Source organism: Colossoma macropomum, unplaced genomic scaffold (assembly GCF_904425465.1).
Source record: "Colossoma macropomum unplaced genomic scaffold, Colossoma_macropomum, whole genome shotgun sequence".
Classification (NCBI taxonomy): domain Eukaryota; kingdom Metazoa; phylum Chordata; class Actinopteri; order Characiformes; family Serrasalmidae; genus Colossoma; species Colossoma macropomum.
In genome coordinates, this window is record NW_023495161.1 from 11,902 (window position 1) to 156,080 (window position 144,179).

At 39.3% G+C, this 144,179-nt stretch overlaps 2 protein-coding genes, 1 long non-coding RNA gene and 1 pseudogene across 7 annotated transcripts in view; 1 reads left to right on the forward strand and 3 right to left on the reverse strand.

The window, feature by feature from the left end:
• The window catches only part of LOC118801061 (butyrophilin-like protein 3), a gene marked incomplete at its 3' end in the record, with an annotated part of 12,486 nt that extends 11,887 nt beyond the window's left edge, over positions 1-599 (reverse strand). The window contains exon 1 of the mRNA XM_036561250.1: positions 309-599. The remainder of the gene's footprint in view (positions 1-308) is intronic.
• A 6,276-nt stretch (positions 600-6,875) lies between these two features.
• LOC118801058 (ribonuclease inhibitor-like) lies at positions 6,876-67,331 on the reverse strand. 4 transcript variants are annotated; one of them, XM_036561246.1, is made up of 17 exons: positions 67,199-67,331; positions 67,045-67,095; positions 60,786-61,151; positions 60,396-60,683; positions 58,376-58,468; positions 51,211-51,255; positions 47,321-47,510; positions 41,939-42,115; positions 36,061-36,228; positions 32,476-32,652; positions 31,354-31,527; positions 27,732-27,905; positions 24,366-24,542; positions 16,271-16,447; positions 12,503-12,679; positions 10,547-10,723; positions 6,876-7,911 (listed from the first exon to the last, which is right to left on the reverse strand). In XM_036561246.1, exons 2-17 carry the CDS (start codon positions 67,091-67,093, stop codon positions 7,884-7,886), a joined length of 2,637 nt encoding a protein of 878 aa, XP_036417139.1. In that variant the 5' UTR covers positions 67,094-67,095; positions 67,199-67,331; the 3' UTR covers positions 6,876-7,883. The 4 variants fall into 4 exon arrangements, with proteins under 4 accessions (XP_036417139.1, XP_036417140.1, XP_036417141.1 ...); XM_036561247.1 differs by lacking the exon at positions 58,376-58,468; XM_036561248.1 differs by lacking the exon at positions 27,732-27,905.
• Positions 67,332-86,720: 19,389 nt separating this feature from the next.
• On the reverse strand, positions 86,721-113,926 carry LOC118801060. 2 transcript variants are annotated; one of them, XR_005006442.1, is made up of 8 exons: positions 113,910-113,926; positions 107,187-107,216; positions 101,162-101,182; positions 99,419-99,448; positions 96,206-96,235; positions 90,125-90,145; positions 88,396-88,416; positions 86,721-87,028 (listed from the first exon to the last, which is right to left on the reverse strand). It is a non-coding gene; the product is annotated as an uncharacterized LOC118801060 (long non-coding RNA). The 2 variants fall into 2 exon arrangements; XR_005006441.1 differs by lacking the exon at positions 113,910-113,926 and adding an exon at positions 112,770-113,822.
• Positions 113,927-115,807: 1,881 nt separating this feature from the next.
• Positions 115,808-118,368, forward strand: LOC118801057 (annotated as a pseudogene).
• The last annotated feature ends 25,811 nt before the right edge of the window (positions 118,369-144,179 follow it).

Here is a 144,179-nt window from a genome sequence, read left to right on the forward strand (position 1 = left end):
TGACGTCACTCATTTTATATTCACTTTATTCCCCTCAACACACACACACACACACACTTTTAAAACACCTTCCCGCGCGCCTGGTCAACTGGACTTTACTTCACATGCCACTTCACAGGTGGTGGTATTTCAGGCTCTCAGTGCTGCTGTCTGAACTCGGACCGTTACAGTTATTACAGTTAAACTCATAACGTTACTCACTGCTCTCTCAGGTGAAGCTCTGATAGCCTGTATTCTTTATCAGATTATAATGTAGAACAGTGTTTTATTTAGTTTATCATGATAAACAGTGTTAAACTCAGACTCACTGCTCTCTCAGGTGAAATCCTCCAGTTCTCCGTCAGTCTGCAGTATCAGCTCCGCTTCTCTGTCCTTCACTGAATGACGCCGCTGTTCAGGCTGAGGTAACGTTCTTCTTTCGGTTTCAGCGAGACCCGCAGGGGCGGATCTACACAGTGGCCACCGCAACTCTGCGGCTTTCAAATATGACGCAAAGTTGAATGACGTATTAAATTAAACCCAACGTGTCTGCACTGCAGGAACTCATGAAGAGGACAAGAATGTTGTACTTAAAAACATCTGTCATTCATTTGCACAACGAGCCCATCACGAGACATTGCGAGCCACGCCTCTGTGTGAGTGGAGGCGCTTCCGCGCTGGGACTGAGAGCGCAGAGCTACCACACTTTTAAATCATGTGCTGTCACAATATTGTATCATAACCATATCTTAACCGCTATAAATAATGTTTTATCAGCGTTTAAACAGCTTATTTTACGATGGAAGGCTGATAGAAAAACATACACACAATCAGTGTTATGAAATGTTTTGTCAGTTTAGGTCCCATTTTAACGAAAGCTAATAGGCTTGTTCTCCATCTGCAGTGAGAATTCAGGTGGATACATTAAAAAAATCAGTTTATTTCATCTCAAAACTGAACAATCTTAATATGTCCATTAACATCTCCTATTATCACGTATGCAAAAAAGAGCTTAACTCCAAACATATTGTACAGTCACTGGTGTTGTATGAATATGATGTAACACCAGTGAGGGTGACTCCGGTGACATTTTGGTTGAAAATGAGGATTTTGTGACTTGACTGACTCACTGGCCATCAGGTGACCTTGTGCAGCTAAAATGATAAAAATTATATATACAGCATTATTTTAACAAAATTTTAATTACCCAGCCATTAAAGCATTTAACACCAGTGACACATAACTTCTATGTGTTGCCTGATAAGCAAAATTATTAATAAATTAATGAAATATAGTGAGCGAGTGTGACTCGCCTTCTCATGCCTTGAGATGCTTCCTCTCTGATGAGCCTCGACCCAAAGAAGCAGTTTAATTGAGCTGAAAATACTGTGTTAAATGTATTATAAGAGTCATGATAACACCAGTGACCAAAATCTGTGACAAAACAATTTTTTAAATAAGAAAACATCTTTGATCCCAAAAGGAATCTAATTCTAATAAACAGGAACACTTAAGTACACAGATTTACTTTTGGTCACCAGTACTTAAGTAGCCATTCTCTGAGTCTGAATCCTTCAGGAAAGGGAAAAGTGTTACTACTCCAAGAGCATATGTAATGGTATGTAAAGGTGGGATCCTCTTTCATTAAAATTGGACAAGTAATATTAAGAAACAGAATTAAATGTACAGCAATATAAAATTAATTTAGTTGAATGTAACTATTCACTGATCACTCATCAATGGCTTTCCACCATATCTGCCACAAGTATGTTCACCATCTTTTTTTCTGGTGCCATCAGAAAGACCACTATTGGTCACCACCTGGTTTTGAGTGAAGTGCTACTTTAACAGTCTGAAACAATCCCATTTACATGTGCTTTTAAAACAGTGCTTCACATTACTTACAAAGACACGCCCCTACAAAAAGACAACCAGAGAAACAGGAACATTTAGCAAATTAAACACACATTTGCTAATATTTATCTAGCATGCCAGAGTGAAAATACTAATCTAAAGTCAAGTCTCATCAGTTTGTATTGTGTAACTGATCACAGATCAATATTTATACTCTGAGAATTTTGATAAATATGGATCATTGTGGGTAACAGGAAACAGGAAAGAGAAAACAAGGATTCGGACACTTTTGTTATTTCATATACGTCCAGTGCACATATCCACATTAAATTTACATTATAATGTAAATTTTGTACTTGTTATAATGTTGACTTTGTACTTGTGAAGAAACCAGAGCCAAGACCTTAAAACATCCAAATCAAGATGACCCAGCCAACCTCTTCACTTCAATCTCATTAAAAATGTATGCAGTCCATTAGAGGAACCCTCATAACCTTGGTGAACTTAACCCTTGTGTAGACTCAATGTTCTGTATACTGCCCTTGTCCTAAACTTTTTGAATAACTGGATTTTCCCTTTTTTCAATGCAAAAAGACTGCATTTAAATCAGTGGACACCACTCATTTATATTACCAAACACCTGTCATCATTTTCTTTTTTACTGAAAAAAGAATTGGGCACTGAAACTTGCACTCATGGCTTCAGCAGAGAGAGAACTGGGTGCTGTCATCTGCTGCACCTTTATAGCCTCTGATTGGGCCCTATTAGTAAACAATGCTTTCAAGAAATGTATTTTGTCTAAAATTTTGTTCATTTTGCCTCTGAACTTTAGTCATGTGTGGGGTCGTAGACTGTAGCTGCTGATGCTTACAGAAGTCCAGAGAGGCCATGAGGTGGTTATAATTTTCCATAATTTTCATTTTTTGGCCCATAAAACAACACAAGGGTTAAGATGGTCTATCAAGAAGAATGGACCAAAACTGTTACATGGTTTTCATGTGGCCTAATGATAATTTTTAAATAGAGGACCTCTAGAGAATTTTCATGTTGGTTGTTGAAAGTTGGCCCTTGGAGGCTTCAATCCTTTAATCTCAATTACAGGTTTTGAAGGATGTGCTGGATGGAACAGGACCAGGAAAAATTTATAGTACATTTCTTTTGCACATTTGCAGTGCTTGATTGTGTATAAAGTTTGTTTTTGTGTGGGATATGCTAATACTTCTCTTGAGGGAGGAGGGGTGATGACCCTTTGGGCCATCTTGTTTGTTTTGCCAGAGTTTGGTGACATTGGGAGGTGGAGCATGGATTGATTGGCTTGAGACACAACAGCATGCAGTTGTTGGTCTCATTTAAAAGACTTTCCGATGTGGATCACTGGAGCCTTTTTTCTTTGTCTCTCTCTTCCACATGTAGAATTTGAGGGTTAATGCTGTCAGGGATCCAGTAAGTTGGCTTTGCTGGAGTGGGCTTTAACCACCAGCAGTTGGCTCACTTCAGTAATGTTATCCTTCTTGTCTGCAAACTTTTTTTTTCAAATCATTTAATGTAAAAATAAAGACAAGCTTTTGCATCAACTTCCACTTGTGGTCTCTCTTAATTGTTTGTTATGAACTGACTGAATAACTGTCCGTAACATACATGAAGATCATCATGCTGTGTACCAAAAAGGTCTATTTATGACAGTTTATTTATGATCAGGGATAAGTTGGACAAAATTGTCTGGTTCAGAGTTTGGATTCCTGTCTTGTGATCAGAAAAAAGCTTTGGATTGAGTAGATCATGAGCATTTATTTAAGGTGGGAGGGGAATTAAGTGTTCACTAACACTTTGTAATACAGCCTGCATTTTTGAGTGTAACTTCCTGTCATTTACCATGTAATTTCCCAGAACTTAGAGTATAACTTACCCGTATGATTTCCCAAGACCTGCTTATCCAACACCTTCTGGAAACCAGTCTGCACCATCAGGAAGTGACCCAAGGAATAGCAACAAGCCTGAAACATGTCACTGAGGATTTGTTGGTCGCAAGAAAGTTGCCACAACCCCTGCCCTTTCTGATTAATAAAAAACATCCCTTCACTGCACCCTGACTCACTGCCACCACTGACACACTCCCAGTCTCCTGTGTGTATGAAGACATGAGACAGGTCCCCTTGGTCTGCGCTTGGGTAGGAAAAAGAAAAGAGGAGTGGCCCTTTTGGCTTGTTCTTGACCTCAAAGTACCCCACTTAGTTAGGCAGGCATTCCTGGGTCTTGAATGTGCTGCTCAGAAGCCAAGCAAAGTGACCCAGAAAAGAAGCAGGGCTAAACTTGACTATGCTCATACATGGGGTCTGACTCCATGGCCAGTCCTATTGAGAAAAACATTTAAACTAATCCACTGTTCTCGCTCTTCTGCCAGATGCAAACTATAGAGTGTCTCAGAGAGAGAAATGCAACACTGAATTGGCATGGTTCCCCACATTGTTAAAGAACCTCTGAAAGAAGTACCATTAGCACAGCAGAGGTTGTACAACAGACCTGCACAGCTGCAGGAATTCCGGCCAAGAGACCAGGTCCTGCTCCTTGTCCTTGTTCATACCACCTAGAGCAACCCAGTAAGAGGTGACTGGAACAAATCATATGAACTTGAGCCCAGCTGGATGCATGCTGTTCAACATGACATCAAAACACCTCCAAGCGTCATCATTCGGCAGTGACCCTATAGAGTTCCAGAGGCCCATTGCCAGCCAATTGAAGAGGAAATTGAAAGAAGGTTTAAACTTGGGGTGACTGAAGTCTTAAACAGCCCATAGTCCAGGCTTATTGTCCTTATGGTCCCAAGCCCTGAAACGTTTTGTAACCAATTTTGTAACAAATTCAAAAAACTGAATGAGGTCTTTCAGTTTTACTTCTACCCCATTCCATGGGTCACTGAGCTCACTCACAGGCTGGGAAAAGTGTGCTTTGCCACCATCCTCAATCTAACAAAAGGCTACTGACAAGTGGCCTTGATGCCAGAAGCCTACCAAAAGACCAGCTTCTGTGCACCCTCTGGGAACAGGCACTACAGGGTCCTCCCATTTGGCCACACTGGCCTAATCACTCACCATGTCCTCCTGCAATAGATGGCCAAAGATTTGAATTCAAGAATTACCCACTGGTTTTGTTGCTCCAGGACTTCTCATTTCAGGTATAGAACAGGGAAGCAGAATGCAAATGCAGATGCCCTCTCTTACCTGCCTGCCTTCTGGTCCAAGCTTGCTCCGCTGCCTGGGAGGTCGGTAAGGTGGGAGGACTGTGGCAATGGGGGGACTGCAATGCCTCTCTCGGTCATGTCTCACAACCCTCACATCAAACAGAGCCCTGTTCACCATTCTCCTGGTGCTATTATAAGATTCAGCACCTCTGTCGTGGACAGCTAAAGGCACATGGCTAGGAGGTGAGGCCACGGCTGGCATACTCTGATTTCCCTCAACAGCACTCACTCGTAAATACACTATTTGGTCGACAGATGGGTGAGTGAGAACACTGCACATACTGCGTGCACTGATCACTGTATTTTTTTTCTTCATCTGTCTCTCTCTCTCCTACACACAAGCTTTCTTGTAAAAAAGATAACTTTAGGAGCTGAGTAAGGAGTCGCACTGCCTGTCAGCCCTCTGCACTACAGAGCCCCTTTATTGGTCTCCCTTCCAGTTCCAGAACTATGCCACCTCACTCCCTCTGTTGAACATAAAGACACTTGAATTAAAAGTTTCTTCAAAAGTCTATTAACTAGAACAGCTCACTTAGCTATATCTACTGAGAGATGACAGAGAAAACAATACTGATTGGCCAATTTTCCACTTGGTGTTTCAAGAATTTAACCCTTTTGTTTCCATCAAAAACTTTGCAACGAAATAACAATAGTACATTAATACTCAAAGAGTTTAAATACAAGCATGATTAAATCAAGTAAGAATTAACTAAAAATAACAGACAAGCATTTTTAGTTCCCAGAAATCTGAAGGCCCTCAGAAGGCTCTGGGGTTTTCCCTCTGCCCAATGGTCTACAAATAAATTTATTTATAAATAATAAACTCCTACTGATCTTAACAATAAAAAATATATATAAATATATATGGTTAAAGACAATAGTTTTGATGCAACTGCCACAGCATTTAAAGTGGAATGGAAAATTAGAATATGAGTCTAATGAATACTTTGTCACATTTCTCCTTGTGGCTACTGTCGCATTTGTTTTGACAATGCTATATTTTTTGGGATTTTAGGAACACTTAAAAATATTACTTAAAAAAGGAGACACTTTTTATTTAAACAAAATGGCTCCATTACAGAAGACATTGTTGACAAATGTTGCATCGAGAAGCCTAGCCCACATGGAAAACACTAAGCCCTGCTCCTCGCTGCCTGTGCTCCATGATTATATATATATATTATATATATATATATATATATATATATATCATCATCATCATCGTTAACCGCTTAGTCCAGATAGGGTCGCGGTTATATATATATATATATATATATATATATATATATGTGTGTGTGTCATGTAATGTATGTATATAATTTTATTTAAAGTCAACACACAACACACATCTAATTTCTATTTTCATGGGCCCTAGGCTTCTGCCTACATCTGAGTCAAGGTCATACGGAAAAAAAAATGATTCAGACAGTGGGGGGAGGACTGTCGGCATGGGGGGGATGCAGTGCCTCTCTCGGTCATGTAGACTATTAGCATGTAGTGTTTTAAGGGTATTTAGAATCAGAGTTGCTTTTTTTCACCAAATATGTAACACATACAAGGAGTTTATCTTGATGATTGCACACATATATGGCATGTTTATACTGAACAGACCAGAGAAGAACACATTTTGATTAGTCTGCCTGCTTGTGCTCTTTCTTTTGGACTTTTCATGAAATGATCCAAAAAGAAAAGTCTAACCTGTGCAGAGCAAGACAATGAAAAACTCTGTTTTGTAGGGTTCAGATAAAGAGAGGAGACAAAACACAGTTCAGCAGTGAAAGACAGAAACGTCCAGGACAACAGATCATTTTAACATCCATTTTATTGGCTTCAGACATTCTATGTAACAGAATATAAATGTAGTGTTAGTAAATATAAAACAACACAACAAGAGTCTATACAAATTTAAATACACTTCTTTTCATTGTATTTACATTTATTTTACACAAGGATAAAAACACGAAAGCTGAGGCAGTTCTCTCATTACAGTAAGATTTTATAATGTCTTACTGTTTATCTCCCTCTAGTGGTGAAGTGTGTAATGAAGCCTGATCCTGGAGCTCTGGGTTACAGACTGACACTCAGCTGAATCTAAAGCACATTCATACTGCACTGCTGTTCACCATCAGAATCACTTTCATTCAGCATCAGAATTTGACAGATTTGGTGCTAAAAACTCAGAACTTCTACACTGAGGACAAACATACAAACAGAATGTAGAGGATACACTAAGCATCTCATATTTAAAGTACAGGTTGACAATATTAAAAGTATTCTATCATTATCCGGATAAATAATGTTATTGTAATAAAAAAAAAATCTGCTTTTATGAGTAAACAGAGTCCTGTTCAACTGGAATTAGAGCTTTGCGTCTGCATCAAAGTACTGTGAATCGTATTGTGCATCATCTTTGTGTTGTGATATTTACAGACTGCAGCAGAAATACATACAGCAGAGTGTGTATCACTGATTTCTATATGGAGAGGTTTTGGAGATGTTTATAAAAGTAATTTCCACTGTTCCTCTCTCTCTCTCTCTCTTTCTCTGTGTGTGTCTCTGTCTGTCTCTCTCTCTCTCTCTCTCTCTCTCTCTCTCTCCCTCTATCAATGTGAGTTGTGCTCTAAGATGAGGGGGTTTCATTGACAGTTTGCTGAATGTGCAGGAAGTGATGTCACAGGGAGCGCAAGCAGTCCTGCATCTGCATCTGTTCGCACATTTAACAAATAAAGAGAATTAAAAAAGTCACAAATACACACATAGATGACCCTCATATACACAGTGTGTCCTCAGATCTGTGAGGGTGAGAATCTCTTCAGACTGGGCATCTCCCTGTTGAGATTCTGTAAGACGAACAGAACAGAAATCAGACATCAGACATGAACACTCATCACTGTCGCATGATCAACTCAGAGCTATTTCTTTAATTAACACTATTAATTAACTAAAATTAAACACTTTTTTCTGCTCTTTTAGCTTTTACAACAAAAAACAGACACAGACACAGACAGATACAGACACAGACACACACACACAATGAAATGAAACGAAAACCAAAATAAAATAAAAAAACAGAAACAGAGCCCCAGCAATAACCAATAACAGCACGCTGACCACACGAATGGGTCATGACTGCCATAAACAGTCTTATTTGACTGATCTGCATTTTCATTACAATCAAGCTCCAGTGACAAAGATGATACAATTGTTTTACAAACTGTATTTGTCTTAACCTTCATCTGCTTTTCGAATACATATGCCAACCCCAGATATTTAATTTTGATGGTAAACATTTAGTAATAAAACATGACAAAAACTGTTTTACTGATATAATAAATGCTACTGTAAATAAACTTAGTAGTAAAACTAAAACAGATGTGATAAATATTCATTAAAATATTTTGAATGCCCCTCCCTGCCTCCAGTACTAAAAACTTATACAAGTTATATCTGCCTTTAGATGTGTTTAGGAAATACTTTGATGTTATGATATAAAAGAGACAATTAATGAAATGTGTTTGGTGTGCAGCAGCTTTCACCAAAAGACAGTGGGCATTTGACTGTACATATCATTCCATCTGAGGCTCAGACTAACATTAACATTAGGTTACTCTATCTGCCATCTGAGAAACTGAAATGTGAGGTTTCTGCTGTCTTTTATAAGTCATGCGAATCTACAGGTTGTTCGGATTTGCTGCTCAATTCTGTGTCATATCAAGCAAGAATCATTGAAGAATCGGTCCCAGAATACCTGTTAAACCATTAGAATCCTTCACATTGTGATATCAACCCATCACAAAAACTGTTGGATGCCACCAAGAACTAACAGAAACTTCTAAAAGTTTCTATCATTTTTTTTAGCAGGGCTTCCAAACTGCAATCCAAAATTAAGAATATCTTACATAAAGGTCTGTTTGAGCTTCACATGTCTGCAATTAATCAGGAGAGTTGCTATAAAATCTTCACCACTGATAGTTTGATGCTAACATGATAGGAAAATATTAACAGGCTAGCAGAGATTAGCTTACCTTAGCAGAATTAACACATAAAAAAGCCATATTGAAAGTGAAGGTTTCTGAATTAAACACTGCTGTGTAATGATGTGCTTGGCTGGTTAATGACCTTGTGACTGTTTATGATCTTTTAATGTAAACACACTTAAAATGTCTCACTGTTTGGTGTCTCTACACTGAGCTCTACAGCAGCCACTGTGGAGATCTCTACCACATAAAGCCACAGCCCTGCTACTGGCAGCCAATGAGAGTTCTGATCATTAATATTAAAATGTAAACAGTCATGAGCTTTAATCCAGTTCCGAGTAGTAAAACATCTAAAAGTATTTTTTGTAGTTCATGCATGAAAGCATTAATATCTACAACTTTCACAAACCCAGCAGAGATCATGGACTACGGCTGGAGTCATCTAAGGAGTGTTAATATACCCTACTTGAGAAAAGGGTTGATTCACCAACCCTATTATACCAACTACTTAAATGACTCTTTTGGAGGAGATCTTCAAATTCATCTCACAAAGGTGTTTTAGAATTTAGAATGGACTTTTTTTTTTTTAAATATTTCTGGCTTTTTCATATCTTGATTTTCTGCAGTTCTTGCCTCTTCCTGCAAGTAAATAATGTATAAAAATTGTGAAAAAACAGTAATAAACTCAGTGGAGCACTGTATGTTGAGTTAGCTAGCACCACATCGTCATGATTCATCTGATAACTCTCAAGGCTGATGTTAGCTCCCTATTGTTAATTTCTGCTCCACCTTAAATAGTGTAGCAGTTACATGCTAGCACTTGAACAGGCATCTGAATGTAAGAGCTACATCATTTAAGGTGGAACAGGAAACAAGAATAAATAGCTAACTTAATCTATATTCACTGTACGAGTCACAATCAGCAAACTGAGGCTGTAAAGCTTGGTGACACCGCTCTACATATACATATTTATAGTCTGTCTGAGGGTTCTTTTGTTTTTTGTATGTGAGTTTATGTGTTTTTAAGCAGTCACCACCACTATCAGCACCCACTCTGGTATTGACTTGACCTATAACATAAGCTCAATTCACAATGAGGCTATGCTGAGTTATCATGCCACTGACATTTTATTGACATTAAACTTGGTACATGGCCCCCTTGGTTCATGGGAGCCTTAGGCTGCTGCCTATTTTGCCTAGTGCAAAGACACCCCCGCTGACGTAGCATCTCCTTTGTACATCTCCTTAAGTTGAGCAGAGCTGAACTGCATGGCACTGCTCAGATCTCTCGCGTCACTGCTTGCCACTGGCTGTCATTTGAAATGAATGACTTGTGGCTGCCTTGCAGCTTTCACTGCTGGCAACGTTTACACTGGGTTTAGAGACAGCTGTAGTGTGGTGTGTGTGAGGCAAGACAGTGAAAGACTCCAACTGCACAATGCAGCACATTGTGTGTGTGTGTGTGTGTGTGTGTAGAAACAATAAGCCAGTAACTCACTGTAGTTTCACCAGTTTACACTGTGGATCCTTCAGTAGATCACAGAGCTCCTTCACTCCTGAATCTCCTGGTTCATTGTAGTTCAGGTTCAGTTCTCTCAGCTGTGATGAGGGGTTTGATTTCAGAGCATTAGCCAGAGCAACACAGTCATCCTTTGTAATTCTGCAGTCAGCCAGCCTGCAGAGAGAAGAAAAACTTGCAACACTTACAGATCAACACACACACACAATACGCAATGAAGTAACAAATAAAACAGTGCAGTTTGCAGGGGTCCCTACTGTTGAGTGAAGCTGAATGTATGGCAAGAACAGTAATGTTATGAGCACAGAGCTTCAGCAGACATCAGGCTGTGACTTCTTTAAAAAGTTCAGTTGTTACTGTTGAAATATGAGTCCATAAAAAGCAACCTCACAGGTTGCTTTTTATAAGTCATTTGAATCTACAGGTTAAACTCTGTTTAACTGATGTACACTTTATATTCTCTTTATGAATAAACTACGAATTACTTGAGTTCAGACTACCTACAACACAGTAATAAGTGAAATAAATGAAATATTAGTAAATGCTTCTTAATTCAATATTTCATCATCATCACCATCATCATCATCATCATCATCTAAAGTGCTTATCCTTCTGGGTTATGGGGTTAATTCAATATTTTGTCTTTTCATTTTAGCATTCTGAAAAAATGAAGGGCAACTGCTTGTTAAGATGTGTCGTACAGAGCTCACATCTGGGTCCAAGCCTCTACTGTGTGCGCTCTTGTCTTTTCAACATACCACAGTACTGTGTCCCTTGATGTTTGAAAAGCTCAGATGGTGGAGCATTTGGATATCTGAGGTAGTCATAGAGTGTTTAGATTTGTATGGTTTGGTGGAGGGCTTTAGCCTAAAAAGGAAAATATGTCTGCTTAAGTTGGCCCTTTATGTGGCTCTTCAGGTAAAGCAGTGAGTTACTATTAATGTTTGTAATATAAGAAGAAGGATGAAACCGATGAATTTGATTCGGTCCGATAGCTGTGACTGTGACGTTGTGGTAACAGACATCTGGTTCTGAAGTGCTAATGAACAAGCCGAGGACAAAAGCAGCAAGTAAAAACTCCCAGGGTTGTGGGGAAGAAACCTTGAGAAGAACCAGGACTCAATAGGTGAACCCATCCTTCTCTGGTCAACACTGGATTGTGAAGATTGTGTTAAACGTGTCCGGGTGTTATTTATGAGAATGTAGCAGGTAAAGTGTTAGATGAAAGCAGACTATAACTTAATGAATGTAATGGACATGGAGCAAGGATGGCTGTTAGAAGGTAGCGGCTGCATATGGGAGTTAGTGATGGAAGACAGAAAAAGGGGGACAGATGGATCATACTCTGGTCACTGAGGGAGGTAGTGTGGCATGAAATGTACTGTTGGCAACAGACTGGATATTCAGGCTCCTATGGACAGAGTCCTGAATGGGACAAGAGAGTGAAGTCAACAGTATGGAGGAAGGCGAATCAGTGATCAGTGATGACTAAGAAAGCAGGAGGTTCCCAGGGACACAGGCAGCATTTTCACAAACAAAACAGTGCTAGTCCAGTCTGAGGGGAAAGGGGGAAGCCAAACTGAAGGGGTTCCTTCGTGGTGAGATGCAGTGATGACCCAGGGGAAAGGTGTGGATGTATTAGAAAGGCACTTGAGGAGCAGGCAGAAGACTGAGGATCATTCAAGAGAGATGAGCAGAGGTCTGTGGGAGAGTGGCATGTGGCAGTACTGGCATCTCACAGCCAGACTCTGAAAACTCAATCACAAGAAATGGAAGGTAGAGATGGGAATTTATAGGGAGTTGCATTGAAAAGTGGAGGGGTTTCAGCCATGCTCCTCCCACCCAAATTTCTGTTATTTTGTAACTTCATTTAAAAAGGTGAAATGAAATTACTTTATTATGTGTGTGCGTAGAAACAAAAAATCAGTAACTCACTGTAGTTTCTCCAGTTTACAGTGTGGATCCTTCAGTAGTCCAGAGAGCTCCTTCACTCCTGACTCTCCTGGTTTATTGCGGCTGAGATTCAGCTCTCTCAGGGGAGATGAGGGGTTTGATTTTAGAGCTTTAAACAGAGCAACACAGCCTTCCTCTGTAATCCCACCCCATGCCAGCCTGCAGAGAGAAGAAAATCCCCTCACACTTATAGCTCAGCACACACAATGCACAATGAAGATTAAAACACAGATTAAACGTAAAATACATAAACACACACACAAACAGCAACAAAGATGAACAGTGCTGCTCAATGAAAGTTGCTGTTGAACAAACAGTGCTGTTGTGAACATGAAGCATTTAATAATGTGAGATTATGTTGTTTATATTACAGTCTCTGAAAATACTGTAGTTTCACAGTTTACTGCTTTTCAGGTAATTTATTCTGAGCCACTGTAGAAGCAAAATAGACACAAAACACTCAGTTTCACAATTATGAAAAAATGGAAACTAAAAACTAACTTTAGAACGTGAGGCACAATAACAATCTATAAAATTAAAATTACATTTAATTTGACATTTTTTACATTTAATTTGGGGGGAAGGGGCGAAGTGGTCCTGCTACTGAACTGCTGCCAGGTGGGGAAGTATTCAGAATTCTCCCCTGGCAGCAGTTCAGTTTTATTCAGCCAAATCAATCTAAAATTTTTATTAAGTATTTTATTTGTATTTTCAGAACTGAGATATGTTGCACTTTGCTGAAGATATTTAATTCAGGTATTCAACATGGATTTCCACACCACCAGATTCTACAGCAGCAGACCGATCTGCTGAGGCAGTAAACTCCTTATTCTCGTTTGCCGCTCTAGACTTTCTAGTTTTCTGTTTACTTTACTTTGCTTTAATTGGTATTCATTGTTAAACAGTATTAATGCTGAGGCGTTTAAGAATCCACCTCCATTTCTGTTCTCGTGGTTTGAACGATTACACCAAATGGCCTTACAACACCCCCTAAGGAGGATGTCCTGTGGCAGAACACAGTAGGTATTTACAACAGGATTCAAATGTCCCACACTGTTCTGTATGACTCTATTGGGGGTGGGGGGTCAGTTGCATAGCATAAAAGCTGTGTGTCTGAGCTGCTGTTCAGATTGGGGTGAGACTATGACAGGTACACTGAGCGCTCTCTTTTTAATAAAACCATCATTATTTCTGCAAACCTTGGTCTCCTGAATCTCTTCCATGGCAAGATCAAAGATTTACAACAGATTATAATACTTCAATATAGTAATCCAAGTATTCAGTAATGGAATACTTTTAAAAAGTAACCCTTCCAACCCTGATGTTACAGCCTGTGTAAATAGCTCCTCCTTTAGGGGTACCACTAGCAGCTGTATACTAGAAGCCAGGGTGCTGGACGTTAGAGGGAATCTGAAGCTGCTAGCTAGCCATAGATATTCGAGGATAGTGATTTATGTGGGTACTATTGATTTTCGTCTGCAGCAGTCAGAAACAACTAAAGATAATCTTAAAAAGGTGTGTCGAGATGGAAGCATAGCAACCATTTACACAAAAGCTTTAGGCATGAACTAAAAAACAGATTACAAATTCTCTTCTTTTGAAATAATATTCTTAATATAAATGATTGAAAAACAAGTAAGAATTTATTTTTACTAATTACAATCTTTAGGCCACCAGTTCCATATTCTCAGTTCTGACAGGAATTTTCTGACTTTCTATCAAGTTTAACAATGTTTTCGAATAAGTAATAATTGTTGGAATTTTTAATGTCCACTTTATCAAACCACAGCATCCACTAGGTAAGGCATTTATATCTAACTTAGACTGTTGGTGCCAAAGTATAATGGAGTCCACTCATTACAACCATACTCTTGACTTAATTTTGACCGTTAAACATAGATCATTTAGCCATTCTTCCCCAGATCACAGCAGTCTCAGATCATTACCTAATCTCATATGAAATCCGCTTTAGTCGTAATATATGTTCATCACCAGCTATCATTTCAAGCATACTGTAACATCCTCCACAGTTGGTAGCTTTATCAGAAACCTCCCAGATCTTTTAGCTTTTAGCATCTGAAAAGTTTAGTTTGTCTGAACCTACTGAATTACATACTATGACTATTATTAGTATTTAGAGGATACTTTTCATTCTACTGTAGATAACGTGGCTCCATTAAAAAGTAAAATAAAAAGACAGAACAAGCTGCCCCGTTGTACAATGATCATACTCGAGCTTCAAAACAGACTGTCTGACTCATAGAGCATAAATAGCATCTGACTAAACCAGAAATATTCTAGTCCATCTGGAAGGATAGCCTTATAGACTATAGAAGAGCACTTACTGCAGCATGCTCAACTCTTCTCTTAATCTCTCCTCTCTGATTGAAAATAATAAGAATAATCCTAGATTATTATTTAGCACAGTTTCTAAATTGACTAAGAACCAAACAGCTACTAAACCCCAGATGCCATTAGCCTACAGCAGCAATGATTTTATAATTTTTTTCAATAAAAAATTGAAACAATCGGGCAAGAAATTCAAAACGCACAGCTAAACTCTACAAACCTGCTGCCTTACAATGACAATCCAGATCCTGAGCACACTGTAACTACTGCAGAGAGACTGGAATCGTTTACCTTACTTCAACACAATGAACTAGTTAAAATCATTTCCTCCTAAAAATCTTCTACTACCATATTAGATCAGAATCCTACAGGTTTACTCAAAGAAATTTTGCCAGAAATTACCAAGCCTCTTCTGTCAACTATAAACTCCTCTCTTAGCCTTGGCTATATCAAACTCTTAAACTAGCAGTAATTAAGCCTCTGATTAAGAAAGCTAATCCTGATCCCTGCAAGTTATCAAATTATAGACCCATCTCAAATCTTACCTTTATATCAAAGATTTTGGAAAAGGCTGTGGCACAACAACTAAGCTGTTTTTATCACATTTTTTCTTGTGTAACACTGAATGAAAAACAGTCCTGAACTCACTGAAGTTAGGTGTGCCCTAACCTTAACCTCAACCCAATACCTAATCCTAACCCTCACCCTGGCCCTAATCCTAACCCTCATATAATCTTTACATGTTACTGAGAATCTGTTGAGTGTTTTATTTAAAAAGGATCACTCAAAATAAAGTGTCACTGCAGAAACTACACACAAAATCTTTACAAATCAAAGGAGGAACCCCACAAAGCAACCTGAAATGCAAATGACAGTAATGTTAGTCCTGCTCAGAGGACTCAGCTTCACTGTGAACTGTTCCAGAGCAGCACTGAGTATCAGATAGTTATTTAAACCTTAACTCGTACAGTCTGTAGAGGGGCAGGTGGTGATCAGAAAGACACTGGAGCAGATTTGATTTGCATGAATCTTTAGGGGAGCCCATTGTTCCAGCAAGGTTTACCAGGAGTGGGAAAAAGCACTGGGGTGAGCAGAGGGGCTTTGTGTGTTTAAAAAGTAAAAAAGTTTAATAGATAAAATAAAGACTAGAACCTGTTTTTTTTTCACATTAAAGGAAATATTGTGTTGTAATGTTATGCATGAGCTAATCATGCTCTGCTTAACCTAGATTTACAAGACAGTTTTGCCTTTTAAACAAGAAGTGTGTGTAAAGTTTAAGCACGCTCAAACTCTATTTACACACCATTGATAAAAATAAGCTTTGCAAGCACAAATATCTTCACAAAGGCATTCCAGGGTGAGAGCATATGTGTGTGTAGAGACAGTAAGTCAGTAACTCACTGTAGTTTCTGCAGTTTACAGTCTTTCTCCTTCAGTAGATCAGAGAGCACCTTCACTCCTGAATCTCCTGGATAATTGTTGTCCAGGTCCAGCTCAGTCAGCTGTGGTGAGCGGTTTGATTTCAGGGCTTCAAACAGATCAACACAGCGTTCATCTGAAATCCTGCAGTCAGCCAGCCTGCAGAGCGAAGAAGAAAAACTCCTCACAATTACAGCTCAGCACACAGACAATACACAAAGGATTAAACGTGAGATTTTGATACTAATATTATAGTTTCTGAAATATTGTGGTTTCACAGTTTACCAATCTTCAGGTAATTTATTCGGAGACACTGTAGAAGCGAAAAACACACAAAACACTTACAATTTTACAATTATTAACACATCAGAACTGGAATATGAGACACAATAACAATAAAAACCATAAACCACAACACATTTTCTGATTCACATTCTGTTCACAATTTACAGTCATATGTAAATGTTTGCTCCTGGTCAAATAACTAATACATGAAAATAAGTAAACACATTCTCTACAGAGAACACAATTCTGCACCTTTTAATGCATATATACTGTTCATTTGCTAAATTTAACATATTAGAAAAAAACATAAGACGTGGCCTGTGAATGTTCTCTGTAGAGGATGTATTAACTTATTTACACTTAGGTGTTCAAAGTTTTGTGTTTGACTGTACTTAAACCAACAGGCTAGAACATGAGTAACATTAGTCACTTATGTATCCCACTGATCTCTCCTCCCCACTATTTGATGTGGCCCAAAGGAAGGTGGGTTCCTTTTTTAGTCTTGTTGAGTCCTGGTTCCTCTCAATGGTTCTTCGTCATACTCTTGGGGAGTTTAACCTTTTGAGACCCAGTTCCTTCTAAAGGTTCTTCCTTATACTCTTAGGGCATTTATCTTTTTGAGTCCTGGTTCCTCTCAGCGGCTCTTCCTCATGCTCTTAAGGAGGATCACCTTTTGAGTCTTGGCTCCTCTCAGTGGTCTTCTAGTTTTTCTTTTTTTCCTTTTCACAAAAATGTGTCTAAAAATACCTGTTTTTGGTGCATTCTCACATTGAAATATACACTAAAAATAACATTTTCATTCATAAATTTGAATCTTTCATTAAAATTCCATAAGGTCCAGTTAGAGAAAATATCCTCAAGCAAAGGTCCAGAACATCATAATGTCTAACTTACATTATGATTCAGTGCCATATACTGTAAACTGAAGTAGCCTAGTAGGTATACGGTATAAGGTATAAGTCCAATTCAGTCATATTTCAACGACATGTATTGTCAATTTTCTCTTTTTAGAGCACAACATGTGAAACAACTTCCCTCTGACTCACTTTCATCTCCGACTGCTGTTCCTCGCCTCGTCCCTCCCCTGTGTGTGTGAGTCACTCACTCGCGTCTGAGTGCTCATTGTAATGCACAGATCTGATTAGCATCACATGTGATATTTACAACGCATGAGATTGGCCTGGGAGTCTCCCATGCTGCTAAAGCTACTGTAAAGGCTAGAAAAGTAAGCTGATTAAAATAGGACCACCCCATGAAAATTAAATAATTCTCCATAGTTTATCAGTTGTAAGTCGGCATAGGACAGTGTCTGGGTCTGGACTCTGGACCACGGTTCGCCTGTTAGTGACCTCTGCTTTAGTGCATTGAGTCACTGCAGGTAAGACATGTACAAACCATAAACAAATTTTATGCTCGTTTTGGTAGTATGCTTTAGCCTAGGATGGTTAGGCTTAGGTGTTTAGGTGCTGTGTTTTTTCTCCTCGTCTTCGCACATGAGCTGTTTGATTTAACTTTCATGACATCTTCATATGAGTCTGCCCACTGTGGCAGTAACCTGCATTGTTGGCTTCGATAATTATTAGGTTTTAAGTTTGTACATCTTCAAATTTTTTGTCTCATTTTAACTTAGTTTTGGCATCTCTGTGTAGAATATGTCTGTGGTGAGCGGAAGATGCTGCAGTGTTGGTTGTTTGTGTGAATCCATCTTTCTTATTGGTTGCTATTGTGAAAGTGTTGGAATATGTAGGGTGACTGCACTGATGTTAGGAATAGCCTATAGCTTGATGGTATGACATTGCAGGACAATAGTGCATTGTGTGTGTGTGTGTGTGTGTGTGTGTGTGTGTGTGTGGAGTGTGGGGGTTGGTCTGTATCATGTAACTCCCAGTCTGAAAACCCCACTCCTGGCCTTTCTTAAAGAATTTACTTGATGTTCAGTACTGCCTGCTAAAATAAAAATCTACATTTTTTTTTCTTAGTAGAGATTTCAACAATGTCCTTGTCAAATTCTTGTAAAGGAAATATGTATATGTGTTTAAGTGCTCTAGATAAGTGCATTTTTGTGGAAAATGCCTGAAGTTCTAGTACAAACCATGTGTGCTTAGTTTGATCATGTGTACCACCAACCTTCTATTAAAAGAGAAATTTATTAGAAATGATTCTTTAAGCAAGTACTTTTGCTTTTTTACTTTTTTATGTACTTTTATACTTTTACTTGACTAAAAAACTAAGTCATACTTCAAATTTTATTTTATTTTTTATTTTTTTACTTAGTACTTTTACTTTAGGAAGAGACTTATGTACTTCTGCCACCTCTGCTCACTCTCATATTCCACTGTAGGTAGCTTTTTAGCAAACACTGCTTGCCTGGCAATTTAACAGCCAAATGGCACCAATGCTGGACTCAACATTAACTCCCACAGAAATCCACATTAGATCACAGGTGGCTTAAGTTTAACTGAAGAGGCAGTAAATCTAAAGTCTTTAGAGATAAATAAATGCTAATCATCTGACAGCTCAGCTAACATTATTAGCCCAGTCACAGCATAATTTATTACACCTCGTAATTTTTAGCTGAAAAACGGCATATGTTGAGAGGTAAAATCTTATGTTTGTTGATCATTATTAGTAGTATCAATGCATACCTCACCACATTGAGACCAGCTTCTAATTTGCTAGTTTCTTATTCCATTTTTTGTTCCACCTTAAATGGTGCAGCAGTTCTGGCACCCATTAGGTAGTACTGAAGAATTAGCTCATTCCAAACATTATAAATACACTAAATGATGTTGAAAGTTTTATTCCATTAAATCTATACAATTCGAGTATGAAATAAAGTTGAGCTTCATGTTTATGTGCACCCTCATTGCGATGCTTCATATGGGCTGTCATACTAGATTTGCTGCAAACAGCTGATTGAACCTTTCTTTCTTTCTATTTTGCTGTGATCTTTGATCTTGTAGTCATTAACCCAAGTTAGTCAGTTCTGTAAGTGTACTTAGTGAATCCATGGGCTTCAGATTAGGTACAATCAAGAAAAGCAGACTGGAAAGGACAATTAATTCAACTATTCTTTATCAGCCTAGATGGACTAACCTTGCCACAATGGTGGATCCCCTATAAGAGACAGTATTATGATATCACATTCCCAAGCCCTATTCACAGGTTAGAGTTTCCACTGTGCCTCTTCTCATTTGAAACTTTTGTCAGTTGCTTTTGTGAGTAAGTGTGTTTACTTTAGCAGGGCTAGTGGATGGACAGCGGATGAGCAACAACTACAGACAAAATCTTTAGAAATCAAAGATGTATCCCCAGAAAGCAAACTCAAATGCAACTGAAATGCAAATGAAAGTAATGTTAATCATATGCAGAGGACTCAGCACCACTGTGAACTGTTCCAGAGCAGCACTGAGTTTCAGATAGTGATTAAACGATCATAAGATCCCTCACATCTAAAGCCGTCGTTGTAAATGAAATTATTACCGATCACGGTTTTGATGCTCTGTGCCTCACAGAAACGTGGATTACACCCGATGAATACTTCAGTCTAAATGAAGCCACACCCCCAGCTATGCACATAGCCCTCGTTTAAGCGGCCGAGGTGGAGGTATAGCAACCATCCATACTAAAGCTTTAGGCGTGAGCCAGAAAGTAGGCTATAAATTCTCTTCTTTTGAAGTTCTTTTACTAAATATACATGATCAAGGAACAAATAAAAATTCCTTTTCATCCATCCATCCATCCATCATCTAAACTGCTTATCCTTCTGGGTCGCGGTGGGGTGCTGGAGCCTATCCCAGCTGTCATCGGGCGGAAGGCAGGATACACCCTGGACAGGTCGCCAGTCCATCGCAGGGCAGACAAACAGACACATACATCCACACATACATACACACTCACACCTAGGGGCAATTTAGCATGCCCAATTGGCCTGACTACATGTTTTTGGACTGTGGGAGGAAACCGGAGTACCCGGAGGAAACCCACGCAGACACAAACTCCACACAGAACGACCCTGGTCACCCGGCCGGGAATCGAACCCAGGCCCTTCTTGCTGTGAGGCGACAGCGCTACCCACTGCGCCACCGTGCCGCCCCAAAATTCCTTTCACTAATTACAATTTACAGGCCGCCAGGGCCGAATTCTCAGTTCTTACGGGAATTCTCTGAGTTTCTATCAAGTCTAATAACGCTTTCAAATAAAATAATAGTTGTCGGAGATTTTAATATCCACTTTGACAATCCTCAAGATACACTAAGCAAGGCATTTATATCTATCATAGACTCCATAGGTTTCACCCAATTCATAAAGGAGCCCACACACTACCACAACCACACTCTAGACTTAATACTGACCTTTGGTGTAGACATAGATAACTTAGCCATTCTCTCCCAGAGCACAGGAGTCTCTGACCATTACTTAATCTCTTACGAAATTCACTTTAGTGGTAATGTGCGTTCATCACCATGTTATTGTGTTAAGTGGACAATAACTTCCTCCACAGCTGGTAGCTTTATCAGAAACCTTCAATTATCAGCTTCTGTCAGCTGTCCATCTAATCATACCAAGTTAGATATTATGACCTTTTAAGCTCTTAGAGGATTCCTTTCAATCTACCTTAGATAGTGTGGCTCCATTGAAAAGTAAAATAGTAAGGCTGAAAAAACCCGCCCCTTGGTATAATGACCACACTCGGGCTTTAAAACAGAACGCCAGACAACTTGAGCAAAAATGGTGCCTGACAAAGCTAGGAGTGTTCTAGTCCGCCTGGAAGGAGAGCCTTATAGACTTTAGAAGAGCACTTGCTACAGCACGCTGAGCCTATCTCTCCTCTCTCATAGAAAACAATAAAAATAATCCTAGATTACTTTTCAGCACAATCTCTAAACTAACAGAGAACAAAACAGTAGGCCACCAGCCTATAACAGCAATGATTTTATGAACTTCTTTAGTGACAAAATTGAAAAAATTAGGCAGACAATTCAGAATGCACTGTTAAAATCTACAAACCTGCTTCCCCATAATGCCAGCCTTAACCTTGAGAATACTATAATCCCTGCAGAGAGGCTTGAATCATTTACCTTACTTCAAGAAAATGTTTAACTAGTTAAAATTGTTTCTTCCGCAAATTCATCTACTTGTATGTTAGATCAGATTCCTACAGGTTTACTCAAGGAAATTTTGCCAGAAATAACCAAGCCTATTCTGTCAATAATAAACTCCTCTCTTAGCCTTGGATACATCCCAAAAACGTTCAAACTAGCAGTAATTAGACCGCTGATTAAGAGGGCTAACCTCGATCCCTGCGAACTGTCAAATTATAGACCCATCTTGAATCTCCCCTTTATATCTAATATCTTGGAAAAAGTTGTAGCAAAACAATTAAGCTCCTATTTGCATAGAAATCAAATACATGAAAAATTTCAATCTGGCTTTAGGCCACATCATAGTACAGAAACAGCACTAGTAAAAATTGTAAATGATCTTTTATTATTCTCTGACCAAGAAAATGTGTCCTTGTTAGTCCTCCTCAATCTTAGTGTGGCATTTGACACAATAGACCACGCTATCTTACTAGATAGACTAGAAAAGGAGTAACAGGAATAGCTCTTTCCTGGTTCAGGTCCTACCTCACTGATCGCTATCAGTTTGTTAATATAAACGGTGAATCATCTGTTCTCACAAAAGTAAAGTATGGTGTTCCACAAGGCTCTGTTTTAGGACCTGTATTATTCACATTATATATGCTACCACTGGGCACTATTATCAGTAAACACGGCATAAACTTCCACTGCTATGCCGACAACACTCAGTTATATTTAGCAAGTGAACCGGATGATAAAATTAAACTTGGCAAGATTGAGGACTGTATAAAAGACATAAAAGACTGGATGTCAAGTAACTTTCTCCTTCTAAACTCAGATAAAACAGAGGTTCTACTTCTTGGTCCAAAAGCAGCTAGAAACAAACTGTCTAATTAAACACTTAAACTTAACAATTTCTCAGTTGCATCAAGCTCATCGGTAAAAAACCTTGGTGTCATTATAGACCCTGATCTGTCCTTCGACGCACATATAACTAATATTACTAGAACAGCCTTCCTGCATCTCCACAATATTGCTAAATTAAGAAATGCATTCTCTCTACAGGATGCAGAAAATTTAGTCCATGCATTTATTACTTCAAGGCTAGATTACTGTAATGCCCTGCTGGCTGGATGTCCCAGCAAAAGCCTTAACAAGCTTCAGCTAGTCCAGAACGCTGCAGCCAGAGTTCTCACTAGAACCAGAAAGTTTGACCATATCAGCCCAGTTTTATCAACTTTACACTGGTTACCAGTTAAATTTCGCATTGATGATAAAATTATCTTACTGACTTACAAAGCCCTAAACGGACTCGCCCCTCAGTACCTGAGTGAACTTCTCTCTCACTATGAACCATCACGCCTACTTAGATCACAAGGTGCTGCTCACTATTAGTACCTAGAATTAATAAAGTTACGTCGGGGGGGGGCTATATTGGAATAATCTTCCTGTTAATGTTCGGGACTCAGACACAGCCTCAGCCTTTAAGTCTAGGCTAAAAACTTACTTGTATAGTCGAGCCTTTGGTAATTAGTTTTCCCTGTCAGTTCTATACCTGCCAGAGTCTCCGCTCCTCTGCTAACACTGTAATTTGTGATCAGTCACCCATTACAGAACTGACTCTCTGTGTGTTTTTCCTTTCTTTCTGTTCTTTGCCGAGTTGAACAGCTGTCCATCCGGCTTGACCACCATTGAGCTTCTTGCTGTACAACGCCATGCAAACCTCACCCTCACAACCTGACCCCACTGATGCTGCTGCTTTTGCTGCATAAACTAAACTAATCAAAATTAGTCATTTGAACTAATCAATCATTTAAACTAATCAAATTAATCACCCATTACAGAACTGACTCTCTGTGTGTTTTTCCTTTCTTTCTTTTCTTTGCCGAGTTGAACAGCTGCCTATCCTGTGCGTCTGATGCTGCTGCCTCTTCTGCCTTGATCGGGTGCCACTGCTCGCCAGCCCTCTGGGCTGGCTTGACCACCATCAAGCTTCATGCTGTACTACGTCGTGCAAACCTCACCCTCACAACCTGACCCCACTGCTAACAATATTTACTATCCGTTGTCGACCAGAGGAGGATGGGTTCCCCTTCTGAGTCTTGGTTCCTCTCAAGGTTTCTTCCTGTTTTCTCTAGGGAGTTTTTCCTTGCCACTGACGCCACTGGCGACGCTCATGGGGGCTCGGACCCGGATTTCTTTCTGTAATGCTGATTTCTTTGTAAAGCTGCTTTGTGACAACACCTGTTGTAAAAAGCACTATATAAATAAACTTTGCTTGCTTGCAACTCTGACTGTGCTCTAATATTACCCGTCCCATCGCCGCTGTTGCAGCCGCAGCTACAAGCCTGCAGGTGGATGAAGACCAAGCAAAATACACCAGAATGAACATAAAATTCCTTTCTAAAAAAGAAAATTTGTTGTCTGTGGAGACCACATGACTATATTAACATTTTTGACCACTGAAGAACAGGGTAAAAGGGGGCTAACAAAGTATGCAGAGAAACAGATGGACTACAGTCTGTAACTGTAGAACTACAAAGTGCACCTATATAGTAAGTGGAGCTGATAAAATGGACAATGAGCATAGAAACAAGGAGGTGGTCATAATGTTATGCCTGTTTGGTGTATATTTTCACAAGAGGATTATGTGTGTGTGTGTGTGTGTGTGTGTGTGTGTGTGTGTGTGTGTAGAGACCATAACTCACTGTAGTTTCTCCAGTTTACAGTGTGGATCCTCCAGTAGTTTACAGAGCTCCTTCATTCCAAAATCTCCTGGATAATTGTTGTTCAGGTTCAGCTCTTTCAGCTGTGATGAGCAGTTTGATTTCAGAGCTTTAAACAGTTCAGCACAGCCATTAAATGTAATCCCACACCATTGCAGCCTGCAGATAGCAGAAAATCTCCTCACACTTACAGCTCAACACACATGCAATACACAATGAAGTAGTGAATAACACACAGATTAAAACACCCACCCCCCCAAACACACACACGAACAGAAAAAGGTGCTGTTGTCCACATGTCAGACTTGATAAAGTGAGATTTTGTTGTTAATATTAGTTTCTGAAAAATATTGTGGTTTCACAGTTTACTGTTTTTCAGGTAGTTTATTCTGAGACACTGTAGAAGCAAAACAGACACAAAACACTTACAGTTTCACAATTTTCAACACTATAAAACTGGAACATGAGACACAATAACAATAAAAATCTGCAGCTCATTTCCCAAAACAATAAACCACAACAGCAGAAACACAAGCACATTTTCTGATTCACATTCTGTTCAGAATTTACAGACATATGTGAATGTTTGTGCCATGACAATAAGTTCACATCGTCTACAGAGAACACATTTTTGCACATTTTAATGCAAAATTATTGTTTATTTAATGAATTTAACATATTTAAAAAAAAATAAACATAAAATGTGGCCTGTGCAAAAGGTTTAGCACATTTCTTATTGTATACTGTTGAATTTTCCACAGTGTAAAACTTAGCAAATAAATAGAAAAATTTTTAGTGCAGAAAAATGTTAAATTTAAGTACGTTCTTTGTAGAGAATGTATTAATTTATTTACACTTAGGTGTTCAAAGTTTTGTGTATGTATCTCCGTGGTTCTTCTTCATATTCTTAGGGATTTTCTATTTTTGAGTCTAGGTTCCTCTCAGTCTTTTTCCCCATAGACCTAAAGGAGCTTGTCCAAGTTTTCCTCTCTCGAGTCTCCTTCTGGACTCGGTTGCAACAGTTTTGCATAACTTTGTACTTACGATTGTGCGTAAAAACTTTAATAAGTCCTCACTAGTAACACTAGTTTGTTTCAAACTCAAAATCTTTTTACTAAATTTGGCTGCACCCCAAATCCTTAAGTCATGTCTTAACCAGTAACAATTAACTAATGCATATGTCACTTTAACATAATAACATGCTCATAAGCAACCTGGAAATGTGCTACTGTGGAAACGCAATGGCAGCTTGCACTGACATTTTATATATTACAAATATCTTCACATAACTGGAACTGTGTGCGTTAGGTTTTTATTCGGAGTTAAAACTAGTATGAAGATTAGAGCTGTAAGTGCAGCATTTAATACTTTGAGCTTAGTTAACCTAGAAGTCATGTTTGCAGTCTTCCTGTTGCTTTCTAAAAGGTTTTCATTGGTTTTCTCAACATGTACCCCTGCTTATGTGGGGGTGTAAATATTTATATTACATATAAAATATATATTTCATAACATTCTCGAAAGTTGTGATATGCCTTATAAAATGTGCTATACTAATACTGTAATTTTTTAATTAACTGATTAGAAAGGGTTATTTCTAAGGCTATTGTGAATGTTAATGGTGTCCTCCGTCCTCATGCCACTCTTGCTCCACTGCTAAAATGTTTCCATTCCATCACACATACACAACACGCTCCATTCTGAGCATTAGAATGGCCCAAAGCAGTCCAGCTTTCTTGTCATCTGACACAGTGTTAGTTTCTATAATGCTGCTCTGGTCTACAACTGGTTCACTAACCACTTTGGATTTTTCATTCTTTTTCTTCCACCATGCTCTCCATTTCTCAGTGCTATAGTTATAGTTATGTTCAGCACAGTGATGGAAAGCAGATGACCATCAGCTTCACAAAGGCATCTCAAAGGAGGTGTATGGTAATACAGAGGTGGGGTCCAGGACTGGATACAGCACTCTATATGATATACATTTTCTGTTGTTTAGGCAGGAGAACACGGTTTGTGATGTACAGTGCCATGAAAAAGTATTTGCCCCTCCTAATTTATTATATTTTTGCATATTTGTCGTTCTTCAAATTAATTTTAATATGTCTAATTATAATTATAACTTAATTTAATTATAATTAATTCAAATTCATGTAATTCCTCCACAGAGATGTAAAAGACTTATCTCCGGTTACAGGGAGTGTTAAGTTGCTGTTGTTGCTGCTTTCTTTTTCCCCTGGGCCACATAGGTGTGGTTTATCATTTTTTCCTAGTTTTCTCCCTGATTTTGTCATTTAGTCATGTTCAAACATGCTATCTTGGTCTCCCTAAATCAAACAATCCTACCAAACTGGGAGAGAGAATGTTAGCATATGCTTTCTCTGAGAAACATGCTCCACCACGTCTTTTCAAATCGCTGCTAACGCAACGTGGTGAACCATGACTATAAGAGCTAGGCCTTCAGCTCGGGCCATAAATTTCAAAACTCAGACAAAACATTAGGGGAAAAAAACACCTCAACGATAATGTTAACTTCTGCTGTTAGTGTTAAGCTAATGGTAGTTCACAAGAACACTTTCTGAAGAGGCTGAAACTTCTTATTCAAGTTTCCTGTTTCACCTTAAACATGCCTAAATGGGCCAGAATGTAACTGCGAAACCATTTAAGGTGAAACGAAAAATTAGAAAACAGAAGCTCTAGATTCAACATGTACATTTGGAGCTTCTAAAATACACTGTGATTAATTGATTCTTCTGTCACTTCCTAATTATGCTGATCGTTAATCTAATGCATTCGGACTTCTCTTCAGCTCTAGTAGTCATATCCAATAGGAAAGAACACGAGAAATCAGGAGGGGCAAATACTTTTTCATAACATTGTAAGTTAGGTGCTGTGTCTAAACCAAAATGCAGATAGGATGAATTTATTTATTTGTATATTGTATTGCAAACAGAGAGACACTGGAGCAGATTAGATAAGTATGGATCTTTAGGGGAGCCCATTTTTCCAGCAAAATTTACTAGGAGTGGAAAAAGCACTGGGGTGAGCAGAGGGGCTCTGTGTGTGTAAAAAGTAAATATTTTAACAGATAATATAAAGACTACAACATGCTTTTTCACTTTAAAGGAAATATTGTGTCATAATGTTATGTATGAGCTAATCATGCTCTGTTTAACCTAGACTTACAAGACAGTTTTGCCTTTTAAACAAGAAGTGTGTGTAAAGTCTAAACACACTTAAACTATATTTACACACCAGTGATAAAAATAAGCTTTGCAAGCACAAATATCTTCTCAAAGGCATTCCAGGGTGAGAGCATATGTGTGTAGAGACAGTAAGTCAGTAACTCACTGTAGTTTTTCCAGTTTACAGCGTGGATCATTCAGTAGTTCAGAGAGCTCCTTCACTCCTGACTCTCCTGGTTTATTGTAGCTCAGGTTCAGCTCTCTCAGCTGTGAGTGGTTTGATTTCAGGGCTTCAATCAGAGAAGCACAGTCTTCCTTTTTAATCCTGCAGTCAGCCAGCCTGCAGAGAGAAAAAATAGAAGAAGAAAGACTCCTACTTACAGCTGAACACACACACAATACAATGAAGTAACAAGTAAAATACAGATTAAACTACATAACAGACACACATGCATGTGCGCGCACACACAAACACACACACACACACAGAAACAAAAGTGAACAGTGTCATTGAAAAAATGAGTGATTTGATAATGTAGGATTTTGATACTAATATTAAAGTTTCTTAAAAAACATTGACATTTCACAGTTTACTGTTTTCACGTCATTTATTCACACTGTAGAAGCAAAACAGACACAAAACACTTAGTCTCACAATTACTAACATGCTAAAACTGTGACATGAGGTGCAATAACAATAAAAACCTGCAGTTCATTTATCAAATCAATAAACCACAACAGCAGAAACACAAACACATCTTCTGATTAACACTGTTTAGAGTTTGTACTCCTGAATGCAATGCAATGATGTGCAAATCATTTACCATTTAATTGAAAATAGTACGAAGACAACACATCAGATGTTGAAACTGAGATTTTGTTTTGTATTTTGAACAGCACACTGTCTCTGCTCAGCTCAGAGATCTAGATCTCCATAAAGCAGAGGTTGAAAAGTTCTTGTTGGTTTTGTTGAGCAGAAGTAGTTCTTCCACTTTGTTGTGTAGAGACCACAGATTGGAGAAGAATAGATGGTAAAGGCAAATCCACACTGTCTGAGGTGCACGAGTGCACCTACCTCTCCAACACCTCCCTGCCAGGTTGAGCACCCATTGTAAGTATTTCCAAAAACTCTGGAAGAACTCCAGAACAGTTTCAGAGGAAATGTTGTTGTCTCTCATGGTCAGTAACTGTGCCCTACTCCAGCTGACTGAGTTTGATGCACAATAGATAGGAAGTGTTCGGTTGCAGTTGTTGCTGCACCAGTTATTATGTTTAGGGGAACTTTTTCACATGGGTGATTTTTCCTTACATTTGCTATTTTTGCAATTTTCTCCCTGATTTAATCATGTACTATTGTAACTGTTCTGCCCATGTACTGAGAAACCACACTACAACAATACACATCGTCTTCCTCAGCAATGCTGCTCCTCTACTTCAACAGTGCAGCTCCTAGCTTCCCTCGATAGTTCTGCTTCTCATCCTCAGTGTTGACATGAATTTCTTAAGAAGTTTTAATAAAATCACATAATAATTAAAATGATGAACAATATGGAAGAGAAAAGTGCTTGAGATTGAGACCCTTTATGGTCTAAGTGAAAATGCAATGTAATCAATGTAAGAAATAAAAAGTATTTTCTTTTCTGTTACATGTGTCGTTGAGCAAGAGCACAATTATATTTAAAATAATAAATAAAGAATACTACTTGTAGTAACACAGCTAACGCTGGCACTGATAAGTTAGTGAAGCCTGCCATGCTCTGACCATCCAAAAGAGAACATCCAAAATACCTGGCTGAACATCAGCTGTGCAAATTCATGCACTCCATGCCTAGAACACTTCAAGATGTTATCTAATAGAAGGGATACGCAACAAAATATGCAACAACGGTCACGCACATTTGAAGTGGAGTTACTGGATTTTGTGCAATAGCAGTAGTCTCTGCATTTAAAGATTCCAGTACATTTTTTTTCTAGCAGCGAGCAACCTGCCATAAGAAAAATGTACAAAATACTCCAAATATGACCCACTTGGCTGCACAAACTTGTTTTAGCCCAGAGCCGGCTGATGTTTTCTGACAGACGGGAAGCACAGGGGGCAATATTCTAATAACCAAAAAAATAGAAAACCTGAGTACTTAAACTACTGTATATTAATTTATTATTACTTGATGACATAGAGATGTATCAATCTACTTCTGTACTTGTGAAGGTGCACAGGACCAGTATATTATAATCATTTTCTACATTTATCCCCAACCAAATGGGTTTTATTTTATTAACAACACTGATTTCAAACTTTTGAATGTGTATCTATTTTCTAGCTAATCCTCTAAGGTTAACATTAATAAGGTTGACATTAACAGTGTCTGCTTCAAAAAGCAGCTACAGCTGCAAAATTATATACTCACAAAATCTACTAAATGCTCTACTGTTAACAGTTGACTTGGCAAATTAAAGAAAAATTTCTAATATAGAAGTTTCTATATATAGTTTCATTTTCCAAATAGTGAATACCATAAAAACCTACAAGGTTCATGTAGCCTGTATCTCTAATGCTAGTTTACAAATGACTCCCCTGCAGAAGTGAACACGCATTAAACAGCAGACTATTTATAGTTTAAATCAGACAGTTAGGCACATTACAGTGGTGTACTTAAACAAACAGTACCAGAGTGCAGTTTTACAGAGCAGATCTTTCACACTTTGCTAAAAGTAGTAATTTGCAGTATGAGTTACAAGCAATACAGACACACTGTTAACCATTTCGGTACTGAGTTATATTAAATTTTAGGGGACGCTGTGCTTCCTATGAAATCTTAATGCAATGATCAACTAAATATTACATTTACTAATGTGTTCATAGTGAAGGTTAGAGCTGAATGGATTAAACATAGATATGTTATTATTTTATTATTTTTCTATTCTACTGTAGGCCATTGCATGTTTCATTCTTTTATCATGATGTGCTATAGAGATTGTTGATTTGAAAGAATCAAAATATTGAAAGTATGTTGAATAAAAGTGGGCTGAAAGCACTTTTTGGGGGTGTTTATGGCCTACTTCAGAGAATACTTGGTTGGTCACAGGGTAAACACTACCTCTACATGAGGGTGTGGAAAAGTTTGGGTACCCCTCGATTCAGCTCAGTAGCTGTGTGTTTGAGAGAGTGTTAGTGTCTCAGGAGGAGTGATGATTAGCAAACCCCTAACATTTGACATTTAAACATAATAAAAATATAACCTGAATTATGTAACATTTAGCAAGTGCATTTTTACTTGCGTTTTAGTTTATGTATTAATAATGTTTTAATACTGAAAGCACATTTGAGCAGTTATTTTATGTGAGCCAATGATAAAAGTGATTAGGCCAATCATAATGTAAACTACGCCTAACAAATGAAATATCTTATCTATAACTTTGTGTTTAAGGGTCCTTCATTCAAGAGGCATGAATGCAGCCAGTATAAATTACTACAAGAATCTACTTGTACAAGGAGTCTTCATACTATGCACTTCTATACTGAACATGGTTCTATAATGGCTGAGTAGTTTGTACCAGATCAAAATTAAGTTTGCTATTTAAGACGCAGCCACTGTGTTCTGGTTTCAGTTCTCTGACTTTTAATAGAGAGAGAATGTCTGTAACTCTCTGTAGTTTCCAGAGTTTATAGTTTGGATCATTCAGTAGATCACAGAACACTTTCACTCCAAACTGAACTCCTGAATCTCTTGGTTTATTTTGTGTTTGTGTGTGTGTGTGTGTGTGTGTGTGTACAGACAGTAACTCACTGTAGTTTCTCCAGTTTACAAGGCGGATCATTCAGTAGATCAGAAAGCTCCTTCACTCCTGACTGTCCTGGATTATTGATGTTCAGGTTCAGCTCTCTCAGCTGTGAGGGGTTTGATTTCAGAGCTCTAATCAGAGCAGCACAACCTTCATCTGTAATATAGCACCATTCTAGTCTGCAGAGAGAAGAAGAAAACTCGTCAGTAAGAGTAATAGATTGAACCTTATACAATGCATGTAGACCATCTGAGGACCATTTTGTGAACCACTGCTCAATTACTTTTAATGTAAATAGGTTTGTTTCTGGGTGTAGGCTTTGCTTTTTGTAGAGGATGAGTGAGACAAGCTTGAGGATTACAGTTTACCTCAATAAGCTGGAAATCATCAAAATTCAAACAAGTAATCCTTCACTTAGCACTGTACTCCAGTTTTCCTCCTGGTAGTGAAACAAACACTTTAGCTTGCTCTATCTAAATCATTTCAACCAGTTCTGCAGTTAAAATATCAGGAAATTCACTGTGATTTTGCTCTCTCAAACTTTGTTCAGCACGACCATTTTTGTTTCTTCTGTATATTGTCTAAATTCTATTCAAACTAGCATGTGTTTTCAGTTTATGTTCAGCCAGCTAGTGTTATGAATTGTCACAAGGAAAAAATAGAGTATTTATTTCATTGTGTACAAAATCATCAAACTGATCTTTGTTTTGCACTGCTTTCAAGAATGGACAAGCTAAGCTGATAGTCCACTATGTTTAGAACATATAGGGGGTGAGGGTTGGTTAAAATGATCTTCTTCCACTATAAACTTGTTGATAATTGTTGAGTTCAATAGTGCTTTAAAATTGTTTACTGTAGAGTACGTGAATAATTACACTACTTTTTGTTCCTATAATTGTGCTTGTCATGGCTATTCATGTACCACTCCAACATGTTTTATTAAATATTTATGTCATTATCGTTCCTGGTGTTCAGTGTTGCAATGGCATTAAATTTGCTGAAGAATGCATACTGACTTGTTTAAGACTTCAGACTCCACTTAGAGTCTGAAGTCCACTCAGAATCAACTTGAGACGTGTGTATGTGTGTGTGTGTGTGTGTGTAAAGGCGGTCAGTCAGTAACTCACTCTAGTTTCTCCAGTTTACACTCTTCTTTCCTCAGTAGATCAGAGAGCTCTTTCACTGCTGAATATCCTGGTTTATTGTAGCTCAGGTTCAGCTCTTTCAGCTGTGATGAGTGGTTTGATATCAGAGCTTTAACCAGAGCAGCACAGCCTGCATCTGTAATACTGCAGTCAGACAGCCTGCAGAGAGAAGAAAATCTCCTCACAATTACAGAACACACACACAGTGCACAATGAAGCAACAAGTAACACACAGATTACATGCACACACACACACACACACACACACACACACACACACACAGAGTGCTGTTGTCCACATTAGGGATATCATAATGTGAAATAAGTTTATCTACAAACCCCTTTTCTGGAAAAATTGGGACATTTTGTAAAATGCAATAAAAACAAGTTAATTGAACCTTGAACCTTTAACTGACAAAAGAAAAGTTGTTCAATGTTTTCACTAACAAACTTGATTGTATTTTGTAAATATAAAGTTTATGCAATATCCAAGTTATGAAACATTCCACAATAAGCTGAATTGGTAACAGGTGAGGGTATCATGTTTGGGTATAAAAGGAGCATCCACTAAAGTATCGGTCTTTGAAAGTAAAGATGGGTCATGGCTCAGCACTTTGTTCCACTTTGTGAATTGTCAAACAGTCAAAAGAACATTTCTCAATGCAAGACTGCAATGAAGTTAGGTCTCTAGCCTTCTACCACACATAATATTGTGATAAGACTCAGAAAATCCAGAGAAATATAATACAGAGGATTTACTCATGTCTTTCATTTTTATTCATACTTGTCTGTTTTTGTATTACATTTCACTGGGAATTCGGCATTTTAAATTGCTCCTATAAAGGTGTTCTGCCTCCTCTTTGTTGTTCAGGTGCAACAGCCTTGCTCCTGTAAATACACTGCAGTTATCTGAGGTTTGTTTTGGTGAAATACTTGTTGTTAGACCCTCTGCTTAAAAACTGTATCATCAAATAATCCCCCTCATAATATATTAGGCAAGTATACATCATGTTTAGAAAATGCCTTTTTGTTTTTCTATGTCTACAGTGGATGGGAGGTGAATGATAATTGTGTGCTCAAACTGAATTAATTTACAGCTTTTAATCTGGGTACAAATACATTTTCTACTCTGAATCCCATGTGCTAAAAGACTTTTTCATGGAACTGTTCCTTTTAAACATACACAAAACAAAAATGCTAAAGCTGCAGGTTAGAATAATAGATAGATTACTATATATTCTTGTAATTAATAATTATAATGACAACCAAACCTTGGTAGTAGTTTATTTATATAACAATGGGAAATGCTCAAAATGCCTCACAGTCCTAAAAATACTAAGAAAATAGCAGTGGCAATCCAGTAGAAAAAATAAATCATAAGCACTAGCAGTTAAATATGACTACACCAAATATAACTTAAATATAACATATTTATAACATATATATATATATATATATATATATATATATATATATATATATATATAACTTAAAAGATAAAAAGAATAGAATATAATAAATAATGAAAATTATTTGAAATAACTAAATACATCAGAAAAATAAAATAAAAATTGTAAATGAGGAAGGTGCAAGTTGTGCAACTGCACATTTTTCTACCTCTAATTTCTTTATTCATGTGTTGATCAGATGAACAGAACAAAAAAGCCAGTATGTTACAGTAGCTTTAAACATAGCTTAGCCAATCAGATTTTAGTTTGTTAAACATTCCATTAATTATTTTAGTTATATAATGTTTCATGTGTCGATGTCACCAGAGTGAAATTTAGTACTTTTTCCTTTTTTGTTGTGAAAAATAATCAAGTTATTTGTATTTAGTTAGTAACTGTGAAAGGCTAATCAAGTCAGATGTACTTAGTAACTGGGAAAAGTTAAAAGTTTAGTGGGCATGATGTAAACAGTATTTTTCCATCAAATCCATGCTGTAATTGAACACATTTTTATGTCTGTGCTTAAGGTCAGAAAAATACATTTTGCACTTGCATTTGTGATAAGAATCTGAAGAATCAGTTGCACAAGCATGTTTTTGGACTATAATGGGTTTGAAAATAACTTGACACTGGTGGATTTATCATTTCTCTATATGATCAAAATTATTGGAACATTCAGCCTAATGAGAAACTGTAGAACAGACTGAATTTATATCACAATACCTACATTTAGAGTCAGTTATTCATTCAGCCTAATGAGAAACTGTAGAACAGACTCAGTTTATATCACAATATCTACATTTAGAGTCAGTTATTCATTCAGCCTAATGAGAAACTGTAGAACAGACTCAGTTTATATCACAATACCAAAATAACTTGACGCTGGTGGATTTGTAATATCACACCCCTGTTACACCACTTCACCCACGTCATCACATCACTATCATTTCTGACCACCAAAACATCAAATCGGTGTGAACGGGCATCCAACCAAATTAGTAATAAGCCTGCATTATACTGAAATATTGCACTTGCACAGGCATGACAATAGAGCCCTATGTCCTCTACATGATCAGAAGTATTGGAACACACCTCTTAATCCTTGAGTTCAGGTGTTTCATTCAGTCTCATTGCCACAGGTGTATAAGATCAAGCAGCCAGCCATGCAGCCTGCCTTTACACACATTAGTGAAAGAATGGGTTGTTTTAAAGAGCTCACTGAATTCGAGCATGGTTCTGTAATAACCACTGCAACAAGTCAATTTGTGAAATGTCTTCCCTCCTAGATATTCCATGATGAACTGTAAGTGGTATTATTGAAAAGTGGAAGCATTTAGGAACCACAGCAACTCAGCAATGAAGTGTCAGACCACGTAAAGTTACAGAGCAGGTCACCGAGTGCTGAGGAGCATAGAGCATAAACATCTCCAACGCTCTGCTGATCAATAACTGCAGAGTTCCAAACCTCCTGTGGCATCAACATCAGCACAAAAACTGCACCAGGAGCTTCATGGCAGTGTTTACATGGATTAGCAGCTGCATGCAAGCCTTACATCACCAAGCACAATGCTAAGCGTCGGATGGAGTGGAGTAAAGCGCCGAAATGTATTCTGTGGAGTGACGAATCAGCTTCTCCATCTGTCAGTCTGATGGACGAGTCTGGGTTTGGCGAATGCCAGGAGAACGTTACCTGCCTGACTGCACTGTGCCAGCTGTAAAGTTTGGTGGAGGAGGGATGATGATATGGGGCTGTTTTTCAGGGGTTGGCCTAGAACCCTTAGTTCCAGTCAGGGTCAATATTATATTTGGATGTGAAAATAATATATATATATTTTTTAAATAAAAGTGATTTGAGACTTCAAATTAGCAGATTCACCATTTTTTCTATCTATAAAATATAAATATTCTGTCCTAAACATTGGGAGACATTACTGAAATTGGTTTTCAAACTATTTCAAGCTATTTAATGTAGAAAATGACCCTCAGTCATAGACAATATAGATCAAAATGCTATTTACAGCAGTGAGACAACTAATGATAAAAGATTTAGGGTACACCAGAAAAATGAGTTTAAATGGATTGAAGAGAGGAATATAGTGAAAGTAAGTCAGTAACTCACTGTAGTTTCTCTAGTTTACAGTCTTTCTTCTGCAGTAGATCAGAGAGCTCCTTCACTGCTGGTTTATTGTTGTTCAGGTTCAGCTCTGTCAGCTGTGACAAGGGGTTTGATTTCAGAGCCTTAATCAGAGCAGCACAACCTTCATCTGTAATACTGCAGCTCGTCAGCCTGCAGAGAGAAGAAAAACTTCTTACACTTACAGATCAACACACACAATACAGAATACACAATGAGGTAATGAGCAACAGACTGAACCTCACAAGACAATCTTTACAACCATCCTCTCTCTCTGTCTCTCTCTCTCTCTCTGTCTCTGTCTCTCTCTCTCTCTCTCTCTCTCTCTCTCTCTTTCTCTCTCTCTGTCTCTCTCTGTCTCTCTCTCACACACACACACCAGTGTATTATTCCATTTTTATTGTGTGTTTGTAGGAAAAAGTGGGAGTAATAACAGTGGATGTCTGTGTGTGTGTGTGTGTGTGTGTGTGTGTGTGTGTGTGTAGAGAGAGAGAGACAGTGACTGTGTTTGAAACTACAACTACTCAGGTACTTTTTCACAAAAGTAGCAAACAGTATGCAGTGTGTGACCAACATGAATTTCTCCAGTACACCACAGATACCTAGATGATGTATATAGCAAGAGAAAATGAGCCTCTGGCTTTGGGGGTCTCCTTAAGCTGTGTTCAGAATTAGTCGATTATAGGGGACAAACCACATGCGTACAACAGATTTGTGTTGTCAGCAGTTGAAAACTGTTTTGAGTTTAAGCTCTGGAATTTCTAAAGATTTCTAATGAGTACCTACAGTGTTATTTAGTTTGCTGCATGCACTGAAACTGACATTTAGCACTAATACATATAATATAAGCTGGTTATTCATTCAGCCTAATGAGAAACTGTAGAACAGACTCAGTTTATATCACAATACCTACATTTAGAGTCAGTTATTCATTCAGCCTAATGAGAAACTGTAGGTCAGACTCAGTTTATATCACAATACCTACATTTAGAGCCGGTTATTCATTCAGCCTAATGAGAAACTGTAGAACAGATTAAGTTTATATCACAATACCTACATTTAGTCAGTTATTCATTCAGCCTAATGAGAAACTGTAGAACAGACTCAGTTTATATCACAATACCTACATTTAGAGTCAGTTATTCATTCAGCCTAACGAGAAACTGTAGAACAGACTCAGTTTATATCACAATACCTACATTTAGAGTCAGTTATTCATTCAGCCTAATGAGAAACTGTAGGTCAGACTCAGTTTATATCACAATACCTACATTTAGAGTCAGTTATTCATTCAGCCTAATGAGAAACTGTAGAACAGACTCGGTTTATATCACAATACCTACATTTAGAGTCAGTAATTCATTCAGCCTAATGAGAAACTGTAGAACAGACTCGGTTTATATCACAATACCTACATTTAGAGTCAGTTATTCATTCAACCTAACGAGAAACTGTTGAAAACTGTGCATACCTGTGAAAACTCACACTCTTAAGTAACACGTTATGCATGGTATGGATGCAAAATGCAGTATGATGTAAAGTTGCTGAATATTGCAATGATAGTATGATTCAATTATGATTTAATGTGTCTCTGACTATTTGCTGAATAGAAACAGTAGATACCAATAATGACAAAATTTTGTATATTTGACATACATCTTTTTGGTGCTTTTCAATTAGAAAGAGTATCAGTGGGATCACTCCTGAAAACAAATTAATTATAAAATCATCTCCTTCAAAAATGACAAAATCACAACAGAATGCATTACGATTGTGCAAAGTGCAAAATAAAAGTATTTAAATAATTACAGGTATTTACAGCACAACTGCAAGTATTTTGGGGGTGTATTGTAATGATGTTGGATAACAGTCAGCATTCCCTTAACAGCTTTCTTTATATAGGTGTACAAAAATGAATAAATGTTCATTGACCTGCTTTTTCATTAAGTACACATTGTTTCTACACTCATTGTCCATTTTATCAGCTCCACTGACCACATAGTTTCACTTTGTAGTTCTACACTTACAGGCTGTAGTCCATCTGTTTCTCTGCATACTTTGTTAGCCCCCTATTACCCCCCAAGTACTATTTGGGTGGTGGATCATTCTCAGCACTGCAGTAACACTGACGTGGTGGTGGTGTGTTAGTGTGTGTTGCGCTGGTGCAAGTGGATTAGACACAGCAGTGCTGCTGGAGGTTTTTGAACACCTCAGTGTCACTGCTGGACTGAGAATAGTCCACCAACCAAAAATATCCAGCCAACAGCGTCCTGTGACCACTGATGAGGGACTAGAGGATGACCAACACAAACTGTGCAGCAGCAGATGAGCTATCGTCTCTGACTTTACATCTACAAGGTGGACTGAGAAGGTAGGAGTGTCTGATCCACTCGCACCAGCACAACACACACTAACACACCGCCACCAAGTCAGTGTTACTGCAGTGCTGAGAATGATCCACTTTGGGCAAATGCATGAGAATGAGTTTGAGTTTTGGGCAAATACAGTGGACAGGAAATTCCACTCAACTATCAAAAGCTTACAGATTTTTGTGAAAAGGTGATGAATATGAAATCAGACTGATCTGCTAACTTCTGATCCTGTTGTTCATTCTACAAGCTATGAGTTTAGCCAAGATTTGAGCTACATTCATGAAAGTGAAAATGGCCTGTAAGAGCTGCATTGAAGTGTATCCTGGCCTGGTTTTAGAAGCAGCGTGATAGATGCCTTTGTTTCAGTCAAGTTCAAACACTTCAAGGAGAAGGGAAGCTGAGAATTTGGCTGAGAATGTTTTTTAAACCTGACTAATCAGCCATCTGTTCCAAGGGTTTAGCCATTTTGCAATGCTGTGTTGGCATCTACAAACTCCTGTATTTACAAGAGTTCTAATTCTTCTTATTTTTCAGGATCAACCACAGGCAAAAGAGAATGTGTCATTTAGGTTTTAAACACTAACACTGGTGAAAATAAGTGGTACCAAAAAAAAAAAAAATTCAAATCATAACATACACTACATGGATAAGTATTGGGGCACCCCTCCTAATTATTGAGTTCAGGTGTTTCAGCCACACACACTGCTAACAGGTGGATAAAATTAAGCACATAGCCTACATATAGCAGTCTTGATAGACAAACACTGGCAGTAGAATGGTTGCATGATGCTAGATCTGCCCCTGCAGAATGTTAGTACTGTGAAATGGAAGCATTTAGAAGCAAAAACACCTTAGCCACGAAGTGGTAAACCATAAAAAAGTGCTCCGTGCCTATTCTCTGTTAAATCACTCACTAAAGAGTTCCAAATTGCCTCTGGAAGCAACATCAACAAAAGAACTGAGCTTTAGGAGGTTTCCAAGCTTATCTGTCAGCCTGACTGCATTGTGCCAGCTGTAAAGTTTGGTGGAGGAGGGGTGATGCTGTGGGGTTGTTTTTCAGGGTTTGGTCTAGAACCCTTAGTTCCAGTGAAGGGGAACCTTAATGCTTCAGCAGAACAAGACATTTTGGACAATTGTACGCTTCCAACTTTGTGGAACAGTTTGGGGAAGAACCTTTTCTGTTCCAGCATGACTGAGCCCCAGGGCACAAAGCAGCTCCATAAAGGCCTGACTGGGTGAGTTTTGTGTGGAAGAATTTGACTAGCCCTCACAGATCCCTGACCTCAACCCCATCCAGCACCTGTGGGATGAACTAGAATGGAAATTGTGAGTCAGACCCTCTTATCCAACATCAGTGTCTGATTCACAAATGCTCTTCTGGCAGAAATTCCCACAGACTCTCTCCAAAATCTTGTAGAAAGTTTCCCAGAAGAGTGGAAGCTGTTAGAGCTGCAAAGGGGGACCAGCTCCATATTAATGCCTATGGATTTAGACTGGGATCAAAAAAGCTCCTGTAGGTGTGATGTGCAATTCTCCCAATACTTTTGCCCATATAGTGTATGTATATCTGTGGGCCTCTTTCAGTTTCAAGCAAACTTTTGGGACAAATTAAAATGAGAAAGCTGGATTGACACTTTTTTTTTTCCGCGAGAGTAGAATTATGCGTAATAACAATTCTGTTTCTACAACAGTGCATACTACATACCAATACAAATGTACAAAGTGCTCCTATTTGTCACTTAATAATAATAATAATAATAATAATAATAATAATAATAATAAAAATAATAATAATAATGTTTATTTACAGGGCATTTTTCATACTGACGGCAGCTCAAAGTGCTTTACAGACAGGTGATAAAGCTTAAGAGTAATAGAAGAAACCATGAGTATTCATTTAAAATCATATAATTCAATGACACAGATGAAATTAAAAAGACCAAAGAGACATAGAATTTTAATTAAACACTAAGTTAAAAAGATACATTTTTAACATTTTAAAAGGTGGAATTGTGATTCTACAGTTTAAAAAAAGCAGAATAACAGACAGACATTCTGCGATGTAAGTGGGTGATTCAGGTCATTTTGAGCTTTAAAAACTAGCAGCAGAATTTTTAAAATCTATCCTGAAAGATCCAGGCATTTAGTGCAGCTCTTTCAAAACAGGGGTGATATAGCTCTCTGTGTTGGTGTTGTGAGGATCCATGCAGCTGTGTTCTGTAGGAATTGTAGAGGATGAATTGTTTTCTGCAGCAATAAGATCATTACAGTGATCAACACTGCTGGAACAAACACATGAACAAGTTTCTCTTCGTCACTCGGGGATAGAAAAAGCCAAACCTCAGTGATATTTGGAGGTCAATGACAACATGAACCAATGCTGTCTCAGTACTAAAGTTAGAATGAAAACCTGATTGAAACTTCTCATATAACTTGTTTGCTATTAGATATACATTTATTTGTTTAAAAACAACTTTTTAAAGGAAGGTTTTAAATTGGTCTAAATTTATTTAGTACAGAAGGGACCATGCTACTCTTTTTTACTTCTTTTTGTTAGGAGCTTCACCAAAGCAGCTTTAAAAGCATCTGGAAAAGCACCTGTTTACAGAGAACAGTTTACAATAGGTAAAACATCATTTTGAACACAATGAAAAACCATCTTAAGAAGTGAAGCAGGAACAGGATCAAGATCACAGGTGATGAACTTAACTTGTTTATAACAGTTTTGAGCTCTTGATAATGAATAACAGAGAAAGATGTCATTACTGATGTAGGTCGCTTATCAGGAAGGTTATAGGAGCTTGTTTCAGTCAGCTGAGCTGTCTTATCAATGCTTTTTATTAAAAAAATAAATAAATCACAAACTCTTTGCAAATCTTAGAAGATAAATCACCATGAGACACACTAGCAAACAAGTTAGGGTTAATTAGTCAGTCTATGGTGGAAAAAAGACTTTGGTATGATCACTGTCCAACAAAAAACACCAATTTCTGTCAAGTTAGTTATATTGGAGATGCATGTTTTTCTTTGAACAGCAGCAATGTATTCTGTATTTTGAGAGGAAAACTCCTATAAGTGCATATGCAATGAGACAAAAGCACAAAATACGAGTAATAGTTCCTTTGATCTTGTTGTGGGGCTGATGATGAACTTATCACTCCTCAATCTTGGCTCATCTTAACACTTAAATAATACCACTTACTCTTGATCATGGCACTTAATGTGACAAATCAAATTGGGATCCTTTCTTCATTTATTTATTTAAACATGGAAAAACTATGAGCCTCCCTCATGGTTTGGCAACGTTAAAAAGGTGTCACATTAGCAGTCTGTACTAGCTTTAAGAGCTTGATTGTCCTAGTTGCCAAAAGAGATTTTACCCTTTAACAAGGAACTAGCGTGCGTGTGTGTGTGTGTGTGTGTGTGTGTGACAGAGAGAGAGAGAGAGAGATGAGAGAGTGTATGAGTGTGTAGTGAGAGAGTGATCTTACTTCAGTGTCTCCAGTTTACAGTTTGGACTCTTCAGTGCTTCACAGAGCTTCTTCACTCCTGAATCCTGCAGCGATTTATTCTTACTCAAGTCCAGTTCTTTCACTGAGGACTTCTCTGAGCTGAGAGCTGATGCAAGAACTGCACAGCTTTTCTCTGTGAGACCGAGACCAGTGAGCCTTTGAGAGAAATGATGATACATTAGAACACTCTTTACACACCACACACACACACACACATAACTCATATATATATATATATATATATATATATGAGTTATGACATAACTGAAGTTTGAGCAAAGACCATGCCTAAACTCCTTCCCAATTCCAGCTTCCTACAAATACCAGTCCTTCACTCCTCCTACTCGTGATGAAATTTCGCACCCCTCCTCCTCCCCCTTGTCCATGCCTGCACTTGATCTTTAATAGGGGGGTCGGCCTGCTTGTGATCCACAGAAGCTGTACTGAACTCCAGCCCAAAATGCCCCAGAGTTCCCCTCCTCTCATTATCTCACTTACCAAGGTGTGGTCTGCATTCGCAAATATATACTAAACTAAAACTAAAATATACTATAAATATATTGTTTTAAAACACACACAGCAGGTTAAAATATCAACTACTGCACAAATGAAACTACAAAACAGCAGTGCACAAACCCACTCTGCATTAAAGGAGAGATGAATCACAGGGCAGAATCATGACTGCCCTCCTTATATTTACACTCATGTAAAGAAGAAGATCATGTGATATACTAAACTTGACAAAAGTGATATTTTCTAAATGGGTACTTTTACCTTTACATTGATGTTTTAATATTAATTAGTTTATTTTTTAAATCAGAACATCATGAATAAAAGCATGTGAGGTTGAAGCAAACTCCAAAACAGGAATGAAATTATTAGGAATTGGTAAAAATGATCAAATACACACAGTGTGGCAGCAATTTACAATTTTACAAGAACGTTTCCATTCACTTTATTTCAAAAAATAAAGTTGGGAGGATCTAAAAGTCCTCCAAATGCTGAAAAATACTGGGCACTGCACTCATGGTCACAACACCATTTCAAGTGTATTTCAAGATTATGGCCAAAATATCCAGTTAGGGAACAGAAGTGACATTCATTAATGATTTAGCTAAGTCAAAAACAAGTGTGCTTACTTTAAGTTATTGTTTTATGTTCCATTAAATGCTTCTGAGACATTTCTGGAACAACATACATTTTACAGTGGTCACTAAAGATGAAAGTATGACAAGAACAGGAACCTTACAATCATAAACCTCTTAAGAAAATGCAGAGTTTCACATCACTGCTTGAAGAAGTCCCAGTTGTTACTGTTGAACTCTGAGCCAACAAAATCCTGCCAGATGAATAACTGCCAGCTGAACATCACTTGTGTCTGCTAAGAGACTCTATTTAACTGATGTACTTTTTATATTCCCTTTGTAACTCAAGATATTCTGACCTCACTAGTGCAGGCTGAGCAGGTTAGCAGAAAACTAACGTGCTAAATGGCTAACCAGCTAATGCAGAAAGTACTTAAAAAAAAAAATACAAAGTAGAGAATGTAACTTGCGTGCCTGTTATGAGCTTAAAATATCTGTATTTAAACTAGAGCTGACATCAAAATCCAGTATGGCGTCGACCTAACCCTGCTAGCTTAGCACTAACATACCATGGTAAAAATGGTAAGCAAATAAATAGATTTCTATATGAAACACTGCCATCTAACGTTATTGCCTTAGGGCTTTATAACTGTGCCTGACTCTCAGTGTAAATAAAATGAAAACATTGAAATTAAATGACTTTATTAGTGTAAGTAATTTGAGTAGTCTATAAATAGAATCTTCTGGCCAAATTATTTCTCTCATGCAGGTTCAGGTTTCTGTATTTATATTTAAAATAAGAAATGTTATTTATGTTTTTTTATTCCCATAATTCTGTCATATTCGGATGTTCTTAGTATTTAATATAGTCTGTTTAAGCTTCACCAGAAGATCTGTCCAAGTCACTCTAGACATATAATGTTTATAGTGTTCATGTTGGACTGTGTTGAGGGGGGATAATGTTTATATTGGCCTGTGCCAAAGTGCTGATAATGTTCTTGTTCAAGGTAATATTCATGTTGGCCTGTTCCAAAGGTGGGATAATGTTCATGTTGGACTGTGATGGGGAGAAATGGTAATGTTCATGTGCTCCTGAAGGGGGGATCATGTTCATGTTGGCCCTAGCAGGGGGAGAATGTTCATGTTGGCCTGTGCTGTGGCAGTGGGGCAGACCATACCATTATTGCGACTGTCCAATCATTAGGCAAGGCAAGCTTATTTATCTAGCATCTTTCATACACTGTGATCATTCATAAGTGCTTTGCAAATGAGGAAAAACAAAGATAATTCAATATAACATTTATAAATTAACAAAGTAAGGAAGAATGGAAATTAAATGGACTAAAACAAGATTAAAAAAAGATTTTGAAAGAGAAGAAATTAATCATTAAATTAAAAATCAAATTAAAAATTATATTAGGATAATAGAGTGGCATTACAGGAGAGAAGCTCAGTAGAGCTAACAGTGTTTTAAACTCATTTGAAAGTTGCTCAAACAGGAACGTTTTCAGGCTGATTTAAAGTGTCCAGTGTTGGGGCTCTTCTAATGCTTTCTGTCAACTGGTTCGATTTAAGAGCAGCATAGTAGCTAAACGCTGCTTCTCCATGTTTAGTCTTTACCTTCAGCAGGACTAACTGACCAGTTCCTAATGATCTGAGAGTTCTGCTCAGCTCATATTGCTGCAGATCAGTTAAATACACTGGTCCTTACCATTAAGTGATTTATAGACCAGTAATAGTATCTTAAAGTCTATTAGCCAATGTAAGGATTTAGGAATGGGGGTGATGTGTTCCCTTCTTTTACTCCTAGTGAAACTCTGGCAGTTGCATTTTGAATCATCTGAAGCTGTTTGTCTCTGTTGGGAGTTCAGTTAGGTGACCATTTCAGTGATCAGTCCTGCTAGAAATAAAGGGATGGATGAGCTTCTCCAGATCTGCAGTCAGAAAATGTTTCATTGTCAACAAGGATGTCAACAAGACTGTTATTGGATCTAGTGCTGTGAATGATTGACTGACTTATGTCAATCCAATTTCATGTACAGCTAAATGCTGCCTGAGGTTTTAACTCTTTTCATGGTCTCCCGTGGCAGAAATTTCTTAGCAGAGCTGCCGGACTAAGCCTACCACCGATATTTTGCAGCAGCACTATAAGATGATGTCATCGGTGGATGATCACAGAGGTGACATCGATTTCCAAGACATCAACTGTGTGGAAGAAGGCAATGGTAAATCACTTCTGTACTTTACCAAGAACCAAATAGAAAGGCACAACAGAAAGACTGTAGAGTGCCAGAAGATGGGACCCTCATGTCAAAAGACACACAACTTGTTACTGAGCAAGAACTGACGATTGGATTCCTATAAATACAGTTTACGTGTATGACACGGCAAGGTCAAAGCCTTCATCTAGTTGCTGACGTGAGAAAAGTGAAAAATTTAAAAAAATAATGCAAAATTTAAAAAAGAGAGTAAATACAAAATCACAGTCAGAACCTGGTATGTATAAAGTATTAATTATGGCAAGCTGAAAGTAGTGAAGATGGAAATAGATCATCTACACATCAACATGCTTTGGATCAATGAGCTAAAATGGACTGGATTAGGACACTTTCAATTAGGGGAACATGCCATCTACTACACGGGCCATGAACAACAAAGAAGTAATGGAGTGGCTTTCATTGTCAGCAAGGATGTCAACAAGACTGGTATTGGATACAATGCTGTGAATGATCTACTAGTGTCAGTCCGATTTTGTGTACAACCATTTAACATTACGGTCATCTAGGTTTACACAAGAAATTGAAAAATTGTGATCAAATAGACAAGACAAGGCAAAAAGGATGTACTGGAACTCTACATGTACTGGGGTAATCAAAGAAGAATCAGAGAAACAACTGGGAAGAATCAAAAGCAGAGAGAAATCAAAACTGATGACTGATGTTACAGTGGAGATTGCAAAAAAGAAGATAAAATGAAGATGAAAGATTTTTTAAGAAAATGAAACTGTGAATTCAAGAGAGCTGCCAGGAAGGACAATAACCAATACTACAACAACATCTGTAAAGATATTGAAAATGGGAACAAACGCAGAAAAACAAGTACAGCTTTTCAGATACAGGAGACTAAAAATAAATTTCAGCCACAAGTATATATGCTGAAAGATGTTGAAGAACAAATCATAACAGAAGAAACAAAAATAAAAATAGATGGAAGGAATACACAGAAGAACCTAAGACAGTCCCTAAGATCATTGCCAAGAAGAAAGCCACAGGAATAGATAACATTTCAACAGAAATACTTCAAGTTTCAATATCAATATAAACTAAGTAGACACTAATGTTTGTGCTGCTAATGTTAAGTCATGTAATGTTAAATGTGATGAGTATTTTTACTACCTTACTAAAAAATCTAGTAAACCTGATTGGTATTGCTATTGTTACAATTTTCTTGGTGGATATAAATAAATTATAATAATGTGTCCCAAACCTAATTTTGAGCACTGCACCTTTTTTGAGTTCATTTTTGTTTCATCAGTCCACAACACTTAATTCCAAAATGCTCCAGGTTCAACTAGATGTTGTTTTGCATAATTCAGATGTTGACTTTTATGATGAGATCAGAGTTAAGATTACCTTCTGATGACCAACACTGTACAGTGGGTCGATGCATCACTATTTCTGTGTCAGCCAAATCATCTGTAGATCACTGGCAGTAATGTGGGGGTTTTGCTAAGCAGTTTATGAGCAGTTTTTTCAGAGATTTTTCTGGGTCTTTTGGTCTTCCTTTAATGTGTTTATAATGTACACAAACTTTAAAAGGGACTCTGTTCTTTTTCTGGTCCTCTTTAGCATTAATGAGATCATGTTTACACCACACCTCCTTTAAAAGTGAGCCACAGGAGTCTCAGGAAGTAGTCTGAGTTCAGGTCATTTGTGGGGCTGTTAAGAGAGTTTGAGTTCAGCTGACATGTTTACGTATGCACAGACAACCATGACTCAGCGGAGTCCACTTAAAATACTGAAACAGTCGCAGTGACTGTACAATTACAAGCAGGAGAGTTTAGACTTGTAGTCTTGTTTCATAGTCTTGTAAGAATCGTCTGTCTTTAGTTTCAGACCCTCAGTCTGCTGCTTAGATGAGCTAATGGCTGTTAAATGTAAGCACAACGCTCTGAGAGGTTTGAAGGGTGATAAAATTACTATGCACTGGAAATGTACACACTTGACTTGGATTAAGGCCCACAAAAAAGAAAAAAACACATATGGAAAATACTCACATAACTGCAGAGCGAGATTCCACCTTTTCCTGCAGCTTTTTCTTTAAATCCTTTAGTGGGTAATTTCTTAGGAGGTTCAGCAAACGAATGCATTTTGCGGAGTCATCATGCTGCTTCTTTTCTGACTTCTCCATCTGCACTGCTGAGTCATCACACTGCTTTTTTTCTGACTTCAGCAAAGCACATATCACTGATGGGGTAAACAACAAAAAACAGCTTATTATATATATATATATATATAATTTTTTTTTTCCCAAGTACTGCCAGAAATAAAATCAAAATCTGACTGTCTCAGCCAGGAAGCTCAAACTGGGCCATAGTTTGGATCTTCCAGCAGACCTCAATCACCACAAAAATGGTTCACTGACAACTGAATTAAGGTTTTACCATGACCACCCCAGTCCCTTGACCTAAACTCCATAGAAAACCTGTGTGAGGAGCTGAAGAGGAGAGTTTTGGACCAGTTTGGACCTCAGAATCTAAAGGATCTGGAATGGGTTTCTATGGAAGAATCTTTTACCATGTGTTCTCCAGTCTTAAGCATCATAGGAGAGACTCAGAGCAGTTATCTTTGCAAAGGAAAGCTTTGGGAAAGTATTAAACGAAGGGGTGCCAATAATTGTGGCACACATAGATTTGAGAAAATATGATATGAGAAGAAATATGAATAGATATGAACAAATAATTCAAACAATATTTCAAACAAACGATCAAATGGATCAGCAATAAAGAATGTTTTTTGCAGCCTGTTTTGCTCATGCTTACCAGGGGTGCCAATATTTGTGGAGGGCACTGTTTATATTTTCCAATCCATTCATTCTGGATGGGTATATGGTGTTGTAAAGCAAAACAGTCCCCCTGAAAAAGGTTATTTGTTCAGATTTTCCACTATTTTCCATCATCAACATTCCATATAATCTCAGAAGACTCCTGTAGGTTCACTGGTGGTTCTGGATAGTAAACAAAATGTCTATATTTGTGTTGTAGTCATGGCGACCCCTGGTTCCTATCAGCACCACTGTAAAGAAATGTTCTTTAAATAAACTATTTCACATCAAATCAGTCTGAATGTTTTTTGTCTCAAACACTAGGTCATACAGAAATTTTGAAAATGATGATAAAAATGATGACTGATTATTTCTAGTCATGGAAGGTGGAGTATGGTGGGAAGTGGAGGGTAAGCATGATATATTGTTGGTTATTATACAACAGTTATTTTCACTGTATTTCTAGGCAAGTTTCCTTTCACATGTTTTGCAAATGTTATGCACATTTATGAATTTCAGCAGAAAAAGTTATGTCTCCATCCACTACAGTTATGTGAAGAAACTTTAGATGACGTAGCTACAAAGATTACAGTCTGCATCAAAATGAGCAAGGTGGGGGGGGGATTTAACATGGTTTTTGCCAGTTTAACTTGGTTCTTTACAGTTATTTGCCATCTTTTTATTGCCGAGCAGTGGCCCACATAGTGAGGGCTGCAATCTCTGTGTCACCCCAGTGAAGTCCTCTTGCATCTGGGAATGCAAACGCACCAGACAGTTCTGGGAGCACACTGTACAGAGCCATTTTTCAAAAAGCTTTGGATCAGGCGTTTCAGAATGCTGCCATGACTAGACCATCTATAGGGCCTATATTTTCTCACTTACAGCTTAAAACATTAGCTTTAGCAGTATTCTAACTTTTTGTATTTTGATTTTGGGCATTTTCAAAATTCACAAAAAATGGATGGAAAACCCGATACTACGCAAAGGTTGCTAAGTAACAACTGCTTTGCAGCTAACAAGTAATACATTCTACTTCACCACATACAAAAACAGAATCACTTTTTTCAAGATATTTAACTTTGTCTCCATGATTTCTCATTAAATAAATGTCAAAAAATGATCAAACCCATATTTTCTCACTCCTGAAATGCAGAGAACCAACTACATCCAAACATTCTGAAACATGCTGTATAAAGTATTTAAGAAGCGCAGATCACCAAAGGTTTAGTCATTAAACAGTAATTCTAAATTATTTCCCCATGTTTTTAGCTGAAAAAAGGCAAAATCACATTATATCACTTGTAGTAAAACAAGTGACTTCATTTAACTGGGATTTGTAATTGGCTTAAGGTTAGCCACTCCCTTTAGTAATGATTTACTAAGATATGTGATTTTGTCTTCTTTTAGCTAAATACACTGGAAATACCTTTTCTAGCACATTTAGATGCTCCCTTATTGACCAAAGCATTTTATGGGTTTCCAAAACACTGTGTTCAGCAAAGTGTAATGACAGGGCTTAGTAATATATAAAGTAATAGTCTTTCATAAGTGAGAAAATGTAGGTTGATCATTTTTGGATGCTTTATTTAATGAGAAATTAAGGGGAGAACAATGAATATCCAGCAAATGTCCAATATATAACCGACTTTACTATGCTGTCCATAACTCAAACCGAGGCTACTTTTTTAGTGGAAGGAATTGCTCATATTAAAGTACAATTGATGTAATATTCATGTTTTACTACTTAAATATATATATTTTTTCCACTGATACATGGTGATTTATCCTGACAATTCCAGAGTAACAAGAATTTAGTTTTGTTTTTGTTTTTGTATTATTTGACTCAATATGGCATGTATTAATAGGACATTTAAAAGAACATGAACTAATAAGGTAAAAAAGGCCTATTTTGATTTCAGGTTGACTTAGTGATTAAGGATGTTAGATTGAATATAAGTTTTGGAACTATGAAGCAAGCATTGGCATACTTTTCAGTATAAGAGCATTTTCACATTTATTTATTAATCCCAATTTGTATGTCACTTTTAACATATGTTTACACCACATTCATCACCTGCTACTGGGCTAAAAGTTCACTGTTAGGTTAGCAGTGTTTTCCGCAAAGCTTCCTGCAGTGAAATAGGCCAGTAACTGGGTTAAATATGCTAGTAACTCACGTAAATATGCCAGCGGTTGATTGAAAGATGCTAATAACAGGGATAAATATGTCAGTGGTTGAGTGAAATATTCTAGTAACTGAGGCAGATATTTCAGTGGCTAAGTGAAACATGCTAGTCACTCAGGTAAGTATGCCAGGAAAAGAAAGTCTGGTAAAAGGACTTTCCTCTGGTGGAGGAAGCTTATCCTGATAATTATGGATTGGATTGTCATCATTTCTTTAGCTGTGTACTTTAAGTGTGTTAAAACCAATTTCTGATCTAAATTTCATGTGAGTAGCTGCATTGGAAATATTTTTAATTAAAAAACGTGACAACGAATATTTATTTTCCCCACTGTACAAAAAATAATACATTTAGTTGAAACATTAAATATTGTTATCTTTGTACTGTTTTCATTTGAATACAGATCAAAAAGGATTTGCAAAACATTGCTGTCTGTTTTTTATTTTTATTTTTCCTACTGTCACAACTTTTTTGGAATTGAGTTTGTACAAGATAAAAACATGTATTTTTGTGAAGATTAAAGCCATGGACAGCAGGTTTCTGGCAATTATTAGGTGTAACTGGATGTCCACTGTGATAGATAAAATCTATCAGAATCCTCAAAGTTACATAAAGTTAAAGTTTAATGTGTGGATGTAAGCTTAATGACCTGTTAGCATTTTAGTAGTTTTTGTGTATCATTAACATGTCATTAAGCCATGCTGGAAGATGTCATGGATGCATGTTAATTCACAATTGATTCAGTGGAGAGCAGTTTTCCTTGTTGCTGAAGCAGACGGAAATGTTTTAGAGTTGCTGCCTCTTTTCACAGATCCTCTGCTGCTTTACGTGTGTGGTTCTCCTTCAGCTCTACCCTGCTCTCAGTGAAATATATGGCATCAGAAAATCTTCAGATTCTCTAGTTAAGTTAAAGTAAAAAAAAAAAAATTATCCAGTTTACCTCTTTTCAGTTCTTCCACTGCTGGGTTTCTTTTTTCTATTATTGCTGTAAACAGACAAGTATAACAATAAAAAACATGCACATATGAAGAGAAAATCAGCAGGTGTCTGGTCTGTTATACGTGTAGCAGTAGTTTGTATAATCAGCTTATTGGTTATATTCTCATACTATGTGTGTGAAATGCATTGAAGAAGAACAAGAAGTTTCATTATGGCTAAAAAAGAAGTGCAGATTGACCTTATACACTGCTCTCAAAAATGCTATTTTAATCCATGTGAAAGATGCAGAAACAATAAAGGAACAACGTGTGAATAAAATGATAAATCTTACATGATAGACCTTGTAATTTTATGAAGGTAATTTGATTCTACAAGAACTTTGCATTGCTGTTTTTCACACTGCTGACCAGCTCTGAGTATAGTTCTCAAATGCTTTTTAGATGTGAAGCACTTCATGGAACTGGCTTGTGACTCACTGTTGACAGGCTAAAGACGCTCCATATGAGGACGCCATTCTGTGGCGTTTCTGGAAGCTGAGGTGCCACACGCCCACACAAGAATCTGACTGGCCACCAGGGGTGCCACCCCAACTGAAGCTGGTAGTTGATAGATTATAAGGAGGTCAGTCCTGGAGTTGTGCATCATCTGTTGCATTTTTTGAAAGAGAAAGTGGTTGTACTCTACTAGTTTTTCATCTCTGTTCTCAGCACACATTTAGCTTCAAACTCTGCTTTGTGAAAGCAAAACGCTGTGGGAGGATTTTAGTACACTAGGCTGCTGCTTGGCAACAATCAGACTGACAGCAGGAATAAAAAGGTACTTCCACTGTAAGGACAATAAGCCCCATGGCTTGGCCCACTAAAGTAAAATGAAAATTTGATATTTAACCAACTAAATATCACATCTAAACCAGAAACAGCCTCAGGACTCTCATCCTGTTTTAACTACAGGAGCAAAAATGACCAACACAATCTTAATTTGCTGTTGATTTCTGGGATTTAAGGCTTCAGTGTAAATGACTGTTTGATGACTGTGCTACGCTCACAAATGGATAACTGTTTTGTAGTTACTGTTTTTCTAATGTTATTTGAAGCATTTTGGCTGCGTTCATTTAAACCAAGTCATATTCATATACTTCAACTCCTCTTAACAGTCCTCCCTACATTTATCTCCAAAATACCCATAGTATCACTGCTACTATAGGACACTGTAAACTAAATTTTTTTGTAGTGGTTATCAAACTGAGGGTCTTGTGGAAGCTGCATCAAGGCATATATTTTTTCTTCGAGAGCAAAGCGAAATGAAATGCATTTTAGATCTGAGGTGGTAATCACACTGAAAAGCTTTGTTGTGTTATCAGTGTGGCCTTTAAATGGTTGTATGAAGCATGTACTGTCATGCTTATTTGAAGTGCAGTTACTGAGTTTCACACAAACATAGGAACATATTCCAGCACATGTTTGCTGCTAGCAGAAAGCTACCTGCTACTAGAAAATACTATAAGTACAATCATTATCTCTGCTTTAGCCTGATTAATCAACAATGATCAGATTATAGCATTGACTTCCCATCAAACTAGCTGACAACATGAATCAAAACAAATGTAAATTTTTTTTTTTAAAAAGTAGATAATAATTAAATCCAACTAAATATTAACAGAATTACACAGTCAAATGTGTTCATTGTGAAGGTTAGAGCTGAATCATTTAAATACAGGTGTTTATTATATTATTACTGTTTATATCCCACAATTTCACCAATGTAAGCCTATGTATGTTTAATCGTTTCTGGATTTGCTCTGTGGACACCTTACTACAGTGTCACATTTCTCGTCTAAAACACACTAGCAACCTTTATCATACACTGACAAGCCAAAGTCCTGGGACAGGAATTAGTATCGTGTAAAACCCCCTCTAGCCTGGTAAATGTGGGATGTGGCATCGATTCCACAAGTGGACAGAAGAAGTCGGAGGGATCTCTGGTGCGAACAGACCTCTCCAACACATCCCATAAATTCTCCATTGGGGCAAACATGCAGGCGACGTCATTCTGGACAACTTGGGCCCGATGACATGGTGCATTATCTGCTGGAATATCCCATCATTGTGGGGTGCAAATGGTCACCAAGCAGTGAAATGGTCAATGACATGTTTAGGCAGACCAGTGAACCCAACCCATGCCATGAGAACACACCCCACAATATGGAACCACCACCATCCTGCACAGTGCCTTGTTGACAACTGGGGTCCATGGCTTCTTGGGGTCTGCACAACACATGAACACCATCATCAGCCCAAAATAATTGGCACCATTACTTATCAGACCATGCCACATGTTGCCAGTCCTCTAGGGTCCAGGTAGCAACCGCACGAGCCCGGGTGAGGTGCTGTGTCTGGTGTCATGGTGTTGACAGAAGCACTCTGGTGGGTATTCTGGGCTATTCTGCTCCCAGATCCCATGGAAGCCAAAGAACGCTGCACTGACCTGTGGGATATGCGTGTGAAACCTCCTGCATCATGCCTCATTCAGACTCCGAACCGAATTCATGTCACCTTGCCATGAGAACACTGGCCAGTGTCCAACCTCACTCATAAGATAACACCTCCCAACTTATACAGTGTTGGGCATTCCCAAGCCATCCCCTGAGGTGACACCACTTCATAATCAATTTACATACTGCTATCCCATCACCTTTGGCTTGTCAGTGTATCTCTCTGAGGCTCCAGACTATTGTTGTCCCATCGTCCCAGGGGTGATAAATGTGTACATTTTTTAAGCATTTTTTGGGATGCCTAATTTGTGTGTATTAACTTAACACTTACAGCCAGATTTACTAAACACTCACGGTGGCACTACTGCATTTTGCACTGCAAAAGCAGTCGATTTATCATGTGGGCAGAAGTATTTTTGAATACTTGAAAGATCACCACTGACCTGCAGGTTTTAGTAGCCCTGACTTCAAGAATTTCCATCTTTTTCAATGTCTCTTTCACTTTAACTTTGGGCTGTGGATTAGAGTTTTCCCAAACAAAAACAATACGCAAAGTGCATTTATAAATGTGTATTTAGCATGAGAAAAGCTAATATCTTCCTGCCTGCAGAAAAAACACACACAGGACAGAAACAAGCAAGTTCTCACAGGAGAACTTCATACGCGCCTGTTCATCTAGGTGACTCATGCCTTGTTGGAGAAGATCCAAAACATAAAAAGGCAGGACCTTTGGACTCTTTAGAGCTGAGTCCATTTGAGCTTGGTTTTTTAAGGGTGATTTCATTTTTAATTCACACAAATCTGTGGCTTCCTTGTAATGCAAGCACTGCACATATCTATACATCTTGCTTTTTACCTCTCAATCAATAGTTTAATTTATATTGTTTATTATGTGTAAAGTAAATAGGAGAGTATGGTAATTTGAGTGAGGCATTTTAGATCAAATCACAATGTTTGTAAATGTGTACTTCTGGGTGGATAACTTACATCCAGTCATCATGCAATCAGCATCAACACATTGGTAATAGTGATAAAGCCTTGTGTTTGAGGTTGTAATGTGAAATATACTCAAGTAAATAATGGATTGGGTTTTTCCTGTTTTACAGTTTTAAAAGCTGGTAGAGTTGCTATAAATAGTATTAATCCCAGTGCAGGAACCTGTGTCCACTTGCAGCTGAAGCAAATCCTTTCCTCTTTGAGATGAAGAAAAGTTACCAAGCACTATTAGATCACCAATAAGTGCACTAGAATATGAAACAGAATGGTTGTTGATGTGTGAATAGCAACCGTGAGGAATTTGCCCAAGACTGCAAAGTGGAAAAGGAGCAGAGCGGGTCTTTATGTTCAACACCACATCACACATCCCTAAACAGATCTGTACTTACTGCACTTTATTTTAGAGAAAAAGTCTACCAGGTTTAATTCTTCCTACTCAGCCCACGTAAACATTAGAAAGTGCCTTGAACCAGTGCCACAACCAGCTCAGACACAGCATCGTATTTCTGCTTTACAGTAAACTTATCACGAGCTACAGTGGAGAGGAGTCTGTTTCTCAGGGTTTTTAATCAAACCTCTGTGATGATTATCTCCAAGACTGTAAATACACCAGTGAATAAATATTTATCTTGGAGCTGAGGAGCATTTTAATCACAAATGTGGGTGAATCTGTCCTGCTGTACAGCCCACACTCGCTCTCCTGTCCAGTTACCCTGTTAAAAGTGACACATAATGAGCGGAACTTTTCAGCTGAAGTTGAACATTTTTAAACTTGATCGAGTGGAAACTCAGGTGAGGCTGTTTGGTTGAATGATTGGTGCCTTTAGGAACGCAGCAGTGATTTCAGGCAGTATCAGCCAATGTTTACAGAGTGACCAGAAGCCATTTAATGCTACTATTTACTCTTCAGCACTAATGAACATGGAAGCGTGAGAATGATTTGTATTTATAATAAAACATTTTGCAGACTTGGAGTCCTAGTTAGTATGTCTGAAAATCATTCTTCTCAAAGTCGCCCTTTAAAAACAATATTTACATTTTATAATTAAATATGATTTTTAGCATGTTCCTGAGCAAACGCCCCTCTAAAATTTCAACATAACATGGCACTGAAATGGTTAACAGTGCATATCAATGGTTAACAAAGTACTGCTTGTCAGTCACATAGCAATTTGGTATTTTTAGTAAATACAGATTATTTATAGAAATATCTACTGTATATCACTGCACTCTGGTGCTTTATGCTTATTAAGGTTATTAAACCTGCATCTGACAGTCTGCCACTGGACTCTGGAGCAGTGGAAACGTGTTGTCTGGAGTAATGACTCATGCTTCACTATCTGGCAGTCTGATGGATGAATCTGTGTTTGCTAGGAGAACGTTACCTACCAGAATGCATAGTGCCAACAGTAAAGTTTGGTGGCTGGGCTGTTTTTCAGTGTTTGGGCCCCTTAGTTCCAGTGAAGGGTGATGTTAATGCTACAGCAAAACAAGACATTTTATACAATTATGTGCCCCCAACTTTGTGGGAACAATTTGGGGAAGACCTTTTCCTGCTCCAGCATGACTGAGCTTCTGTGCACAAAGTGAGCTCCAGGGTTTGATGAGTTTGATGTGGAGGAACTCCAGTGGCCTGCACAGAGCCCTGACCTCAACCCCACTGAACATCTTTGGGATGAAGTGGAGCGTTGATAGTGAGCCAGACCCTCTCATCCAACATCAGTGTCTTACCTCACAAATGCTCTTTTGTCTGAATGGGCACAAATTCCCACAGATGGAAAGTGGAAGGTTGAGGCTGTTATAGCTGCAGAGTGGGGGCAACTTCATATTAATGCTCATGGTTTTGGAATAGGATATCCAGGAAGGTCATATAGGTGTGATGGACAGGTGTCAACATATATACACACTGTCTGCAAAGCAAGATTTTTTCTGTCATGATGAGTACTTTGTGTTTTGTTTGACTAGTCAGCTCGTGTCTCCAACTGCTTTTTTTCTGACTGCAGTGTTTGACCAACTCCAGAAAAGTAGTGCTGATGCTGTTACTGGTGTAAATGAAACAATTATTAAGTTAAACCACAAAATTCCATTTTAATTTAGTCTCCTTACAGTGAGAGTACCTTTTTGTTCCTGCTGTACTGGTCAATGTGTTGTTGCTAAAAGTGTGCTAAAAAGGAGAGGAAACTTATTTAAAAAAAAAAGAAAAAAAAGAATGCCCAGCTCTGTCCAGGACTGACAGTCTAATATCAGTTACCAATCAATTATCAACTACCAGCTTCAAATTCCTGTGTGGGCGTGTGCCACCTCAGCCCCAGACAAGCCACTTGATATCACCCCCTTTTTCTAGCATGTTCAGCCTGTTAACAGTGAGTTACAAGCTAGTTTCACAAGGTGCTTCACATTTAAAAACATAATTTACATAAGATAAACTTACTCAAATTACTACAGTATGTAGGCTACAGTATCCATAAAATCATCCTCAACATCAGAGAATGGCTGGTCTTCCAAGACAATACATTTCCAAACATTTTAGTTATAATTTGCACTGTCACTAATTTTGACATTTCTTTAAAGACCTATCTAATCTTTTATTTTTAAAACATCTTTCTCTTTTGTCCAAAAACTAGAAGTGCTACAACCCAAATTCCAAAAAGTTGGGATGCTGTGTAAAATGTAAATAAATGTGAATTAAAACAGAATGCAATGATTTGCAAATCTCATAGACCCATATTTTATTCATACATATCAGATGTTGAAAGTGAGACATTTTACCATTTAATGAAAAACATTAACTCATTTAGAACTTGATGGCAGCAATGCATCCCAGAAAAGTTGGGACAGGGCCACGTCTACCATTGTGTAGCATCCCCTCATCTCCTTCTGTAAATGTCTGAGAAGTGAGGAGACCAATTGCTGGAGTTTTGGAGAGGAATGTTGTCTCAGTCCTGTGTGATGTAGGATTCTAGCTGTTTAACAGTCCTGGGTCTTCTTTGCCAGATTTTTTGTTTCAGGATGCGAAAAATGTTTTCTATTGGTGAAAGATCTGGACAGCAGGCAGGTCAGTTCAGCACCCGGACTCTTCTTCTGTGAAGCCATGCTGTTGTGATGGATGCAGTATTTATATATTTATATGCAGTATTTATTATATGACAGCCTTTTGTTGCACTGTCAAAACATTTTTGAGATGTGTTGCTGCCATCAAGTTCTAAATGAGTTAATGTTTCTTTTATGAAATGGCTCACTTTCAATATCTGATATGTGTTCTATGTTCTATTGTGAATAAAATATAAGTCAAATATGAGATTTGCAAATCATTGCATTCTGTTTCATTTACATTTATTTACATTTTACACAGAATCCCTACTTTTTTGGAATTGGGGTTGTACTTTCCACCATATTTCTGTGAATGAAATCTTGGTGCACCTCTAAAACACTGCAGGCATAATTTTTTTCTAATACTTTGTTACACGTCCTATTGCTTTAAAAACAGCATCAATCCTGTCAGGTAAGTATTACATCAGTTTCTGAAACTGAGGTCTGGTGATTTTGCTGGTCAGTCAAACTGTCCAGGTGTTCCTTCATGTCTGCTGATCCGGTCACATAAAGACACCCTACAGTTGTTGTCCTGCAATGTAAGAGTGTCAATATTATGTTCTGCTAGAACAAAATTCTTCATGCCTACCTTTACAACTGTAAATAACAGCAATCACAATGAGGACTAAAACCACTGGAATGACTCCACCTGCAATTGCAGCCGATGATACTGGCAGGTGATCTGAAATAATCAAAAAGACTGAATTATATATTTCTGTATCAGCAGTAACATTTGTGTTCTGTGAATAAAAAAACAAAATTCATTTGGTTGTTTAACAGGAATTCAACAGGAAAGAAAATTTGATGTTACATAACTACAGTCTTGTTGTCTTGTTAGATGCTTCTACTGTTTTGGGTGTAGCACATGGCATGCTGTTTAGGAAATTATACATATATATATAATATAGACTGAAAACCCTGAATATATAGAATGAAACTCTGAATATATGGAATGAACCTTGAGAATATGGAATGAAATGTGATGTCATCGAGGCACTTGCACCATCTTGTTTTTTCGATGTGTGATAGTATCCTGAGTCAGCACAAAATCTAGTAGCAGTAATCCTGAATAGTGAAGAGGTAATTGACACCCTGGCGAATGGATGTACAAGCCAAAATAATACTAGGAAGAAACAAGCCTTCCACCTCACAGGAGCAGCACACAAGCAGCCTAGAGTGCTGTAATGTCACCTTCCCGGGTTGGAAGAAGGGTTGTAGGGATGGGGTATAGTGTTGGGATTCCACTTTAAACGATGTCGGGGTGGATGTCCGGGTGGATGTCCAGGTGGATGTCGAGAGATATCCCCGCTACATGCAATCGGGTTAGGGTTAGTCGGGGAGCACCTAACTTAGCATCCAACTACGTTTGTAATATGTTCGCTAGCTAGTCCTACCCCACACCATAGCCTTAGGGCTTTTCAAGTGAACGGGCGAAAACTGTAGGTTGGGATTGTTGTGGGGGCTCCTGTGAGGTGGAAGGGAGGTTTCTGTGTGCGTTAACATTTGCCTGATTAACAAAAATTGCCTGGCCTCTGAGGTTCACTGCATTCTTCGTTGGTAAAACCATTAAATAAGGTTAAACCATTAAATAAGGTTACCGGTATTATTTTGGGCCGTACATCCATTGTGTAAATTATCTCTTCACCATTCAGGATTACTGCTAATAGATTTCGTGCTAACTCAGTCATAGCGACGCACTGCTTGCATCCGTACGGAATCTCACACATCCAAAACACAAGATGGCGCTAGTGCCTCGACGTCACATTTCATTCCATATTCTCAAGGTTTATTCCATATATTCAGAGTTTCATTCCATATTCTCAGGTTTCATTCCATATATTCAGAGTTTCTTCTTTAGCTTCCATGGGATCTGGGAGCAAGAGACCCACTAGAGTGCCTCTGTTAACACCACAACACCAGACACAGCTCCTCACCTAGCCTCGTGAGGTTGCTAACTGGACCTTAGAAGGCTGGCAACATGTGGCATGGTCCGGGCTGATGGTAAGGGTTTGTGTGTGGCACAGACCCCATAAAGCCATGGACCCAAGTTGTCATCAAAGCACTGTGCAGGCTGGTGGTGGTTTCATACTGGTGTGGGGTGTGTTCTCATGGCATGGGTTGAGTTCACTGGTCTGCCTGAACATGTCATTGACCATTTCACTGCTCGGTGACTATTTGCATCACATCGTGGACTTCATGTACCCCACAATGATGGGATCTTCCAGCAGGATAATGCACCGTGCCATTGGACCCAAGCTGTCACAAATTGGTTTGAGGAGCATTCTGGAGAGTTTCAATGAATGATGTGGCCGGCACATTTGCCCCAATCGAGTATTTATGGGATGTGGAGAGGTCCACTCACACCAGATATTCTGCACTTGCAAACACCACAGTGCTGTCAGTGCCTATCCAGATGGCTCAACATCCCTTCAGACGTCTTCTGTCTACTTGTGGAATCGATGCCATGTCTAATTGCTGCACTTCGTGTGTGTGTGTGTGTGTGTGTGTGTGTGTGTGTGTGTGTATTTTTTCTTTGGCTGTGTTGTAAATACTGTATTAATAGGTGCTAATTTGGAGAAAGTTGCTTTCAACAGTATAGAGTAACTTACCATAAATGGCAGTAGGTTTGATCTTTTCCTCTATCATGTGTTCTCTCAGTGTGACTCTGCAGTAGAACGTGTCGATGTCACGGTAATGTAAAGCGATGTGGAGATTCACACTGAACAGCTCAGCGTGTCTCTGTGACTCTGTAACTCCAACAGTCAGAATGTCTCTTTCACTGTTCAGCCACTGTAGATCAGGCTCAGGCCACCAGCCTTTAGATTCACACAGTAAACTGAACTGTTTTGAGTTACTATCATATTTCTTCACACTGATCACTGGAGGAGTTCCAATAACTGTGGATTAAAGAAGAGTCAAAACATCAGAGTGGCGTCATGTCCTTTTACATACAGACTTTACATTAATTAAAACTGTGATGGAAATGTAATGAACTTTACCTTCAACTGCAAGTTTAAAGGTGAAATCATTGTACCACAATCCGGACTCAACATTACATCTGTACTCTCCCTCATCATGAAGATTAACTTCAGTCAGTCTCAGTGAGGTGTTGCCGTTCTGTAGCTCCTCTTTAAACAGAGCTGTTCTCCCTCTGAAATGAGGAATCTGCCCGGTGTTCATGTCTTTATGATTAGCATAAAAATGCACTAGAGGGCCTCCCAGGTCAGGTCTGGTCCACTTAATGTTCAAATCGACAGCATTCATATTAGTCTTTTCATTCTCCCGTTGAACAGAACACGGCAGAATGACGTCAGAACCAGCTGTAGCTACAACAGGAGCATCTGGACCCACAACCTCAAACCTCTCTGTAAAACAGAAACAGAACCACAGATAATCTACTCAATAACACACACCACAGATAATCTACTCAATCACACACACCACAGATAATCTACTCAATAACACACACCACAGATAATCTACTCAATCACACACACCACAGATAATCTGCTCAATCACATACCCCAGATAATCTATTCAATAACATACACCACAGATAATCTACTCAATAACACACACCACAGATAATCTACTCAATAACACACACCACAGATAATCTACTCAATCACACACACACCACAGATAATCTACTCAATCACACACCACAGATAATCTACTCAATCACACACACCACAGATAATCTACTCAATCACACACCACAGATAATCTACTCAATCACACACACCACAGATAATCTACTCAATAACACACACACCACAGATAATCTACTCAATCACACACACCACAGATAATCTACTCAATCACACACACCACAGATAATCTACTCAACCACACACACCACAGATAATCTACTCAATAACACACACACCACAGATAATCTACTCAATAACATACACCACAGATAATCTACTCAATAACACACCACAGATATCTACTAATAACACACACCGCAGATAATCTATTTAATAACACACACACCACAGATAATCTACTCAATAACACACACCACAGATAATCTACTTAATAACACACACACCACAGATAATCTACTCAATAACACACACACCACAGATAATCTACTTAATAACACACACACCACAGATAATCTACTCAATAACACACACCACAGATAATCTACTGCATCACACACCACAGATAATCTACTCAATCACACACACCACAGATAATCTACTCAATAACACACACCACAGATAATCTACTCAATACACACACCACAGATAATCTACTCAATCACACACCACAGATAATCTACTCAATCACACACACCACAGATAATCTACTCAATCACACACACCACAGATAATCTACTCAATCACACACACCACAGATAATCTACTCAATCACACACACACCACAGATAATCTACTCAATCACACACACCACAGATAATCTACTCAATCACACACACCACAGATAATCTACTCAATACACACACACCACAGATAATCTACTCAATCACACACACCACAGATAATCTACTCAATCACACACACACCACAGATAATCTACTCAATCACACACACCACAGATAATCTACTCAATCACACACACCACAGATAATCTACTCAATCACACACACACCACAGATAATCTACTCAATCACACACACCACAGATAATCTACTCAATCACACACACCACAGATAATCTACTCAATCACACACCACAGATAATCTACTCAATCACACACACACCACAGATAATCTACTCAATCACACACACACCACAGATAATCTACTCAATCACACACACCACAGATAATCTACTCAATAACACACACACCACAGATAATCTACTCAATAACACACACACCACAGATAATCTACTCAATCACACACACCACAGATAATCTACTCAATCACACACACCACAGATAATCTACTCAACCACACACACCACAGATAATCTACTCAATAACACACACACCACAGATAATCTACTCAATAACACACACCACAGATAATCTACTCAATAACATACACCACAGATAATCTACTCAATAACACACACCACAGATAATCTACTTAATAACACACACACCACAGATAATCTACTCAATAACACACACACCACAGATAATCTACTCAATAACACACACCACAGATAATCTACTCAATAACACACACACCACAGATAATCTACTTAATAACACACACACCACAGATAATCTACTTAATAACACACACACCACAGATAATCTACTCAATAACACACACCACAGATAATCTACTGCATCACACACCACAGATAATCTACTCAATCACACACACCACAGATAATCTACTCAATGACACACACCACAGATAATCTACGCAATAACACACACCACAGATAATCTACTCAATAACACACACCACAGATAATCTACTCATCACACACACCACAGATAATCTACTCAATCACCACACCACAGATAATCTACTCATCACACACCACAGATAATCTACTCAATCACACACACCACAGATAATCTACTCAATCACACACCACAGATAATCTACTCAATCACACACACCACAGATAATCTACTCAATCACACACACCACAGATAATCTACTCAATCACATACACACCACAGATAATCTACTCAATCACACACACCACAGATAATCTACTCAATCACACAAACCACAGATAATCTATTCAATCACACACACCACAGATAATCTACTCAATCACACACACCACAGATAATCTACTCAATCACACACACCACAGATAATCTATTCAATCACACACACCACAGATAATCTACTCAATCACACACACCACAGATAATCTACTCAATCACACACACCACAGATAATCTACTCAATAACACACACCACAGATAATCTACTCAATCACACACACACCACAGATAATCTACTCAATAACATACACCACAGATAATCTACTCAATAACACACACCACAGATAATCTACTCAATCACACACATCACAGAGAGTGATGACAGAGAGTGGTACTGCAAGAGTTCACAGATTCCAAGTGGAAGCAAAATTGTTGCAGGACATGTCTGTTGTGTGTGTGTGTGTGTGTGTGTGTGTGTGTGTGTGTGTGTGAGGTTGCATTTACACTTGTAGTTTATTTCTTTCTGCCCAGACCAAAGAAAAACAATAAATATATTTACATGCACTCAATAATCCAATCATCATGAACGGTTTAAATCTTATTTTCAGGTAAAGTGACTCAATGTTTTTAAAAAAAGCTGCGAGATGAAGTTTCGTTACGTTACGTTTACATCATGCCTTCTTCTGTGAGTTTATTGGCTGGTTGTAAAGCAGAAATCTGATTACTGTCTGACTCATGTAGACCCGGAGTTTCCGCATTATCTAATTACTCAAGTGCATGTTAACATGTTGATTTGGATTACTGACAAAATCTGATTTTCTGCAGTTATTGAATTATTGAGTGAGTCATTCTATAATTTGGGTTACATTCCGTGACCATTGATGATAATTATATTTAGTCTATTTTTTCAAAAATGTCATATTTTACATATTAATCAAAAGCATGTTTTAATATCACTCAAACATTACGTGCATCCTGAGCTTCATTCAGCTTGAAATTTGACACAGTGTTCCTAAATTGACAGTATTTGCTCTGTTCCTTTTTCACTGGAGGATGTTTTGGTTTCAAAATAATTAATAAAAATCATTAAAGTCAACAACAACTATTTTTTATTTATTTCAAAAGTTTAAATACTAAATATTTTCTAATTTGATTTTCTCATTCTCCACCACAGTTTGTCTCAGTATGATGTGACCAGCATCAATATTTTCAATATTTTATCTGTAACAGCACATTGTCAATGAGTATACTAACTGACTGTCAACTATGTTACTTAAATTTTTATTGGTTAAATTTTTTATTGATTTTATTTTAATTATATATTCAAATTAGACATTGACTGTTCAAAAAAAATGACATGCTCAACAGGTGAAGGCCTACCACTGAAGTTATGGGTCAAAATAGGGAAATTGTCAGTAAGATACCTAGAAGTCTACATCATCAGTCATTATTATCACACTATTATCATTCGTCTACGTAAGTCACAACATATATTTTTGATATGGGCACACTTTCCCTTTCTCTGTCAACACATTTTTTAAAAATCCAATAGTTTAATAGATGTCAGCAGCTGACAAACAGCCGAGATACAGGGCTCGGCAGGACCCTGATCCTGCACGAAGGGCATTTATATACATAATATAAATATTCAAATTACTGTACTATTTTTTTTTATATTTAACTTTTAGGTTAGGCTTCATCTGGACCCATATACTGGTTTTAACTGATTACAAAAACACTACTTTAAAAACTGTTCTTTACTTGTTTCTTTACTACACTCTCAGAAATAAAGGTACTAAACTGTCACTGGGGCAGTTCATCTCTTGTCACTGGGGTGGAACCCTCAAGAGTTCATCTCAGTACCTTTAGTCAGGGAACATAACTGAACCATAATCCACTGAAATGATATGTTCTAAGCTGTACTGACTCCACACACCCCGTCTCGTCTCCAGGCTTTTATTTTACTGTTCTGTTTAAAACATTCGGTTATGAAAAACTTATTTAAGGACACAATCAGACCTTAAACCCACTGCTGTACCTTTGAGGGAACATTTACATTGTTTGTACCTTGATGAACGAAACACGTACCTGTACAGAACCTTAATTTCTAAAAGTGATTAGGAGAAACAAGTAAAGAACTGTTCTGTACGTCTTCGTCTGACATATGTCACTTTTGATTAAACTGTCAAATTTTTCAATGTAATATACATATTTAGACTGTTCTATATGAGCTGAGTTTTTCTACATGAATTCTGAATGCATGAATTAAAAGCACCAGTTAATGTTGAATGATGAAACACTAAATTCATACAGAATACTCAATAAGCTTTAAATTTGCACTGTGGGAAACATGTTGTAATGTTTGTTTTTGTTTTCCTTGTTAGTAAATTTTAAATGAATTGAGTATTTTGTATGAATCTAGAATGTATTGTTTTATCATTGAATTCTTTATGCTTTCAATAGAATTTTGTACCCCTGCCTTGAAATAAACAGTGCGACTCAACTATGTTACTTGCATCCACTGAGGGTCAAATTTAAAATGTCTAAAATGGTGCTTCTGATATAATTTAAAATACGTTGCACATCTATGTTGTTCAGAGTTTTGCAAGACATCTCTTAAAACTATTACAACTGATTACAACTATTACCCAAATGATTGTTAATAAAACATATTTCTCTGTTTAATAACAGTGCTGAACATTTCACATATTTATCTGAAAAAAAAATTGAAAACGTCATTGTATATATGGCAAAATAGACTCAGAAGCCCTTAAAAATGTGCTTTACTTGAAGTGCAGGATTTAATCAAGTGACTGTAATCACACACAGTTTGTCCGTAACATAGTTGACAAACTAATTAGTTAAAACATCCTTTCCCTTAAAAAAAAATAATGTTTAAGCTTTGCATTGAATATGTTACAGTGAAGGAATGTCCTTACTTGAACCCTTGAGCCCTCACTGATTGTTTCTGTGAGAGGGAACATTATTTTTGTGCCCCAAATTATAGAAAGACCCAAATGCACTCTATATTTTGTTAGTTAAATATTGAAGTTACTGTACTTTTTTTTTAATATTTAAAAAAAGTATAGTACTTTGTTCCATTTTAGTTATGATTTGCTTCACATTTACACCATCATACTTAACATCGAACCAAAATGTGTAAACAAAAGTTAGACGAGTAAAAAATCTCGTATGAGTAAAAGTATGAGTAAATGATCTGGTATCTCATATGGGGGTGGGTCTTGAGCTGATCTGATTGGCTCAGTGCCTGATGTCGTTAGTCTAGTTGCACCCCTGTTCTGTAGAACGGCAAACAGTTTGTGTCTCATAAAATTCTGTGTGTGATAAACGAGTCAGACTCATGGTTCTTTTCTCTTCCATCCTCCTCACTTTTTTTGGTAGTGGGCTACAAAGTACTGTTTCTTTATTTAGCCTTTTTGTGTCCTGTCTGCAGATGTAACACCACTAAAAGATGTTATTAAAAGATTCTGTTCATTTTCCAGAATAAGTCCATTAACTACATACAGCTGAAGAGAAAGTTATACTGAACTAGAGTCATTTAGTTTCAGAGGTGATTCAGCCTGTTTGATGTTTCTCTAATGTGTATGAGTTTAGGAGTTTAGTCCTTTAATAGAGTTACTGTACCTGAAGAAGCACAGTGGAGGAACAGCATCATCACCCAAACACACTTCATTTCTGAAACACAAGAACAACAGTTCATTCACTGAGTACAGCTGATCACAGAAACACACTAAAACTCAATCAGTGCTAAAGTTAGCACACTTTTTCACATACTCACCTGAGGATTTAAAAGACTTTGAACCATTTCAGTTCATTCCCTCCAATGAATTAACTTGTATAAAGTTCTATCAAGTCACACTAAAGCAGCTACTGAAAAAACAGAACTGGTAAAAACCCAACGCCTCAGCCAACGTGCGACAGCAGTGTGCTGTTGATAAGATTTGTGTGTTGTGTGTGTGTGTGTGTGTGTGTGTGTGTGTGTGTGTGTGTGTGTCTGAAGGTTGCATGGTTTCACTCTCTCACTCAACTCCCCCACTGACTCTGGTATACAGTAACAGTCATTTCTAAAACCGTCGATGCTGCTGTACAATAAACTCTCTCAGTGTGTAGCTCTGCTAATATTTCTCGTCAGTTCCCACACTCAGTGTGAACGCGCTATGGAACTTAACATCTCCAAACACTGTTCAGTCTCTCTCCACCACAGAATGCTACTTATTATTTGGTTTAATTATTAATGTTCTGTTACCTCAGCCAACATGACAGCCTCATCACTTCCAGCTCACAACCAGCCAGTGTGTGAAGAGTTAATTAGCTGATACCAAACATGATAAAATTATTCAAAAACACTGAAAAATTAACTTAATCTTGGTGTCTGGAGTGTAAAAATGCAAAAGATAGACTTGTCCCTCAATATCACCTTGCAGAAAATACTACAGGAGGGGTGTCCACAGTCGGGCCAAATGCAGCCGGCTGACAGATATTAATAGGCTTGTGGTATCGCTCTTAAGAATGCGTTATTGGCGGCCCACCGGGCCAGTACGTTGCAGTTTTTCCTTTCACCTGATGTTGGCAGAGTACATAAATGAACAGTGTGTTGCGCCACTGTGTTATCGAAGTTAGCTAAACTCCAAGAACCTTTTTCTCGGACTGGATATGCAAATAATGTACTGAACGACATTTTGTGATGGTTACAGAAAAAAAGCACAAAGCTCACAGTGAGAACTGGCGACTTTAAGAAAGATTCAGATTTCTTTTTTCATCGAGGCCCACAGAAAATGCAATTACATTAAAAGGAATTTACCCTCAAGAGACATTTTAAAACAAAGCACCGGAATGACAGTAAATTCAGTCAGATGAGAGGGCAGAGAAACCTAAGCCACTGGATGCTGCCCTGGTCTCTTAGCAGCAACTTTTTATTTGGCCATGGGGGCTGCAGGAGAATGTGACCAGAGGTAGTTATGAGGGTTTATGCAAATCGCTAAGCATGGAAAACCCTAATGGTGAATTTATGAAAGAATGTTTAACTATAGTGGTCAATGTCATTTGCAAAGAAAAGAATCATGAATTTATAAATATTAATCTTATGTCTAACGCTACTGATAGCTGTCATACCAGACCTAACACATGTAATGCAGCTGAAGGTGCAGCTCCACACCTCACATTAGTTTCTGTTGGGCTGTCTGTTCTGGTGAGCTGTTCTGTATTTAGTTGGTTGTGTGACTTAAACTAAGTTTCTTAACTAAGAAACTTGAATAGCAACTGAGTAATGAAATATAACCTGTATAAGAAATGTTGACTGATATTACTGATATACTGATAATATGTTAATATTTGATATAGTTTAAATGTTTTAAAGATGCAGCGTTATGGATACATATTTAAAGAAAATGTTCAGCTTAAATAATCGGCAGTATTGTTCACCCAACCAAGCTAGAAGTGTTCCAACCAAGCTGGAAGTGTTCCACTTTGCCTGGAAGGACAGCCTTATAGAGTATAGAAATGCTCTCAATAAAGCTCGCTCAGCATATCTGGCCTCGCTGATCGAGAATAATAAACATAATCCCAGAGTACTGTTTAGTGTGATTTCCAGAATTACAAAAAATCAGGCAGGCACTGAACCACAAATTCCGGCGACTCTCACCAGTGATGTTTTTATGGACTTTTTTAATAATAAAATTGAAAATATTAGACAACAAATTCAACCCACAGTATTAAATCCAACTTGGCTGTCATCTGACATGGCTGATATAAAACATAACATAGCTGCAGAAGAAAGGCTTGAAAATTTCTACCCACTCCCACAGCTAGAACTAGAGAAGATTATCTCCTCTGCAAATTGTACAACCTGCACACTTGATGCAATCCCCTCAAAATTACTCAAAGAAGTACTACCAGTTATCATTAATCCTCTTTTAACTATAGTAAACTCGCCCCTTAGCCTGGGCCATGTACCCAGAGCTTTTAAACTAGCAGTTATTAAGCCTCTGATCAAGAAACCAAACCTTGATGCTGCGTATTGTCTAATTACAGGCCTATATCTAACCTACCATTTATGTCTAAGATCTTAGAAAAAGCTGTAGCCCAACAACTTAGTTCATATCTACATAAGAACCACATTTATGAAAAATTCCAATCTGGTTTCAGGCCACATCACAGCACTGAGACAGCTCTAGTTAAGATAACAAATGATCTTCTCTTTGCCTCTGATCAAGGCTACATATCCCTGTTGGTACTACTTGACCTCAGCGCAGCTTTCGATACGATAGACCACAATATTCTCCTAGAAAGGTTAGAAAACATGGTTGGAATCACAGGGACCGCCCTATCGTGGTTCAAATCCTACTTAACGGAATGTTATCAGTTCGTACAGGTAAATGATTCATCTTCCAATTATTCACAAGTAAGATTTGGAATTCCACAAGGCTCTATTTTAGGACCATTATTATTTACATTATACATGTTACCGTTAGGCACAGTTATAAGTAACCATGGCATTAACTTTCACTGTTACGCAGACAATACGCAATTATACATATCAGCCAAGCCTGATGACAAATACAGGCTAAAGAAAATAGAGGACTGTGTAAAAGATGTGAAAGGCTGGATGTTACATAACTTCCTCCTCCTAAACAGTAACAAAACAGAGGTTCTCCTTCTGGGTCCAAAAGTGGCAAGAAATAAATTAGCAGATTTAATTTTAAATCTCGCTGACTTTCCAGTTATACCAGGTTCAGCAGCAAAAAATCTTGGCATCATAATTGATCCAGATTTATCATTTGATCAACACATAGGCAGTAGGGTTAGGGTTAGGGTTAGCAGAAACATTAGTACATGCCTTTATTACTTCAAGGCTAGACTATTGTAACGCACTACTATCAGGATGCACCAGCAGGAATTTAAGTGAACTTCAACTAGTTCAAAATGCTGCAGCCAGGGTTCTCACTAAAACTAGAGAATTTGATCATATCAGTCCAGTTCTATCATCACTTCATTGGCTGCCTGTTAAATTTCGTATCGATTACAAAATTCTCTTATTGACGTATAAAGCCCTACATGGGCTCGCTCCTGAGTACCTGCAAGACCTTATTTCCCATTACGAGCCACCACGATTACTCAGATCACAGAGTGCTGGCTTTGTAATAGTTCCCAGAATTCAGAAGGCTTCATCTGGGGGAACAGCCTTTTCTTATAAAGCCCCCAAACTCTGGAATGATCTTCCAGAAAATGTTCGGGACTCAGACTCAGTCACAATCTTCAAATCTAGGCTGAAAACTCACTTGTTTAGTTTAGCTTTTGGTAGTTAATTGTTCCCCCTTAGATAAAGGCAGCAGATCCAGGGGTCCACGGACACAAGGAATTATAGTAAACTGAGACGCTGGTGCTGTTGTCCCGCCGCTCGCATGTGATCACTCAGGTTTGTGGACGGTGGAGCGGAGGGATGCCAGATTGTTTCAGGGTGCTCCCGTGTCTGTGTGCCCTTTTGGTTCGCTCCTTTTAGTTAAGCTGTTATAGTCAGATTTACTGGAGTCGTTAGCCACACTCTGGAAATGTTCACATTCTCTGTTTTACATACACTCAAACAGAACAAAACTAATTCCATCTCCCTACCTTTTTCAGAGTAAACGACTGCCCACCTGTCGGACGGACACTGATGGATGATTGTCTGCGGAGCTCTCCTGCTATCCGCTTCAGACCAGTTGCCCACGCCCCAGTCACCACCACCTGCCCAGCTACCGCCACCTGCCTTGGACTAGCTGCCCACCCTACACTGAAGTTTTCATGGACTCCTAACTACTACTACTATTACTACTACTACTACTACTACTATTAATATTAGTAGAATAATAATTTTGTAGGTAGTTTGACCAGAGGAGGATGGGTCCCCCCATGTGAGCCTTGGTTCCTCCCAAGGTTTCTTCCTCAGCTCTGAGGGAGTTTTTCCTTGCCACTGTCGCCCCTGGCTTGCTCACCTGGAGGATTTACATTTCATGTTAAAACTTTGCCTTTAATGGATTTCTGTGAAGCTGCTTTGTGACAACATCAGTTGTAAAAAGCGCTATACAAATAAATTTGATTTGATTTGATTTGACTCTATTGATATCCTGCTGCAGTTATTTTAGCTACTTTGCTATAATCATTTATAAATACATAGTAATTGTTCTATACATCTTTGTTTTTTTCATATTTTAATATAATTATTTTGCTTAATTTTATAATAATATATTGGTAAAAAGAGGCTGTATTTTGGTTAAATCTGTGAAAGAGGTCTGGACACCCCTGTGCTAGAACATCAGAGACTTTAGTTCTGCCAACTAACTGCAGTACCTGCCATAACTGCTCTCTCTCTGTCCGACTGTTTGTATGAATATTTAAATGAGAGAGACTCTTTGACTGTTTCACTTCCCAATAAAGTAAAAAACACATTTCTGAGTCAGTATGAAGCAGTTAGTATGATTAACAGAGCAACGTCACAGTAAAGAATTATAGAAATACAAGAATAAAATAAACACAGTCTATCATTATCACTGTTTGAACTCTGACCAGCATTGTGCTGAATTCCATCCCCCTGGCAGAATCTGACCCCCCTTCGTGTGTGTGTGCGTCAGGCAGGCATCTGCATGTTGTAGATTACACCCCGGGTGTGTGTGACTTTCACTTTCTGTGTGTAAATAACGGTTTATCTTTAACTTTCGTTCACAGCAAACACCACAACACGACCTAAAGCCAAACACAGAGTCTCTCAGTGAGAGTTTAATTCAATATAATAAACTAAAAACACTGGTTGTTGGATTTGGGGGATTGAATGGCTTTCAGTCATAATAACAGGCATAAAGAGAACACTTTAAACACAGAATAGCCTACAGCTCTCAGTTTCAATTTTTAATGAAATACAACTTTTAATAAGATTTTTGAGATGGCACTGAAACAGTTTACCCTAATTTGTCTCTAATAGGCTAAATGATACCCAGCTAGGCCAAATCTGCATATATGCATATGCATACACTGCACTGCATAAACAGAAGTTGGCTATTTTGATTTAAAATGGCAGTAATTTTTAAAGTTAATTGTGGTTGCAATGTACAGCAGATCTTTATGACTGAAAGCCATTCAATCCTCCAAGTCCAACAACCACCATCTTTAATTTATTACATTCAACTCTCACTGTGAGACTCTGTGTTTGGCTTCAGATACTATTGTGCTGTTTGGTGTGAAAGAAAATTAAAGCCTGTTTTACCAGCATTAATCCAGTAATAATCAGAATAAAGTGAAAAATTACATCAGTCTGTTCAGAGCAGGAGGACTAACTGACTTCCAGCAGCTCTGATAACCTGTATTCTTTATCAGATTATAATGTAGAACAGTGTTTTATTTAGTTTATCATGTTAAACGGTGTTAAACTCAGACTCACTGCTCTCTCAGGTGAAGCTCTGATAACCTGTATTCTTTATCAGATTATAATGTAGAACAGTGTTTTATTTAGTTTATCATGTTAAACGGTGTTTAACTCAGACTCACTGCTCTCTGAGGTGAAGCTCTTCCTCAGAAATCCTCCAGTTCTCTGTCAGTCTGCAATATCAGCAAAATCTGTGACTAATCAATTTTTTAAATAAGAAAACATTTTTGATCCCAAAAGGAATCCATATCTAACAAACATGAACACTTGACTACACAGATTTACTTTTGGTCACCAGTACTTAAGTAGCCATTCTCTGAGTCTGAATCCTTCAGGAAAGGGAAAAGTGTTACTACTCCAAGAGCACATGTAATGGTATGTAAAGGTGGGATCCTCTTTCATTAAAATTGGACAAGTAATATTAAGAAACAGAATTAAATGTACAGCAATATAAAATTAATTTAGTTAAATGTAACTATTCACTGATCACTCACCAATGGCTTTCCACCATATCTGCCACAAGTATGTTCACCATCTTTTTTTCTGGTGCCATCAGAAAGACCACTATTGGTCACCACCTGGTTTTGAGTGAAGTGCTACTATAACAATCTGAAACACTCCCATTTACATGTGCCTTTTAAACAGTGCTTCACATTACTTACAAAGACACGCCCCTACAAAAAGACAACCAGAGAAACAGGAACATTTAGCTAATTAAACATCCACATTGGCCCATTTTTATCAGGCATGTCAGAGTGAAAATACTGCTCTAAAGTTAAGTCTCATCAGTCTATTTAGCCTATAAAGAGTATCTGGGATCAGCATTCATAATCTGAGAATTTTGATAAATATGGGTCATTGTGGGTAACAGGACAGGAAAAAGAAAACGAGGATTCTGACTTCATATGCGTCCAGTGCACATATCCACATTACATTTACACTATAATGTCTGTTGAAACATCCCTATCAGTAAAATTGATCTGATAAGATGTAAGATGGCCCAGCCAACCTCTTCACTTCAATCTCATTAAAAATGTATGTAGGACTTTGTAAATGTGAGTCCATTAGAGGAACCCTTATAACCTTGGTGAACTTAACCCTTGTGTAGACTCAATGTTCTGTATACTGCCCTTGTCCTAAGGGTAAAAAATGACCCACCTTCACTAAACCCCTAAAATAAAGCAGCTTTATTGAATTTTAAACCCAAATCTATTTGCAACGACCTGTCATGCATCCCAAATTTCTGAATAGCTGGATTTTTCCTCTTTACAATGCAGAAAGACTGCATTTAAATCAGTGGGCACAACGCATTTATATTACCAAACACCTGTCATTGTTTCCTTTACTGGAAAAGAGTTTTATTATTATTATTATTATTATTATTATTAGTAGTAGTAGTAGTAGTATCATTATTATTACTATTATTATTGATATTGCTAAAGTTAATAGGTGTAAACATTTTTTTTCACAGAAAATTGCACTCATGGCTTCAGCAGAGAGAGAACTGGGTGTGCTGTCATCTGCAGCACCTTTATAGCCTCTAATTGGACCCCTTTAGTAAACAATGCTTTCAATAAATGTATTTTGTCTGAAATTGTTTTTATTTTGTCTAAGATTGAGTTTATTTTGTCTCAGAACTTGAGTCATGTTTGCAGTCATAGACTGGAGTTGCTGATGCTCACAAAAGTCCAGAGAGGCCATGAGGTGGTTATAATTTTCTGGACTGTTATCTTGAGTTCATGACTTAATTGTCTTGTTTGACGATTTTATTGTCATTTTTTGACCCGTTAAACAACACGAGGGTTAAGATGGTCTGTCAAGAAGAATGAGCCTAAACTGAACCACACTCTTACAAAAAGCGAATTACTTCTTACTGCAGACTGTTATTGCCACGGCTTTCCAACAAATGACTAATGTGACTAATCTGTGGTGTCTAAATACTTTTCCCCTATTAGTTTTGTTTTTTCAACCTCTTTGTTTATACTTAAGAATTCATACTTTTTGGTCATATATAAAAATACAAAGTCAAAAGACATTGAGCATATTGTGAATATTAAATGGATACATGCACTTGTAATCTATTAAATAACAACAAGTGTGTCTGATTAGTTGTTTCTCCTTACTATAGATGATAAAGCAGCACAAAGCTGTATCATAGTGCTCTATAACTAAGATAGCATACAAATATTGATAACACAAACTTAAGACCCACACCTCTTGCGGCATTGGGGTCAGGATTCCATCAGCCTTCGTCAAGCCTTGGTACACTCCAAAATTACAGCCTGATGAAGAAGGTGAATCCTCAGAGCAGAATGAGGTTTTAAAAGAGGATTCTGTCTCATCTGAGGACACACAAAACTGCACTTTAAAACAATAACCAAAAAATAAGACATGAAATAATAAGAAGCAGAGTTTATTACAGTAAATTAAATGCATATTCATTACCTTATTAAAAAGTATATCACACTCAGAAGCAAAGAAATGAATCAAATAATAAAAAATAAAATAACAGTTTTTTGTCACACTTTTAATTTGCTGAAAATTATTCTTGCAAATAAAACCGTTTTATCCAATGAAGTTTATTCATCTCACTTCAGCCTTTTTTTTTTTTTTAGAAGAAAAACACTGAAGTACACAAATCAAAATATAAAAATATATATATATTTGCATATTCAGCTGCTGTGACGTGCCTCTGAGTTTTTTTGGAGTCGACTCCAACTCGACCCCCACTGGAGTGAATCAATGAACCATTATTAACCAGCTAGTTGAGTGTTATCTTGCTCCTCCTTCATGAGACTGAAATTGGCTTCATGGTTCTTTTCCTTTTCACCTTAAATGGTTCAGCAGTTACCTTAGCTGGTGCACAGGCAGCAGAGTGTAACAATCAAATAAGTAGCATTCATTGATTGCTGTTTATTAAGTTAATGCCAGTGTAAAAAGCCACATAGTGTTGATAATAATGCACTTTTGTGTTCCCCAATTCCTCAACCTGTAGATAGATGCACAAATAACAGTCAATGTAATTAAAATAATATGTTCTGAAAACATTAAAACATGGATTAAATTTACACGTCTCTATCAGAATAAATCAGCTAAGATTTTATTTTTAGGGATATTTATGAGAGTGCAGTAACACAGCTGACATAGCCAAAAACAAGTCCATTTTAAGCTTTGCATTCAGGATGTGAACCATCTCATTCCAGAACAGAGTTAAAAGGGACATTCAGTAAACCTGCTCAGCAATTTCCCTTTCTGTATTACTGTATTACTGAGTCGAGGCTGTTTGAGGCATGGGTGAAAAAATAAAAATGGTACTTGCCGCACAACATGGGGGCCCCACCAGTGTTCATAAAAACTATGATGCCTCTCACAGCATTCTTCAGCTCCTTTTGTGTGTGCTTCAGTTTCCTTTCTCTCCTTGGCCTTCTAGTCAAAGGGCAGCTCAGCGCTAAACCTTGCTTCTAAGTTCACACCAAACTTTAGAGTGCTATGAGCATTTTGTCCAAATTACCCTAAAATAATGGAAGGATTTTAACACGGTTTGATTTCCAAATTGAGTCCACAGATTAGTATAGAATCAGCAAGACAAAATACCTGTTTAGTTAGCAAGCTCTTTAGCTAGATGTCTTGGCTAAAAAATCTGATACAGCTATCTGTAAAAGCACTTGCAGCATACATTAAGATTCAGTAACGCATCATTGGTAAAACTCCAAAGAAAACTTGCTATATTACCTCACACACTGTAGTAGGATGTCAGGATCATAGCTCAGACTACATAGAGCCCCCTCTGACATCTAAACATTATAGAGGGGGTTGTCTGCCCTTGAAGGCACGCTGTGGTCGAGACTGTAGGGCACTGCATCTCATTTTCTACACTGGGATTTTTTCCTCTTCATTGCAAGGGCACTTCATCATGTTTTCTTACTTTGTAAGGGCAATTCATGATTTTTTTAGTCAGTAAGGCACCTGTAGGGAACATCACGGTTTTCCCAATGTGAGGGCAGCTTTTACTGCAGCACATCACATTTTCTCCACTAAATGGGGCACTCTTTAGGAAATTTCCCACATTTTCATGCATATAGGCTATGCCCTTTACAGCACTGCATCACATTTTCTCCACTGGAGGCGCACTTATCCATTGGAGGAGCACCTAACTGGGTACCTTATCATGTTTTCTCACCTGTGGGAGTACCCTGTACAGCCGTGCATCCCATTTTCTCTACTGGAAAGGGCACCCTTTGGAACACTGTCATGTAGGGACAACATAGAGGACACTTCATAACTGCACCATTTTCCAATAGAAGGGCACCCATAGGGAATGTCAAGTTTAGACCATTAGAAAGGCACTACATCACAATTTCTTCACTAAAAGGGCTCTCATTTAGACACATTATTAAATCTTCTTACTCTTAGAGGAATGATTCATTGCATGAAGGGGGAATTGCCTAGAGGGCACTCAGTCATTTTTCCCATGTGAAGAGCAGCCCACAGGACAATTCCTCTCATTTTCACCACTCTAGAGGGCACTTTAACGATGCTTTTTCAACCATGAGGGCATTGTCCCCCCTGCCCCCCACCCCCCAAGTCCGACAGTGACAGAATGAACAGCTATAATCTGTGTTAAATTGGAATCTTTCCAAAGTAATCTTAGCAGGTTTAATTCTATTGTATAATCTTACAAATGACTTGCTTTTCAATTGGCTACACACTAAGTATCTTTCCATATCAGATCAGGAAACAATAAGATTAACACAGATTTTGAAGGAGGTGTATAAGGATAATTAAACAATGATTCAACCATACTTAAGAGACTTAACTGTAACCTGTCAGTCTGAACTCCAAATGGGTTTGTGTTCTGTCAATGTTTGGTTTAAAACAAATGTATGTAAATGGGATTTAGTCATGTACACTTACAACGTTTTGTGCTCGACTTGTTAAAACCTCAGTGCTTCACTTATTAGCTCAATGCTATGAAATGTTTGCCTTTAATCTAAAGTTATGGTCCACCCATTTGGAGCTACACCCCTCCCATTTTGGAGCTATGGTCCACCCATTTGGAGCTACACCCCTCCCATTTTGGAGCTATGGTCCATCCATTTGGAGCTATACGTGTACATATCGAAGCGGGCGGCATAAACTTTCACTTTAAAACACGTGAAATGACAAAACTCAAACATCTAACTTGGTACACAAAGAAACCTAAAGAAGACATAAAAGAGGACGATAAAGAAACCGTATACTTACCTTCAGACCTCGGGGGAAGAAATTTAAAAGGACACGCCCGCGCTGAGCACCGTCCTATGTTGGGGGGGGGGTTGAAACCACCCGTTTTCCGCCAGGGGGGGGGCGGTTTGGTTTTCCACAGCTCTCCATACGGACTTGTAAACGAGCAAGGAGACGATCACCGCTGGGTGGTACAGTCCGATCACGTTTGGCGGGAAGAGGAATGCATAAAAGCGACAGAGCTTAATTTAGAAGGAGAGGACGGCTTGCTCGAAGCTGAAAGAGGTGGACTGAGCGGACCAAGTCTTCCTCAAGTGTCCTGCAGACAAACAGCAGCAGTTGTGAGAGGACAAAATCTATAGACTAAAGCCAGAAGTTGTGGGGTTAATAACTTATATAAAGGCTGCATTGAGCCTCGTTTATTTTGTAATTATATTTCAGTTTTTGTTTGCTTTTTTTTCTTTCGTTTTACTCTCATCACTTGTAAATAGTGCACTTATTTGGTGGGTTCAGAGAATTAATAAAAGGCGTGGCTGTTAAACTGGAACTCTTAGTGTCCTGGCTTCCCTAGCACCTCCCCTTGGGCGCTATGACCACACGCTAAAAGTACCACAGGATGCTTGAATATTATGGGCTGATATTTGTAATCTTTAAAAAAAAAACTGATAAATTAAGTAAAATAGAAAAGAAAAAAACATCTTTATAAATGTTGTAAGATGCAAGCAAAAGGTTTAGCAGCCTTGGGATTCCATTTTTTCAAATAGTACTCTTAACTGGGTAATTTATTTTTAAAAATATGATAAGCCACCTACATCAACAAGTGCTTTTCCAGACGCTTTTAAAAGAGAAGACTGTATCCTTCTGTACTAAATAATTTTAGACTCATTCCAAACCTTCTTTTTATAAGTAAAGTTTTAGAAAGGCCTCTCAGGCACATTTTTAGAATGGTTTAAATCACATCTGATGAATAGACAGTTCTTGATTTCACTGGGAAATCATTGGTCAAAAAATGTAACACTTCAGTATCAGGTTCAGTGTTAGGACCTTTTCTGTTCTTTTTGTACATGTTCAAAAATCAACACTAAATATGAAAAAGCATATGCACGATCAAATATTTAGGTCAGAGACCTTCTTCAAGGCATGAATCGGTGGGAAATGGAAACAGCAGTGTTGGAAGGTTAAGAATAGCACTTGATTTGCCTTAATGCAGAACTTATGTGTCAATCACTTGAGCGTGTGGCTAAACACCACTGGAATTATAGTCCATGATTGTATGCTGTACAGCAGGGATGTCCAGTCTTATCTGCAAAGGGCCACTGTGGGTGCAGGTTCTGATCCCAAACAAAAGGAGCACACCTGATTTCACTTGTTTAATAAGTCAGTCTCAGTCTTTAAACAACTTATCATGTGTGCTCCTGCTTTGTTGCAATGAAAACCTACAGCAACACCAGCCCTTTGCGGACAAGATTGGACACCCCTGCTCTACAAGTTAAAGACACAGCATCCACAGAGACATTTGAAAACATTAAGCACTTCCATTATCGATTAGAAACAAATGCTATGTGAACATCAAGGATCAGCCATCATAAAACATAAAGCATATAGAACCTATTGTAGTTTATTCATATAATCACACTCATATCAAAATCCTCACTGAGACCTGATGGCTGTAGTGTACCCAAGCTACAAATCCAAAAAAGTTCTCTCTGGCATAACTTCCTGTCAACATCACCCCTTGTATGTAGAATAATCTGCTCTATGCCCTCAAACCTTTTATCAACTGTTGTATACATCTGCTACCTATTCATGCCTTGAAGAAGGATTTTTGCACAGATTTGAGTGTGAGATGATTTTTCACATTTACTCGTTGTACATGTTATCTCTAGGTAATGTCATTAGAAAATAAACTCCATACTTTCCTCCAAGACACATTTTCAACAAACCTGTTCCAATATGAGATGACATACGGGACTGAAACAGTGTTCCACTAAAACGAGTTCTTGATTGATTTGTTATTGTTATAAATGCTGAGTGAAAAACATTCATCTTACATCCACAATGTCTGTATTCAATCTGTGAACAGAAACCTGAACCTGTGTAAGCTGAGAAAATCAGTAGCAACAAATGATCAATGTGCAGTGAGAGGTTGAAGTACCACAGAAAAACACGACAAGATTGATAAATCGTATCAAATACACAGTACAGTGATCTTAATCTGAGTAACGACAGGCGTCCAGTCCACACTGCCTCTAACTCAGCTCCGTCATGTACCTGCTTCAGGGGGAATATCAGCTCTTTTTTCTTCTTTTCTTTTCCAGTTAAACAGTTTTACAGCAGGTTTATAATCTGACAGCACAAACGGCAGATCAGTTTATTGTGAGGAAATCAAAATCTCGGGTTTTATAGTTGTATCAGTGAACACTCTGTTCCACTCAGAGTTAGTACAGCTCTGAAACAACCACCCCAACAAGATCAGTATGTTTTAGTTATGACTTTAAATACAGTTTAGAACACAGACATGGTCTGCTTTGACACTGTAGTTTAGGCTTCGGCTGTGTGCAAGCAGAAAAAATAGGCTTAGCTTTGATGGATATAAGACAAGTGTTTTGGTGTGGACTGAAACACTGATCATCTGTTTTGGTAGACAAAGACGGAGGATGAAACAAGCTAAATAAATAAATAAATGAACAAATAAATCAATGAATAAATAAATAGCAAAGTGGCAAATACTAATCCAATTCCAAAAAATGCAAATCTCATAGACTCATATTTTATTTACAGTAGAACACAGAACAAATATCAGATGTTGAAGGTGAGACATTTTACCATTTCATGAAAAACATTAACTCATTTAGAACTTGAAGGCAGCAACACATCTCAAAAAAGTTGGGACAGGGTCGTGTCTACCATTGTGTAGCATCCTGTCTTCTTTTAACAACAGTCTGTAAAGGTCTGGCAAGTGAAGAGACCAACCGCTGGAGTTTTGGGAGAAGAATGTTGTCCTAATCTTGTCTGATGTAGGATTCTAGCTGCTCAACAGTCCTGGGTCTTCTTTGCCAGATTTTTCATTTCATGATGCACCAAGTGTTTTCTATTGGTAAAACGTCTGGACTGCAGGCAGGTCAGTTCAGCACCTGGATTCTTCTTCTGTGAAGCCATGCTGTTGTGATGGATGCAGTGTGTGGTTTAACATTGTCTTGCTGAAATATGAAAGGCCTTCCCTGAAAGAGACGCTGTCTGGATGGGAGCTTATGTTGTTCTAAAACCTCTATATACTGTTCAGCATTGATAGAGCCTTTCCAGATGTGTGAGCTGCCCATGCCATAGGCACTAATGCAACCCTAGACCATCGGAGATGCAGAGTTTTGAACTGTGCACTGATAACAAGCTGGATGGTCCCTCTCCTCTTTCAGTCTGCAGGACACGGTGTCCGTGGTTGCCAAAAAGAATTTCAAATTTTGATTCATCTGATCACAGAACAGTTTTCCATTTTGCCTCAGTCCACTTTAAATGAGCTTTGGCCCAGAGAAGATGGCAGTGTTTCTGGATCGTGCTGACACATGGCTTCTTCGTTGCACAATACAGCTTTAACTTGCATTTGTGGATTGCCTGGCAAACTGTGTTCACACACAATGATTTCTGGAAGTGTTCCTGAGCTCACAGTGATTTTCAGGACAGAATCATACCTGTTTTAATGCAGTGCTGCCTGAGGGCCCAAAGATCAGAAGCATCCAATACTGACCATAGGTCCCTGGTGTACAGGGATTTCTCCAGATTCTCTGAATCTTTGGATTATATTAAGTACTGTACATGGTGGGATATTCAAAGCCTTTACAATTTTACATTGAGGAACATTTTCACAGATTGCTGAACCTCTGCCCATCTTTGCTTCTGAGAGACTCTGCCTCTCTAAAATGCTATTTTTATAACCAGCCATGTGAGTTAGTCGCAAATTGCTCCTCCAGCTATTTTTTATTAGTACCACTTGCTTTTCCAAAAATGTCTCACTTTCAACATCTTTTATGTGTTCTATGTTCCATTGTGAATAAAATATGGGTCCTTGCATTCTGTTTTTATTTACATCAGGCTGAGCCATGTGTGCACACACAGTTGATGGTAAGTAACAGTAAAGTATTTGGTTTAATAAACTCTCTGTCTGCCTCCTCTGACTCAGACAGATGTTGAAGTTGGTGAGCAGCATCTTGAAAGGTCACTGATGCATCTGCATCTATTTCATCGCTCAGCTCTAGGTTTAGTCTTTCTTGTTATCATACTGGAGAAAGAAATATAGAAAAAAAAATATATATATATATATATATATATATATAAATAGATAAATAAACATTATATTTACATGAATGCATATATTAAAAAACATATTTATGTATTTACAGATTTATGTATTTTTTTTTTTACTTTTCTGTTACTCATTTATCTATTAATTTTCCATTTTATTTATTTATTTATTTATTTATTTTTTGCCCTCTTTCATCTTCCACAGCTAAAAGGCAGTGGCAAAAAACAAACAAACAAATACAAAATTATAACAAAAATTATAAAATCTAAGCAAAAGTGGAACAACTTTTTGTCATTGTGCAGTAACAAATTCTGGAGAAAAATCAGTTAAAAATGTAAAATGTTTTATATTTTTATAGAAACATTCCACCGAAACACATTGAAGTCTTTAATTAATTCCTTCCCCCTGGTTAGTCTGCCTACTTGTGCTCTTTCTTTTGGATTTTTATTGAAGAATCTAAAAGAAACTGTGAGCAGAGTAAGGGGATCAGCTGAGGGTTTAAAGAGAGAGAAACTCTGATCAGAGTTAGAGGATCAGCTGAGGGTTTAAAGAGAGAGAAACTGTGATCAGAGTTAGAGGATCAGCTGAGGGTTTAAAGAGAGAGAGACTGTGATCAGAGTAAGAGGATCAGCTGAGGGTATAAAGAGAGAGAAACTGTGATCAGAGTTAGAGGATCAGCTGAGGGTTTAAAGAGAGAGAAACTGATCAGAGTAAGAGGATCAGCTGAGGGTTTAAAGAGAGAGAAACTCTGATCAGAGTGAGAGGATCAGCCGAGGGTTTAAAGAGAGAGAAACTGTGATCAGAGTAAGAGGATCAGCCGAGGGTTTAAAGAGAGAGAAACTCTGATCAGAGTAAGAGGATCAGCCGAGGGTTTAAAGAGAGAGAAACTCTGATCAGAGTAAGAGGATCAGCCGAGGGTTTAAAGAGAGAGAAACTCTGATCAGAGTAAGAGGATCAGCCGAGGGTTTAAAGAGAGAGAATCTGTGATCAAAGTAAGAGGATCAGCCGAGGGTTTAAAGAGAGAGAATCTGTGATCAGAGTAAGAGGATCAGCCGAGGGTTTAAAGAGAGAGAATCTGTGATCAGAGTAAGAGGATCAGCCGAGGGTTTAAAGAGAGAGAAACTGTGATCAGAGTAAGAGGATCAGCCGAGGGTTTAAAGAGAGAGAAACTGTGATCAGAGTAAGAGGATCAGCCGAGGGTTTAAAGAGAGAGAAACTGTGAGCAGAGTAAGAGGATCAGCCGAGGGTTTAAAGAGAGAGAAACTGTGATCAGAGTAAGAGGATCAGCCGAGGGTTTAAAGAGAGAAACTGTGATCAGAGTAAGAGGATCAGCCGAAGGTTTAAAGAGAGAGAAACTGGATCAGAGTAAGAGGATCAGCTGAGGGTTTAAAGAGAGAGAAACTGTGATCAGAGTAAAAGGATCAGCCGAGGGTTTAAAGAGAGAGAAACTGTGATCAGAGTAAGAGGATCACCCGAGGGTTTAAAGAGAGAGAAACTGTGATCAGAGTAATATGATCAGCCGAGGGTTTAAAGAGAGAGAAGCTGTGATCAGAGTAAGAGGATCAGCCGAGGGTTTAAAGAGAGAGAAACTGTGATCAGAGTAAGAGGATCAGCCGAGGGTTTAAAGAGAGAGAAACTCTGATCAGAGTAAGAGGATCAGCTGAGGGTTTAAAGAGAGAGAACCTGTGATCAGAGTAAGAGGATCAGCCGAGGGTTTAACGAGAGAGAAACTCTGATCAGAGTTAGAGGATCAGCTGAGGGTTTAAAGAGAGAGAAACTCTGCTCTTTAGGATTCAGATGAAGAGAACAAACAAAACACAGATCAGCAGTGAGAGACAGAAACATCCAGCTCATCTTAACATCCGATTTATTGGCTTCAAACATGTAACAGATTATAAACGTGGAGTTAGTAAATATAAAAGAAAAATTAAAAATGTAAGTAAAATAATATGTAACAATAAGAGGCTGATCACATTTCAACACACACTTTTTTTGTTTTTGTTTGTTTTTACATTTATAAACAAGGATAGTGAGCATAAGGACAGAGGCAGCTCTTCCACTGCAGTAAGGTTTTATCTCCCCCTAGTGGTGAAGTTTGTAATGAAGCCTGATCCTGCTGGAGCTCTGGGTTACAGACTGACACTCAGCTGAATCTAAAGCTCATTCATACCGCACTGCTGTTCACCATCAGAATCATGTTAGTAAATATCAAAGTAAAATAATATGTAATAATATCAAGAGTATTTACACATCTCAATGCATTATTTTCATTGTTTTCACATTTATAAACATAGGGATAGAGAGCATAAAGACAGAGGCAGACTGAGGCAGATTGAGGCAGCTCTTCCACTGCAGTAAGGTAAATAATGTCTCACTCTAGTGGTGAAGAGTGAAATGAAGCCTGATCCAGCTGGAGCTCTGTGTAACAGACTGACACTCAGCTGAATCTAAGGTTTATTCATGCTGCACTGCTGTTCACCATCAGAATCACTTTCATTCATCATCATCAGCTGTGCAGCAGAGTTTGGAACATCTGGTTTTAAAAACGTCTTCATTCAGAGCAAAAACACACGCAGAATATACAAGATATATTAAATAATACATTTTGTTAGTGTGATAAACACCTTGCTGGGTATATGATGGATATAATCTGTAATTAAAGAAAAAAGACCAACTGCATGTTTCATCATAAAGAGCACAATCAGTCCTGTTTAACTGGATTTAGAGCAGTGCACTGTGGGAAATGTTGAATATAATTCACTGTATGCTGTTTTTAAATATGACTCTACTAGTGAACTGAGTCTGTGTCAAAACACTGTAATTCATATTGTGTATTGTGAAAATATCTTTAAGTATCGTGATGTGATGTTTTTTCCATATTGCCAACCTCTAGTTTACAGCACTACAAACTGCAGCAGAAACACAGCAGAGCAGTTTGTGTAAATGCAGTATGATCTGTATGTACAGTCCATCATGTGTGGAGTTAGACTGAGCTTTAGTTTAAGCTTTAGGAAGTAAAGAGAAACAGTGATGGAAAGAGTTGAGAGGAAACAGGTTTGTGTAGTGTGATGGTGAGAGGAATCAGAGGTCATCTTAATGACCTTCAGAAGGACAGCAGAGCTTCAGCCACTCAGCTGATCTTTAAGAGTCTCTCTAAGATTGTGTGTGTGTGTGTGTGTGTAATAAGATTGTGTGTGTGTGTGTGTGTGTGTGTGTGTGTGTGTGTGTGTGTGTGTAATAAGATTGTGTGTGTGTGTGTAATAAGATTGTGTGTGCATGTGTGTAAGAAGACTGTGTGTGTGTGTGTTGGTGTGTGTAGTACGATTGTGTGTGTGTGTGTGTGTGTGTATCTGTGTGTGTAGTAAGATTGTGTGTGTAGGTGTGTGTGTGTGTATGTGTGTAATAAGACTGTGTGTGTGTATGTATGTAATAAGATTGTGTGTGTGTGTGTGTGTGTGTCAGTGTGTGTAGTAAGATTGTGTGTGTGTGTGTGTGTGTGTCAGTGTGTGTAGTAAGATTGTGTGTGTGTGTGTGTGTGTCAGTGTGTGTAGTAAGATTGTGTGTGTGTGTGTGTGTGTCAGTGTGTGTAGTAAGATTGTGTGTGTGTGTGTGTGTGTGTGTGTGTGTGTAATAAGATTGTGTGTGTGTGTGTGTGTGTGTGTGTGTGTGTGTGTAATAAGATTGTGTGTGTGTGTGTGTAATAAGATTGTGTGTGCATGTGTGTAAGAAGACTGTGTGTGTGTGTGTGTAATAAGACTGTGTGTGTGTGTGTGTGTGTGTAATAAGATTGTGTGTGCATGTGTGTAAGAAGACTGTGTGTGTGTGTGTTGGTGTGTGTAGTACGATTGTGTGTGTGTGTGTGTGTATGTGTGTAATAAGACTGTGTGTGTGTAATTGTGTGTGTATGTATGTAATAAGATTGTGTGTGTGTGTGTGTCAGTGTGTGTAGTAAGATTGTGTGTGTGTGTGTGTCAGTGTGTGTAGTAAGATTGTGTGTGTGTGTGTGTGTGTCAGTGTGTGTAGTAAGATTGTGTGTGTGTGTGTGTGTGTAATAAGATTGTGTGTGTGTAATAAGATTGTGTGTGTGTGTGTGTGTGTGTGTGTAATAAGATTGTGTGTGTGTGTGTAATAAGATTGTGTGTGCATGTGTGTAAGAAGACTGTGTGTGTGTGTGTGTGTGTGTGTGTGTGTGTGTAATAAGATTGTGTGTGTGTGTAGTAAGATTGTGTGTGTAGGTGTGTGTGTGTGTGTGTGTATGTGTGTAATAAGACTGTGTGTGTGTGTGTGTAATTGTGTGTGTATGTATGTAATAAGATTGTGTGTGTGTGTGTCAGTGTGTGTAGTAAGATTGTGTGTGTGTGTGTGCGTGTGTAATAAGATTGTGTGTGTGTGTGTGTGTGTGTGTGTCGGTGTGTGTGTGAGACAGAGTCTGAGATTCTGAGCTTCATGTTTTCACATATAAAGTGAAAACCATGACTCAGAGATCTGAGTCGACATAAAACACTGAAAAGGTTCAAATAGAAAAACAGCCTTAAAAACATTTCAGACAGTAAAAATAATTAAAAATATTTAAAGAGTTCAGACATCTGTTATATTCTTCTACGAGTCCTGTAGGCCTCTTTAATTCAGCAAACCCATCGCCACCGACAAGTCATCACACTGCTTCTCTTCTGACTTCTCCTAATGATATGTCCCTGATGGGATGATGAAGATAAAAAACAGATTTAGAGAAGTAATATATATCTATTCATACATCAAAGGCCAATGGCTGAGAGTCTGTAATAAAATACATAACATTTTAATATTAACAAATGATTAATGAAGATTAAAACTAAGATTAGAAGGAGTCTATCCTTCTTTCACAGAAGGATTAAATAACATCGAATAATATTCTAAAATAACAATAATAACATTCTGAAATGTGTTGACTCTTATTTTCCTTTTCCCTTATTGATTATTAATCCTGTGAATAACTTCATTTCTAGTGGTCTACTGTAATCTGGATTATTATCTTTCTCTTATTTCTGTTTGTGTTACCAAAACTTAATGTAATCTTATTACTGCACTGAGAGAGAGAGAGAGAGAGAGAGAGAGAGAGAGATTTTTTTTTTATTTTTAACAGAGACTTTTATTCAGTCACTTCAAATCATGATTATAAACACTTCACACATAATGCGACGGCCACCAAACAATATCAGCCCCAAGGACTGGCAAGGACCAACTCTCCCTCCACCACAGTGCAAAACACGTTATTATAGCACCATTCAGAGTTGAACACTTCCAGGTTATTCATAGTTTTATAAAATTTAAACTCAAAAACAATCCTGGATTTCACTAGAGCAAGAAACAAAGGCAAAACCTCATGACCAGGTCTGTTCTCCACTTTGTTCCTTCTTGAATTATAAACAGCGAGCTTAGCCTGACCAACAGCAAAATTAAGTAGTTGCCATTTCGTTCTGTCTTTTCTGTTGTAACCAGCCCCCAAAAAGAAAACATGTGATGTAAAAAATTCACCACACATCATAAACAAGAAACCCAGTGTATCAAAGAGCGGTTTAAGTCTCACACGTTCTAAAAAGCAGTGAAAAACAGTCTCTCTAAAACCACAAAACACACATTTATCATCGACATGTGGGTTAATAACAGACACAAACGAGTTCACAGCTACAGCCCCGTGTAAAATTCTCCACTGGAGATCACCAGATCCCTTTGTTAGAGGGGGTTTGTACAACACCCTCCAGACCGGTCGCTTGTCTATCCCCAGCCCAAGTTTTCCTCTCCACACTGTGTCTGCCCTCCCGTTCAACACTGATTTATTAAAATGCCTCTGCCTCTGTTCATGTTCAGTGTGACTCTCACCCTCATCTCCAAACACCCATTTCAGGATGGAGCTCTGTAACAGTTCTGACTGTGAACAGATCCTCTGCTGTTTCACTGTTTACATGAGTGGATCTCCTTCAGTTCTACACTGATTCAGTGGATCATACAGTATCAGATAAACTTCAGATTCTCTGGTTAAACAAATGTAAACAGTAAGAAAATAAAAAAAACTCCAGTTTACCTCCTTACAGTTCTTCGTTTTCTGTAAACAGAGAAGATTAAGAATGAACACGAGCACACATGAAGAGAAAATCAGCAGGTGTTGATCTGTTTTCAAGGTAGCAGCTGTTTGTAGAATTAGTTACTGTTCATATTCTCACACTGCGTGTGTGAAATGTATTAAAGACAATATTTACATACAATATTTAGATTAAAAAAAAACAATTTAAAAATATTCCTCCACATTATTAATGAGGAACATAAACATGCAGAAATCATTTCAGAGTCTTACTCCATTAACCTGGTTCAGTGAACAGACTGTATGAACTAGTGTGACTAACAGGGCTGAGAGGGTCACTTTAAAATGTAGTCCAGTACAGATACTGACCACCTGTTAATAATATAAACAGTATCCTAATAATCCAAAGGGCTACTATAATAAAGTAGTGTAATATTGTTCTGAGACTAATTTGGCTACTGGACTCCAAAGCTATTATTTTCACAGGGCATGATGAGAAAACTGCCCTACTTGGTTCATCACACATTTCACAAGAACCCCAACTAACCTGCCTACTAACCTACTAATCCTCCACAGACAGGAGCTGGTAGAGCTTCAGTAGAGTCTGTCCATCATTAAAAGAGCTCTGATCCACACAGGCAGGACCTCACAATGCTCATTCACTCTCAGACTGCCTGAGTGGACTGCAGTGTAAAGAACAGTGCTGGACATCATGCACATTGTGTCCTTATTCATCAAACTTGTGTAGAGAAGAGCTCAGATCTGACCGCCCTGAATGAAGGACAGACTACTCTGAATCTGATTCAGGAAACTGGAGTAAGAAAACAGAGACAAGCTCTGATTTGAGCTCAACTGAAGAATCTTCAGAGGTGGAAACAAGCGCCTGTACACGAGTACCTCATTTACATATAATTAGCAGACACGCCTCAATTTACCTTCATAAACATATCATTTACATGAAGCACGCCGTAACTCATGCAGATGTTTCAGCAGGAAGCCTATAAAACATCAGCATTCAGCAGCTGTGAGTCAATGACTGTGCTTGTAAGCAGTTTGAGGCTGAGCAGTGAGTTCACAGCTCCCCCTACTGACCAAACTTTATAGTGTTAAAATTACGACCACTGGAAACAATTATATATGAAATAAACAGAACATGTCAGTTTGAAGAGAGCAGATATCCACACATCTCTTTAGCTCATTTCACATCAGCTCTTTATTATTCTTCTTTCTACTTATTGCTTTTTATTTTATTTGTCTCTTAGTTTAATACTTGTTATCAGTCTGTGTGTCTGCTCTGTTCAGTATGTCACATGTCACACATCTGTGACTCACCAAGACAAACTCCCTGTACAAGTAACACACTGAAATAAAGTGACTCTGATTATAAAGTAATGATAAGCTATCAGTCTGGCTGAAATGATTAGACATATGGAATGTAAGGACTGGTGCTGGACATCATTCACAGGCAGTTTGTTGAAGCAGACAGTGCCCTTCTGGAGCTGCTGCTCTGTTCATGTTCAGTGTGACTCTCACCCTCATCTCCAAACACCCGTTTCAGGATGGAGCTCTGTAACAGTTCTGACTGTGAACAGATCCTCTGCTGTTTCACTGTTTACATGTGTGGATCTCCTTCAGCTCTACACTGATTCAGTGGATCATACAGTATCAGATAAACTTCAGATTCTCTGGTTAAACAAATGTAAACAGTAAGAAAATAAAAACTCTAGTTTACCTGTGTTCAGTTCTTCCACTGCTGTAAACAGAGAAGATTAAGAATGAACACGAGCACACATGAAGAGAAAATCAGGTGTTGATCTGTTTTCAAGGTAGCAGCTGTTTTGTAGAATTAGTTACTGTTCATATTCTCACACTGTGTGTGTGAAATGTATTAAAGACAATATTTACATACAATATTTAGATAAAAAAAAACAATTAAAAATATTTCTCCACATTATTAATGAGGAACATAAACATGCAGAAATCATTTCAGAGTCTTACTCCATTAACCTGGTTCAGTGAACAGACTGTATGAACTAGTGTGACTAACAGGGCTGAGAGGGTCACTTTAAAATGTAGTCCAGTACAGATACTGACCACCTGTTAATAATATAAACAGTATCCTAATAATCCAAAGGGCTACTATAATAAAGTAGTGGAATATTGTTGGTAACACTTTACATTAAGGGTCGCTAATCAATCATTATTTACATAATAATCAACTATTCATTTCCCATTATTTAGTTATTAGTTAACTCTTCATTAAGCATTAGCTATTACTTAGTAATTGATTAAGCACTTATCAACTAGTAATTAAGTACACTGTTAGGTCATAAGTTAGTTTGTCGTTAGTTTATGTCTTACTTACTCATTATCTGTGTGCTAATTGCTGCTTATTACATTGTTAATTAACTAATAAGTATTTTTCTTCATATAAAGAAGTAATGTAATAACTTACTAGTACTTATGTGTTAATCCCGCTAATTATCTGTTACTTAACTTTCCATCACCTCTATATATTCAGTTGCTTCACTTTTCTCACTTTGGTTCTTGTTCATTAAAGATGCTTATGGTCACATCTGACTGTAAGATGAGTGCACACAAATTCACTGACCGTTTTGTTATTCATCACGTTCATCTTGGCATATCTGTACTCATATCTGGTAGGAGTGCATGTAAATTTGGGCATAAATGCTGGATATGTGGCTAATTAACCAAAACTATTATCAACATAATCTGTAATAGCAAAAATAAAAACAACAATAGAAAATATCAATAATACTAATTTGTGTGCGTGACAGTCCAGTACAAAAGTGGATGTACTGACTTTACATGCACATTGAAATATTGATATAAACAAGTGCTGCAACTATTTCATGTTCCATTTAAAGACACATTACACTGTGCTTTTGTTTCATACTACTGACTCACAAACAAAGCTTCGGTCATACACTGCAATAATACAGCGTTTATTTTAGGGAATTAACTACACTAAACAATCACTCTACTATGTTAACAACACTGAGTGTTCAGTTTTATTTCACATTTAATTTTTTTCCAGTTGTTTTCATTTTAATACTATTAAGTTTGGTCAGCAGGGGAGGAGTGCACTCACTGCTGGACATCAAACTCCACCCACGAGCTCGGCCATTAGCTTTCATGCCAAACACTGCTGTTTTATTGGCTGGCTACTGAAACATCTGCATGAATTAGGGTGTGCTTCATGTAAATGATATGTAAATGAGGTGCTGGTCGGCTGGTTTCATGCACTGAAGCTGATTTATCATTTATGCTCAAATCTCCACTTGTTTCCACATCGTACAAAGTTATTATGAATCAGACGCAGAGCAGTTCAAACCTTATAAAAGGCAAAAACGTGTTCTTTTTTACGTAACTTTGATGATTAATGGCCATTTTCACAAGATTCGTGACTACTTCCGGTTTAATCATTAGCAGGGTAAAACTCACTTCCTCTCCATATAGGTTAGTTAACTACTGCAGACGCGATGTCAGAGTGTTTAGTAGTGAACTATAGTGATCAAACTCTGAGCTCCAGCAGCTGTACTGTAGTGATCAGACTCTGAGCTCCAGCAGCTGTACTGTAGTGATCAGACTCTGAGCTCCAGCAGCTGTACTGTAGCGCTCAGACTCTGAGCTCCAGCATCTGTACTGTAGCGCTCAGACTCTGAGCTCCAGCAGCTGTACTGTAGCGATCAGACTCTGAGCTCCAGCAGCTGTACTGTAGCGATCAGACTCTGAGCTCCAGCAGCTGTACTGTAGCGCTCAGACTCTGAGCTCCAGCAGCTGTACTGTAGCGATCAGACTCTGAGCTCCAGCAGCTGTACTGTAGCGATCAGACTCTGAGCTCCAGCAGCTGTACTGTGGCGATCAGACTCTGAGCTCCAGCAGCTGAACTGTAGTGATCAGACTCTGAGCTCCAGCAGCTATACTGTGGTGTTCCTGCTCGGCTGTGACAGTGAGAGTAAGAAGTGAACTGAAGCTCTGATTGAACTGTAAACAGAGCTGAGACGCTGTGTGTTGTTTTTACTGCAGTTCTGCTGCAGCTGCTTCACATCAGGCCGTCTCTGTGTCTTTGTACAACACGCCAGCGATTTCTGTAATCTTCAGTTTTCAAGAGAAAGAAGAGCTTTTATATGCAGCATGAATGTTATAGACTCTGTTTATATTAAACTAGCTATACTGGTTAGAAGCTACTGCTAGCCAGACTAGCCCGGCTAACATGAAGCAGCTTTTTCAAACGTCACAGCAGAACCGCGATGCTAACATGCAAGTTAGGTTAGCTCGGAGTCTCGTTTTTACTGAGCAGTGAAAGGTGGATGTTTTCTGAAGTGCTGCTTCAAAAATCGCCATGAATCTATAAGAGTAATGCTGTTTGGCAGATCGCTAACACAGCCAGCGTTAGGGCTAACTTAGCTTTAAAGTCTGCTGCTCATGAAGCTGGAGCTCAAACTGCTAATGGTAGGCCTGCTAATTAGCGACTGTAGCCTGCTAGCCGACCGTAAGCTAATACAGTGTAAACGAGGTCTGTAAAACAGACTTTACATGTAGAAGTGTTTGTTTGTGTTGATGTCAGAAGTCTCTGCATCCTGTAGCTCAATGTGTCACAGAACCTGCTCCACGTTAGCCGGCTGGTGGCAGCAGCTGATGAAAGCTAACTAGCTTCCTTATTTTGGGAACACAGCTACAGTTAGAAATGGCTTCTAGCATTGCTCGCTAACCCAGCTACAGCTAAACAACGTCTACCAAATTCATACGACACAGAAGAACTTTAATTTCTTTAAAAACAGAAATATTACAGAAATCGCTGGCGTGTTGTTCAGCTACAGAGACACAGCTTGATGTGAGCAGCTGCAGCAGCAGTAAGCAGGGCTCCTCCACACAGCATTTCAGCTGTGTTTACAGTTAAATCAGGGCTTCCATTCACTTCCTTTAGTCATGATAGTGCACGAACACTAACATATGTCTGTTGTAGCTCAGTATTGGAGCATTATAGTTCACTGCTAATGCTTAATCCGGACGTCATCACGACTCTTTGTGAAAAGGGCCCATGATCATTAGATCTTTACATTTTGACCATTAATTGCTTCTTAAATTCCTCTTACTTAACCATTAATTACTGCTTTTGTGTTGTCACTTTACTTGGAGGGACACAAAAGCAGTAATTAATGGTTAAGTAAGAGGAATTTAAGAAGCTATGAATGGTTGATTAAGTAGAATATAAGAAGTAATTAATGGTCAAAATGTAAAGATCTAATGGCCATTAATCATCAAAGTTACGTAAAAAAGAACACGTTTTTGCCTTTTATAAGGTCTGAACTGCTCTGCGTCTGATTTATAATAATTTTGTACAATGTGGAAACAAGTGGAGATTTGAGCATAAATGATAAATCAGCTTCAGTGCATGAAACCAGCCGACCAGCACCTCATTTACATATCATTTACATGAAGCACACCCTAATTCATGCAGATGTTTCAGTAGCCAGCCAATAAAACAGCAGTGTTTGGCATGAAAGCTAATGGCCGAGCTCGTGGGTGGAGTTTGGTGTCCAGCAGTGAGTGCACTCCTCCCCTGCTGACCAAACTTAATAGTATTAAAATGAAAACAACTGGAAAAAAATTAAATGTGAAATAAAACAAAACACTCAGTGTTGTTAACATAGTAGAGTGATTGTTTAGTGTAGTTAATTCCCTAAAATAAACGCTGTATTATTGCAGTGTATGACCGAAGCTGTGTTTGTGAGTCAGTAGTATGAAACAAAAGCACAGTGTAATGTGTCTTTAAATGGAACATGAAATAGTTACAGCACTTGTTTATATCAATGTGCATGTAAAGTCAGTACATCCACTTTTGTACTGGACTGTCACGCACACAAATTAGTATTATTGATATTTTCTATTGTTGTTTTTATTTTTGCTATTACAGATTATGTTGATAATAGTTTTGGTTAATTAGCCACATATCCAGCATTTATATACATGCATTTATATACATGCACTCCTACCAGATATGAGTACAGATATGCCAAGATGAACGTGATGAATAACAAAACGGTCAGTGAATTTGTGTGCACTCATCTTACAGTCAGATGTGACCATAAGCATCTTTAATGAACCAAAGTGAGAAAAGTGAAGCAACTGAATATATAGAGGTGATGGAAAGTTAAGTAACAGATAATTAAAGGGATTAACACATAAGTACTAGTAAGTTATTACATTACTTCTTTATATGAAGAAAAATACTTATTAGTTAATTAACAATGTAATAAGCAGCAATTAGCACACAGATAATGAGTAAGTAAGACAAACTAACGACAAACTAATTTATCAACTAACAGTGTGCTTAATTACTAATTGATAAGTGCTTACTATTTAATAGTACTAAGTAATAGCAAATGCCTAAAGAAGAGTTAACTAATAACTAAATAATGGGAAACTCATAGTTGATTATTATATATTTAATGATTGATTAGCGACCCTTAATGTAAAGTGTTACCATATTGTTCTGAGAGTAATTTGGCTACTGGACTCCAAAGCTATTATTTTCACAGGGCATGATGAGAAAACTGTCCTACTTGGTTCATCACACATTTCACAAGAACCCTAACTAACCTGCCTACTAACCTACTAATTCTCCACAGACAGGAGCTGGTAGAGCTTCAGTAGAGTCTGTCCATCATTAAAAGAGCTCTGATCCACACAGGCAGGACCTCACAATGCAAATTCCTTCCCAGACTGCCTGAGTGGACTGCAGTGTAAAGAACAGTGCTGGACATCATTCACATTGTGTCCTTATTCATCGAACTTGTGTAGAGAAGAGCTCAGATCTGACCGCCCTGAATGAAGGACAGACTACTCTGAATCTGATTCAGGAAACTGGAGTAAGAAAACAGAGACAAGCTCTGATTTGAGCACAACTGAAGAATCTTCAGATGTGGAAACAAGCGCCTGTACACGAGTACCTCATTTACATATAATTAGCAGACACGCCTCAATTTACCTTCATAAACATATCATTTACATGAAGCACGACGTAACTCATGCAGATGTTTCAGCAGGAAGCCTATAAAACATCAGCATTCAGCAGCTGTGAGTCAATGACTGTGCTTGTAAGCAGTTTGAGGCTGAGCAGTGAGTGCACAGCTCCCCCTACTGACCAAACTTTATAGTGTTAATTACGACCAATGGAAACAAAAAAATATGAATAAACAGAACATGTCAGTTTGAAGAGAGCAGATATCCACACACCTCTTTAGCTCATTTCACATCAGCTCTTTATTATTCTTCTTTCTACTTATTGCTTTTTATTTTATTTGTCTCTTAGTTTAATTCTTGTTATCAGTCTGTGTGTCTGCTCTGTTCAGTATGTCACATGTCACACATCTGTGACTCACCAAGACAAACTCCCTGTACAAGTAACACACTTGGTGAAATAAAGTGACTCTGATTATAAAGTAATGATAAGCTATCAGTCTGGCTGAAATGATTAGAGATATGGAATGTAAGGACTGGTGCTGGACATCATTCACAGGCAGTTTGTTGAAGCAGACAGTGCCCTTCTGGAGCTGCTGCTCTGTTCATGTTCAGTGTGACTCTCACCCTCATCTCCAAACACCCATTTCAGGATGGAGCTCTGTAACAGTTCTGACTGTGAACAGATCCTCTGCTGTTTCACTGTTTACATGTGTGGATCTCCTTCAGCTCTACACTGATTCAGTGGATCATACAGTATCAGATAAACTTCAGATTCTCTGGTTAAACAAATGTAAACAGTAAGAAAATAAAAACTCTAGTTTACCTCTCATCAGTTCTTCCTTTACTGTCCTTTCTGTAAACAGAGAAGATTAAGAATGAACACGAGCACACATGAAGAGAAAATCAGCAGGTGTTGATCTGTTTTCAAGGTAGCAGCTGTTTGTAGAATTAGTTACTGTTCATATTCTCACACTGTGTGTGTGAAATGTATTAAAGAAAATATTTACATACAACATTTAGATTTCCAAAAAAAAAAAACAATTTAAAAATATTTCTCCACATTATTAATGAGGAACATAAACATGCAGAAATCATTTCAGAGTCTTACTCCATTAACCTGGTTCAGTGAACAGACTGTATGAACTAGTGTGACTAACAGGGCTGAGAGGGTCACTTTAAAATGTAGTCCAGTACAGATACTGACCACCTGTTAATAATATAAACAGTATCCTAATAATCCAAGGGGCTACTATAATAAAGTAGTGGAATATTGTTCTAAACAGTAACAAAACAGAGGTTGTCCTTCTGGGTCCAAAAGTGGCAAGAAATCAATGATCAGATTTAACTTTAAATCTTGCTGACTTTCCAGTTATACCTGGATCAGCAGCAAAAAATCTTGGTGTAATACTCGATCCAGATTTATCATTCGAACAACACATAGGCAGCATCACTAGGACAGCTTTTTTACATCTTCGCAACATCGCCAGAATAAGAAATGCCTTATCGCTGCACGATGCAGAAACATTAGTACATGCCTTTATTACTTCAAGGCTAGACTACTGTAAACGCACTACTATCAGGATGCACCAGCAGGAATTTAAGTGAACTTCAACTAGTTCAAAATGCTGCAGCCAGGGTTCTCACTAAAACTAGAACATTTGATCATATCAGTCCAGTTCTATCATCACTTCATTGGCTGCCTGTTAAACTCCGTATTGATTACAAAATTCTCTTATTGACGTATAAAGCCCTACATGGGCTCGCTCCTGAGTACCTGCAAGACCTTATTTCCCATTACAAGCCACCACGATTACTCAGATCACAGAGTGCTGGCTTTGTAATAGTTCCCAGAATTCAGAAGGCTTCATCTGGGGGAAGAGCCTTTTCTTATAAAGCCCCCAAACTCTGGAATGATCTTCCAGAAAATGTTCGGGACTCAGACTCAGTCGCAATCTTCAAATCTAGGCTGAAAAGTCACTTGTTTAGTCTAGCTATTGGTAGTTAATGTTTCCCCTTGGATAAAGGCAGCAGGTCCAGGGGTCCATGGACACAGGGAATTATAGTAAACTGAGACGCTGGTGCTGTTGTGCCGCCACTCGCACGCGAACACTCAGGTTTGTGGACGGTGGAGCGGAGGGATGCCAAATTGTCCCAGGGTGCTCCCGTGTCTGTGTGCCCTTTTGGTTCTCTCCTTTTAGTTAAGCTGTTCTAGTCAGATCTGCCGGAGTCGTTAGCCACACTCTGGAAATGTTTTACAAATTATTATACATACGCCCATACAGAACTAAACTAACTCCATTTCCCTACCTTTCCTCCGAGAAAACGACTGCCCACCTGTCCGGCCGGACACTGCTGGATGATTGTTTGTAGAGCTCTCCGGCTACCCGCTTCAGACCAGTTGCCCACGCCCCAGTCACCACCACCTGCCTTGGACTGGCTGCCCACTCTACACTGAAGTGGACTCCTAACTATTACTACTACTACTACTATTAATATTAGTAGTATAATAATTTTGTAGGAAGTTTGACCAGAGGAGGATGCGTCCCCCCTTGTGAGCCTTGGTTCCTCCCAAGGTTTCTTCCTCAGCTCTGAGGGAGTTTTTCCTTGCCACTGTCGCCCCTGGCTCGCTCACCTGGAGGATTTACATTTCATGTTGAAACTTGGTCCTAAATGGATTTCTGTGAAGCTGCGTTGTGACAACAGCAGTTGTAAAAAAGCACTATACAAATAAATTTGACTTGACTTGACTTCTGAGAGTAATTTGGCTACTCCAAAAGCTATTATTTTCAAAGGGCATGATGAGAAAACTGCCCTACTTGTTTCATCACACATTTCACAAGAACCCCAACTAACCTGCCTACTAACCTATCAATTCTCCACAAACAGGAGCTGGTAGAGCTTCAGTAGAGTCTGTCCATCATTAAAAGAGCTCTGATCCACACAGGCAGGACCTCACAATGCTCATTCATTCTCAGACTGCCTGAGTGGACTGCAGTGTAAAGAACAGTGCTGGACATCATTCACATTGTGTCCTTATTCATCAAACTTGTGTAGAGAAGAGCTCAGATCTGACTGCCCTGAATGAAGGACAGACTACTCTGCATCTGATTCAGGAAACTGGAGTAAGAAAACAGAGACAAGCTCTGATTTGAGCTCAACTGATGAATCTTCAGAGGTGGAAACAAGCGCCTGTACACGAGTACCTCATTTACATATAATTAGCAGACACGCCTCAATTTACCTTCATAAACATATCATTTACATGAAGCACGCCGTAACTCATGCAGATGTTTCAGCAGGAAGCCTATAAAACATCAGCATTCAGCAGCTGTGAGACAATGGCTGTGCTTGTAAGCAGTTTGAGGCTGAGCAGTGAGTGCACAGCTCCCCCTACTGACCAAACTTTATAGTGTTAATTACAACCAATGGAAACAATAAAATATGAATAAACAGAACATGTCAGTTTGAAGAGAGCAGATATCCACACATCTCTTTAGCTCATTTCACATCAGCTCTTTATTATTCTTCTTTCTACTTATTGTTTATTTTATTTGTCTCTTAATTTAATACTTGTTATCAGTCTGTGTGTCTGCTCTGTTCAGTATGTCACATGTCACACATCTGTGACTCACCAAGACAAACTCCCTGTACAAGTAACACACTTGGTGAAATAAAGTGACTCTGATTATAAAGTAATGATAAGCTATCAGTCTGGCTGAAATGATTAGACATATGGAATGTAAGGACTGGTGCTGGACATCATTCACAGGCAGTTTGTTGAAGCAGACAGTGCCCTTCTGGAGCTGCTGCCTCTGTTCATGTTCAGTGTGACTCTCACCCTCATCTCCAAACACCCATTTCAGGATGGAGCTCTGTAACAGTTCTGACTGTGAACAGATCCTCTGCTGTTTCACTGTTTACATGTGTGGATCTCCTTCAGCTCCACACTGATTCAGTGGATCATACAGTATCAGATAAACTTCAGATTCTCTGGTTAAACAAAGTAAACAGTAAGAAAATAAAAACTCTAGTTTACCTCTCATCAGTTCTTCCTTTACTGTCCTTTCTGTAAACAGAGAAGATTAAGAATGAACACGAGCACACATGAAGAGAAAATCAGCAGGTGTTGATCTGTTTACAAGGTAGCAGCTGTTTGTAGAATTAGTTACTGTTCATATTCTCACACTGTGTGTGTGAAATGTATTAAAGACAATATTTACATACAATATTTAGATAAAAAAAACAATTTAAAAATATTTCTCCACATTATTAATGAGGAACATAAACGTGCAGAAATCATTTCAGAGTCTTACTCCATAAACCTGGTTCAGTGAACAGACTGTATGAACTAGTGTGACTAACAGGGCTGAGAGGGTCACTTTAAAATGTAGTCCAGTACAGATACTGACCACCTGTTAATACTATAAACAGTATCCTAATAATCCAAAGGGCTACTATAATAAAGTAGTGTAATATTGTTCTGAGACTAATTTGGCTACTGGACTCCAAAGCTATTATTTTCACAGGGCATGATGAGAAAACTGCCCTACTTGGTTCATCACACATTTCACAAGAACCCTAACTAACCTGCCTATTAACCTACTAATTCCCCACAGACAGGAGTTGGTAGAGCTTCAGTAGAGTCTGTCCATCATTAAAAGAGCTCTGATCCACACAGGCAGGACCTCACAATGCTCATTCATTCTCAGACTGCCTGAGTGGACTGCAGTGTAAAGAACAGTGCTGGACATCATTCACATTGTGTCCTTATTCATCAAACTTGTGTAGAGAAGAGCTCAGATCTGACCGCCCTGAATGAAGGACAGACTACTCTGAATCTGATTCAGGAAACTGGAGTAAGAAAACAGAGACAAGCTCTGATTTGAGCTCAACTGATGAATCTTCAGAGGTGGAAACAAGCGCCTGTACACGAGTACCTCATTTACATATAATTAGCAGACACGCCTCAATTTACCTTCATAAACATATCATTTACATGAAGCACGCCATAACTCATGCAGATGTTTCAGCAGGAAGCCTATAAAACATCAGCATTCAGCAGCTGTGAGTCAATGACTGTGCTTGTAAGCTGAGTTTGAGGCTGAGCAGTGAGTGCACAGCTTCCCCTACTGACCAAACTTTATAGTGTTAAAATTACGACCACTGTAAACAATAAAATATGAAATAAACAAAAACGTGTCAGTTTGAAGAGAGCAGATATCCACACATCTCTTTAGCTCATTTCACATCAGCTCTTTATTATTCTTCTTTCTACTTATTGTTTTTTATTTTATTTGTCTCTTAATTTAATTCTTGTTATCAGTCTGTGTGTCTGCTCTGTTCAGTATGTCACATGTCACACATCTGTGACTCACCAAGACAAACTCCCTGTACAAGTAACACACTTGGTGAAATAAAGGGACTCTGATTATAAAGTAATGATAAGCTATCAGTCTGGCTGAAATGATTAGAGATATGGAATGTAAGGACTGGTGCTGGACATCATTCACAGGCAGTTTGTTGAAGCAGACAGTGCCCTTCTGGAGCTGCTGCTCTGTTCATGTTCAGTGTGACTCTCACCCTCATCTCCAAACACCCATTTCAGGATGGAGCTCTGTAACAGTTCTGACTGTGAACAGATCCTCTGCTGTTCCACTGTTTACATGTGTGGATCTCCTTCAGCTCCACACTGATTCAGTGGATCATACAGTATCAGATAAACTTCAGATTCTCTGGTTAAACAAATGTAAACAGTAAGAAAATAAAAACTCCACTTTACCTCTTATCAGTTCTTCCACTGCTGTAAACAGAGAAGATTAAGAATGAACACGAGCACACATGAAGAGAAAATCAGGTGTTGATCTGTTTTCAAGGTAGCAGCTGTTTGTAGAATTAGTTACTGTTCATATTCTCACACTGTGTGTGTGAAATGTATTAAAGAAAATATTTACATACAATATTTAGATGAAAAAAAAACAATTTAAAAATATTTCTCCACATTATTAATGAGGAACATAAACATGCAGAAATCATTTCAGAGTCTTACTCCATTAACCTGGTTCAGTGAACAGACTGTATGAACTAGTGTGACTAACAGGGCTGAGAGGGTCACTTTAAAATGTAGTCCAGTACAGATACTGACCACCTGTTAATAATATAAACAGTATCCTAATAATCCAAAGGGCTACTATAATAAAGTAGTGGAATATTGTTGGTAACACTTTACATTAAGGGTCGCTAATCAATCATTATTTACATAATAATCAACTATTCATTTCCCATTATTTAGTTATTAGTTAACTCTTCATTAAGCATTAGCTATTACTTAGTAATTGATTAAGCACTTATCAACTAGTAATTAAGTACACTGTTAGGTCATAAGTTAGTTTGTCGTTAGTTTATGTCTTACTTACTCATTATCTGTGTGCTAATTGCTGCTTATTACATTGTTAATTAACTAATAAGTATTTTTCTTCATATAAAGAAGTAATGTAATAACTTACTAGTACTTATGTGTTAATCCCGCTAATTATCTGTTACTTAACTTTCCATCACCTCTATATATTCAGTTGCTTCACTTTTCTCACTTTGGTTCTTGTTCATTAAAGATGCTTATGGTCACATCTGACCGTAAGATGAGTGACCACAAATTCACTGACCGTTTTGTTATTCATCACGTTCATCTTGGCATATCTGTACTCATATCTGGTAGGAGTGCATGTAAATTTGGGCATAAATGCTGGATATGTGGCTAATTAACCAAAACTATTATCAACATAATCTGTAATAGCAAAAATAAAAACAACAATAGAAAATATCAATAATACTAATTTGTGTGCGTGACAGTCCAGTACAAAAGTGGATGTACTGACTTTACATGCACATTGATATAAACAAGTGCTGTAACTATTTCATGTTCCATTTAAAGACACATTACACTGTGCTTTTGTTTCATACTACTGACTCACAAACACAGCTTCGGTCATACACTGCAATAATACAGCGTTTATTTTAGGGAATTAACTACACTAAACAATCACTCTACTATGTTAACAACACTGAGTGTTTTGTTTTATTTCACATTTAATTTTTTTCCAGTTGTTTTCATTTTAATACTATTAAGTTTGGTCAGCAGGGGAGGAGTGCACTCACTGCTGGACACCAAACTCCACCCACGAGCTCGGCCATTAGCTTTCATGCCAAACACTGCTGTTTTATTGGCTGGCTACTGAAACATCTGCATGAATTAGGGTGTGCTTCATGTAAATGATATGTAAATGAGGTGCTGGTAGGCTGGTTTCATGCACTGAAGCTGATTTATCATTTATGCTCAAATCTCCACTTGTTTCCACATCATACAAAGTTATCATGAATCAGACGCAGAGCAGTTCAAACCTTATAAAAGGCAAAAACGTGTTCTTTTTTACGTAACTTTGATGATTAATGGCCATTTTCACAAGATTCGTGACTACTTCCGGTTTAATCGTTAGCAGGGTAAAACTCACTTCCTCTCTATATAAGTTAGTTAACTACTGCAGACGCGATGTCAGAATGTTTAGTAGTGAACTATAGTGATCAAACTCTGAGCTCCAGCAGCTGTACTGTGGTGATCAGACTCTGAGCTCCAGCAGCTGTACTGTAGTGATCAGACTCTGAGCTCCAGCAGCTGTACTGTGGTTATCAGACTCTGAGCTCCAGCAGCTGTACTGTAGTGATCAGACTCTGAGCTCCAGCAGCTGTACTGTAGTGATCAAACTCTGAGCTCCAGCAGCTGTACTGTAGTGATCAGACTCTGAGCTCCAGCAGCTGTACTGTAGTGATCAAACTCTGAGCTCCAGCAGCTGTACTGTGGTGATCAGACTCTGAGCTCCAGCAGCTGTACTGTAGTGATCAGACTCTGAGCTTCAGCAGCTGTACTGTGGTGTTCCTGCTCGGCTGTGACAGTGAGAGTAAGAAGTGAACTGAAGCTCTGATTGAACTGTAAACAGAGCTGAGACGCTGTGTGTTGTTTTTACTGCAGTTCTGCTGCAGCTGCTTCACATCAGGCCGTCTCTGTGTCTTTGTACAACACGCCAGCGATTTCTGTAATCTTCAGTTTTCAAGAGAAAGAAGAGCTTTTATATGCAGCATGAATGTTATAGACTCTGTTTATATTAAACTAGCTATACTGGTTAGAAGCTACTGCTAACCAGACTAGCCCGGCTAACATGAAGCAGCTTTTTCAAACGTCACAGCAGAACCGCGATGCTAACATACAAGTTAGGTTAGCTCGGAGTCTCGTTTTTACTGAGCAGCGAAAGGTGGATGTTTTCTGAAGTGCTGCTTCAAAAATCGCCATGAATCTATAAGAGTAATGCTGTTTGGCAGATCGCTAACACAGCCAGCGTTAGGGCTAACTTAGCTTTAAAGTCTGCTGCTCATACGAAGCTGGAGCTCAAACTGCTAATGGTAGGCCTGCTAATTAGCGACTGTAGCCTGCTAGCCGACCGTAAGCTAACACAGTGTAAACGAGGTCTGTAAAATATAGTTTACATGTAGAAGTGTTTGTTTGTGTTGATGTCAGAAGTCTCTGCATCCTGTAGCTAAATGTGCCACAGAACCTGCTCCACGTTAGCGGGCTGGTGGCAGCAGCTGATGAAAGCTAACTAGCTTCCTTATTTTGGGAACACAGCTACAGTTAGAAATGGCTTCTAGCATTGCTAGCTAACCTAGCTACAGCTAAACAACGTCTACCAAATTCATACTACACAGAAGAACTTTAATTTCTTTAAAAACAGAAATATTACAGAAATCGCTGGCGTGTTGTTCAGCTACAGAGACACTGCTTGATGTGAGCAGCTGCAGCAGCAGTAAGCAGGGCTTCACCACACACAGCGTTTCAGCTGTGTTTACAGTTAAATCAGTGCTTCCATTCACTTCCTTTAGTCATGATAGTGCACAAAAACTGACATATGTCTGTTGTAGCTCAGTGTTTGAGCATTATAGTTCACTGCTAATGCTTAATCGCGACTCTAATCGCGACTCTTTGTGAAAAGGGCCCATGGCCATTAGATCTTTACATTTTGACCATTAATTACTTCTTAAATTCCACTTAATCAACCATTCATTGCTTCTTAAATTCCTCTTACTTAACCATTAATTACTGCTTTTGTGTCCCTCCAAGTAAAGTGACAACACAAAAGCAGTAATTAATGGTTAAGTAAGAGGAATTTAAGAAGCAATGAATGGTTGATTAAGTAGAATATAAGAAGTAATTAATGGTCAAAATGTAAAGATCTAATGGCCATTAATCATCAAAGTTACGTAAAAAAGAACACGTTTTTGCCTTTTATAAGGTCTGAACTGCTCTGCGTCTGATTCATAATAATTTTGTACAATGTGGAAACAAGTGGAGATTTGAGCAAAAATAATAAATCAGCTTCAGTGCATGAAACCAGCCGACCAGCACCTCATTTACATATTATTTACATGAAGCTCACACTAATTCATGCATATGTTTCAGTAGCCAGCCAATAAAACAGCAGTGTTTGGCATGAAAGCTAATGGCCGAGCTCGTGGGTGGAGTTTGGTGTCCAGCAGTGAGTGCACTCCTCCCCTGCTGACCAAACTTAATAGTATTAAAATGAAAACAACTGGAAAAAAATTAAATGTGAAATAAAACAAAACACTCAGTGTTGTTAACATAGTAGAGTGATTGTTTAGTGTAGTTAATTCCCTAAAATAAACGCTGTATTATTGCAGTGTATGACCGAAGCTTTGTTTGTGAGTCAGTAGTATGAAACAAAAGCACAGTGTAATGTGTCTTTAAATGGAACATGAAATAGTTGCAGCACTTGTTTATATCAATGTGCATGTAAAGTCAGTACATCCACTTTTGTACTGGACTGTCACGCACACAAATTAGTATTATTGATATTTTCTATTGTTGTTTTTATTTTTGCTATTACAGATTATGTTGATAATAGTTTTGGTTAATTAGCCACATATCCAGCATTTATATACATGCACTCCTACCAGATATGAGTACAGATATGCCAAGATGAACGTGATGAATAACAAAACGGTCAGTGAATTTGTGGTCACTCATCTTACGGTCAGATGTGACCATAAGCATCTTTAATGAACCAAAGTGAGAAAAGTGAAGCAACTGAATATATAGAGGTGATGGAAAGTTAAGTAACAGATAATTAAAGGGATCAACACATAAGCACTAGTAAGTTATCACGTTACTTCTTTATATGAAGAAAAATACTTATTTAATTAACAATGTAATAAGCACCAATTAGCACACAGATAATGAGTAAGTAAGACATAAACTAACGACAAACTAATTTATCAACTAACAGTGTGCTTAATTACTAATTGATAAGTGCTTACTATTTAATAGTACTAAGTAATAGCTAATGCTTAAAGAAGAGTTAACTAATAACTGAATAATGGGAAACTCATAGTTGATTATTATATATTTAATGATTGATTAGCGACCCTTGATGTGTTACCATATGGTTCTGAGAGTAATTTGGCTACTGGACTCCAAAGCTATTATTTTCACAGGGCATGATGAGAAAACTGCCCTACTTGGTTCATCACACATTTCACAAGAACCCCAACTAACCTGCCTACTAACCTACTAATCCTCCACAGACAGGAGCTGGTAGAGCTTCAGTAGAGTCTGTCCATCATTAAAAGAGCTCTGATCCACACAGGCAGGACCTCACAATACTCATTCACTCTCAGACTGCCTGAGTGGACTGCAGTGTAAAGAACAGTGCTGGACATCATTCACATTGTGACCTTATTCATCAAACTTGTGTAGAGAAGAGCTCAGATCTGACCGCCCTGAATGAAGGACAGACTACTCTGAATCTGATTCAGGAAACTGGAGTAAGAAAACAGAGACAAGCTCTGATTTGAGCACAACTGAAGAATCTTCAGAGGTGGAAACAAGCGCCTGTACACGAGTACCTCATTTACATATAATTAGCAGACACGCCTCAATTTACCTTCATAAACATATCATTTACATGAAGCATGCCGTAACTCATGCAGATGTTTCAGCAGGAAGCCTATAAAACATCAGCATTCAGCAGCTGTGAGTCAATGACTGTGCTTGTAAGCTGAGTTTGAGGCTGAGCAGTGAGTGCACAACTCCCCCTACTGACCAAACTATATAGTGTTAAAATTACGACCACTGGAAACAATAAAATATGAAATAAACAGAACGTGTCAGTTTGAAGAGAGCAGATATCTACACATCTCTTTAGCTCATTTCACATCAGCTCTTCATTATTCTTCTTTCTACTTATTGTTTATTTTATTTGTCTCTTAGTTTAATTCTTGTTATCAGTCTGTGTGTCTGCTCTGTTCAGTATGTCACATGTCACACATCTGTGACTCACCAAGACAAACTCCCTGTACAAGTAACACACTTGGTGAAATAAAGTGACTCTGATTATAAAGTAATGATAAGCTATCAGTCTGGCTGAAATGATTAGACATATGGAATGTAAGGACTGGTGCTGGACATCATTCACAGGCAGTTTGTTGAAGCAGACAGTGCCCTTCTGGAGCTGCTGCCTCTGTTCATGTTCAGTGTGACTCTCACCCTCATCTCCAAACACCCATTTCAGGATGGAGCTCTGTAACAGTTCTGACTGTGAACAGATCCTCTGCTGTTCCACTGTTTACATGTGTGGATCTCCTTCAGCTCCACACTGATTCAGTGGATCATACAGTATCAGATAAACTTCAGATTCTCTGGTTAAACAAATGTAAACAGTAAGAAAATAAAAACTCTAGTTTACCTCTCATCAGCTCTTCCTTTACTGTCCTTTCTGTAAACAGAGAAAATTAAGAATGAACACGAGCACACATGAAGAGAAAATCAGCAGGTGTTGATCTGTTTTCAAGGTAGCAGCTGTTTGTAGAATTAGTTACTGTTCATATTCTCACACTGTGTGTGTGAAATGTATTAGAGACAATATTTACATACAATATTTTGATAAAAAAAAAAACAATTAAAAATATTTCTCCACATTATTAATGAGGAACATAAACATGCAGAAATCATTTCAGAGTCTTACTCCATAAACCTGGTTCAGTGAACAGACTGTATGAACTAGTGTGACTAACAGGGCTGAGAGGGTCACTTTAAAATGTAGTCCAGTACAGATACTGACCACCTGTTAATAATATAAACAGTAACCTAATAATCCAACGGGCTACTATAATAAAGTAGTGTAATATTGTTCTAAACAGTAACAAATCAGAGGTTCTCCTTCTGGGTGTCACGGATTCCTTCTTTTGTCCCTCTGAGTGTCTTTCCTCCCCTCTGTTGTAGCCATGTGTCTTTTGTTTTCTTGTACCTTGTGCTTTTGTTGTTGCTCTGTGTCTTCTCCCTGGTCCTGGCCCCTTGTTATCTGTTCCACCTGCCTGTTGCTCCGCCCCTCATTAGTCCCAGGTGTGTCGCATTTCCCCTCTGTGTATTTATACCCCTGTGTTTGTTTAGTCTTTGTCTTGCATTGTGGATATAACCTTGTGTCTTGTTTGCTTGTTGGTTTGGTTTTTGCCATGGACTCTAGTTTCAATAAAAACTTGCATTTGCATCCCGCCTCCATGCCTCAAACGTTATAGAATGCAAGACCACACATGGAAGCAGCGAGTTTACAGAACCTTATTAAGGAGAATGAAGTCAGACTTCAGAAGTTACCATCTGCTTTGTTGGCTTCAGTTGTTGCTCCCTGGTACGGAGAAAAAAGCTTCATTGCTCTCCGCTCAGCCAGCAGCCATGAACGTTGCAGCAGTGCCGCCTGCCTCCGAGGACGTTGCTGCAGGCCCGCCTGCTTCCGAGGACGTCGCTCCAGGCCCGCCTGCTTCCGAGGACGTCGCTGCATGCCCGCCTGCTTCCGAGGACATTGAGGACATTGAGGTTGTCGCAGCAGGCCCGCCTGCCTCCGTGGACGTCGCAGCATTCCCGCCTGCCTCCGTGGACGTCGCAGCATTCCCGCCTGCCTCCGTGGACGTCGCAGCAGTCCCGCCTGCCTCCGTGGACGTCCCTGCAGTCCCGTCTGCCTCCGTGGACTTCGCTGCAGGCCCGCCTGTCTCTGTGGACATCGCTGTGTCCCATCCTGCCTCCGAGGACGTTGCTTCTGAATTCCCTGACCTGCTGGTAGCCTCTACATCCCCAGACCTGCCCATGGCCTCAGCGTCACCAGCGAGTTTACAGGACCTTATTAAGGAGAATGAAGTCAGACTTCAGGAGAGTTACCATCTGCTTTGTCGGCGTCAGTTGTTGCTCCCTGGTAAGGAGAAAAAAGCTTCATTGCTCTACGCTCAGCCAGCAGCCATGGACGTCGCGGCAGGCCCGCCTGCCTCCGAGGATGTCGCGGCAGGCTCGTCTGCCTCCGAGGACGTCGCGGCAGGCCCGCCTGCTTCCGAGGACATTGAGGACATCGAGGGTGTCGCGGCAGGCCCGTCTGCCTCCGAGGACGTCGCTGCGGCCCATCCTGCCTCCGTGGACGTCGCTGCGGCCCATCCTGCCTCCGAGGACGTCGCTGCGGCCCATCCTGCCTCCGAGGACGTCGCTGCGGCCCATCCTGCCTCCGAGGACGTCGCTGCGGCCCATCCTGCCTCCGAGGACGTCGCTGCGGCCCATCCTGCCTCCGAGGACGTTGCTTCTGAATTCCCTGACCTGCTGGTAGCCTCTACATCCCCAGACCTGCCCATGGCCTCAGCGTCACCAGTCCCAGTTCCTGCTCCCTGGGCCACTCCTGCTCCTGCACCCCAGGATGCCCCAGTTTCTGCTCTGGCACCCCGGGCAACTCTTTTTCTCATTTCCTGTCCTGCTCCGCCAACGGCCTCCCAGCGACTCCCTCCTATACCTACCTTTCAGCGTCCAGTGCCAACCTTCCAGTGTTCTGCTCTTCGAACATTTCCCTGGCTCCCTGTTCAAGTATCATTCTCCTCGCCTTTCCAGTTCCCTGCCCAGTCAACCACCCAGTTCCTTCACCTACATGAACTTCTTAATTCTGTGTGTTCCCCCAAGTCTGTCCACTCTCCAGTCCATAGGTTTGGTTTTTGTCCATCTAACCATGTGTATATATATGTACCTGTCACAATCAGTGTTCCTGTTTTTGTGTTTGGTCTTATTGTACCCATTCTTGTCCATGTTTCTGTCCCTGTCCCAGTAACTATGTCTGTTCCTGTCCCCATGTCTACGTTAACTCCATCGCCTGTTCTGCCATCTTTCCTGCCTCCTACGCAGTCTTTTGTCCAGCCCACTATCTGTTCCTCTGTCCAGACTTCCCTCCAGTCTCCTGTTCTATCTCCACTTTTGTTTCCAGTCTCGTCCCTGTGTGGTCCTGTCCAGTCTCATGTCCCATCTCATGTCCTGCCTCCTGTTGTCTTATGTGTTTCATCATTTATCTCACCTCGTGTCCATTCCCATGCTCAGTCTACTATCCTGTCTTTTGGCAAGTTTCCTGTCTGTTCTCCTGTCCAGTTTCCTGTGTATTTCTCTGTCTAGTTTCATGTCTGTTAGGTAGTTGTCCCTTGTCCAGTCCCTTGCCTGGTTCAGTATATGGTTCCTGTCCTGTCCTGTCCTGTCCTGTCCCCTCTATAGTTTCCTGTTTATGTTCATATGTTTTCCCGGTCCCTCCTCCTACCCGGCTCCCGCTTTGGATAGCTTTTGTTTTTCACGCCTCGGGAGCTGCGCGTTAGGAGGGGGGTTCTGTCACGGATTCCTTCTTTTGTCCCTCTGAGTGTCTTTCCTCCCCTCTGTTGTAGCCATGTGTCTTTTGTTTTCTTGTACCTTATGCTTTTGTTGTTGCTCTGTGTCTTCTCCTGGTCCTGGCCCCTTGTTATCTGTTCCACCTGCCTGTTGCTCCGCCCCTCATTAGTCCCAGGTGTGTCTCATTTCCCCTCTGTGTATTTATACCCCTGTGTTTGTTCAGTCTTTGTCTTGCATTGTGGATGTAACCTTGTGTCTTGTTTGCTTGTTGCTTTGGTTTTTGTCATGGACTCTAGTTTCAATAAAAACTCGCAATTGCATCCCGCCTCCATGCCTGAAACGTTACACTGGGTCCAAAAGTGGCAAGAAATCAATGATCAGATTTAACTTTAAATCTTGCTGACTTTCCAGTTATACCTGGATCAGCAGCAAAAAATCTTGGTGTAATACTCGATCCAGATTTATCATTCGAACAACACATAGGCAGCATCACTAGGACAGCTTTTTTACATCTTCGCAACATCGCCAGAATAAGAAATGCCTTATCGCTGCACGATGCAGAAACATTAGTACATGCCTTTATTACTTCAAGGCTAGACTATTGTAAACGCACTACTATCAGGATGCACCAGCAGGAATTTAAGTGAACTTCAACTAGTTCAAAATGCTGCAGCCAAGGTCCTCACTAAAACTAGAACATTTGATCATATCAGTCCAGTTCTATTATCACTTCATTGGCTGCCTGTTAAACTCCGTATTGATTACAACATTCTCTTATTGACGTATAAAGCCCTACATGGGCTCGCTCCTGAGTACCTGCAAGACCTTATTTCCCATCACAAGCCACCACGATTACTCAGATCACAGAGTGCTGGCTTTGTAATAGTTCCCAGAATTCAGAAGGTTTCATCTGGGGGAAGAGCCTTTTCTTACAAAGCCCCCAAACTCTGGAATGATCTTCCAGAAAATCTTCGAGACTCAGACTCAGTCCCAATCTTCAAATCTAGGCTGAAAAGTCACTTGTTTAGTTTAGCTTTTGGTAGTTAATGTTTCCCCTTAGATAAAGGCAGCAGGTCCAGGGGTCCATGGACGCAGGGAATTATAGTAAACTGAGACGCTGGTGCTGTTGTGCCGCCACTCGCATGCGAACACTCAGGTTTGTGGACGGTGGAGCGGAGGGATGCCAAATTGTCCCAGGGTGCTCCCGTGTCTGTGTGCCCTTTTGGTTCTCTCCTTTTAGTTAAGCTGTTCTAGTCAGTTCTGCTGGAGTCATTAGCCACACTCTGGAAATGTTTTACAAATTATTATACATACGCCCATACAGAACTAAACTAACTCCATTTCCCTACTTTTCCTCCGAGAAAACGACTGCCCACCTGTCCGGCCGGACACTGCTGGATGATTGTTTGTAGAGCTCTCCGGCTACCCGCTTCAGACCAGTTGCCCACGCCCCAGTCACCGCCACCTGCCTTGGACTAGCTGCCCACTCTACGCTCAAGTGGACTCCTAACTATTACTACTACTACTACTATTAATATTAGTAGTATAATAATTTTGTAGGAAGTTTGACCAGAGAAGGATGGGTCCCCCCTTGTTAGCCTTGGTTCCTCCCAAGGTTTCTTCCTCAGCTCTGAGGGAGTTTTTCCTTGCCACTGTCACCACTGGCTCGCTCACCTGGAGGATTTACATTTCATGTTGAAACTTGGTCCTAAATGGATTTCTGTGAAGCTGCGTTGTGACAACAGCAGTTGTAAAAAGCACTATACAAATAAATTTGACTTGACTTGACTTGACTTCTGAGAGTAATTTGGCTACTCCAAAAGCTATTATTTTCAAAGGGCATGATGAGAAAACTGTCCTACTTGGTTCATGACATTTCACAAGAACCCCAACTAACCTGCCTACTAACCTACTAATCCTCCACAAACAGGAGCTGGTAGAGCTTCAGTAGAGTCTGTCCATCATTAAAAGAGCTCTGATCCACACAGGCAGGACCTCACAATGCTCATTCATTCTCAGACTGCCTGAGTGGACTGCAGTGTAAAGAACAGTGCTGGACATCATTCACATTGTGTCCTTATTCATCAAACTTGTGTAGAGAAGAGCTCAGATCTGACCGCCCTGAATGAAGGACAGATTACTCTTCTTTCTACTTATTGTTTTTTTTATTTTATTTGTCTCTTAGTTTAATTCTTGTTATCAGTCTGTGTGTCTGCTCTGTTCAGTATGTCACATGTCACACATCTGTGACTCACCAAGACAAACTCCCTGTACAAGTAACACACTTGGTGAAATAAAGTGACTCTGATTATAAAGTAATGATAAGCTATCAGTCTGGCTGAAATGATTAGACATATGGAATGTAAGGACTGGTGCTGGACATCATTCACAGGCAGTTTGTTGAAGCAGACAGTGCCCTTCTGGAGCTGCTGCTCTGTTCCTGTTCAGTGTGACTCTCACCCTCATCTCCAAACACCCATTTCAGGATGGAGCTCTGTAACAGTTCTGACTGTGAACAGATCCTCTGCTGTTCCACTGTTTACATGTGTGGATCTCCTTCAGCTCCACACTGATTCAGTGGATCATACAGTATCAGATAAACTTCAGATTCTCTGGTTAAACAAATGTAAACAGTAAGAAAATAAAAACTCCACTTTACCTCTTCTCAGTTCTTGCCTTTCTGTAAACAGAGAAGATTAAGAATGAACACGAGCACACATGAAGAGAAAATCAGCAGGTGTTGATCTGTTTTCAAGGTAGCAGCTGTTTGTAGAATTAGTTACTGTTCATATTCTCACACTGTGTGTGTGAAATGTATTAAAGACAATATTTACATACAATATTTAGATTAAAAAAAAACAATTTAAACATGCAGAAATCATTTCAGAGTCTTACTCCATAAACCTGGTTCAGTGAACAGACTGTATGAACTAGTGTGACTAACAGGGCTGAGAGGGTCACTTTAAAATGTAGTCCAGTACAGATACTGACCACCTGTTAATAATATAAACAGTAACCTAATAATCCAAAGGGCTACTATAATAAAGTAGTGTAATATTCCTTTGAGAGAAAGTGTAGCACTGACCTCCAAAGCTATTATTTTCACAGGGCATGATGAGAAAACTGCCCTACTTGGTTCATCACACATTTCACAAGAACCCTAACTAACCTGCCTACTAACCTACTAATCCTCCACAAACAGGAGCTGGTAGAGCTTCAGTAGAGTCTGTCCATCATTAAAAGAGCTCTGATCCACACAGGCAGGACCTCACAATGCTCATTCATTCTCAGACTGCCTGAGTGGACTGCAGTGTAAAGAACAGTGCTGGACATCATTCACATTGTGTCCTTATTCATCAAACTTGTGTAGAGAAGAGCTCAGATCTGACCGCCCTGAATGAAGGACAGACTACTCTGAATCTGATTCAGGAAACTGGAGTAAGAAAACAGAGACAAGCTCTGATTTGAGCTCAACTGATGAATCTTCAGAGGTGGAAACAAGCGCCTGTACACGAGTACCTCATTTACATATAATTAGCAGACACGCCTCAATTTACCTTCTGGAGCTGCTGCTCTGTTCATGTTCAGTGTGACTCTCACCCTCATCTCCAAACACCCATTTCAGGATGGAGCTCTGTAACAGTTCTGACTGTGAACAGATCCTCTGCTGTTTCAATGTTTACATGTGTGGATCTCCTTCAGCTCCACACTGATTCAGTGGATCATACAGTATCACATAAACTTCAGATTCTCTGGTTAAACAAATGTAAACAGTAAGAAAATAAAAACTCCAGTTTACCTCTCATCAGTTCTTCCACTGCTGCAAAAAGAGAAGATTAAGAATGAACACGAGCACACATGAAGAGAGAATCAGCAGGTGTTGATCTGTTTTCAAGGTAGCAGCTGTTTTGTAGAATTAGTTACTGTTCATATTCTCACACTGTGTGTGTGAAATGTATTAAAGAAAATATTTACATACAATATTTAGATTTCCAAAAAAAAAAAGCAATTTAAAAATATTTCTCCACATTATTAATGAGGAACATAAACATGCAGAAATCATTTCAGAGTCTTACTCCATAAACCTGGTTCAGTGAACAGACTGTATGAACTAGTGTGACTAACAGGGCTGAGAGGGTCACTTTAAAATGTAGTCCAGTACAGATACTGACCACCTGTTAATAATATAAACAGTATCCTAATTATCCAAAGGGCTACTATAATAAAGTAGTGTAATATTGTTCTGAGAGTAATTTGGCTACTGGACTCCAAAGCTATTATTTTCACAGGGCATGATGAGAAAACTGCCCTACTTGATTCATCACACATTTCACAAGAACCCCAACTAACCTGCCTACTAACCTACTAATTCTCCACAAACAGGAGCTGGTAGAGCTTCAGTAGAGTCTGTCCATCATTAAAAGAGCTCTGATCCACACAGGCAGGACCTCACAATGCTCATTCATTCTCAGACTGCCTGAGTGGACTGCAGTGTAAAGAACAGTGCTGGACATCATTCACATTGTGTCCTTATTCATCAAACTTGTGTAGAGAAGAGCTCAGATCTGACCGCCCTGAATGAAGGACAGACTACTCTGAATCTGATTTCAGGAAACTCAGGAAACTGAAGTAAGAAAACAGAGACAAGCTCTGATTTGAGCTCAACAGATAAATCTTCAGAGGTGGAAACATGCGCCTGTACACGAGTACCTCATTTACATATAATTAGCAGACACGCCTCAATTTACCTTCATAAACATATAATTTACATGAAGCACGCCGTAACTCATGCAGATGGTTCAGCAGGAAGCCTATAAAACAAAAGCATTCAGCAGCTGTGAGTCAATGACTGTGCTGGTAAGCTGAGTTTGAGGCTGAGCAGTGAGTGCACTCCCCCGGATCCGGCGCTCCCGCACCCCTCCTGCTCTAAATGTAGACCTCCGTCTATCTCTGATTGGACCGTTGCTAAACTGCAGAAGGTCCTTAGGGAACGGCACGTTCCTTTCGCCCGCACGGTGCCTAAGGCAGAGCTTTTCTCCCTGTACGTGCAGTCTCTCGGGAGTAAACAGCGCCTGCCTTCTGCTGCTAAGGCGCAGCCTGATCGCGTCACCTTCCCCACGGCCCCGGCGCGTGATGACGTCACCAACTCCCGGGACGCCGCCTCATCTGATGTGCCGCCCTCCGCTGGATGTCCCGGACCCGCTACCAGGCAGCCTTCCTCCGTTGCTGGCCCAGCCAGCACTGTCACCCCCATTGCATGCCTTGCTTCTGTTTTTTCTCAGCTCTCTCCCCCTATATTTTCCCAGCCTTTTTCTGCCCCACCTTTGGATATGTCTCTTCCTTCTTCTCAGCTTCCTCCTTTATCATCCCGACCCCTCCCTTTATCATCCCAACCCCTCCCTTTATAATCCCAACCCCTCCCCTTATCATCCCAACCCCTTCCTTTATCATCCCAACCCCCCTTTATCATCCCAACCCCTCCCCTTATCATCCCAACCCCTCCCCTTATCATCCCAACCCCCCCTTTATCATCCCAACCCCTCCCCCTATCATCCCAATCCCTCCCCCTGTCATCCCATCCCCTCCCCTTATCATCCCATCCCTTCCCTTTATCATCCCTCCCCTTCCCTTCATCATCCCTCCCTGTTCCCTCATCATCCCAGCCCCTTTTCTTCGTACCCGTTTCCTCCTTCTTTTATGACGTTCCCTCCTTGCCCTTCTGCCTCGTTTTCTCATCCCATCCCAGGTCTCCAGTCGCAGTCACTGCCAGCCCAGCCTCGGCCCCTCCTCGCCGACTCCTCGTTTTCCCTCTACACCGCTCCTCCTGCTGTCCCACCCAGCGAGGCCCGCCTCTTCAATCCACCTCTCGTCTCTTCTGCCCTGCGTGCACGGATCCTCCAAGGTGCGGACGTCAGTCTCCCTTCATTACTTCACCCATCCGCTGCCTCCGGTGCTCCCTGTACCACTGACGCCGGCGACGTTTCTCTCACCCTCAAGTGTGCCAATCCTCGCACCTCTAAGGTCCTCACCGCTCCTGAGTTCGCACTCGCTTTTTCCATCTACCTTGATATACTCTGTTCAGCCTGCCCATCGCGGCGTCAGGAGCTGGATGACTATCTTTCTATCATCTTGGACCTTGCCGTTTGATTTGGAAGGTCGGGTTTCTACGATTACCATTGTCTGTTCTCGGCCCGTGCATCTGCCCGTCTTCAGCAGTGGAACATGTCTACATATTGGGGCTACCTGGACCTTGAGCTCTACTGTCGCGTTTTTGCTGGTCGTACTGCTCTCTCCTGTGAGCTCTGCAGTTGCCCGTTTCATCCCGCTTCCTCCTGCACTGCCGTACCCTCACCTCCTACGGCAGCCCCCGCCCCTATCTTTACGACTTCCAGTTCCCGCGATAGCCGCGGGCGGCGTTTGCTTTTCCTCGGGGGACGGATGGTTTGTAATAATTTCAACTCCGCTGGTTTTTTTTCTTCTTCGTGCAAGTTCCTCCACGTCTGCTCTCATTGTGGCCAGGCTCACTCTAGATCGGGATGTCTCCTTCACCCTCCTAAGTTTGGGCCCAAATGACTACTTCGGCATTTTTCTACCCCCGTCAATGTCCCTGCTCTCGCTGCTGACCTCTCCCTCCATCCTGATCATTCTTTCGTCTCGTATTTGCTGGACGGCCTCATCTTTGGCTTTTCTCCTGGACTCGCTGTGCTTCCTGCCTCATCCCTTTCATGTCGCAACCTCCTCTCCAGTCTGTCCGAGCCTGATGTTGTGTCTTCCCTTTTAGCCAAGGAAGTTTCGGAGGGTTTCATGATCGGCCCTTTCGCTTCTGCTCCCTTCTCCACCTATCGTGTCAATCCTATTGGCGTCACCACTCGTAAATACTCCAGCAAGAAACGCCTCATCATTGATTTGTCTGCCCCTCATGGCTCTTCAGAACCATCCATCAACAGCCTCGTGCCTAGCTCTGATTTCTCTCTTCACTACGCTACCGTGGACAATGCTATATCGCTCATCAAGCAGGCCGGCCGTGGAGGTTGGCTCGCCAAGGCTGACATTGTCTCGGCTTTTAAGGTCCTCCCTCTGCACCCTGATTTTTGGCATCTGTTTGGAGTTTGCTGGGATGGCAGATTTTACTTTGCAGTTCGACTCGCCTTTGGATGCAAAAGCAGCCCCAAGATTTTCGACACTCTGGCCGAAGCCTTGTGTTGGATCTTGCTGAATGTTTGCAGACTACCCTACGTGCTTCACCTCCTCGATGACTTCCTCGTGGCGGTCCCCCCTTCCTTCCCGCCTGCGTATGGCCTCCGTACCCTCTCCTCTGCATTTCAGCGTCTTGGTATCCCCCTCTCTCCGGAGAAGACATTAGGTCCATCTACCTCTTTCGAATTCCTTGGCATTCAGCTGGACTCAGTCTTGTTCCAGGCTTCCCTTCCACCCGATAAGCTGGATCGCATTGCTACTGCCCTGTCAGAATTCGTGCTGCAGCCTCGATGCTCGAAGCTCCAGCTTCTCTCTCTTCTTGGGCATCTCAATTATGCAATTCGAATAATACCTCAAGGTCGCTCTTTTATCTCCCTCCTCCTCAGCATTGCCTCCTCGGTTCCCTCACTTCAACACCGCCTCTCCTTGGATGACGCATGTATCTCGGAACTCCGCTTCTGGCTCTTCCTCCTCCAGCACTGGAATGGCATCTCTTTCTTCTACGAAGACGCTATCCTAGTCCCTGAAGATCTGCAACTATTCACTGATGCTGCTCCCTCGATAGGCTTCGGCGGCTTTTATGGTGGCCGCTGGTTCGCATCTCAATGGCCTCCGGAGTTTGCTTCGCTTTCATTTGAATCCTTTGATTCATTTTATTTTTTGATTCATTTGATTCCTCTGCCTTGTGGGAACTCTACCCGGTCGTCATAGCCGCACTCCTTTTGGGATACGAATGGACATGATGAGTGATCCTTATCCACTCCGACAACTCTGCTGTTGTTCATATGATAAACAAAGGACGATCTAAATCCCTAACACTCATGCCATTCTTACGTCGCCTGACTTGGCACTCTATCAACCATCAATTTATTCTTCGAGCCATTCACATCCCAGGCCATTCAAATGCTATTGCTGATTCTCTCTCTCGTTTTCAATTTCAGAAATTCAAAGCCTTGGCACCTCAAGCAGAGCCTCATCCGACACCAATTCCTCCATTTTCAGACTCCATCCTCCAACTGACCAGCAGTTCTTTCAGCTCCTCCTCCAAGCTCAAGAAATAATCTTAAGCGCAGTTGCCCCTCGTACCCTGTCGACCTATTGGTCCGGATAGAAATCTTTCCAGCGCTTCCACGCACTCCACAGCATTCCGTTCCCTTCAGACAATCTGCCAATGACAGCTGCTTACCTCACATTTGCCAGTTCATATTTAGCCATTCGCTCTTCCACCTTAAAAGTCTATTTAGCCAGGATCAATTTCTTTACAAAGCTTATCAACGGAACCCAACACACAACAGCTAACCAGCCTCAGATTATACTTTTACTAAAAGGAATCCAAAGAAATGAACCTCGCCTTCCACCACACCAGCTGCCCTTAACCTCTGACATACTCCACCGCTGCATTCAGACACTCCGTGCTGGTCTCTTCCCCAAAGAACTATCCACTACATTAGAAGCCCTGTTTCTCCTCGCTTTTTTCGGATTCCGGAGATGCTCAGAATATACAGCTCAAACAGAAGCTTTCAACCCTGCTCTACATCCCTGCCTATCAGACTTAACCATGTTAAACTCAGATACCATGATCTACAACATCAAACACAGCAAAACAAATCAGTTTGGTAAAAGCATTCCTTTGTACTTATTTAAAATCAACTCTTATCTGAGCCCATATGAACCTCTGGCACAGCTACTCCAACTCAGGCTCTCTCAAAACGCCCAACAATCAGACCCACTTTTCATTACAGAAACCGGCTCCGTGGTCTCCCGTCGCTGGTTCCACAAACTCTTGCGCCTAGTTCTTTCATTATCCGGTTACCCTCTGGAACAATTTTCTGCTCATTCCTCGGAGCAGCTTCTTCTGCTACTCGGCAAGGGCTCCCCGACCATATGGTCCAACTACTTAGACGATGGTCCTCGCAAGCTTACCATGGCTACATACGCACACAAATCCAGGACCTCCGCCAAGCTCACGAACAGCTGGCCTCCATCTAATCCGGAATTTTTAGGGGGGCGGCCCTCTCGCAATCCACAGAAGCCGTACTGAACTCCAGCCCAAATTTTCCTCAGAGTTCCCCTCCTATCATCATCTAACTTACCAAGGCGTGGTCTGCATTCGCAAAATGGAGTTATGGCACAACTGAAGTTTGAGGAAAGACCACGCCTAAACTCCTCCTTCCCAATTTCAGCTTCCTATAAATACCACTCCTTTACTCCTCCCACTCGTGACGAAATTTCACACCCCTCCTCCTCCCCTTCTCCTTCACCTTGTCCACGCCTGCACTCAATCTTGATAGGGGGGTCGGCCCTCTCGCGATCCACAGAAGCCATACTGAACTCCAGCCCAAATTTTCCTCAGAGTTCCCCTCCTATCATCATCTAACTTACCAAGGTGTGGTCTGCATTCGCAAAATAGTGTTAAAATAACGACCACTGGAAACAATAAAATATGAAATAAACAAAAACGTGTCAGTTTGATAAGAGGAGATATCTACACATCTCTTTAGCTCATTTCACATCAGCTCTTTATTGTTCTTCTTTCAACTTATTGTATTTTTATTTTATTTGTCTCTTAGTTTAATTCTTGTTATCAGTCTGTGTGTCTGCTCTGTTCAGTATGTCACATGTCACACATCTGTGACTCACCAAGACAAACTCCCTGTACAAGTAACACACTTGGTGAAATAAAGGGACTCTGATTATAAAGTAATGATAAGCTATCAGTCTGGCTGAAATGATTAGACATATGGAATGTAAGGACTGGTGCTGGACATCATTCACAGGCAGTCTGTTGAAGCAGACAGTGCCCTTCTGGAGCTGCTGCCTCTGTTCATGTTCAGTGTGACTCTCACCCTCATCTCCAAACACCCATTTCAGGATGGAGCTCTGTAACAGTTCTGACTGTGAACAGATCCTCTGCTGTTTCACTGTTTACATGTGTGGATCTCCTTCAGCTCCACACTGATTCAGTGGATCATACAGTATCAGATAAACTTCAGATTCTCTGGTTAAACAAATGTAAACAGTAAGAAAATAAAAACTCCACTTTACCTGTGTTTAGTTCTTCCATTACTGTAAACAGAGAAGATTAAGAATGAACACGAGCACACATGAAGAGAAAATCAGCAGGTGTTGATCTGTTTTCAAGGGAGCAGCTGTTTGTAGAATTAGTTACTGTTCATATTCTCACACTGTGTGTGTGAAATGTATTAAAGAAAATATTTACATACAATATTTAGATTTCCAAAAAAAAAAATAATTTAAAAATATTTCTCCACATTATTAATGAGGAACATAAACATGCAGAAATCATTTCAGAGTCTTACTCCATTAACCTGGTTCAGTGAACAGACTGTATGAACTAGTGTGACTAACAGGCCTGAGAGGGTCACTTTAAAATGTAGTCCAGTACAGATACTGACCACCTGTTAATAATATAAACAGTATCCTAATAATCCAAAGGGCTACTATAATAAAGTAGTCTAATACTGTTCTGAGAGTAATTTGGCTACTGGCCTCTAAAGCTATTATTTTCACAGGGCATGATGAGAAAACTGCCCTACTTGGTTCATCACACATTTCACAAGAACCCCAACTAACCTGCCTACTAACCTACTAATTCTCCACAAACAGGAGCTGGTAGAGCTTCAGTAGAGTCTGTCCATCATTAAAAGAGCTCTGATCCACACAGGCAGGACCTCACAATGCTCATTCATTCTCAGACTGCCTGAGTGGACTGCAGTGTAAAGAACAGTGCTGGACATTATTCACAGGCAGTTTGTTGAAGTAGACAGTGCCCTTTTGGAGCTGCTGCCTCTGTTCATGTTCAGTGTGACTCTCACCCTCATCTCCAAACACCCATTTCAGGATGGAGCTCTGTAACAGTTCTGACTGTGAACAGATCCTCTGCTGTTTCAATGTTTACATGTGTGGATCTCCTTCAGCTCTACACTGATTCAGTGGATCATACAGTATCAGATAAACTTCAGATTCTCTGGTTAAACAAATGTAAACAGTAAGAAAACAAAAACTCCACTTTACCTGTGTTCAGTTCTTCATTTTCTGTAAACAGAGAAGATTAAAAATGAACACGAGCACACATGAAGAGAAAATCAGCAGGTGTTGATCTGTTTTCAAGGTAGCAGCTGTTTGTAGAATTAGTTACTGTTCATATTCTCACACTGTGTGTGTGAAATGTATTAAAGAAAATATTTACATACAATATTTAGATAAAAAAAACAATTTAAAAATATTTCTCCACATTATTAATGAGAAACATAAACATGCAGAAATCATTTCAGAGTCTTACTCCATAAACCTGGTTCAGTGAACAGACTGTATGAACTAGTGTGACTAACAGGGCTGAGAGGGTCACTTTAAAATGTAGTCCAGTACAGATACTGACCACCTGTTAATAATATAAACAGTAACCTAATAATCCAAAGGGCTACTATAATAAAGTAGTGTAATATTGTTCTAGAGCTTCAGTAGAGTCTGTCCATCATTAAAAGAGCTCTGATCCACACAGGCAGGACCTCACAATGCTCATTCATTCTCAGACTGCCTGAGTGGACTGCAGTGTAAAGAACAGTGCTGGACATCATTCACATTGTGTCCTTATTCATCAAACTTGTGTAGAGAAGAGCTCAGATCTGACCGCCCTGAATGAAGGACAGACTACTCTGAATCTGATTCAGGAAACTGGAGTAAGAAAACAGAGACAAGCTCTGATTTGAGCTCAACTGATGAATCTTCAGAGGTGGAAACAAGCACCTGTACACGAGTACCTCATTTACATATAATTAGCAGACACGCCTCAATTTACCTTCATAAACATATCATTTACATGAAGCACGACGTAACTCATGCAGATGTTTCAGCAGGAAGCCTATAAAACATCAGCATTCAGCAGCTGTGAGTCAATGACTGTGCTTGTAAGCAGTTTGAGGCTGAGCAGTGAGTGCACAGCTCCCCCTACTGACCAAACTTTATAGTGTTAAAATTACGACCACTGGAAACAATAAAATATGAAATAAACCAAACGTGTGAGTCTGAAGAGAGCAGAACGCTCCAGCTGTGTTCTGTAGTGTTTATGTTGTGGGCGGAGTCAGTACTATAAACTAAAACACAGTGTAATATGGGCTTAAAAGGAACCTGTAACAGCTGCAGTGTGAGTTTATACCAGTGTTCATGTAATAAAGTACATCCACGTTTCTACTGTTACACTGCCCTCCACAAGTATTGGCACCCCTGGTAAACAGGAGCAAAGCAAACTGTAAAACATTCTTTCTTGATGATCTTTTTCACTGTTCATGCAAAATATTAGCAAAGGTCTGATATTTATTTGAAGAACAATGACTGAAGGCAACACCTAAATCAGTGTCACAACTGTTGGCACCCCTTCATGTAATACGTTGTGCTGCCTCCCTTTGCAAAGATAACAGATCTGATCTGAGTCTCTCCTATAATGGATAATGAGACTGGAGAACACATTAGGCTTGGGCGATAATGTAAATGTAGACAAATGATCTCCAGAATTATCACGATAAACGATATTATCATGTAAAAAATTAATTTACGAAGAAAACCCAAGTGAGCGAGTCTTTCATCTGTTTCAGTCACGTGATCATTTTACTGCAGCCTATGTAAGTGAACTGCTGCGTCTCAGTGGAACAGCAAAGCAGAATCATAGCAGTGAATCTTAATTCTGGAAAAAACAAAGTTATGTTATAGAAGAAATAATAATAATAATAATAATTATTATTATTATTATTATTATTAGTAGTAGTAGTAGTAGTAGTAGTAGTAGTAGTATAATTATTATGATATTATTATTATTATTATTATTATTATTATTATTATTGTTATTATCCTCTTTAATTGCCTTTAACAACCTAGATTGTTTCATGCACAAATACTGTCATTTGTTTTTCTTTGTTTTCAACTTCAAGCTGTTACCGACAAGCATTGCACTCATGACTACAGCAGTTTAATTCAGTCGGCATCAGGCAGAAAGACTTTTGATTTTGAAGTTCAAATAAGGAGCCTCAACTATGACAAAAACATTCTATTGGATTGTTTTTAACAGCTTACTATCATCACAGACTGTCATCACTATCATCACACTGTTCCAGCTCCATTGTGACCATTTCAGTATGTACTTCAGCTTCTTTCTGCCTCAAATCATCTTCAGCTAAGCGTTCGCCACGAAATCAGGGGTCCAGAAATGTTGCAGTGCAGATTGATCTTCTGATCTGACTCGCAGTCATAGTTCAACTCCAGTTCTGTCAAAATCCCGCGTCTCATGTCCTTCATCAGCTGTGCGTCTGTTTCTGATTCACTCAATATGTCGCTTTTCAGAAGCAGAAGTTTTGGGAAAAGCGACAAAATGGTGACAAAATCCTCTCCTGACAGAACATCAGTGAAGTCTGCAACTGGCTTAAGAGCCTTGTTCATTGCTTCCAGCACATCAAGGTCCTGACCGGTCAGTGGCTGGGCACGTCGGTCAGCAGCCAGAACACATCAAATTGCTTGGGCCTGCTCAATTATTCTCTCAATCATTCTCTTAGAGCCCCAGTGCGCAGCACAATGCTGCTTTAGCACAAAAATGGTAAATAAATATAAATTATTTATTAGATAAATAAGTAAATAATTGTTTAGCTGTTTACTTGTTTATCGCTTTTTCTATAAATATAATTTTTTATTTAATAAATAGTTATTTATTAAAGAGCACACATTCATGCATTCTAATATTTTTTGCTTTAAATAATAATTAAAATTGCATTTAAATAAACAACATTTAAGATGTTTGTTTGTTTGTTCATTTGTTCGTTCATTCAATAAATATTCCTTCTCACGAGACTGTATTGAAATAAGGGAAAGTTCAGGGAGTTGCAGTTCTGAGTTGAGCTTTTATCAAGGCCCCCTTCTTCTGCCAGCTGTGGGGAAAAGTACCAATGTTTGATCAGCACAGACGCAGAGCTCTTTCCATGCACTGTCCTCACCTCTTAACTGCATTCGTCACACCCTTATGTTGGTTATGCTCAAATTTTTAACCACTGCCATCCAAGTTCATCTCTCATGGCTGGCTTTATATTTGCAGTGTTGTCTGTTTTAATGCAGGTTAATGTTTCTTCACTCAGCTTCCAGTCCTGGAGTACTGAGCCAAGACCTCCAGCTACACTGGTTGCAGTTTCCACTGTTTCCAAACATTTGGTTTCAAGCTTCCACTGCGCTGAAATAAAGTGTACTGTCAGTGACTGGCAGCTCGTACTGTGGATTCAGGATCTGTAACGTTTCTCTGAATGATGACTTTTCGACTGTGTTGAATAACAGCAGAACCTTCACTGTGTAACGGGTTACACTGGTAGTGCAATCTCACCACTTTGCGCTGTTGCGTTTGTACTTTGTACATTCTGCGAAAGCACTTGTGATTGATTTGACGAACTGCCTTCTCCTTATGCCGGACCCAGTTTAGCATGCTGAGTTGGATGATGTCTCCTGAGATGTGCCTGATTGGTAGCACTGCTGCCTTTGGTGATGATCAGTTTTCTGCATAGACGCCACGTAACACTGTTAACATCTATCGGTTCTCTGTGTTCGTCTGGTTGGAAACCAAAACACTGCCAAACTGGTGAGGTAACACCCTTCTTCTGTACAAGCTCATCCATATTTCACCATCTAGGGAGGTCACATGTAGCGCAGTGTTTCATTCGCATATACCCAGCATTCTTTGCCAGACTGAAACACTACATTATAATCTTTTCAAGTGGTGTTTTAAAAATGTATATTTGTAGTTAATTAGTTATGTTTGCGTGGTCTGTACTTAAATGCCGTCTTTTCTGTTACAGCTTAGGTCTAATATTTTAACATACCACAGATTACAATGCTTGAACAAAGTCAAAGACAAAAAAAGAAAAAAAAAATCAAGTAGCAAGGGTACATGATAAAAAATAAAACAATAAATTACTTAATCTCGTCACTGGTTGAAATTATCGTGATATTCGATAATATTGTTTATCGCCCCAAGGCTCGAACACACAGCAAGAGATCTGAGATCAACCTCCACACAGAGGGTTCTTCAGATTCTCCAGATCCTTCAGATTCTGAGGTTCAGGCTTGTGGACTCTTCTCATCAGCTCATCCCACAGTAGGCGTGAGCGATATGGCAAACATAATATATCACGATTCTCCAAGATATTTTCATGACATGACATTTAGATTTCCCTAAGATTTAATAAGTTGGAAAAGACAAAATAGATCCTGATGAAATCTATTTAGTGTTCCTGTAGTACAGGCAATACATGATATGTTCAGAAAAGCATATCGTGATATAATTTATGCCCACCCCATCCCACAGGTTTTTACCATTCTAGCCGTTTATAGATCAGTTATAGTATCTTAAAGTCTACTGTAACAGACTGGTAACCAGTGTAAGGATTTAAGAATGAGGCTGATGCATCTTTTACTCCTAGTGAGAAATCTGGCAGCTGTATTTTGAACTGTCTGATTCTGGACAGTGAAAATGGGCATTTGAACTGATTTGTTTGAGCTGATCAGTGCAGCTCAGATACCTTTCGTCGTACATCACTGCTGTGTTCTCTGGTCTTTCTCACAGTGATGACTGAGGGAATCTGGTCAGTGTGTCACCTCATATTTATACCCTACACTGTAAAAAATCTAACTTAAGAATTAGTTGTTTATACTTGGAATAGTAAGTTGGGGACTTTACAATGTTAAAAAAGGGACAATATCAGTAAGATGGTGTTTTACCTCTCCTGAAACAGACAGACTGTGACACTGCAGGATGCTTTCCACTTCGGAAAAGGGAGAATGGAGCTGAACCTTTTTTTGCTGAATCCAGCAAATGGTGATACTGGGCTACTGTCCATTTTGGAAAAGTGAAAGTCGTGAGAAGAGCCTCATCACTCAGTTTAGATGAAGGGTTGAGTTCTTCCACACAGGCTATAAACCCGAATGTGTTGATCTGTTTAAGCTGCTTTTGGAGATTCTTGATCAGAGAATTTCCAGTGAAGAGAGCTGCCACTCAGGAATGTGTTCTGGGTTCCTCAGATGCTTGAAAATTAATGGGTTCATATGGAGGATTTGAGCAAAATTGTAGTTTTTAAATGCCAAAACTCCTTAAACTGTACAGGGTAGAAGGGGAGGCTATGGAGGCACTTCTTGAGGAGCTTGATGCACAGGTGTGTGTTGTTTAACCCAACTGTTCTGCTTGATATATGACCAAATTGTTTTATGGGCTTTGACATGTTTGAAATGTTTGACATGTTTGAAATGTTAATATTGTTAAAAAGGTACTGTACAATATTCGGTTTTCACTTTCCTGATTTTTACTTTTTACAGACCTCAAACATTGTGATGCACAGAAAGACTGCAGAACTTAAAGGTCTTCTTTTTTTAGGAGAGGTTCATGAAAATACTGTCCTGAAGACCTGCTTGCTAAATACACACATACATATATTTATTTATGTATTATATCTGTATCTATCCATATTTAAATAAACATATATATTTATGTGTTGTAAAGGTGGTGTTTGAGGTTTTCTATGTCCATCTAGTCCTTCATGCCTTTTAAAATACTTTTCTGTCTTCTACTTTTAGCGTTCAGCTTAATTAAAAACTAATGTAGCCGCATCACAGGTTTTAGATTTGGATCACAGGAGTCCATTACAGAATATCTTGGGCTAATGAGTTATTACTTTGCTGTGGCTATTAAAGTGCAGTTGAAGAACAAGGAACTGACCTCTGTTACCAATATCATCTCAAAACATCCCTTTTTATTCCCCTCTGGGGTGATGAGGTCACCTCCCCACCCCTTTTACACAATTCCACACCATTTTAGTCCCCATCATGTTCAAACCTTACACCTTTTTTGGTAACCCTTAAAACCAAATGCCATTCTCCTTGATGTTGGGTATGAAAATCAATATTCTGTATTATCCAGTGCTCACCTTTTAAATGATCATTTCACAGCTGTAATGATGTCGGTCCTTGTGATGCATGCCCTGATAGTGAAGGGTCAGATGTGTCAGTGCTCAAAACTGCACTCCAGACTTCCACATAATCATTGAATATGGACCTGATTTCTCAACAGACATTGTTTATAGCTGTGAGAATGTAAGGTGGGGACCAACTGATAAACTGTCACCAATGTTGATTTTAAGGAGCAGAAAAATGTAGATAAAAGGACAGTCAGCCAATATTAATATTTGTGATTAAAACTTTTTGTTGTTTCTCATTTAAAATTTCCTAAATGCAAACAGACAAAAAAATAAAAGATAAAAATATTATAAATGCTGAAAATCAGTTACAAATAATCTAAAATAAATCTCTGACGGTATTAGTGCAATTAGATCATGTTGGAATTGAATATGTTAAATATTTATTTTATATTGTTGTCACGCATTTGCCGGAAGCTCAGCAAGATATGGACTCCAACACCCACAATCCTCAAGGGGATCACATGACTGCTGAACACACATTGTGCTCCTATCAGCGCTCTCGCTCTCCAGAGTATTAACTCTGTGCACCTGTTTTTTAGATCATATGATCAAGTCAGCTTAGTATATAAGCCCGGGCTTTAGAAAGGATTAGTGCGAGGTATTGATTCTTTACGAACCTACTGAGCGTTTATTCTGATCTATTGTCTATTGTGTATTTGACCTTTGCTTCTCATTCTCGACTCTGTCTTTTGCCTTTCCCCATTTGGATACTGTTGCTGGTTTTTGCGATACTCTGTGTTTTGATCGTTTTGGACTGTTTTTGACTTCCCCTTTTGTCTAGCCCCTTTGGTTTTGTTCACACGGTGATCTGATCATCGTTGTGTTTGGTGGATGCTTTTTGGTTCTGACCCACGCTTGGTTTTTTGACTACGATTTTGGTTAACTCTATTAAACTGCCTTTCGACCTTTTACACCGCGAGCGTCTGGATTCTGTTGAACTGTCACAATTGTAAATAAATATATCATAGAAAGTAGGCTATTTTTATAGAGAAATCAAACTATAGCCCATTGTTTCCATGTCAATGCAGGCCCTATTTTAGGCCTTGGCTCCCTCTACCATTGAAAGCAGATGATACCAGTAATATTGCAGAACTTGAGTCCTGGCCAGCCAATATGTTGGTCAGGCCCTAATGTAAAGGCACAGCATGAGCTGGCTAGTCCTGCCTGTAGATGCAGAATCAGATGACATTGACACATATATTTGAAAATCTGCTAATTCCAGACTGAGCTGATTACTTGTTTCTGTGTTCCTGTGTGGAGTCAGGGTTACTTTTAGTGCACTGCTTGTTGCTACCTGTGTGGAGTCAGACTTACTTTTAGTGCACTGCTTGTTGCTACCTCGGGTGATGCTAAATAAGTTTGGTGCACATAAATTCTAAATTGGTTTGAGTTTAAGTGAGCCAAAAGTGAGTCATTTCAACTTTTCCTTTTTCTTTTTTGAGTTTACATAACTTTGTGCAATAAAGTTCTGCTTACTTAAAAACTGATTGCAGAATGTTGACTTTTTTTTTTGATGATGTCTCCTCAGATTTTTTACAGTGTACTAAAACAGGAAACCATGACTGACAATTAAAGTGTTCCTAATAACTCAGGTGATCTTAAAAACATTAAATATGAATGGAAATACATTTCAGTTAGATTTCACACTTAAGAATTTCTAAGGGTGCTAACAACTGTGGTACACATAGGTCTGAGAAAATTTTTATTTCATGAAAACATATTTTTTTTCTCTCAATCATTTTGCCTTAAATAAAGGTTAGAGTTTGGTAAGTGTTTTAAATGAAAGATTAAAAGAATGAGAAATAAGGAATGTCCATTACAGTCCGGTTTATTCATGTTAACAGGGGTGCCAATATTTGTGGAGGACTGTATTTTCTATTTTTATTTTTGTAATTGGTATTATAGATGATATTGATAGTAGTTTTGGTTAGTAATCCTTAAATTAAGCAGGTTCAGGTTAAATATTACTCTCAAATTTACAGACTCCTACCAGACGAGAGTTTGATCATACAGATACACTAAAGATCAATATCAGAACAGTCAGTGAAATCTGCCTGCGCTCATTTTATGATCAGATTTGACTGAGTGCAGCTTTGATGAATAAAGGCTATTGTGTCCTTGTTTCCTAATAAGGCTGTGTCTTGTTGTTGAAGCAGACGGAACCGTTTTAGAGCTGCTGCTCTGTTCATGTTCAGTGTGACTCTCACCTCCAAACACCCATTTCAGGATGGAGCTCTGTAACAGTTCTGACTGTGAACAGATCCTCTGCTGTTTCACTGTTTACATGTGTGGATCTCCTTCAGTTCTACACTGATTCAGTGGATCATACAGTATCAGATTCTCTGATTAAATAAAAGTAAACATTAAGAAATTAAATAACTCCACTTTACCTCTTTCCTGTCTTCCCCCTTCTTCTTTCCTTTTTCTTTCTGTAAACAGAGAAGTATAAGAATGAACACATGCACATGTGAACAGACAGTCAGCAGCTGTGTGGTGTGTTGTACAGGCAGCAGATGTTTCTAGGATTAGCTTACTGCTTATATTCTGACACTGTGTGTGTGAAATGTATTGAAGAAGAAATTGTATGTTGATTATGAAAGAAAAAAGATCAATTTCCCCCAAATTATTAATTTCAGAGTCTTACTCCATAAACCTGGTTCAGTGAACAGACTGTATGAACTAGTGTGACTAACAGGGCTGAGAGGGTCACTTTAAAATGTAGTCCAGTACAGATACTGACCACCTGTTAATAATATAAAGAGTAACCTAATAATCAAAAGGGCTACTATAATAAACTAATGTAATATTCTTGTGAGAGTAAGTGTGTGACTGACATCCAAAGCTATTAATTTTTACAGGGCATGATGAGAAAATTACCATACTTTAACACATTTCAGATGAATCCTAACTAACCTGAACTGTCGGGTCTCTGAGTTCAGTTAAGAACGGCTCATAGTAGCCTGGACTACAGGACTTGGACTATAAAATAAACAAAACAAACATTATTTACTTTGTAAACCTTAAAGTCATAAACAACATGTTTCCAGACATTTATTGTACCCTGATGTCCACAGTGACAGATGAAATCTGTGATGTTCCTAATGCCACAGTCACAGTTTCACTCTCTGACACGTTCAGACTGAAGATTCTCCACAGACAAGAGTTGAGAGCTCTTCAGTAAGGTCTGTGTATCATTATTATCCAAAAGCTCCATTTTCAGTGATCCTAAAACACTGTTTTTGTGTGGTCAGGATGTCAAAACACAGAGAGAGAACACTTTCAAAAGATATCCATATCCATATGGACGAGAAGGTCCGTGTGCATTACAGCACCAGCACTGAATATTGCACAGTAAAATTTAGCCGTGCAGTACAGATGAAAACACAGCTCACTGCTTCAATCAGCACTGTTTACTGACATAAACTAAAACTGCTCACTGCTTCAGTCAGCACTGTTTACTGAGATAAACTAAAACTGCTCACTGCTTCAGTCAGCACTGTTTACTGAGCTAAACTAAAACACAGCTCACTGCTTCAGTCAGCACTGTTTACTGACACAAACTAAAACTGCTCACTGCTTCAGTCAGCACTGTTTACTGAGCTAAACTAAAACAGCTCACTGCTTCAGTCAGCACTGTTTACTGAGCTAAACTAAAACACAGATCACTGCTTCAGTCAGCGCTGTTTACTGAGATAAACTAAAACACAGCTCACTGCTTCAGTCAGCACTGTTTACTGAGCTAAACTAAAACACAGCTCACTGCTTCAGTCAGCGCTGTTTACTGAGATAAACTAAAACACAGCTCACTGCTTCAGTCAGCGCTGTTTACTGAGATAAACTAAAACACAGCTCACTGCTTCAGTCAGCGCTTTTTACTGAGCTAAACTAAAACACAGATCACTGCTTCAGTCAGCACTGTTTACTGAGATAAACTAAAACTGCTCACTGCTTCAGTCAGCACTGTTTACTGAGCTGAAATAAAACACAGCTCACTGCTTCAGTCAGCACTGTTTACTGAGATAAACTAAAACACAGCTCACTGCTTCAGTCAGCGCTGCTTACTGAGCTAAACTAAAACACAGCTCACTGCTTCAGTCAGCGCTGTTTACTGAGATAAACTAAAACTGCTCACTGCTTCAGTCAGCGCTGTTTACTGAGATAAACTAAAACACAGCTCACTGCTTCAGTCAGCGCTGTTTACTGAGACAAACTAAAACACAGCTCACTGCTTCAGTCAGCACTGTTTACTGAGCTGAAATAAAACACAGCTCACTGCTTCAGTCAGCACCGTTTACTGAGATAAACTAAAACTGCTCACTGCTTCAGTCAGCACCGTTTACTGAGATAAACTAAAACACAGCTCACTGCTTCAGTCAGCACCGTTTACTGAGATAAACTAAAACACAGCTCACTGCTTCAGTCAGCGCCGTTTACTGAGATAAACTAAAACACAGCTCACTGCTTCAGTCAGCACTGTTTACTGAGCTAAACTAAAACACAGCTCACTGCTTCAGTCAGCGCTGTTTACTGAGATAAACTAAAACACAGCTCACTGCTTCAGTCAGCACTGTTTACTGAGCTGAACTAAAACACAGCTCACTGCTTCACTCAGCACCGTTTACTGAGATAAACTAAAACACAGCTCACTGCTTCAGTCAGCACCATTTACTGAGATAAACTAAAACACTGCTCACTGCTTCAGTCAGCGCTGTTTACTGAGATAAACTAAAACACAGCTCACTGCTTCAGTCAGCGCTGTTTACTGAGATAAACTAAAACATAGCTCACTGCTTCAGTCAGCACCGTTTACTGAGCTGAACTAAAACACAGCTCACTGCTTCAGTCAGCGCTGTTTACTGAGATAAACTAAAACACTTCTCACTGCTTCAGTCAACGCTGTTTACTGAGATAAAATAAAACACTGCTCACTGCTTCAGTCAACGCTGTTCACTGAGATAAACTAAAACACTGCTCACTGCTTCAGTCAGCACTGTTTACTGAGATAAACTAAAACACAGCTCACTGCTTCAGTCAGCACTGTTTACTGAGATAAACTAAAACTGCTCACTGCTTCAGTCAGCGCTGTTTACTGAGATAAACTAAAACACTGCTCACTGCTTCAGTCAGCACTGTTTACTGAGATAAACTAAAACACTGCTCACTGCTTCAGTCAGCACTGTTTACTGAGCTAAACTAAAACACAGCTCACTGCTTCAGTCAGCACTGTTTACTGAGATAAACTAAAACACAGCTCACTGCTTCAGTCAGCACCGTTTACTGAGATAAACTAAAACACAGCTCACTGCTTCAGTCAGCACGTTTACTGAGATAAACTAAAACACAGCTCACTGCTTCAGTCAGCGCCGTTTACTGAGATAAACTAAAACACAGCTCACTGCTTCAGTCAGCACTGTTTACTGAGCTAAACTAAAACACAGCTCACTGCTTCAGTCAGCGCTGTTTACTGAGATAAACTAAAACACAGCTCACTGCTTCAGTCAGCACTGTTTACTGAGCTGAACTAAAACACAGCTCACTGCTTCACTCAGCACCGTTTACTGAGATAAACTAAAACACAGCTCACTGCTTCAGTCAGCACCATTTACTGAGATAAACTAAAACACTGCTCACTGCTTCAGTCAGCGCTGTTTACTGAGATAAACTAAAACACAGCTCACTGCTTCAGTCAGCGCCGTTTACTGAGATAAACTAAAACACTAGCTCACTGCTTCAGTCAGCACTGTTTACTGAGCTGAACTAAAACACAGCTCACTGCTTCAGTCAGCGCTGTTTACTGAGATAAACTAAAACACTTCTCACTGCTTCAGTCTGCACTGTTTACTGAGATAAAATAAAACACTGCTCACTGCTTCAGTCAACGCTGTTTACTGAGATAAAATAAAACACTGCTCACTGCTTCAGTCAACACTGTTTCAATGAGATAAACTAAAACACAGCTCACTGCTTCAGTCAGCACTGTTTACTGAGATAAACTAAAACACTGCTCACTGCTTCAGTCAGCGCTGTTTACTGAGATAAATTAAACACAGCTCACTGCTTCAGTCAGCACTGTTTACTGAGATAAACTAAAACAAAGCTCACTGCTTCAGTCAACGCTGTTTACTGATAAACTAAAACACAGCTCACTGCTTCAGTCAGCGCTGTTTACTGAGATAAACTAAAACACAGCTCACTGCTTCAGTCAGCACTGTTTACTGAGCTAAACTAAAACACAGCTCACTGCTTCAGTCAGCACTGTTTACTGAGATAAACTAAAACACAGCTCACTGCTTCAGTCAGCGCTGTTTACTGAGATAAACTAAAACACAGCTCACTGCTTCAGTCAGCACTGTTTACTGAGCTAAACTAAAACACAGCTCACTGCTTCAGTCAGCACTGTTTACTGAGCTAAATTAAACACAGCTCACTGCTTCAGTCAGCACTGTTTACTGAGATAAACTAAAACACAGCTCACTGCTTCAGTCAGCACTGTTTACTGAGATAAACTAAAACAGCTCACTGCTTCAGTCAGCGCTGTTTACTGAGATAAACTAAAACACAGCTCACTGCTTCAGTCAGCGCTGTTTACTGAGATAAACTAAAACACAGCTCACTGCTTCACTCAGCACCGTTTACTGAGATAAACTAAAACACAGCTCACTGCTTCAGTCAGCACTGTTTACTGAGATAAACTAAAACACAGCTCACTGCTTCAGTCAGCGCTGTTTACTGAGATAAACTAAAACACAGCTCACTGCTTCAGTCAGCGCTGTTTACTGAGATAAACTAAAACACTAGCTCACTGCTTCAGTCAGCACCGTTTACTGAGCTGAAACTAAAACACAGCTCACTGCTTCAGTCAGCGCTGTTTACTGAGATAAACTAAAACACAGCTCACTGCTTCAGTCAGCGCTGTTTACTGAGCTAAACTAAAACACTGCTCACTGCTTCAGTCAGCACTGTTTACTGAGATAAACTAAAACACAGCTCACTGCTTCAGTCAGCACTTTTTACTGATAAACTAAAACACAGCTCACTGCTTCAGTCAGCACTGTTTACTGAGATAAACTAAAACACGCTCACTGCTTCAGTCAGCACTGTTTACTGAGATAAACTAAAACACTGCTCACTGCTTCAGTCAGCACTGTTTACTGAGATAAACTAAAACACTGCTCACTGCTTCAGTCAGCACTGTTTACTGAGCTAAACTAAAACACAGCTCACTGCTTCAGTCAGCACTGTTTACTGAGATAAACTAAAACACAGCTCACTGCTTCAGTCAGCACCGTTTACTGAGATAAACTAAAACACAGCTCACTGCTTCAGTCAGCACCGTTTACTGAGATAAACTAAAACACAGCTCACTGCTTCAGTCAGCGCCGTTTACTGAGATAAACTAAAACACAGCTCACTGCTTCAGTCAGCACTGTTTACTGAGCTAAACTAAAACACAGCTCACTGCTTCAGTCAGCGCTGTTTACTGAGATAAACTAAAACACAGCTCACTGCTTCAGTCAGCACTGTTTACTGAGCTGAACTAAAACACAGCTCACTGCTTCAGTCAGCACTGTTTACTGAGATAAACTAAAACACTGCTCACTGCTTCAGTCAGCGCTGTTTACTGAGATAAACTAAAACACAGCTCACTGCTTCAGTCAGCACCGTTTACTGAGATAAACTAAAACACAGCTCACTGCTTCAGTCAGCGCTGTTTACTGAGATAAACTAAAACACTGCTCACTGCTTCAGTCAGCGCTGTTTACTGAGATAAACTAAAACACTTCTCACTGCTTCAGTCAACGCTGTTTACTGAGATAAACTAAAACACTGCTCACTGCTTCAGTCAACGCTGTTTACTGAGATAAACTAAAACACAGCTCACTGCTTCAGTCAGCACTGTTTACTGAGATAAACTAAAAACTGCTCACTGCTTCAGTCAGCGCTGTTTACTGAGATAAACTAAAACACAGCTCACTGCTTCAGTCAGCACTGTTTACTGAGATAAACTAAAACACAGCTCACTGCTTCAGTCAACGCTGTTTACTGATAAACTAAAACACAGCTCACTGCTTCAGTCAGCACTGTTTACTGAGATAAACTAAAACACTGCTCACTGCTTCAGTCAGCACTGTTTACTGAGCTAAACTAAAACACAGCTCACTGCTTCAGTCAGCACTGTTTACTGAGATAAACTAAAACACAGATCACTGCTTCAGTCAACGCTGTTTACTGAGATAAACTAAAACACAGCTCACTGCTTCAGTCAGCACTGTTTACTGAGATAAACTAAAACACAGCTCACTGCTTCAGTCAGCACTGTTTACTGAGCTGACTAAAACACAGCTCACTGCTTCAGTCAGCACTGTTTACTGAGATAAACTAAAACACAGCTCACTGCTTCAGTCAGCACTGTTTACTGAGATAAACTAAAACTGCTCACTGCTTCAGTCAGCGCTGTTTACTGAGATAAACTAAAACACAGCTCACTGCTTCAGTCAGCACTGTTTACTGAGATAAACTAAAACACAGCTCACTGCTTCAGTCAGCGCTGTTTACTGAGATAAACTAAAACACAGCTCACTGCTTCAGTCAGCGCTGTTTACTGAGCTAAACTAAAACACAGCTCACTGCTTCAGTCAGCACTGTTTACTGAGCTAAACTAAAACACAGTTCACTGCTTCAGTCAGCACTGTTTACTGAGCTAAACTAAAACACAGCTCACTGCTTCAGTCAGCGCTGTTTACTGAGATAAACTAAAACACAGCTCACTGCTTCAGTCAGCACTGTTTACTGAGATAAACTAAAACACAGCTCACTGCTTCAGTCAGCACTGTTTACTGAGCTAAACTAAAACACAGCTCACTGCTTCAGTCAGCACTGTTTACTGAGATAAACTAAAACACAGCTCACTGCTTCAGTCAGCACTTTTTACTGATAAACTAAATCACAGCTCACTGCTTCAGTCAGCACTGTTTACTGAGCTAAATTAAACACAGCTCACTGCTTCAGTCAGCACTTTTTACTGATAAACTAAAACACAGCTCACTGCTTCAGTCAGCACTGTTTACTGAGCTAAACTAAAACACAGTTCACTGCTTCAGTCAGCACTGTTTACTGAGCTGAAATAAAACACAGCTCACTGCTTCAGTCAGCACTGTTTACTGAGATAAACTAAAACACAGCTCACTGCTTCAGTCAGCACTGTTTACTGAGATAAACTAAAACATGCTCACTGCTTCAGTCAGCGCTGTTTACTGAGATAAACTAAAACACAGCTCACTGCTTCAGTCAGCACTGTTTACTGAGATAAACTAAAACACAGCTCACTGCTTCAGTCAACGCTGTTTACTGATAAACTAAAACACAGCTCACTGCTTCAGTCAGCACTGTTTACTGAGATAAACTAAAACACTGCTCACTGCTTCAGTCAGCACTGTTTACTGAGCTAAACTAAAACACAGCTCACTGCTTCAGTCAGCACTGTTTACTGAGATAAACTAAAACACAGCTCACTGCTTCAGTCAACGCTGTTTACTGAGATAAACTAAAACACAGCTCACTGCTTCAGTCAGCGCTGTTTACTGAGATAAACTAAAACACAGCTCACTGCTTCAGTCAGCACTGTTTACTGAGATAAACTAAAACACAGCTCACTGCTTCAGTCAGCACCGTTTACTGAGCTGAACTAAAACACAGCTCACTGCTTCAGTCAGCGCTGTTTACTGAGATAAACTAAAACACTGCTCACTGCTTCAGTCAGCGCTGTTTACTGAGATAAACTAAAACACAGCTCACTGCTTCAGTCAACGCTGTTTACTGAGATAAACTAAAACACTGCTCACTGCTTCAGTCAGCGCTGTTACTGAGATAAACTAAAACACTGCTCACTGCTTCAGTCAGCACTGTTTACTGAGATAAACTAAAACACTGCTCACTGCTTCAGTCAGCGCTGTTTACTGAGATAAACTAAAACACAGCTCACTGCTTCAGTCAGCACTGTTTACTGAGATAAACTAAAACAAAGCTCACTGCTTCAGTCAACGCTGTTTACTGATAAACTAAAACACAGCTCACTGCTTCAGTCAGCGCTGTTTACTGAGATAAACTAAAACACAGCTCACTGCTTCAGTCAGCACTGTTTACTGAGCTAAACTAAAACACAGCTCACTGCTTCAGTCAGCACTGTTTACTGAGATAAACTAAAACACAGCTCACTGCTTCAGTCAACGCTGTTTACTGAGATAAACTAAAACACAGCTCACTGCTTCAGTCAGCACTGTTTACTGAGCTAAACTAAAACACAGCTCACTGCTTCAGTCAGCACTGTTTACTGAGCTGAACTAAAACACAGCTCACTGCTTCAGTCAGCACTGTTTACTGAGATAAACTAAAACACAGCTCACTGCTTCAGTCAGCACTGTTTACTGAGATAAACTAAAACACTGCTCACTGCTTCAGTCAGCGCTGTTTACTGAGATAAACTAAAACACAGCTCACTGCTTCAGTCAGCACTGTTTACTGAGATAAACTAAAACACAGCTCACTGCTTCAGTCAGCGCTGTTTACTGAGATAAAACTAAAACACAGCTCACTGCTTCAGTCAGCGCTGTTTACTGAGCTAAACTAAAACACAGCTCACTGCTTCAGTCAGCACTGTTTACTGAGCTAAACTAAAACACAGCTCACTGCTTCAGTCAGCACTGTTTACTGAGCTGAAAACTAAAACACAGCTCACTGCTTCAGTCAGCACTGTTTACTGAGATAAACTAAAACACAGCTCACTGCTTCAGTCAGCACTTTTTACTGAAAAACTAAATCACAGCTCACTGCTTCAGTCAGCACTGTTTACTGAGCTAAACTAAAACACAGCTCACTGCTTCAGTCAGCACTGTTTACTGAGATAAACTAAAACACAGCTCACTGCTTCAGTCAGCACTGTTTACTGAGCTAAACTAAAACACAGCTCACTGCTTCAGTCAGCACTGTTTACTGAGCTAAATTAAACACAGCTCACTGCTTCAGTCAGCACTGTTTTACTGAGTAAACTAAAACACAGCTCACTGCTTCAGTCAGCACTGTTTACTGAGATAAACTAAAACACAGCTCACTGCTTCAGTCAGCACTGTTTACTGAGATAAACTAAAACACTGCTCACTGCTTCAGTCAGCGCTGTTTACTGAGATAAACTAAAACACAGCTCACTGCTTCAGTCAGCGCTGTTTACTGAGATAAACTAAAACACAGCTCACTGCTTCAGTCAGCACTGTTTACTGAGCTGAACTAAAACACAGCTCACTGCTTCAGTCAGCACTGTTTACTGAGCTGAACTAAAACACAGCTCACTGCTTCAGTCAGCGCTGTTTACTGAGATAAACTAAAACACAGCTCACTGCTTCAGTCAGCGCTGTTTACTGAGCTAAACTAAAACACAGCTCACTGCTTCAGTCAGCGCTGTTTACTGAGATAAACTAAAACACAGCTCACTGCTTCAGTCAGCGCTGTTTACTGAGATAAACTAAAACACAGCTCACTGCTTCAGTCAGCGCTGTTTACTGAGCTAAACTAAAACACAGCTCACTGCTTCAGTCAGCGCTGTTTACTGAGATAAACTAAAACTGCTCACTGCTTCAGTCAGCGCTGTTTACTGAGATAAACTAAAACACAGCTCACTGCTTCAGTCAGCACTGTTTACTGAGATAAACTAAAACACAGCTCACTGCTTCAGTCAGCGCTGTTTACTGAGATAAACTAAAACACAGCTCACTGCTTCAGTCAGCACTGTTTACTGAGCTGAAAACTAAAACACAGCTCACTGCTTCAGTCAGCACTGTTTACTGAGATAAACTAAAACACGCTCACTGCTTCAGTCAGCGCTGTTTACTGAGATAAACTAAAACACAGCTCACTGCTTCAGTCAGCACTGTTTACTGAGATAAACTAAAACACAGCTCACTGCTTCAGTCAGCACTGTTTACTGAGATAAACTAAAACACAGCTCACTGCTTCAGTCAGCGCTGTTTACTGAGATAAACTAAAACACAGCTCACTGCTTCAGTCAGCACTGTTTACTGAGCTAAACTAAAACACAGCTCACTGCTTCAGTCAGCACTGTTTACTGAGATAAACTAAAACACAGCTCACTGCTTCAGTCAGCACTGTTTACTGAGCTAAACTAAAACACAGCTCACTGCTTCAGTCAGCACTGTTTACTGAGATAAACTAAAACACAGCTCACTGCTTCAGTCAGCACTGTTTACTGAGATAAACTAAAACACAGCTCACTGCTTCAGTCAGCGCTGTTTACTGAGATAAACTAAAACACAGCTCACTGCTTCAGTCAGCGCTGTTTACTGAGATAAACTAAAACACAGCTCACTGCTTCAGTCAGCACTGTTTACTGAGCTAAACTAAAACACAGCTCACTGCTTCAGTCAGCGCTGTTTACTGAGATAAACTAAAACACTGCTCACTGCTTCAGTCAGCACTGTTTACTGAGATAAACTAAAACACAGCTCACTGCTTCAGTCAACGCTGTTTACTGAGATAAACTAAAACACTGCTCACTGCTTCAGTCAACGCTGTTCACTGAGATAAACTAAAACACTGCTCACTGCTTCAGTCAGCACTGTTTACTGAGATAAACTAAAACTGCTCACTGCTTCAGTCAGCGCTGTTTACTGAGATAAACTAAAACACAGCTCACTGCTTCAGTCAGCACTGTTTACTGAGATAAACTAAAACACAGCTCACTGCTTCAGTCAACGCTGTTTACTGATAAACTAAAACACAGCTCACTGCTTCAGTCAGCACTGTTTACTGAGATAAACTAAAACACTGCTCACTGCTTCAGTCAGCACTGTTTACTGAGCTAAACTAAAACACAGCTCACTGCTTCAGTCAGCACTGTTTACTGAGATAAACTAAAACACAGCTCACTGCTTCAGTCAACGCTGTTTACTGAGATAAACTAAAACACAGCTCACTGCTTCAGTCAGCACTGTTTACTGAGCTAAACTAAAACACAGTTCACTGCTTCAGTCAGCACTGTTTACTGAGCTGAAATAAAACACAGCTCACTGCTTCAGTCAGCACTGTTTACTGAGATAAACTAAAACACAGCTCACTGCTTCAGTCAGCACTGTTTACTGAGATAAACTAAAACTGCTCACTGCTTCAGTCAGCGCTGTTTACTGAGATAAACTAAAACACAGCTCACTGCTTCAGTCAGCACTGTTTACTGAGATAAACTAAAACACAGCTCACTGCTTCAGTCAACGCTGTTTACTGATAAACTAAAACACAGCTCACTGCTTCAGTCAGCACTGTTTACTGAGATAAACTAAAACACTGCTCACTGCTTCAGTCAGCACTGTTTACTGAGCTAAACTAAAACACAGCTCACTGCTTCAGTCAGCACTGTTTACTGAGATAAACTAAAACACAGATCACTGCTTCAGTCAACGCTGTTTACTGAGATAAACTAAAACACAGCTCACTGCTTCAGTCAGCACTGTTTACTGAGCTAAACTAAAACACAGTTCACTGCTTCAGTCAGCACTGTTTACTGAGCTGAAATAAAACACAGCTCACTGCTTCAGTCAGCACTGTTTACTGAGATAAACTAAAACTGCTCACTGCTTCAGTCAGCGCTGTTTACTGAGATGAACTAAAACACAGCTCACTGCTTCAGTCAGCACTGTTTACTGAGCTAAACTAAAACACAGCTCACTGCTTCAGTCAACGCTGTTTACTGATAAACTAAAACAGCTCACTGCTTCAGTCAGCGCTGTTTACTGAGATGAAACTAAAACACAGCTCACTGCTTCAGTCAGCACCGTTTACTGAGCTAAACTAAAACACTGCTCACTGCTTCAGTCAGCACTGTTTACTGAGATAAACTAAAACACAGCTCACTGCTTCAGTCAGCACTGTTTACTGAGATAAACTAAAACACAGCTCACTGCTTCAGTCAGCACTTTTTACTGAAAAACTAAATCACAGCTCACTGCTTCAGTCAGCACTGTTTACTGAGCTAAACTAAAACACAGCTCACTGGTTCAGTCAGCACTGTTTACTGAGATAAACTAAAACACAGCTCACTGCTTCAGTCAGCACTTTTTACTGATAAACTAAATCACAGCTCACTGCTTCAGTCAGCACTGTTTACTGAGCTAAATTAAACACAGCTCACTGCTTCAGTCAGCACTGTTTACTGAGATAAACTAAAACACAGCTCACTGCTTCAGTCAGCACTTTTTACTGATAAACTAAAACACAGCTCACTGCTTCAGTCAGCACTGTTTACTGAGATAAACTAAAACACAGCTCACTGCTTCAGTCAGCACTGTTTACTGAGATAAACTAAAACACAGCTCACTGCTTCAGTCAACGATGTTTACTGATAAACTAAAACACAGCTCACTGCTTCAGTCAGCACTGTTTACTGAGCTAAATTAAACACAGCTCACTGCTTCAGTCAGCACTGTTTACTGAGATAAACTAAAAACACAGCTCACTGCTTCAGTCAGCACTGTTTACTGAGCTGAACTAAAAACTGCTCACTGCTTCAGTCAGCACTGTTTACTGAGCTGAACTAAAACACAGCTCACTGCTTCAGTCAGCACTGTTTACTGAGATAAACTAAAACACTGCTCACTGCTTCAGTCAGCGCTGTTTACTGAGATAAACTAAACACAGCTCACTGCTTCAGTCAGCGCTGTTTACTGAGCTGAAACAAAACACAGCTCACTGCTTCAGTCAGCACTGTTTACTGAGCTGAACTAAAACACAGCTCACTGCTTCAGTCAGCACTGTTTACTGAGCTGAACTAAAACACAGCTCACTGCTTCAGTCAGCACTGTTTACTGAGCTGAACTAAAACTGCTCACTGCTTCAGTCAGCACTGTTTACTGAGCTGAACTAAAACACAGCTCACTGCTTCAGTCAGCACTGTTTACTGAGCTGAACTAAAACACAGCTCACTGCTTCAGTCAGCACTGTTTACTGAGCTGAACTAAAACTGCTCACTGCTTCAGTCAGCACTGTTTACTGAGATAAACTAAAACACAGCTCACTGCTTCAGTTAGCACTGTTTACTGAGCTGAACTAAAACACAGCTCACTGCTTCAGTCAGCACTGTTTACTGAGCTGAACTAAAACACAGCTCACTGCTTCAGTCAGCACTTTTTACTGATGAACTAAAACACAGCTCACTGCTTCAGTCAGCACTGTTTACTGAGATAAACTAAAACACAGCTCACTGCTTCAGTCAGCGCTGTTTACTGAGATAAACTAAAACACAGCTCACTGCTTCAGTCAGCGCTGTTTACTGAGCTAAATTAAACACAGCTCACTGCTTCAGTCAGCACTGTTTACTGAGATAAACTAAAACTGCTCACTGCTTCAGTCAGCACTGTTTACTGAGATAAACTAAAACACAGCTCACTGCTTCAGTCAGCGCTGTTTACTGAGATAAACTAAAACACAGCTCACTGCTTCAGTCAGCACTGTTTACTGAGATAAACTAAAACATAGCTCACTGCTTCAGTCAGCACCGTTTACTGAGCTGAACTAAAACACAGCTCACTGCTTCAGTCAGCGCTGTTTACTGAGATAAACTAAAACACTTCTCACTGCTTCAGTCAACGCTGTTTACTGAGATAAACTAAAACACTGCTCACTGCTTCAGTCAACACTGTTCAATGAGATAAACTAAAACACTGCTCACTGCTTCAGTCAGCACTGTTTACTGAGATAAACTAAAACACAGCTCACTGCTTCAGTCAGCACTGTTTACTGAGATAAACTAAAACTGCTCACTGCTTCAGTCAGCGCTGTTTACTGAGATAAACTAAAACACAGCTCACTGCTTCAGTCAGCGCTGTTTACTGAGATAAACTAAAACACAGCTCACTGCTTCAGTCAACGATGTTTACTGATAAACTAAACACAGCTCACTGCTTCAGTCAGCACTGTTTACTGAGCTAAATTAAACACAGCTCACTGCTTCAGTCAGCACTGTTTACTGAGATAAACTAAAACACAGCTCACTGCTTCAGTCAGCACTGTTTACTGAGCTGAACTAAAACTGCTCACTGCTTCAGTCAGCACTGTTTACTGAGCTGAACTAAAACACAGCTCACTGCTTCAGTCAGCACTGTTTACTGAGATAAACTAAACACTGCTCACTGCTTCAGTCAGCGACCTGTTTACTGAGATAAACTAAACACAGCTCACTGCTTCAGTCAGCGCTGTTTACTGAGTGTGAACTAAAACACAGCTCACTGCTTCAGTTAGCACTGTTTACTGAGCTGAACTAAAACACAGCTCACTGCTTCAGTCAGCACTGTTTACTGAGCTGAACTAAAACACAGCTCACTTGGCTTCAGTCAGCACTGTTTACTGAGCTGAACTAAACGCTCACTGCTTCAGTCAGCACTGTTACTGAGCTGAACTAAAACACAGCTCACTGCTTCAGTCAGCACTGTTACTGAGCTGAACTAAAAACACAGCTCACTGCTTCAGTCAGCACTGTTTACTGAGCTGAACTAAAACGCTCACTGCTTCAGTCAGCACTGTTTACTGAGATGAACTAAAACACAGCTCACTGCTTCAGTCAGCACTGTTTACTGAGCTGAACTAAAACACAGCTCACTGCTTCAGTCAGCACTGTTTACTGAGCTGAACTAAACACAGCTCACTGCTTCAGTCAGCACTGTTTACTGAGATGAACTAAAACACAGCTCACTGCTTCAGTCAGCACTGTTTACTGAGATAAACTAAAACACAGCTCACTGCTTCAGTCAGCGCCGTTTACTGAGATAAACTAAAACACAGCTCACTGCTTCAGTCAGCAC

Excerpts from the sequence above, each read along its gene's own strand:
- LOC118801058 (XM_036561246.1), bottom strand. The coding sequence starts at position 67,093 with ATGAAGTGTGTTTGGGTGATGATGCTGTTCCTCCACTGTGCTTCTTCA. Across the intron at positions 51,256-58,375 it reads TGTTATTTACAGTTGTAAAG|CAATAATAGAAAAAAGAAAC; the intron begins GTAGGCATGAAG and ends GTCTGTTTACAG. Across the intron at positions 10,724-12,502 it reads TGTAAACTGGAGAAACTACA|GCTGGCTGACTGCAGAATTA; the intron begins GTGAGTTACTGA and ends TTCTCTCTGCAG.